The 144,179-nt window shown below is 35.2% G+C and overlaps 1 long non-coding RNA gene across 1 annotated transcript; it reads left to right on the top strand.

The window, feature by feature from the left end:
- The first annotated feature begins 38,184 nt into the window (after positions 1–38,184).
- On the top strand, positions 38,185–120,495 carry LOC123600010. Its single transcript, XR_006713419.1, has 3 exons — positions 38,185–38,424; positions 43,054–43,127; positions 120,430–120,495. It is a non-coding gene; the product is annotated as an uncharacterized LOC123600010 (long non-coding RNA).
- Positions 120,496–144,179: the final 23,684 nt, after the last annotated feature.

The raw sequence follows: 144,179 nt of genomic DNA, 5'->3' as shown, positions 1-144,179 counted from the left end.
AGTCTCTAAACCACATACCTTAAGTAAAATTTTAGGATTGGAATATATGATCCTTCCAGGTAAGCTAACTGACTAAATTTGTGAGCTCAATAGGTACCCTACATCATTATTTGTGGATGATATTTGGTAAATTTGTCTGATGGAATTTCATGCAAAGACACATAAGAAAACCAAAGTATTCATCACTGAAATATTTTAAAAAGTGACATTTTACATAAAGGTTGTTAGAAATATGACTGTTCATATGTGTCCATTTTAATTTATTACATGTAAACAAATGGTTATGATTTTATTTGAAGATGATTTCACTGAGTTTTCCATGAAGAGGTAGCTTATGCCAAAATCCTTTGGAGAAGTAGGGACTAAAATAATGCTAGTAAACAAAATCATTTCCACTTTTATATTAGCCCAATGCCTGGATTTTCAGACACAGAAAGGCCCATTCAGTTTATGAACTATATTCATTTCATTAAATGCCTATTCCTTAGGTTAAGATTGTGCTCTCAGTGTCTTTTCTTTATATTCATCTAAAAATATTTCAGGAATTAAACCTGTGACTACTACTTGGCATTCTTCAAGATACCCCAGTTTCCTAAGCCATCTCATGACAGGTGTACTGAAAGGGACCCACTTATTTTAACTTTTTTTAAAGAGAATTTTACTGAATGTCAACATAAAGAGCTTCTGAGAAAAAACAATAGAAGCTATTCTTAATGAAACTTCTTGCTTAGTAGTAAATACTAAACAAAAGATGATCAACATATTTAGTTTTTAATGGCACACTCAATTTTAGTACTCATCATTGTCCATGTATTTACAAGATATTTCTTGAGTGTTTACAAGTGCTAGTTTCTTTGCTTATTGCTGAGGATATAGGGAAAAGAGGTCCCTGCTCTCTTGGAATGCCCAGTCTGGCAGGGCATTGCACATAAAACAAATCATAACCTTCCAAAATATTTAATTATAATGGTCATATTTGTTAGGAGCCTGATATAGAAGGTGCTACAAAAACACATAAAAAGGAAACTTTCCAGGTCTGTGGAGAGGGTTCAGAAAGAGACTTCCCTGAAAAAAAACTACATTTAAACTTAAATTTAATAAATAATAGTCATTCAGGCAAGAAGAATAAGGAGAGGAGTGTTCCAGCAACAGTAAATGGAAGGCCTGTCAGGACCCTTCTCCCACTACATATCAGGAAGAGGCATAGTATATTAAAAATAAACAAGTACCACTTTATGATTAGTTTAACTTATACAAGAATATTTTATAATATACAAGAGGATTTTATAACAACTGTAATGGCATATAATTTATTCATCTTTTAAATAACTGGATTCAAAGAGTATCTTTAACATATTTCCCATACAAACACACATTCAGTTGTGGGACAAACATACGTATTACTCAGTGTTCAAAATTCAGAACTTCATTGCAAATTCCAAACTGTATGACTCATAAATACATCTATTAAAACAAAACAAAAAAACAAAAACCTTACTCCCTGCTCCATGGGATGTCATTTATGATAGAGCAGAATGAACACTTGACATCAAGTTAGAAAACTCAGGATCTAGTTTCAGGCTTCCTGTGACTAGCCTGAACTTGTTTCCTTTTGTATAATAGGGAATACTATTATAGTGACACTGTGAGAGTCAAATTTGATAATATCTGTTATGCACTTTGAAAACCAGTATAAACTATATAGTTCCAATGTTTTATCTTTTTTTTTCTTTTTTTCTGAGCACTCCATGCGTATTTGGATTTTTCTTATCTTTGATCAAATATGTTCCCTTTGCTGGAATGTTTTCAAGTGTTCTTTTTTTTCCCCCTCCCTAAAGGCCCAATTCAAATCCCATTACTTCTTTGAGGGTTTTTCCCACTGTAGAAGCTATTTGTTTCTCCAATGTCTAATCTCCCTTAGCACCTATGAGTTATTCGGTGACTGGCATTTATCGACTTGTATAGTTATTTTAATGTGCATTTCAAAAGCATAGTATTTTGATGTTGAAAGGGAAATTAAAGTTCATTTGGTTCACCAGATTTCAGAGGTTGGGATCTCCTCTGAATCACTTCAACCTACTTGTCAAATAAATTTTGCTTGAACAGCTCCACTGACAGATAGCTTGGTATCTTTTGATGAAGTATATTTTACTTCTTGACATCTCTAAGAGAAAGTTATTCCATAAATTTAGAATAAATATGTCAACTTGCTTTCATACTAGTAACTATTTCCTGATACTCTCTACCAACTTCTTCCTTTTCCCTGGCAAAGCAAGATTTTAGTTACCTTAGTTGTATTCATCATTATTTTCTTAAGATATTCTAGTGTGTGTGTGTACGTGTGTGTTTGTGTGGTATATATATGTGTATATATATAGTGTACCTATATGTGTATATAGTGTGTGTATTTAGTATATATATATGTATATATATACATATATTTATTATATATATATATTTCTCTTAAAATAGAGCATACAGAACTAAACGTATTATTCAACTATATTAAGGCAACTGGTTTATTTTAAATATATAATTCTGATATTGCAGCCTAAAACTCCATTATACATTTGATAGCTATACCTAGTTGAGCTTACCTTAAATTAAATCATGTCTTATTCACATGTGATTCTGCTAAATCATAAACCCATATCTTCCCCATCAAATTACTGAAAAATATTTTTTATATTTGTTTATATATTAATATTATTTGCAGGAAGCTAAAATACACTGTTAGTTCTAGTAATAGATACTAGGTAGTAAGCCAGCAAAATACAAAAGAGAAAAAATATGTATATTTCTTCTTTTTAAACACACTTCAAACAGCATATGGGAAGCCTATTTGCTTTTTCATCTTAACTCCATTACATAATGAAGTTCATATAATGAGGTTCATTAAACTCCTTTATTTAATGAGGTGTTCAATAAACTTCTAAGAATAATATGATAATTTGTTTATGTATACTTTTTATTATACGTACAGGTATATATATGTGTGAGTATAGTTGCATATTCCTTGTCAAAATGAGTAGAATTTTAGACTGAATGGTGACCTGCTGAAGAACATCTCATTTACATGTGTGTGAAGTCACATTTGGTACACATTTGTAGCGCTGAGAAATAGTAAGACATGCCCCATTACTCCATAAGAGTTATATAAACATGACATTCCTTACTCTCTCATTTTCTAAATAGCAAGGGACACATGACTATTTGAGTTACTAACAGCAACTAAGCTGAAAGAGTCCACCATATTGTGGAACCCTTTAAGTTTAAATTTGCAGCATAATAGCATATTATAACCTGAATATAATATAGTTAACTGAACATACATTTGCTACACTTCCTTCTTTCTAAACTCATGTTTACTCTTCTCACGATAAATCGCACTGAGACCTACTTTGTCATGTGTTCCTGTCAGCCCTTAGTTTTAAACCTTTCTCTTTTCCAAATCAGCAAACAAAATGACAGGGTAAAACATGCAATGCTCCTTTATGCTAAATAGGGTTGAACCAATCTAATGCATTTCTGCTGTAATAAAGCTGACTTTCTTCTGTCTTGGTAGAGGACGGATTTAAATAATACAAGTACTCAGTGGTGTTTTCTGTGTTAGCATATTCCCTAAATTGTGAATCATGTTCAGAACTTAAAGATTAAGCCATATTTTGGGGCACCTGGGTGGTTTAGTCAGGTAAGCATTCAACTCTTGATTTTGGCTCAGGTCCTGACCTCATAGTTTGTGAGATCAAGCCCCACATCAGGTCCGTGCTGACAGTACTGTCTGCTTAGATTGTCTCTCTCCCCTGCTCTTTGCCCCTTCCCCTTCTCCTGCTCATGCTCCCTTTCTCTCTCTCAAAATAAACTTTACAAAAGGTTCAAGCCATATTTTGACAGATAACCAATGCAATCTTCTGTACTTTAAGAAAAAGAAATCTAAAAATTACACCAACTGCTTCAGTTAGCAGTTGGGTACCGAGACGAAAATCTGCTCTAGTTTAAAGAGAAAGGAATTTTTTCCAGTCTGTTCCTAACAAAACCACACATCAGAACTTGACCACCAAGGAAACTGTTGCCTGAGCCATGATTAACAAGTTGTATACTTTGAAAGCTAAGCGCAGAATTTAGAAGCTGCCACTCTGTATCTGGTACTCCAGAATCATACACCTCTTCCATAATCCTATCAGCTAAATGGACACCTTCTCTTCTACCCTTCATCCCATGAAGCTCCAAATTGAAATCTTATCCTCAGGACCCTACTTACAGAGGAAAATGAGCAATAGATTCTCTCTTAAGCTTTCTAGCCTCTCCATCACAAGAAAACACACTAGAAGGGAACTGGAGTGGATGTTAAGCAGGCAGATCTCTCATATAAATCAATCACATTAACATTTATCTTCAAATTTCTATGCTGACTGATACTGAAAATAATACTTTATGTTAATAAAAGTCTATAATAATTTAAATCTAGATTATTAAAATTAAGTGTTTGCAACTCCAAACTTATGTATTTCCAAATTACCATTCCTGTTTTCCTTTCCTATAGTGAGAGAAAAAGTGAGTTCTGGAGGGGAGGCATGCAGCATTCAATGGCACTGGATAAGTCAATGGATAAGAGTGAACAACTAGAAAATTAAAAAAAAAAAAAAGTGATGGCAGAGAAGTGCTATGGAGCTAGGTGGGTAGCATCTTGTCATTGGAAGAAATTTATCTTTGACTCTAAAATAGGAAGCCTTTGGGGTTTTGAGCAAAGAAATGGCACTATCTGCCTTATCTTTAACTTACCTTCTTCTGACTTCCATGTTGAGAACAGACAGCAAGGAATGAATCAGGGCAGAGTAAGGCAACTAGTTAGCAGTGATCTTGGGATGTATCAGATTGCTACCAACAGAGGTGTTAATAAGTGTAAGTGGATGCTTGATATAATGTGAAATTGGAGACAACAGGATTTGCTGATGAACTGGTGTGAAAGAAAGAGATGACTCCAGTGTTCGTGAGCAACTGGAAGAATGGTGTTGTTATTAATTGAAATCGACAAGTGCTCAATCCACTTGGGCTACTAGATCAAAGGACCATAGACCGTGTTACTTACAAACAACAAATTTATTTCTCACAGTTCTGGAAGCTGGAAGTCTGGTATCAGGGTGTCAGCATGGTCCATTTCTGGTGACAACTTTCTTCTGGGTTTTAGACAACCAACTTCTTGTATCCCCACATGGCAAAAAAAAAAAAAAAAAAAAAAAAAAGATCTAGCCAGTTCTTTGTCCTCTTCTTATAGACAGTAATCTTGTTCATAAGGGCTTCAGCATCATGATTGAATTACCTCCCAAAGGCCTCTACTTCTCACTATCACATTAGGATTAAGGTTTTAAAATATGAATTTTGAAGAGGCATAAACATCAATTCCTTAACACCAAGGTAACAAAAATAACAATTTTTGATGATTAACTCAATTTTGGATTGAACATCTAGGGAAGTCTGAAGAAAAAAAAAATGTTTCAAGGAGGATAAGTCTGACATATAATGTTGACAGGTAAAACAAATGAGAATTAGAAATAACCATTGGATTTACCATCATGAAGTACATTAATGACCTTGAGAATGATAATTTCAGTGAAACATTTGGGAGTGAAAGCCTGTTTGGAAGAGGTTGAGTAAAGAATGGGACTGCAAGAACTTAGGGTGAATACAGATAACTATTTTAAGAAGTTTTACTATAAAATTAATAAAATTAGTATGGCAATTTTGGGAGAGGAAAGTGACACATGAGATAATTTGCTTTTGTTTTGTTTTGTTATTATTTAGAATGGGGAAAAACCAACATTGCTGTTGCCAACGTAAACTATACTTTGCAAATCACTGTCATGAAATGTTGAGAGTGATTTACAAAAGTTCTGTGATACTTAGGGAAAAAAAGATGGAACAAATATATGCATCCATAAATACCAATATCACTTATGTCTTCTGCCATCCAGAAACAGGAGGTTCCTATATGATGTCAAATGCACTTTGATTTAAGTTATTGAAAGAATAAAACTAATTTAAAAAATGGAAAAAATAAATATCCTTACTACATGAACCACATTTTACTTAAATTTGGTACTCTAAGAAATTGGCTCAAAGTACATAGGATTACAAGTGTGTTAGATGTCAAGAAAGCAAGTTATTATGAATCAGAAATAATGTCAGATAGAAATCCTATTACTAAAGAAGGCAGGTATAGCCTAGGATAATCCTACTAATTAAAGCATAACAGATTACATTCCCTCTTTAAAAAAAAAGGGATTTGAAGATGAAATAACTTTATGAGATACTGCTCAATAACTGGAGGTAATAGAAAGTCAGTGTAGAAAGAAAAGATCTGTAGAAGAAACCAATTAAAAACAAGCAGCTAAAGTTTGCAAGGACAAGTCTGAAGGTTTCTAAAATAATCATAGCAAACGAAATTCAAGAAAAATAGTACAGGAAGGCAGTCCTTAATGTACAATGGTTCAACTTACAATTTTTTTTTGTTTTACTTTATGGTGGTGTGAAAGTGGTGTACTTCCAGTGGAAACTGCACTTCAGATTTTGAATTTTGACCTTGTCCTAGGCTAGCCATATGCAATAGGATCCTCTGTCCTGAAGGCCAGTGGCAGTGAGCCACAGCTCCCAGTCATCCCCATGATCTCGAGGGTAAACAACTGATATATTTACAACCATTCTATACCTACAAAACTGTTATGTTTGTCACTTTCAGTATGGTATTCAATAAATTACATGAGATACTCAACACCTTATTATAAAGTAGGCTTTGTGTTAGATGATGTTGCCCAACTATAGGCTAATATAAGTGTTTTGAGCACATTTAAGATAGGCTAGGCTAAGGGGAGCCTGGGTGGCTCAGTTGGTTAAGCATCTGACTCCTGGTTTTGGCTCAAGTCATGATCTCGCGGTTTGTGAGTTCGAGCTCTGCATCGGGCTCTGCAACTGACAGCAAGAAGCCTGCTTGGTATTATCTCTTTCCCTCTCTCGGTAAATAAGAGAAGGAGCTTGCTCTCTCTCAAAATAAATAATAAAAAAAAGACTTTTAAGATAGGCTAGCTTAAGCTTTGATGTACAGTTAGGAGTATTAAATGCATTTTTTTTAAGTTTATTTATTTTTGAGACAGAGAGAGACAGAGCATGAACGGGGGAGGGGCAGAGGGAGAGGGAGACACAGAATCCGCAGCAGGCTCCAGGCTCTGAGCTGTCAGCACAGAGCCTGCCCGACACGGGGCTCGAACTCATGGACCGCGAGATCGTCACCTGAGCTGAAGTCGGATGCTTAACCGACTAAGCCACCCGGTGCCCCTTAAATGCATTTTTGATTTACAGTATTTTCAACATACAGGTTTCTCAGGACATAACCCCACTGTAAGTCATGGAAGATTTGTATATATAATATGTAATTTATATTATATATATTCTCAATGTAAATTGAGAAAAGATAAATAATTTTTCTAATGAACACATAAATGTTATAATTTGTAGTAACTTGAAAATGATTAAGATAGTACATTTATATAAAGTTTCCTTTCTAAAAAGAACATCAAGAAAAAATATGGCACAATGAAGATCTTATAGAAATAACTAATGCATAAAAGGCAGTATAAGAAATGTAAGTAATATTTAGTAATTAGATAGACTGAACAATTGCTTTCAAAATAAATTGTCAGGGACTTAAACTGGTAGTTAACACAATGTCAAGTACATGACTTCCATATCTTAACTAGGTATTGGACTTGAAGCAATGTGGTCAACTTGCAAGTGCTGTTTTCTCATCTATAAAGTGATGGTTGAAATAGCATTTACCTCTTGGACCTGTGGTGAGAACTAGTGTATGCAAGTGTTAAGAACAGTCTGTGGCACTTAGGGAAGATTTGATAAATGTTAAATATCATCATAGTTATCAGTATTCTAAATTATTACTTTATAACTAAGCACAGTGTAACATACCAGAAACTGCTTCTGCACTGTATGTTATGTATAGTCAGAATTGGATTTATAACCTTACTGTCTACCTCCATTATTTGAGACCCTGTGCTAAGTGCTGAGATAACCACAGTGAACAGGATAGATGCTGTCTTACTCTCTTCAGGACAGTCTGGCTTGGGACATAATGAATTCAGTGAGTTGAAGTGGGAAAAAAAGAACACATGTTCCAAAACAGTCAAGTGTGTATAAAAGTGCTTTAAGAACTAAGTCCTTTCAAGCAGTACTTTTAGTGACTTGGCTTGGTATTTGTAAAATCAAGAAGCTTTCATTAAGTGCTAGAAGTCTCAGTTACTGCCCATTCCTTAATCCAGTTAAGTCTAAGCATAATTTGAAAAAGTGGCTAGATAGTAATGAATTATGATAGGAAAAATAAGGTGCTGTGGAAGAACCTAATAGGTTCTTCAAAAAAAATGTTCTGGGAAGAAAGAATGGGGTTTAATTAAATGTTCTGTAAACCTGTCATAAGAATGCTAAAATATACCTTTTAAAGCCAATAATAAGGAGGTGGGAAGGTTGGTGAACCAGACTGGAGGGTGTAAATAGAAAAAATTAAGGTGGGATAACTCTTATTTAAGCTGCATTTGACACAAACCAGGAAACATTTTTAGGAAAAATGATGGAGGAAAAATTGTAATTTTAGTATCCAGAATACCACAATAATGTCTATCTCAAAATTTTCCCACAAACTCCATTTTTAGGATTTCCGTCTGCCATTCCTATAAATACATTTGTTCTCCTCATTCCCCCATTCCCACTTTTCTGTAAAAGGAAGCATGTGGTCAGGATGTGAGAAATGACCAAGAAACGAAGAGGAAATCTCTGGTGTCTACAGGGGGTGTGTCTCCTGATCAGAGGATGGCCTCAATTGTGGGGTGACTGATCAGGTGGAAGCCAGTGCTGGTGGTGAAAGAATTCACCTGAGGCAGAACAAAGGAGAGAGAAGTTTATTGAATATACCACAAGGGAGTGGTGGGCAGGACAGCAGAGGAGAGGCTGTCTGCCACGAGGCAGTGGGTAGGGGCTGTTTTTAAAGGGGGAAGATGAACAAGTACGGCACCATATGGAATTCTCTCTTGTTTTTTAACTGTGCCTGGTTGTTAGTAGCCCATGGGTCCATTAGGGCCTACGGGTATTCAGGGGAGGGTTGCCTTGTGGGCCTGTGTGTATTCAGCCAGGTGGTCACTGTGGCCCTTTCTGCATTCCATTGCTCAATCCTGTTTGCCTAAAAGCGGCCTCTACAAAATCAACTCATGAAACCCACAGAATAAAGGTCTTGAACACAAGCACAGTAGAAACTGAAAAGCATACAGATCCCGTTTTACAGGAAACCCTTTATGTTGACCAGTATTGTCAGTAAACACACATTTTCCATCCCTATTCCTCCATCCTATTCCTCGAGGAGAATGGAGAGCATTATCCTAGTAAACCTCAAAATCATCTGGGAGATAATTTCAATATTCAAAAAAACTATAGCTTAGCTGTAGTTTATTTAAAGCTCAGTCTTAAAAATAACTGGCAGAAAACAATAAAAAATAAAAATTAGAAAAATGACTGGCAGAAAGCTAAATATAATGTGTCAAGTATATGCACACATAAGATGTTATTGTTGAAGTCCCTCCCATTAACCTTTCACCTCCTGGTGTTTAGACAACTTATTCATTAAACCATCAACTCTCTTTCCAGCAGGATTTGCCTATGAATTTTTAAGTGGGGCCAAATCTCCAGATGTCTTCCTCCTCCAACTGAATCCTTGCCATTTCTTTTCTACCAAGCTTAAGGGTTCACCTCTTACTTCCCATGTTGAATTAGTTAACATCTAAGAGAGCCCAGCCTGTATCACTTCTCAACTAAATATGATCTCATCCTGTAAGTTCAGTATTCTTTAGAACTATAAAAATATTTTATGCTCTATGCATGATGTATTATAGGCTCATATTTACTTATTTTTGCCTCCATTCTAATAATCCTGTGTTTCAAAGTACTGAAGTCGAGTAAAATGTTCTCTTAATACCCATCTGTAATTCTGGTTCCTTTTATGTTCAAATCCCCTAACCAGGCTCACACTGAACTTTTCATAACCTCTAAGACAAGATCTAAGGGAGAGAACTGTGAAATCAAAGACCAATTACCAGACTCTTATGTGAGTCATTTTGCCTGATACAGTGACTGTTTATTACTTAATTTTACTGTCTAGTGTCAGAATCTGAGTATTCTGTATAGTGTCTAGCACATTTTGACACTTTTTAAATAATATTTCTGATAACTGTTTTCCGTGTGTGTGTGTGTGTGTGTGTGTGTGTGTGTGTGTGTGTGTGTGAAACTAATTCTCAGCTTGATGATAGGGCAACTATTTTAGCTATAATTTTTATCTCTTGGATGCATGTAAATGGAATATTTTAAACACTTGTGACCATTAATAAAGCCAGGTGTGTGTGTGTGTGGCAAGAGTAAGAGTTTAATCTAGGTGTTAACCCTAGGGTCTTGGAAAAGTTCCCATTTGAGTAATTGAATTTTTATTAACTCACTTCCTCTTGAAGGTATTCTCCATTTAATGCAGTACACTGTTCTGTATTATTTCTAGCTGTTAAGCTGTTGCTACATTTCTCCCTGCGGTGACTACATTTCATCAATGAATACAGCATTCATGGGTAAACAAAATCATTTTATTTTAATAAATGTACTTTGGAATCATCCCTCCTTTTAAAACAGATACTGGATTGGGGGAGGCGGGGGTGGAGAGATGATAGAAACATAGGTAGAAGAAATCAAGATATTTGGGGGGATTCTTATTGTTTAAAAATAGTGTATATTTTATTTCAGAATCATCTTCTACTTGTGTAGATTTTTGCTCTAGAAAATAATGGAAGTCAATGGTTTCACTTTTTTATATGTGGTCCATTTAGGGAATCTGTGGGAAACAATAGAATGGGTTTAAAAAACAAAATGTAGTAAGAGACAGATAGGGTTTTTTTTTTCTCTCCTCTGAATCATGGCTGGTGACAACACAGATGTTAAACACGAAATATTACAGGGATTAATTCATAGTGCTCTAGTTTGCATCCAAGGTCATGTGCAGTGCAAACAATAAGTTACAGCCAGGCAGTCTGTAGTGGCAATTAAGGACCACCTAGGGTGGGGGTGAAGCTGAAGGTGGCTCCAACCCTAGGAGGTCTGCAGTCACTTCAGTGTACCTCCTTGGAATGCCTTCTTGTTCATATAAATTAAACAAAAGTGAATTTTCTCCCCTTTAGGGAACAAACAATCCATGGCTCAGATCCTGCAGCCTAAGCATTTCCTCCTTTAGAACTGCAACTGAATCTCCTCTAAACAGCAATTTGCATTTTAATAGTATTAATAACATTCGTGATTTTAACAATCTGAAGCTTTCTGCTTTTTATTGATGTCTTTTGTTGCAATTTTGTCTAATAGTGTGCCCAGGGTAGCAAAACATAACCAATTAAAACATTTGCCAAACAGCAAGGAATCTGGATAGTTTCAGTGCTACTCAAGTAAACATAGAAATGGTTGTATGAAAATAACATTTCTGGCCAGCAAGACTAGGAGCCTGGAAATGTAAGCTGGGCAATCCCCTTACCTTATATTCTGCATCAAAACTAAAATGACTTGATCAGTGTTGTACAGCTAGTGTCAGAAAAATCAACACTGGCAATTTCACAGAGAGCTACTTGAATCCTAAAATCCTTATTCTTCACTGAAAGCATAAATATACAGAGAACTGGATAGTTTTAGTTCAATACCAGGTTGCACTATTTATCTAGGAATATCTCTCTAAATCTAAATTAAATTAGATTTCCTTATTATATATTCTCTTAGCACCTTGCATTTTTCTTTCAAGTAACTCTGTATGCTTTTCTATACAATGACAATAGAGGAACTAAGTAACATTCATTGAGCATTTACTATATGCTAGGCATTAAGCCAAAAATGTAACATGATTCATTTCTTTTCATCTTCACAACAATCCTTATTCTGGGGTCTGTTATTTTTTTTTGTTTGTTTTTTTTATTTTTAATACAGACACCAAAGCTTAAGTTATTTGTCCAAAGTCAAAAGCTAGTAAATAATAGAGCAAGGATTCAAAACCAGGTTCCCTTGCTTACAGAGTCCATATCTGACATTATATTGCCTCCCTGTTGTGTGTTGTTTTTTTTTTTTTTTGGCGGGGGGGCAATAGTGGAAGGGTGTTGTTTTATTTATTTTTATAAAACATCTGCCTCGATTATTAGACTCTAAAATCTCTGAGGGTAAGAATTGTTTCTTTTTACTTTATTCCTTTCCCTCTAAATTAGCATGGTGCTTTGTATAAAGCAAGGGATTGATTGGTCTTTTTTAAATAAATGAATGAGGGTAGATGTGCTTTGTCTAATCAGATTGTCATATGGCTTTTGTTCTCTTGCATAGTGTGATTTAGGTCCTCTGTGTTTCTGATTCCTAAAGGAAGCATACAACAGTTTGAGTAATTACTGGTGCTCCATCTTCTTGCTAATGTTCATTTTTCTCTAGGTCTGTGCGTTTATATATATGAATAATGTTATACCCTGTATTGCTTTCAAAAAGGGACTTAAGCGGTCATACCTTTTGGTAGTCTTCATGTGCTGGTGCACACACATGCACATGTGTTTGCTGGGAAGGAAACAGTAGTCATGAAGAATGATTTTGGAGCACTTGACTGTTACTATGACCTAATTCAGCTGATGATATTATTACATAAAGTTATTAGGCTATGAGAAACTAGTGGTATTCTATTAAATATGAAAAAATATAAATACTCAGGGATAACCAGATGAGTAATAAAGTCAGAATAATTTATCCAAAAAAATGTCAACAAAATTCAGGAAATAGAGGAATGGATGATAAATTGGGGAAAGCAAGAACTTTCCCAAATGGCCGAGTAAATTCTTATGGCCTTATACCCTCTGACAGCCATGCTTCTCAAATTCAAGGATGAGTATCACCTAGAGATCTTGTTAAAACACAAATTTTCGGGCCCATATACCAAAGATTCTGGTTCAGTCTAGGTTGGGAGTTGAGAATTAGCATTTCTAACAAATTCCCAGGTGATGCTGCAAGACTACACTTTAAGTAGCTCTGAACCAGAGTGCATTAAAGTGACAAGGAGCGAAGTCAGATAGCAAGAGAGGAGTCATAGTGATGCTTCTGATTCTCTGTCACATGGTGCCTTAGCCTCAGTAGATAAAACTGCTGGATGCCTGTCAAGCAGTGTGATACTCTTATATGTCTCTCCTGAAAGTAAATGTGGAACAGTTAAGAAAAAAAAGAGAGAGCATCTCTCTTCTTTTCTTTTCCCTGATTCCAATTCAAATACTTGTATTAGCCCTCTTAGAATTTGACTCAATCATACAACCATGATTTTCTCCTGTACCACTAACACTGGTTTCCTTCTGAAGTTTGATCATCCCCAGTGGTAGTTAAAAGGCATGTGTGGTGAAGCAGACTGACATTGATATTGATCTCTCTTTTCCCTCATTAATAATATAGAGAGAATAATAGTACCTATCACATGATAGTGTTGTTAATGCATGGTAAACATGAAACAAATATGTTCTTACTATTATCTTAGCAAATGGCTAATTAATCTTTTTATAAAGTTTCCTATTCATGATGGTTGTTCTTGCTAAGCAAGAACTCTGCCAACCATGACTCCCTCTTCGATTTTCAGGCATTCTTTTATTTTTGCCTTTGTAAATATCATCAGGAACTTCTGGCACAAATAACATTTCAATCTATGGCCACTTGTATCTGAGTGGTGGAAGTTCTAATTTGGTTCATCCCTAGACCATAACTCATAGTCCAAAGAGTCAAATGAAAATAAAAGCAAACAAGAGTGATGTCTCTCCATGTTGATTCAATCTGCATAGGAAGAAAGAGGGAGGGGAACCTGGTTCCTATAATTTCTTTAGGAAAAGTATTTAATTAGCATAACGTCATCATAGTATTTACTTTTTACTATTAATACTACTTATTTATTGACTCCTCCACTTGACAGGAAGCACTTTGATGGAGAAAAACTATTATTTTTTTATCACTGTATCTCTAGTGCATAGCACAGAATTGAGCACATTGTATAGGTGCTAAATCTGTTACCTGAATCTACCAAACTCCTTCCTTGAAAGTCAATACACTTGTATTCCAACCCTTTTTTTAATCAATTTATTTTTTATTTTAGAGAGAGGGAAAGAGAGAAAGAGAGGGAGTATGTGCATCCCAGCACATGGTTGGGGGTGGGGGAAGGGTCAGAAGGAGAGAGAAAGAGAATCCCAAGCAGGTGCCGTGTTGTTAGGGTAGAGCCAGATGCAGGGCTCAATCTCATGACTTGGGGATCATGACCTGAGCCAAAAGCAAGAGCCAGACGCTCAACTGCCTGAGCCATCCAGTCACTCCAACGGTTTTTTTTTTTTTTTTTGACATGAGACTTGAACAACCCCAAATTTCATCAAGTGAAGACTTGGTGGAACAGAAATAATAAATTCTCTTTTAGGTTCAAATTCTCCACATTTTATGTGAAAACTTAAATGACATATTGCTTTAAAAATATTTAGCTATTCACAGTAATTTTCATCAATATGAAACTCAAAAATAATTTTGTTGCCCATGCAGATTTTGACACAAGCTTTCCTTTTACTATTTTAATCTAAGGTTTCCTTAATGAACTTAAGACATACATTTCTTGTTGTTGCATGAAGTATTAGGGATTCTAAGTTTTACATACTTCACATCTAGCTTTTGCTAGCTAGGGAGCTCATTAGCAGTTACTTTTTGTGGGAATAAACTGTCCTTTGAGATAGAAGAACTCCTCAATTCACAAGTTCTCATTCTTCTAAGGCATCTCTTCACCTTCGAAGTCAATTACAGCATATTAACAATTCTCTGCTTCTGCGGATGATTCTTTCAGGTACGGAGTTGTAACTGTTTAAAGCATGACCAGAAATGCAGGCTGTGTGGCTCAGGTCTGTCTGAAAAGGCAGGGGTAAATTAGTTTCAAATGAAATGCAAGGTATCAGGGGAAATACCTCACAGTTATTTTGACTGCTGTAGCATCAATATTCAAAATAATATCTGGAAATGATGAAAAAATAACAGTAATGAAATTATTCTTTTTTATTAAGTTAATGCAATCATTGTGGGAAGTGAGAGATTGACAGTCCAGGCATCTGAAGTATTCTTTTCAAAGAACAGATAACATATTCAGAACAGAGAACTAAATTTCCTCTCTCTTTACACTATGTCTTAGGCCTTTTAAGAGTGAAGTGATGAGGAGGGTGCTCATCTGGGGATAGTGTTGTTGCACATTCATATGAGCCCTCAAAAAATTACTGATGATAAATATGGTACATATGGTGGAGATTCAGACCTAGGCATGAGCCACACACATTAATACCTCTATTCTGAATTAATCCTTCACATTTCCAGAGGGTCACTGAATGTGAGCCATTTCCAGTATAGATTCTTGAACAATATAAAATAAGCCTCAACAACATCAGTGTTAATTAGAAAAGAAATGTGGGAGGTAGGTGAACCTTCATTACATTTACCTAGCAATGTGGGGAGATATAAGATTTGTATGAAGTTACCAATCCTCTGAGCCACACAGGGTAGCATATTTTGACTAGTGTGATTCTGAAACTTCTAGTAATGTTGGAATCACACAAATTTTTTTATGCATCAGAGAATATGATTCATGTAATGAAATTTCATTTATAATGCAATTGAAATATCACTCTTTAAATAAAAAATAAAGAGTTTAGGACATGGTTATTATTTTTAATATTAGAATGTTAAATAATGTGTCAATAAAAACCATTTAAATTTCACAAAATCACACCATGCTTGATACTATGTTGTCAGCCGCATGTTCTATAGTTCGTTGAGGTTCTGAGATTTTTATTAACTTTGAGTGTTGTTATTTAATTATTTGTTTTCAATTTAAAACATTCACAGAGTAGTGCTGAGTGCTTTGGAGAATGTTTAAGAAATATTGTGAACTGATGCCCCCACACCAAATGTTGCCATTTTTACTTCAAGTTGTGACTTTATACGTCTCTATATTGCTATATTAAGTAGTTTTAGTTTATGTTCTAAAAATAATGGAAAGCAAGAGCCTTGCCACTTTAAAAATGTACCCAGAGACAGGGACTCCACATATGGCTGTAGTGACCAGGTCAGAGAACCTGGCTGAGGCAGCAAATCTGCTTCTTTGCAAAGGGAAAAAGATTGTATTATGCTTTATACTTGTGATGCTGTGAAAATTTATGCTCTATACTACCTTTGTGGGTTATGTGATTGTAAAGTCAATCAGGAGATAAGGTAATAACCTGCGATATTTCTTTCTGGAAAAGAAATCATTCCGTGTTGCTTTCTGCATTTTTCCCCACAATGAAACTTTCTCTTGGACTTTTTATTGGACAATCAAGGGACCCATAATTCCTTTATAAAATATATTTTTCCATCTACAATTCTCCGTTTCTAGCACAAATAAGGTTCAAAACCTGCATAAGTATGATATTCTTCTATTAAAGCACCAGTGTGGTAATGATTGGTGTCAGTGCTTAATTGTTAGATATTTTGGAGATCATCCTTGTAATGTAACTATGGGGATTCATAGGCATGAGTAGGCCATGGCATTGCTCTTGCTAAGGAGTACCATGTTAAAAAAATTATTATCTTTAAGGATAATTTTCCCCGCCCTAGAATTGACATGAAACATGGTGATGGTGATTAGAGATCCAGTAAAGCCTGGATTCTGCCATGCATTAATCTATATCACATATACACACAATCTGTAGTATCTCTCCAGGGCAAAACTGAAAAGAAACCTAAAGGATAAGAACACGGAAAATCGAAACGTCCTCCAGTTTTTTCCATTGGTCAAAACCATTGCACTGGTGATAATGACGCTAGTTTGCTGACAGAGTCATCACATAATTATATCACCAATAAACCATTTTTGTTATAAAAAATGAGTGAAGAAAGACCAATAATTAACTGAAAACTACTTGAATAGTTCGAACTTCTTGAATATATACATTTGATGTGAGCTTTGTCAAAGATCAGGATTTATATAATAAAATTATGATTCTGTACATCCAAACACTCTTCTCATTTAGCCTTTTCAAATTTGAAGAAATGAAGAAGTTATTGAAATATTTAGCTTTCTAAAACATTTGTATCCATTTTTGCTCATCAAAGTGTTTTAAAGCAGTAGACAAGCTCAGCAGTGCTCAAACTCAATTTACTAAATAATATGTAAATTCACGAGCAAAATAAGCATTGTCTTTAATGATTATAAGGATTATTTATTTGAGATAATAATATTTATATTATGTTTGTTATTGAAAAGGAAATGATAATCCATGGTCAGAAGCCTATCCTACAAGTTTCTACAGTCTCAGAATAATATTTTTCAGACATTATCGACCGAAGATGAAAAAATTTCTGCTCTTGCATGTTTTTTTAACAGTATCTTGAAGTACAGTAACCAATGTTTTACTGGTAAAATAAAGGATAAAAAATATTGGAAATCCAATCATTCTGCTACTCTTAATTTTTTAAAAAAAAAAAATTTTTTTTTTCAACGTTTCTTTATTTTTGGGACAGAGAGAGACAGAGTATGAACGGGGGAGGGGCAGAGAGAGAGGGAGACACAGAATCGGAAACAGGCTCCAGGCTCTGAGCCATCAGCCCAGAGCCTGACGCGGGGCTCGAACTCACGGACCGCAAGATCGTGACCTGGCTGAAGTCGGACGCTTAACCAACTGCGCCACCCAGGCGCCCCTACTCTTAATTTTTTAAACTCTTAATATTTTAGCTTCTTTGTTGACCTAGTGGGAATTAAACAAAAATACTATGCACATAGTGACAACAAGTAAATTAATTATTTATTATTTAGAAAGAGCTTTGAATCATTATGAATCTCTTAGGTATTAGTACTTACTATTAAAACGTCATTCACTAAATTAATGCATGAGATAAATGTCGAGTCACATGGACTTAATACTAAATTATTTTTTCAACATAAAAAAGCATGCATATTCCTCTATTATTTTGATCAAAGTATTGTTTTAATAATGGTCTCTTTTATTTATCCTTGTCTCATTTGAGCTTTGAAATAAAGGAATCTATTTTTAATAACCTTGACTTCTTCAACTGGAATTATTTTTCAAGTGAATAAAAAGATGATAATATTCACATATAGACAAAATCATTAACAGACAATCTTAGTATTTATTTTGCCAATATGACAGCTAAGAGCCAAAGTTCCTTAAATCAAAATGAGTCTTTCCAACCCATGTTCTCTGATGGTGATTAAAGAGTAGAATTTTTAGAGGCTGACAGATCACAGAAAGAAATATCAAAAGCCAAGGTTGATGTCAAATCAATGCCTAGGTTTAGTTGACTTTTGCTATATTTGGATTCAACATTGATCTAATCTAGAAAGTGCTGAGCTCACTATGAGCTCCTAACAATGTGCTTTTTATGTAGTGGTGTGTTTGATAAAAGTAAAATAGAACACAAACAAAATGCAAAACAAAATACCAGCAAAATAAATATAAATAAAAAAAGTATCTTCTTCAGTATTTAAAAAGATGGTAGAAAAACCACTTTTTCTGTTTTTTTCTGTACATAGTGCTTAACACTGAATGCTAGTCATTTGCCTTCTTTATTTCAGAGACTGATATCAAGATACATAAAAATTGAAGGTCATGTTTTTCCAAAGCACAACACTGATCTACTCTTTAGACCAACATTGTAGCTGCCCACTTATGACTTATTATTGCCCTGAGCTATGTACTGCTGTCTTCTAGTCCTATATTTCTTGAAAATTTGACATAGAAATCTGTGACACAAACTGTCAGCTTGGTGTGGAAAAAATCTCAAGTTCTCTCATTAATATTAAACTTCCGAGGGAAAATGTGTTGCTGAAACAAGCATTTCTTTTAAGGATGATGAGATTCATATATTACTATTGACATGATAATTGAAATCATATTCAGCAAAATGAATGATGAAGAAATTATACGCATGCATTCTAAAAGAAGGGACGAAGATGGATCAGAAGAAGTAAAAAGTGTGTTATCACAAAATATGCAAGGACTCAGACATCCTTATCAAAATGATGAAACAATGGAAAGAAAAGTTACTGTGACCATCTATTACTGTTTCTAATGAGCATCAAAGAGATTGTGATAAAAAAAAATATCGTCAGTCATTGCAACAGAATATAGCTGAATAGCTACATCTTTTTTATGACAATGCAGGCAAGTATAATTTGGATGTAAATCATGCCTCTTGTCCCCATGTTATAATGGACTTTCATTATACTTTATACAAAATTCAGAGATGAGAAGACACAAAGTCAGATACTTGTTTCTGCTTTCCCCTCTCAGGACTCCTTCCTTAGGCAGAACTCCTAGTGACTTCCGACGACAGTAAAAATTCTGGACAGTGCGAGATCTACTCTTGGGAGCTAAAGAGAAATGGAACTCCCCTTTCTGCCTCTTTTTTTTTTTTTTCCCCGATGTGGTATATAAACTAGAGGCAATTTTCATTTCTTTTTATACCTCAACTCCAAGGTATTCCTTTGAAGTCAAATACTGGTGTAGGTTTTTATTTTTATTTTAATGTGCCAGATTTTTCTTCTTCTTTTCCCCTTTGGATATATTCTGTTCATTTGAAGTAAGAGGAATTTTATTTGGAAATAAATCGTTTGGGTGTGAAAGAATGAAACCTTAATATTGTTGGGCAAATGGGTGAAGGAATCAAACTTTCCTGTGTTGCCATACCATCACTCCTTTAAAAAGAAAGTCATATAGCAGTCAAAACAATCTTATCTCATAAAGCCAACCCATTTAATAGTAACTATTATTTAAAATCACTTTAAGGTTAGCAAAACATATTAATGTATATTGCTTCCTGTGATAATAACAATGTGTTAAGAATGATATTTTGTTGTCACTTTAAAGATAAGAAAAGTGAGTTTCACAGACATTCAATTAACTCAGTTTCATGCACCTCTAGGAGCAGAGCTGTCTTATGTCTTAAACACAGGATTTCTCATTTAAATCCTGAGTTCCTTCCACTATATCATATAACCTCGACTGATTTTTTCATGTCATAGTAGATCTAAATTGCCATGTTAGACAAGAATTAAAATTTTGGTGATTGCCAGTATTTTTCTAGGGCCAAGTAATTACCTAAAATATGAATATTACATATATATAATATTAATTTTTTAGGTAACTACTATATATTTATCATATATAATATGCAAATTATAAACTATATAAACATACATTTATATATTATATTAATATATTTAAATATATTTATATATTTATAGTATATAAATATATATATAAACATAAAATTATGTATTATATAATGTGAAATTATATATAAGTCATATATATATACAGAATTTATATAATTATATATATACACACACACACACACACATGCACACATACACACACACATACTTAGCTGGGGTGCTTATTAAGAATGTATAATCCTTGGGGCGCCTGGGTGGCGCAGTCGGTTAAGCGTCCGACTTCAGCCAGGTCACGATCTCGCGGTCCGTGAGTTCGAGCCCCGCGTCAGGCTCTGGGCTGATGGCTCAGAGCCTGGAGCCTGTTTCCGATTCTGTGTCTCCCTCTCTCTCTGCCCCTCCCCCGTTCATGCTCTGTCTCTCTCTGTCCCAAAAATAAATAAACGTTGAAAAAAAAAAAAATTAAAAAAAAAAAAAAAGAATGTATAATCCTTGTCATAACTCCTCAAAGATTCTGATTCAGTACATATAAATGAAACTCTACAATCTGAGTTTTTTTTTAAGTTTTTAAATTTTTTTAAAGCTTATTTATTTTGAGAGAAAGAGCAAGTGTAAGTGGGGAGGAGAGAGAGAGAGAGAGAGAGAAAGAGAAAGAGAGAAAGAGAGAAAGAGAGAAAGAGAGAATCCCAAGCAGGCTCTGCAGTCAGCACAGAGCCTGATGAGGGGCTGGAACTCATGAACTGTGAAATCGTGACCTGAGCCGAAACCAAGAGCTGGATGCTCAAATGACTGAGCCACCCAAGTTTATTTTGAGAGAGAGAGAGAGAGAGAGAGAGAGAGAGAGAGAGAGAGAGAGAACGAACAGCAGAGAAGGGGCAGAGAGAAAGGGAGAGAGGGAGATCTCCAAACAGGCTCCATTCTGCTCCGTTCTGTCAGTGTGGGACCCAATAAGCATTGGGCTTGAACTCATGAACCATGAGATGATGACCTGAGCCAAAAGCAAGAGTCAGATGCTTAACCGGCTGAGCCACCCAGGCGTCCCTATAATCTGAGTTTTAAATAAAAACTACACTTGGGGGCACCTGGTTGGCTCAGTCTGTTAAGCGTCCAACTTCGGCTCAGTCCTGGCTCACTGTTTGTGAGTTCGAGCCCCGCATTGGGCTCTGTGCCAACAGCTCAGAGCCTGGAGCCTGCTTCAGATTCTGTGTGTGTCTCTCTCTCTGTCCTTTCCCTGCTCTCACTCTCTTTTTCTCTCTCAAAAATAAACAAACATTAAAAAATTAAAAAAAAAAAAAAAAACCAACAACCCTACATTTGGAAAAACTCTGCTGTAGAACAGTGGTTGATAATGTAATAGTTCATACCCTATTTTTGGAACCTACAGGCAACACATTTGTTTTATTTTTATTTTCTCTTTTCCTTTCTCCTTTTCTTTCTCTCTCTCTCTCTCCACAACCTCCCTGACTCTCTCTTTCTTTTTATATCATTAAACTGATGTTCTTCAATTTTACTGTCTCTCTTACCTTCTAAGGAAATTATTTAGACTGCTTAATAGGTACATAAAACAAATGCATAATATGTCTAATATTCTTTAAGTAGTTAGTTATTTCATGGATCATTACTTAATTCCTTAGTGTAAGTGGACATATATTTTTTTGGAATAAGGGAGACAACTGGCAAGGGTCTAAAGTCAGGTAAAATGGGTTCAAATATTCTTTGTTATGGATACATAGCTGAACTTTTTTATCTTTCTCTCAATTTCCTCATCTGTAAAATTGGAATAGTAGCATTTTATGTCACAGAGATTTTATAAATATTAAATAAGGTCACTGTTAACCTTTATCCAATGCATAGCCCAAAATATTGAGGCTCAATAGAAATAGCTATTGTTATAGTTTTTACTGAAATTATTACATTAGCCAATTTTATCACTAGGAAAAAAAATGATAGTCCCACAGACCATTTGTTTCTGATTTTTGGAACATCTCCCAGAAACAATTAAATGAATTAATTTTCATAATAGAGTTGATAGGACTATTGGGTTTTTGGAGAATGATGACCAAAGGCAAAGATTTTCCTTTCGTACAGTCACTCTTGACACATCTTTCCTAGTTAGCTGTCGTGATTAGTCACATATTGAACAATTCCTGGGCCACTGTACATATGCGTGTGTATGTATGTGTGTATAATCCTTATATTATTTGATGATTTTATTTTTGTGGTTATTGATTTTGCTGGTAAGCAATTTATATAAATTCTTTGTTATATATGCCTGTAAAATTTAAACATTTGAAGTGTAGTTAGTACTTAACGATAGGGAAGGAAATCTACCTAAAATATGATTATATGTGAGATTCTCAGATATATTTTCTCAAGGGACTGTTAGACTCTACTTTCATGTGGTAATCTTAATACATGTGAAAGTATCCAGTGGCTGCATAAAAATATCATCCATTAATGTTAAAAAGTTAACATTTACATGTGTCACATGGGCAGGCAAGAGATAATTTTAAGAATTCTGTCTCAGAATTTGCTTTCTTAATTTTTATAAAATTAAACTACTATATATACTATTAAACTAGTGATATCTATTTTGAATGCATACAAAAAGAATTGTAACCTCCTCAGCACATTCATTTACTAAGCCAATATTTTAAGGTATTTAAAGCGAGTATTTCTTTCAAAAGTTTAAAAGTTCAGGAAGTAGAAAACTGTCTGAATCAAGCTGTATACTATGAGAACCCTTACAGGAAATGCAAACAAACATTAGAAAAGAAGGGTTAAATGGAAGAAGATAGAGAACGTTGAAGAAAGAAAAAAAAACTGTTAGAAATGAAAATTAATAAAATGCCGTAAGAAAAGAAGGATAGTATATTGGGTTAAATCAACTTATCGCATTCTTCAGGCTACTTGTACTTGCCATTGCATCCTCTTAAATTGTATTTTGTTTAAATTCATGATTTGCTTCTTACTTACACATCTCAGCTCAGATGTTGTCTATTAAAAGAGATTTTTCTTGACCATGTCACTAGTAGCAACACAAATTCCCCGTCACTATCTCATTATTTTTCTCTTCTATACTAAAAATATCTTCTTCATTAAATGTAAGCAACATAAGGACTGATTAGTTTACCACCAATCAACATGGAAGAGCATAGCATTCACACACACACGCTGCTTGAGCATCACAAATCAGGGTATCGAGAAGTATAAAACATCAAATAAATATGCTATATATTGACGCCATAGCATGATGGAACAATTTCACTTGACTTATTCTCCGAAACATCTCCTCTATCATGAGAACTGCTGTTTACAGGGAACACAGTAAACTGAAAATATAAAGAATTAACTAGAAGTGAAACCAGGGGATTCTGTTTTGATTCTTGGTCCACTAAATGTCTTTAAGAGGAACAGTATTGTTTTTAATGTGGTTAAGCTATATACATATATATTTATATATTATTCAATAGTATTAGATGACACATAATCTATAATATTTTATTATATACAACATCATAATTTTATGATTTATATATTATATAGATTATGTATAACAATATTTAATAATATATAATAATAGGATATTGGTCTTTGTAGTTTACATGGATTTTCTCATTTAATTTTCAAACTGTCCCATGAAGCAAAGAGAATAATGTATCTGTTGTAATATGTTGAGTAGGCTGAATTCCAGAATTCCCTTCCAGGTATGCTTCCTGTCAGTGGGAGTCCACAAGAGAGATTCTTATGCAAGTTTTGGAGGAAAAAAAATCAAACAGCAGCCACTTAGTAACTCACACGTGTGGTTTATCCGATGACTTATCCCTGAGGTATGAGGCAATAGAGTGTCTGCAGCTGTTCCACTTTCCCTAGATCCTCCTTTAGTTTCTCTGCTACTGGATCAGCGCATGTTTAGCTCTATAACAAAAGATGCCAGATTCTTCCGTGAGCGTGAATACAATCAGAATGAGGTAACAAGAGTTGCCAGCTCTTGATAGTGGATTCAAGCTTGTCCTTGCTCCCCCTATTTTATATCCATCTCTCCTTCTTGACCGCCTGTTCTGAGGTTTGGAAACCTAGGCACTAAGCTTCCAGGTGTGAAAACAACCTTGCAGACACTTTTTAACCAGTTCTCAAAATTGAGTGAGGTCACATCCCTATAACAAGTCTATTTATCCATCATCTATCTATCTATCTAGCTATCATCTCATTGTCTACCTTTCTATCTCACTATCATCTGTCTATATCATGTACGACGTAGTTGTTCTGTGTCTGATTGTTACATATAAGGAAAGTGAGATACAGAACAGTTAAGTAACTTGTCTGAGATCATTCGAATGTAAGTTGCCAAACTGGGATTTGAACTTAGAGTGTCTGGCTCCAGAGTTCATACTTTCTTCCTAATATGAGCAGTTAAGCTATAATTTTTCTTCCAAGTTCTACTTCATTCATGGGGACAGGATAAAATGACATTCAGATAGAGACCTAAGGAAGTGAAGAAGAGGATATATGGATATATGGGTGAAGAGCATTGTAGACAAGAAGAATATTCAAATACTTCAGAAGGAAGCTTTGCTTGACCTGCTTTGGAAGTTTGAGAGATCAAGGAAAACAGTATATCAGAACATAGGAAGTTGGAATGTTAGAAGATATGTTCATAGAGACAGAAGGGGAACAGATCATATAGACCCATATAAAGAGAGTGAAAAAAAATTGTCCAAGTTTGGATTATAAATCACAGGGCCACCTTTTTTATAGGCCATTGAAAAGACTTTTTTTTTTTTTAACCTAATGAGATAGAAGTTAACTTCTGTTGTTTTGTTGACAATAAAATATAGGAGGGTCAGGGCAAAACATAGATACCAATTAAAAAGCAATATTTCAGGGACACCTCAGTGCCTCAGGTGGTTAAGCCATCCAACTTTGGTTCAGGTCATGATCTCACAGTTCATGAATTCGAGACCTGCATCAGGCTCTGTGCTGTCATCACAGTCTCCCTCTTTCTCTGTCCCTCCCCCACTTTCACTCCATCTCTCAAAAATAAATAAACATTTTTTAAAAAGCAGTATTTCAGGCGAAAGAATTAACAGTAGCTTAGACCAGAGTAGTTGTAGTGAACAAGGTAAGCAATGGTAAGATGCTGTGTATTTTGGAAGGTCAAAGCAGTAAACATGTTGATGAATTCCGTGCTGTGTACAAGATAAATTGAAATCAGGAATGACTGTAATGTTTAGGCATAAGTAACTGAAAGTTTTAAGCTACTATGTAATAAAAGATGACAGACTGAGGGAGGAGCTGGATCAAGGAAAGGAATCTGAATTTAGTTTTGCATGTGTAAAATTTAAGATATTTAATAGATACTTACGTGGTGATGTTGAGTTATAGAACTCTAGAGTTCCTGAGAGAGATCTAGAGTAGGGTTTATATGTGAAAGCTAGTAGATAATAGGTGATATTTAAAGTCACAAGGTAGGGTGACTTCACCTTGAGAGTATTAACGGTGTGAATTAACTCTCAAAGTTTTATTACATTTTCTAAGCAAGTGGTGATTGATGGAGGAGATACCTAACCAGATGGTTTAGATATTACCATTATTATTGGGGTCTAAGAGATTAGAGAAAGCCTATATAGGGGTGATGGGGAATTAGGGGAGTCCTGGTATAGCAAGGTGAATATATAGTACCAGATCAACATGTCAAGCTATAGGAAACCTCTGCAGATGCCCACATGTTGTATTGCATGAAACTTGTTTTTCTCACACTCTATTTCTATCACTAGGGTTTCAGATTATAATTATGTGTCTCCTTTACCAGAATTTCAGTTCCTTCAGATCAAGAACTATGACTTATCCTTCTTTGAAGACCCAGGAATGTTATACTGTCATGCCCATTTAACATGGAAAATATTCAGTTGTCTTTTAACATATAAAACAGGAATTTCATATGGTTTGACCTACTAGATACATAATCACTAGTAGTTCAATAATGAAATGAATGGAGGAAAAGACAGAAGCTCAATTATTAAAGTAGAGCATAAGATATTAAGACCCACTGATATTATTAATAGGCCCTGAGACAAAAGAATTGTCTACATACTGAGTGGGATTTGTAGAACATCCATTTTGATGATGGTCCAGTTAAAAATTAAGAATCTGGAAATGTCCTCAAGTTTTGTTCAGAATTGTTTCCAGTGTAATGGTCGGGAGGAATTGACACATTGAAGGGAAGAGGTCTAATAACTAAGGGAAAGAAGAGCAATAAATTAAACAGATTATATACCCGGTACTCTTCTAAGTTTTAAATATTCAGTAAATTAGACTTAAAATCAAATCTATTAAATTGATGCAGTTACAAACAAGTTATTAGGATACATTAAAAATGTTTACTTTTTATAACTGTTAAATAAATAGCAAACAAAACTAATGTCCTTGTCTTCTATGAGAAGAAAATTATTAATGTAAATTTCTTTAATGTTTACTTATTTTTGAGAAAGAGACAAACATGAACCAGGAGGGGCAGAGAGAGAGAGGGAGACACAAAATCCAAACCAGGCTCCAGGCTCCGAGCTGTCAGCACTGAGCCCAACGTGGAGCTGGAACCCACAAACTGTGAGATCATGACCTGAGCCAAAGTCAGACCTTTAACCCACTGAGCCACACGGGTGCCCCGAGAAAAAAATCATTTTTGATTTCAAATACCACCCTTAGGCTAATTATGTCAACACGTTATCTAAATTATAAAAATTTTAAAAAACAGTACAGGCATTTTATAAGATTATGTATATATTCTCAATATGTAAAATAAGTTTATACAGGTAGTTTATAAATATTTCAGTGAAATGTTTTCTTCTGCCTTATTATCTTTTAATTTTATAATCTAAGATATTTTGGGGTGTGCTGTGGATTGAATGCGTATGTCCCCTCCAAAGCTCAAGTGTGAAATCCTAAACCCCAAGGGAATTATTTTGGAGGTGGAGCCTTTGGGAGGTGATTAGGTCATGAGAGTGGAACTTTAATGAATGGGATTTGTGCCCTTATAAAGAGATCCCAGATACCTTACCGAAGTTCCTACCATGTCAGATTATAGCAAAAAAAAAACAGCTGTTTAGGAACTGGGTTCTCACCACACACTGAATCAGCCAGCACCTCGATCTTGGGCTTCCCAACCTCCAGAACTGTGAGAAATAAATTTCTTTTCTTTATATGCTGCTCAGTGTCTGGTATTTTGTTACAGCAGCCCTGAACGGACTAAGGCAAGTGTCTATCCTCAAATATTTTCAGATATTCATTTTAATATATTTATTTTTCTGGGTTATCAACTGTTGACAAAATAATATATCCTTTGCATTCAAGCCTAAATGAAGAGGCCTTAAAAAAACCTATGTTAGTATTTTTAGGAAAACATACTGTATGTGTGCATAATAATGATATTCAGTATTTATATTGAATATACAGTACAGAAATTATAGCACGACATGTGAGTTATTTTAAACACATGATAAGCTTGAAAAATAATAGTAGCTTGGAAAAAAAAAATTACTTGGCTTCATGAAGATCAAGCCCTGACTAAATCAATCTTCTCCAGAGTAAAAGAATCATCAGACTGAGTAAATTAAAGAGAAATAATAGACATAATCCATCTTGACTTTGAGTTTTGTCTGGCATAACTTAATTTGCTTAACACTAAACAGAAATACAGTTCTGATAATGTAAATATTAAGGAGTGATCATCTTAATTGGTTTCCATGTCCCTTATAGTTATTAACGTATCACAGTTAACTTAAAGGGGCATAATTTACACATTGATTCCTCTTATAAATATGTATTGAATACCTATGTAAGGGAACAGCCTTCCTTATTAAAAAGGGACTCCTCGGGGCGCCTGGGTGGCGCAGTCGGTTAAGCGTCCGACTTCAGCCAGGTCATGATCTCGTGGTCTGTGAGTTCGAGCCCCGCGTCAGGCTCTGGGCTGATGGCTCAGAGCCTGGAGCCTGTTTCCAATTCTGTGTCTCCCTCTCTCTCTGCCCCTCCCCCGTTCATGCTCTGTCTCTCTCTGTCCCAAAAATAAATAAACGTTGGAAAAAAAAAAAAAGGGGACTCCTCCAAGATTAGAGTGGAAAATTGTTTCAGAAAGACAACATCCAGCTGGGAAGGGGATGGGGATTACTTTAACCCTGGCCTGATGTTCTCTCATACTGACTTCCACTTCAGCAGAGGGCAAAATATTCCCCCTGAATATGAGAACAGAAAAGACAAATCAGGGGCGCCTGGGTGGCTTGGTCGGTTAAGTGTCCGACTTCGGCTCAGGTCATGATCTCACGGTCCATGAGTTCGAGCCCCGCGTCGGGCTCTGTGCTGACAGCTCAGAGCCTGGAGCCTGTTTCGGATTCTGTGTCTCCCTCTCTCTCTGCTCCTCCCCTGTTCATGCTCTGTCTCTCTCTCTCTCTCAAAAATAAATAAACGTTAAAAAAAATTAAAAAAAAAAAAGACAAATCAGTCTTTTTTTCTCCTTTTGACACATTTATAGATATGGGGTAAAAGCAAAAGTTAAAGTTCCTGCCCTGTTGAGTGCATATTCTGGCCCTAAAGTTATTAGACACACACAAGCCATTAATAGACAAGATGAACTGGTATTGCCGTAACAGGAAAACATACAGAACACTCTGAGTGGCAGAAGAGAACAAGTTAGTACTATTTGGGGCTATAGAATGATAAGGAAGTAGACACAACAGGTTTGGGGATGAGGTAGTTTTGAATTGTTCTTAAAATATGGGTTTGGCTTAATGTGGACAACTGTAAGATGGTAGTCACTGCAGGCAGTGGAAATATCTTGACCAAATACTTGGAGATGGGAATATGTGGGATATCTGTTGAGAACTCCAACAGATGCAAATTCAGTATAAGTAGTGGGTAGGGTACCTGAAAGATTAGAGTGGGAGGTAAAGATTACAAAAATCATCTATGATTCTTAAATATCACTCTTAGGTAAAAATGCATGTTATTTTGTAAAGATGGAGGGGTGAACGGTATTTTTTCACATTAAAAAGTTATTGAAATTAAATGTATCTGTAGGGGCAGAAAAAAGATATGCCAGGCCTTTCTGTATGAAAAGAAAAAAAAACACATTTATTTACTGAATGCTTTATTCTGGATCCAGAATTTAACATGATAACTCATTTCATCCTCACATTTGATGAGGCAGGGGATGTAATATTCATTTTATATATGAAAACACTGACTCCAGAAGATGTGATAGAACTTGCCTTATGTAATGTAATACGGTATCTTTGCTGGCATTTAAACCGAGTTCCTAACCCTGGCTGCTCATTAGAATCATCTAGAGAACTTCTTAATCACTCTTTGAAAATAGTGAGGCTTACACCCATGCTGAGAGTTTGTAATTTAACTGACCAGTAGTCTAGACCATAGCTCGTCACAAAGATAAGGTTAAAACTCATTGATTTTCTTAATTGAAGGAGCGGTCAGGAATAAAAATAGAGTTATTCAATAAAGTTGAGTAAAGAGTAATAGAGATTGGAATTAAAAAGAAAAATCAAAACTCTGACAAAATAATTAGAAGACTGCTTTTCAAGGTCCCCCAAATATAAATTGTACATAGAAACAAAATTTCTACTTGAAAATATTTATATTGGAAAATCTGTATGCACATACACATACAGTTGATCCTCATTATTCGTGGATTTTATATTTGCAAACTTGTCTACTAGCTAAAATTTATTTGTAATCACAAAATCAATGCTCATGATGGTTTTGTAATCATTCACAGACATGCAGAATAGGGGCAAAAATTTAAGCTGTCCAACATGTACATTTCCAGTTTAGATCCAATCTCACCTTAAACTAAACAAGGGGACATTCTGCCTTCTTGTTTCCTCTCTCATACTGTAAACAATTTTTGCAATTTCTTTAATGCCATGCTGTTTTCACAATTTTGTGGTTTTGTTGATTTTGCTGTTTAAAATGACCCCCAAGCGTAGTGCTGAAGTGTTGTGTAGTGTTTCCAAGCACAAGAAGGCTGTGATGTGCCTTACACAGGAAGATATGTGTGTGTTAACTAACCATTCTTCAGGCATGAGTCATAGAGATATTGCTCCTGAGTTCATGGTTAATGAATCAGCAGTATATATAAAATAAGGTGACTATACAGAAACAGACAAAAGATGAGTATTTTAACTGATTGGCTGACAAAAATGCTGTGACCAAAGGCTGGGAGGAACCTAACGCTGCATTCCCCCTAAGAGCAATATGTTTGCTAATTCAGTATTTCCGGTATAGAACAATATCGAGAATAACAAGAACCAATTGTACTGGGGCGCCTGGGTGGCGCAGTCGGTTAAGCGTCTGACTTCAGCCAGGTCGCGATCTCGCGGTCTGTGAGTTCGAGCCCCGCGTCGGGCTCTGGGCTGATGGCTCAGAGCCTGGAGCCTGTTTCTGATTCTGTGTCTCCCTCTATCTCTGCCCCTCCCCCGTTCATGCTCTGTCTCTCTCTGTCCCAAAAATAAATAAACGTTGAAAAAAAAATTAAAAAAAAAAAAAAGAACCAATTGTACATACAATCGTAAATGACATATTTGTCAAATGGGCCCTAATACAGATCATTGTGATTGTATTTGTTCAATAAATATTTCTTGAATTTACTATGTCAGGGCATTGCACTTCGCTGAGGCTTCAGGGCTAGGTGAGAAAGAATCAGTTTCCACACTCACAGTTTATCAGTTCATTCACCTCCTATGAGTCGCTGCCACCAACTCCTTAACTGGTTATCCACGGGCTCCAAAAGGCAGTAATATGCCTACTCAGTTTACGCACCTCTCTATAATCTTTCTGCTTTACAGACCCTGCCTCTGGCTGAGAAAAGAGACACAGGCCACGTTGCTGTGAATTCAGCCAATATCACAGCCTTCCACAAGGGGAGGGCTGCCCTTTTCTGCACTTACACTCACGGTGCAAGTACAACCTGACCCTCAGAAGTTCTGCCCTGCCCTCACTGATTTTAGCCTTGAATGGTGCCAATGGGAAAAGATCTGGCTGCTGCCGCCTCTAGGGCACAACAGGCAAGGTCTTTGGAGTCAAAGCAAATTGTCCAGTGAGAGTTAAGGGGAAAGGAGGAGGAGAGAGAATAAACTCCTCTTCTTCCTCTCTGCCTCTAAAAGAACTGATCCCACATAGAGCACTTGGGCAAGGCCATTTTCAGAGATCTTCCCCAGGACCAAAGATAGTTATGCTGTCTTGTGAACTTGTAGCCAGCTCAGCAATTACCATTTTGTATTCATTTTCTTTCCTTTTTGGTTTTTTTCTCCTTATTCTTGTATGTTATTGGCATTGCTCTTCCTAATAAAATCATACTATGTAAGCTTTGTCTTAGGCTCTGTTTTCTACAGAATCTAGACCAAAACCTGGTTTTTCAAGTTACAATTTGATCCAGTTTACCCTTTATATAATAGATTTATTTCTCCTTTCCTTACTAACTTTCTTTCTGACACTCACTAAATATTTATAGAAAATGCTTGGAATAATACAAGAGGAAAAACAAACTTGACTATGTTCCCAGGAGGTTATTTCCTGTAGCTATGTTTCTTCACACTTTAAATGAGGATAACAGAATCCATCTCATAGCATGGTTGTAAGGATTAAATGTGATAATGCATGTATGATGCTCAGCACAGTAGTGTTACATGCTCAGTAGATGTGTATAGTACTTATTATTGTCATTATTATCATTACTGAAGTTTACTGAGCATATTGTTTGATCAACAGATGGACTGGCTAGGAAACAGCTAAGATAGTTTGCTCTACAATATAAAGCTGAGACCTGGACTGGAAAGAGACTACAAGAATCATAATAAAAGTAATTTAGAATCACCTTATAGAAAAAGCATGTGGGTTACTTTTTAAAAATAATTTCTAATTATTATGTAGAGGCTAGTGATTATGTAGAGTCTAGTGGTAGTCTCTGTTTTCACTGGGTTTATAAATAACACAGGCAAAGAGGTTTCAACAAGAGCATTTGTAGTTCACTCTACCAAGAAAAAATAAAAATGTTAAATCTCTATAATTGAGACTTAAGTATTCACCCTAGGTTGTCTTTTTTAAATAATTTATTACTCATAATTGAGAATGTTTTGAACATGTATACTACTTGAAGATAGGAAAACTCAATAGTTTCCAGAGGATCCCATCCAAGCATTTGACCTTAGAGACTCCAAAATTTGTATTTATGTGTTGTGTATTTGTTGTATATGGACATTAAATATAAGTTAAAGCAACTGAGTAATTATGGGATAGCCAAATTATATCATTCTCTGTGTACTTGAGAACGAGATCCTCAATTTAGAAGAAAGGAAATACATGTAATATACATTCAATAAAATTATGTAGTCCAGAATTATAATTAAGTATCAATAGGCATTTATGAGGTACTTTCTCTTCATAGTCTATCTGGCGAAAGAGACTAGAAACAATGACCAAGTTAGTAACAATGACTGGACTTTAAATCCTGATTGTGTCATCAGGATATGTCATTTTTAATATGTTATTTTTCTGTTATAAGAAAGGATTCAGGACATCTCAGAGAGTAACTGACCTCAGGACTTGCACAAGAAATGTACAAGAAAGCCTGGAACCAACCTTGTCATTATGATCTGCAAGACTATCAAAGACTAATAGAGTTATGCACAAAAGTTCCCATTTTTCCCAAAGGGGCAGTATGAGCTTTTTTTTTTTTTTTTTTTTTTTTTTTTTTTTTTTTTTTTTTTTTTCAACGTTTATTTATTTTTGGGACAGAGAGAGACAGAGCATGAACGGGGGAGGGGCAGAGAGAGAGGGAGACACAGAATCGGAAACAGGCTCCAGGCTCTGAGCCATCAGCCCAGAGCCCGACGCGGGGCTCGAACTCACGGACCGCGAGATCGTGACCTGGCTGAAGTCGGACGCTTAACCGACTGCGCCACCCAGGCGCCCCAATATGAGCTTTAATAAAGTGAAGCATTTTATTTTATTTTTTTTATTTTTTAAAAAAAAAATTTTTTTTTCAACGTTTATTTATTTTGGGGACAGAGAGAGACAGAGCATGAACGGGGGAGGGGCAGAGAGAGAGGGAGACACAGAATCCGAAACAGGCTCCAGGCTCTGAGCCATCAGCCCAGAGCCTGACGCGGGGCTCGAACTCACGGACCGCGAGATCGTGACCTGGCTGAAGTCGGACGCTTAACCGACTGCGCCACCCAGGCGCCCCTAAAGTGAAGCATTTTAATAGATTAAAATCATTAACCAGTTTAAATCCATGAGTTCAGATTTGGTTATTTGTCTCCCAGTTTCAAGGCTCTATTGGAACAGGAACAGTTTTCAAGTTCACTCACATGCTCACATGACTATTGACAGGCCTTAATTACGGTCCTTACTGGCTATTGGCTGAAGACGTCACATCTTCACCACATTGTCTCTCCTTAGGCAGCTCACAACATGGCAGCTGGCTCCAGTCACAGCTATTGAGAGTGAGAGAAGGACTATGTGAGAAAGACAGAAGACACAGTCTTTCTGAAACCTGATCTCACATATGGCATCCAAATTTGGCCATATTCTGTTAATTAAAAGTAAGTCAGTAGGTCCAGCCAACGTTCCCATGAGAGTATTAAATAAGGGAGGAATCACTGGAAGCTATTTTAGAAGCTTCTTTCCGTGAACAGAATCAATTCATCATCTTAGAGTGGGGCAAACACATCAAGCCTTTGTGGAAAAAATTTCAAGAAAGATTAGTTGCTAACTTTGCAGTATAGCTTTTCTCCTGGTATCATCACTGGGTTTTTGTTTCCTGGTGTGTGTATGTATCTATCTATATATCTATTTATCTATATCTATATCCATATCTATATCTATGTTACATGAAATGTCTCAAATTTTCTGAATCATTCTTTGAGAATTATGGCAGGTTTATGTTGTCCAAAAAGTGTCCTCAATGATAACTTCTATGCTACATGCACTTCTGCAATAAGATCTTGTCCCCTCATCAAGAGATGGAGTCCAGTCCTCTTTACTGTCTTCCTCTTCTGACTGAGTAGCTTGGAATATTCACTATTGGGACACTTCTTGGAACCCAACAGTCATGGTGTAAAAGGCCCGAGCCACACCGTAAGGCTACATGTAGGCATTTGGCAAAGTTCAGCTGAATTCTCAGCCAACAGCTAGCATGAGTTGCCAGTCATGTGAGTGAGCCATCTTGACATGCCAGACTAATTGAGCCCCCATTTGTCTGCAGCCTCATGCAACAGGGCATGAAATAGAAGAATCACCAACTTAAGCCCAGTTATCATAAGAACAGTAAAAGATAATAGTTATAAACCACTAAATTTTGGGTTTATTTATTATGTTGCAATAGATACCAGGCACAGGAATAAATGGGGGTAATTCAAGGATCTACTATTCAAGATACTCTTTGTACCGCATAGCAGAGTTCAGTCAAAAGAATATGCTATTGCCTTGACTTTTTTGTTTGTTTAGCGGTCCAACAAAGAATGTTTAAAAATGTAATCATTTTAAGAAATGTAATCAATCACGTGGGAAGCTTGGGTGGCTCAGTTGGTAAAGTGTCCAACTCTTCATTTTAGCCCAGGTGGTGGTCTCATGGTTCTTGAGATAAAACCCTGTGACTAGCTTTGTGCTCATAGCGCAGAGCCTACTTGGGATTCTCCCTCTCTCTCTGCCCCTCCCCTGCTCACTCTCTCTTCCTCTCAAAATAAACATTTAAAAAATGTAATCAATCACATTTGTGTTACACATACCTTGAAAGCAAAATTATACTCTTGTTTTGATATAATGATAAATGTATATCGTAGTCCTTTCTGTGAATGGTCTAATTCATGACAGAGAGTTCACTCTTCTCTATTTTCCATGTTTTTTTTCCATTTCTCATGTTTTTGAAGAAACACTTCAACTATTGCCTAAACATCTGTAACCATTTTATTTCTATTTTTTTTTTCTGATATGGAGTAGTGCTGGTTAGATAAATAGAAAGATAGAGAATTATTAACATTTTAATTACATCATTTTCCCCGAAAGATCTTTTCAGTTCCTACATTTCACCAGTATTTCCTGCTGCCACATGGCTACTTAATGCTCAGGTTATGTTTAAACCATGTTTTGCCCCAGAAATGTGGAATTTCTACCAAAATTTAACTAGTTATCAATTGAAATTATATCTAAAATATTTGTTTTGTTTGGTAGTTGCCAAGCAATAGCAGCTCAATGAACTGAAACACTTTAAACACCACAAAATTGAAACAATTGATGAATTTGCAACTAAAAGTTTCCATAAAAGAACTTCCCCATGTTTACTTTGGTCTACTTCTATCTCAAACTTTATTCCTTTAATTATATACCAAGCCAGTCAAATACCAGTATCTAAATTGATTTGTTTATGATCAGTATAAACAAATGTATAGCCAAGTGAGACATCTGGGGAAGTCTTCAAATGTTAACCACAACATTTTCACAAAACACATTTTGAAATTTTTTATTGTTGTTGCAATCTTTGCCATAGAGATGGACTAAGGTTATGCCCTTTCCTTTTCTTATAATCTTTGCCTCAAAAAGAGGAAGGATAATTAATGGTTGGTATAGTCTGGGAAATGCTATCAGCTTTTAGCAGACTTATTAAAGCATGTTTAGTTTTTAAGAACATACTGTGTGTTTTAACTGGCTGTCTATTGAAACTCTCACGAGTTCATGAGGTCATATAAACATAGGAGGATGTAAATACTCTGAAAATCAAAGTGAAGAAAATGAAGAAGATCAAAGTGATCTCGTTTACAGCTTTCCTGGAATGTGAGGCCAGATTTTGAATTCTTTCCCCAATGATACTAACCATGTACTTTGTAGACCAAGCATGTATGGTGGCACGTTACTGAAAATGCTGTTTAACTTATTGACTTATAGGCACTTTCCATTTTTCTTAAACGGAAGTGAAAAAATACAACTGGAACAAATTAAGAATATTAGAATAACCTGGAAACTTCAAATAGAGTTTAGAAGTATTTGGAAGGAGGGATGTTAAGAAATAACAGGTAGATTCTTTCAACATCTCCTTCACAATTGGGCATAAATGTAGTTTTCTCCACAAAAACAATAGATTGTTACTCTGAAATCAATATTAATTATAAAACTGTAAGTGGACAGGACGTTTAAAAGGTTATAGATTGCTTGTGACAATTAGAAATATTTTAAAAAGAAATCAAAACATTTCCAAAATCAAGATACTGCTTAAAAAAATATTTTAGTCTCTATACAGAGACTTTTCATGTGTATCGCAGTGAACATAGTAGAGGAGGGCACATAGTGAACACAGTGGACAGGAGGACATGTGACTGGGTGAGATGCCCCTTTACTGCACTCCTATCATTTTTCCTTAACCTCCCCAGCTCCACGGTCTACCTTGTTCTTAGGGGGTTTGAGGATTTTAGGAGTAGCTCCTCCCATTTTAAATTTCTACTTAGGAGCTCTGCTAGTGGCATGCCCACTGTGTTGTTTTCTTACAGTGTGGTCTCAGATTTGAGAGAAGAAAAAGAGTGAAAGGGGTCATTTCAAGTAGAAGAATGCATTACACCTCAATTTGCCTCTCTTTTCCTCCAATGCCTGTTCCCTTCCTGTCCCTTCTTCTTCCATCACAATACCTCTCTCATGCATGCACTCTATTTAATCTTTGGCAGTTTGCAGCTAGATGTATTCAAGTGACTAAATTCTTAAATGGGGGTGTTTCAAGAAAGAATGTTCTAGAGAAGCCTCCAGAAATCTTCCTTAAGGGTCAGTTGGCCCATGCACTTGGCCCTTTTTCTTTGCCCCCCTCTTTCCATATGCCGCCTGCATGAATACCAGCTTGCTCCATGGGGAGAAAGGACACACCCTAGAGATGATGAATGCTCGTGAACTGGAAGGAACCCAAAGTTCCTAAGGACTTGTTAAAATGGAGGTACTGACCTAATTCTAGACAACCAAGCTATGGGATTTCATGGAGAAAAATATATTTCTATCTCACGTAAGCCTTTTTTTTTTTTTTTTTTTTTTGAGTAGTGGCATTTCTTTCCCCAACTAAACATAATTCCAATGAATATAGTTAAAATCAGAGTTTTCAACCTGTCTGTGGATTTATGATTATATTTAGCCTTTGATTTGAGGTTTACATTCTGGATCAAATGCCATTTAAAATATATCAAGAAATTACTGAACATTTATCGTATGTAAAGTACTTTTTCCAAAGAATGGTGAGCTGATCTCTATGAAAACAAAAACTTATTGGCAGTCGTCTGTACCCTGTAGGCAAAGGCAGCAGCCCAAGGAAAAGTGACTTTGTAACTTTATTAAAAAAGCAAAAACAAAAAACAAAACAAAAATAAATGTAAATCTATGCATCTTCATCCCCCTTTCCCCCATTCTTCCTATCAACTAAAAAGCCACGAAAACCATTTTAACCTTGCTAATAAATGTGGCATTTACCACAATGTTTTCTCCCTCCATTTTTACCTACACTAACCTTGTCAAAGGAGGACGACAAATGTTAAAATCAGCACTGAGAACTTCTCACCTGGCACGGTTTATTGGCCTCGGGCGTGTGGGCAGACTTGCTTTGGGCAAAAATTCCAAGTGGTTGTTAATGTATAAATCCTTCCAAGCAATACAGTTTAGAACCTAATGCCCTTTACAGATTCTTTTGTGTCCCTCGATACAATGTGCTAAGTTCCAAAGACCGTGCAGTATTTTTGCAGGAAGCATGGTAGAAGGGTAACCTAGAGGTCAGACACCAAAAGTGAACCAACCTCGGCGCGTTCTCTCTTTCGCGGGCGCGATTTTGGTCTCCTTTCCTCAGAGCAGCTTCCCTGGGAACACTGCTCCGCCCTCAAGATGGCGGCCAGGTGGAACTTTCCACGGAGAGCGTGGGTCAGCCTCTCCACAGGATTTGGTTTGGAACCTGAGCTAAGTCGCCCCGCTAGGCCCACAAGCAGCCTGCCGGTTCTCCGCAGCAGGATATGGCGGAGAGGCAGAGGTTGCTAACACTGTGTGCGGGGCGCGCCCCGCAGCTCCCTGGATGCAACAAGGAGGTGAGATCGATGTGCAAAAGGAACCGTCTGGTGGAAACACAGGGCCAGGTTGTCTCTTTCAGATTTTTTCTGTGAAACATTTCTGTGAACTCAGGGGGGAAAAAAAAAAACAAACCAACAGCACAGATTGAGTAGGATTTTACAGCAGGGAGTATCGATGATGTTAGAGTTGATTTTCTCTTTCATCTTTTATTTTATATTTGACAGCGTCTGCTTATGTATTTGTAAGATGACTCTCTCCGAACAAACCTGAGCAGATGCCCTACAAGGTTAAAGGAAATAGGGGCGAAATAATTTCCCAGTTTTTATGACGATGTTTAAGTAGTGTTCTACAGGGGAATGAATCTGTCTTTAAAATACATCTTTCTCTGTGCTGTTTCCTTTTCTGAGGAAAAAAAAAAAAGCAACAAAACCGTCATTTTAGCAAGTTTTAATGACTATATTTTAAAGGATTTAAAATAGTTTTCAAAAAGACCGTGACTTAGGAAAACCGAAAGGATACTCATCCCTGTTTTCTAGCGTACCTTGTACTCTCGTGGGGTGTTCTTACAAGATCTGAGATACAGTTTTATTCATATCCTTAACAGATTGAAGAACTGCCTTTTCCCAGCCAATGCGTCCTATTACATCTGAGAAAGTCTGCTAGAGACTGTAAGCTATTTTTCAATTTATTCCCCAATTTGATGACCATATTTCTTTGAAAGAAAATTATTTTCAGGGAAAATTAATGGAATATTTGAAGGAAAATTAAAGAAGAGTGGGCAAAGATTGAGAATGAGATGAATAAACTACAGAATAACAAGATTTTGTTTGTTTTTTTTTCCAAAAGGAGAAAATTTACAATAGTTACCTTTCCTCCCCTAACTTCCCCCAATTCTCCACTTTTTCTTCAAATCCCTTACCTTTCAGTTCTGAACACACACACACACACACACACACACACACACGTTCCTTCAGGCCAATGCTCAATTCCCTTACCTGTTTTGACAAGAAATGCATACTGCAGTCACACGCCAGAGGACATGGTTATACCAAAGTCACAGGTCAATAAAGATCACTTACATTTCTTATGAGCCTTTTTATCTTCCTTTTCTCCCACGTGGGCAGGGCCAGCAGAAAGGGAAAGACAGAAATGTCAAGGGGTCTGGCTGTCAAAGAAACCCCTACTCCCTCCAAATAACTTGATGGCCCTTAAACTTTTGCTACCTTGCCTTAGGAAAAATGGCCTTTTCTCTTCTCCTCCTCCTCACAAGGTGTTCTTCTCCCTTTCAAAATGAAGTTAAAGCCTTGACCCCGCTTTCTTGATGATATACAATATAAAGTAAAAAGAAAAGATTGGTAGATTTTCCTTAAAATTGTCCTTTAAAAGGAACAATTTTACAACTACATCGTATTTTAGTTTAACATATTTGACATATGTTCTGTGAGTTCATACATGTTTTTTTGAAGGTCATAAAGGTAGGCTTTGCACAATTAAGTGGACTTCACATTGGGAAGTTTTAGCTACCTTTTCTAATGTATTCTTTATTGCTAGTATTTACATGATCATTTTTCTTCTGTGAGCATATGCATAATTGGAGAGTATGACTAGAAATAGTATTATCATTATGAAATCCATGCTATCCAGATAATACTGAACATAAAAGAAACAGTTAACCTTCTAGCCATTCCTTTTTTTCTCTGTTTTGGAAATTTAAAAATATTGTAAAAATATTGAAGTTTTATTTCTCAAGTTTCTGATTCAACAGTATACCAAACAAACACATTCTTTAAAAGTATCCATGATCAGAAGGTGATTCAGGGGCCTCAGTAATTTTCAAGGAATGACCTAAAGTTGATCAATAATAGCATATTGTTAGGTCAAAATTATTATTAGAAATAGAATTTAGATCCTGATTCCCATGTAAGTGTCAGATCATGTTTATGTATACATGCTGGTATATATATATATATACACATACATACATATACATACATATATACACATATATGTGTATATATGTATGTATATATACATATATATATATATTTGTTTTTGTCTTGAAATTGTACACGAGAGAGGGAGAACTGGTTTCTAATGTTTAATGGACAGTGGAATCTTTAGGAAAAATTACTAATTGTAATAAAAACACAAGATTTGGGTACACATCTCCTTTCTGTCTTTTCAATGAATGAAACAAGATTTTCCAAAATTAACTGGAAGGTTAATAGAAAAAAAAGTTACTATCTAATTAGATAGGCAAAGGCAAACAGATTGTTCAAGAAAACATTCCTTTCAGGGACAATTAGGACATATTGAGTGAGATAAAAAAAAATGTAACCATCATTAATAAATTAGACTATTGAAACAGTTTAAAAGATTCAGGTTTGATTTTTCATTTGTGAGATAAATGTAGATGTGTCTAATAGTATGTATGAAATTGATTATAAGCTAGGACTCTGAACCTCTGGCCTGGACTTGTCTCACCAAATTGAATGGATGAAAATTGGAAATTGTTAGACTCCCTACTTATGGTCCCATAATTACAAGCTTATAAGCAATAGGATAAAGATTGGTATTTTGTTCTCCTGCTGATCTACATTTAGTCAGTCTTAATTGAAGAACTGCTACGTATTTATTTACAAATCCAATTTATAGAATTGAATACAATTAAGAAATAAAACTGATTGGATATTATATTTACAAACGTGGGGAGACTTTTGGGGAACTTCAGTCATTACTTAATGGTATTTGCTTAATTTTATGAAGATTACATATACTTCAATAACTCATTCTCCTCCCATGGTAGTCTTTTTTTTTTTTTTTGGCAAAGAACATTTAGTATTGTATAAGTTACCTATTTGTATTAATTGTCTTCACTTGTCACCTAGTAAAATACACTGCATCAATTTGAAAAGAGATTTGAGGGGAACCCTGGTGGCTCAGTTGGTTAGGTGTCCAACTCTTGGTTTTAGTTCAGGTCATGATTTCACAGTTCTTGAATCTGAGTCCCTTATCAGGCTCTGCACTGGCAGCACAGAGCCTGCTTGAGATTCTTCCTCTCTCTGTGCCTCTCCCCCTTTTGTGCTGTCTCTCTCTCTCAAAAAAAAAAAAAAAAAGATGTGAGTTGGAAGAACTTTAGTTTTCTTAAAAATACATATCTCATATCGTATCAAAGGGATTTTTCCACAATATGTTTACATTTGATCATGCGTAATACTTCTCAAGAATAGGTTTAGTTGGGGCTCCTGGGTGGCTTAGTCAGTTAAGCGTCTGACTCAATTTCAGCTCAGATCTTGATCTCATGGTTTGTGAGATTGAGCCCTACATTGGGCTCTGTGCTGATATAGAGGAGCCTGCTTGGGATTGTCTCTCTCTTTTTTCCTCTCTCTCTCTGCCTCCCCCCAGCCAGCTTGTGCACGCTCTCTCTCTCAAAAATAAATAAACATTAAAAAAAAAAAGGTTTAGTCATGATTTAATGTGTTATAAAAGATGATTCTGTTCCATAGAAAGTGTTTTTAAATAGTGTAAGAATTTATTTTCAAAATCTAAAATTATTGATCCTTTAGTTAAAGGAAAATAGGTAGTTTTATGATCAGCATATTTGTTGTAATAATGAAATGCATATTCACTTAGCCTAGGAATATGGCTCAGAAAATAAATTAGCAAGCTGTTTCAAACTTCTTGTCACCTGATTTATCTTCAGACTTTCCCTATAGCGGTGCTTTAAAAATCATGAGAGAAAAGCCTATTTATTCATGACTTATTTCAAGGTGTTTTTGCAGTGCTGGGATCTTTATTTTAAATTGATTTTTATAAATATATTCATAATTGCCCTCACTTGGCCATACTTAGCATTGACTGCTTCCCTTTTGAATCAAGATAGATTAAAAAAAAATAGACAAATCACGTTTAAAAGTACAAAGGGTCATGCTTAATTTCAAACCACAAACTGTCAAAACCCTGTATTCTCCTCACCCGGTCATTTTATACCTGATAAGTAAACCCACTTGAGGAATGTTTATATGCCCCAACGCTTTTGGACAAGTTCACTGACAGAACACATTCTTTGAAGAAATATATCACAACTGCTTATCTCCCTGAGTGTTACCCCAAACCCTGTCAGTGCTAATGATATCAGGAGATGATTTAAATAAATTCTTTTGAGAGTGGCTATGGGTATTCCTGCATTCAAATCACAAATATGGGAATTTTGGCTGTGAACGTGGGCAACAGATACTTCAACATGCACAGCATTCTGTTCACATATGAGAAGCTTTAATAGAGAAGTGCTGTGGAGAAGCATTGCTGTCACTCTGGGGTTTAAGATACAACTTCTGCCTTCCCTAAGCAGGAAAAAAAAGGGGGGGGCGGTATACTTCTGTGTAGATTGCATATATGTATATCACGGTTCTATCAGAGTGAAGGAGAAAAAAATAATGCAGTTATTTTTAACGTGATAAATATATAGGTAATGTTGGTTCTCTACGTGGTAGCAGTGAGTGCAAATTGTGTGTCCCTCCCATCTTCTGTTTTCTCATATCATAAATGAGGTATTTTTTTTTCCTTTCTGTGATGGAATCAAGCCATTAAAATCTATATGAATGATGCTGTGAATTCTGGGACTAAATCTATATCTTAATTTTCAGCACAATGACGTCTCTTCTTTCAATGGAAATTATTCTTCAAGGAATTTCCATTTTTCAACATTATTTCTCCACATGTAAGTAATCTTTTAATTTATTTTAATCTCAAAATAAATACTTTGGAACAATAATTTATATGCGTTTTTGCATCCAGAGGCTTTTGTGATAGTGATTCTTATGTTACGACCTTTCCATGTAGTTCATTTGTTTAGTTAGCAAAATGATTATTGAATGTCCATAGGTGGCAAAGTAGCATCAAAAGTTACTGTATTTAATGTGTAGATTAAATTTGACAGGTAATTAGAAGTGGTTTAGTCCTAAACAACAAATGAACTTCTTTTTATTTATAATGGCTTTACATTTTTTTTTAAGTTTACTTATTTATTTTGAGAGAGACAGAGACAGCACAAGTGGGACAGGGGCAGAGGGAGAGAGAGGGAGGGAAAGAAAGAACCCCAAGCAGGCTCAGCGCTGCCAGCTGCAGAGCTGGACGCAGGGCTCAAAGTCACGAACTGTGAGATCATGAGCTGAGCTGAAACCAAGAGTCGGCCACTTAACCGATTGAGCCACCCAGGTGCCTCTCTAGTGGCTTTTAATATAAAGGTATCTTTTGACTTTTACTGCTCAATTTTTTGAAAAAGTAAAATATGACATATGAAACAAATTCTCCCAGTTGTTATGTATTCTGGAATAGTTTAGTGTGTTGGAACCTCTTTTTAAAAATCCATAGAAAATATGTATTTCACCTATTTTCAAGGTCACCACGTTAATTTATTAATTTTTATTATTTATTTTGAGTTTTTAGGCCTTTTTAGTTGAGGTAAAATTGGTATATGACATTTTATTAGTTTTAGAGGCATACCATAATAATTCAATATTTGTATGCACTACCAATAGATTACCATTGTCTAGTTGCTGTATGTCACCATGAAGTTGACCCTGTTCATGTTTTGCCCACCCTCCAACTCTCCTTCCCACAATATGTATATATACACACACATACGGATAAGGAAGCCATTACATGTGTAATGTCTAAGTATCTATCCAATGATGGATACTTAGAAGGTTGTTTCCATATGTTGGCTATTGTAAGTAATGCCGCAGTGAATGTAGGGGTGCATATTTTCTTTTCATTCTGTTTTCATTTTTGTCAGAGAAATACCCAGAAACAAAATTGCTGGATGACATAGTAGACCATTGTTAATTTGGGGGGAAATTCTATATTGTTTTCCATAGTGTGTGCATCAATTTCATTCCCACCAATAGTGCACAAGGGTTGCTTTGTCTCCATATCCTCTCCAACACTTGTTATTTCTTGTCTTTTTGATAATGGCTATTATAATAGGTGTGAAGTGATACTCATTATGGTATTTGATTTGCATTTCCCTGATAATTAGGATGATAATGAACATCATTTAATATGCCTTTTGGCCATCCATATGTCTTCTTTGAAAAAATAACTATTTACATTGTCCATTTTTAACTGGATTGTTTGTTTTTAATTGTTTTGTTTGTATTGAGTTGAGTTCTTTATACATTTTGGAGATTAACTCTTTATCAGATATATGATTTGCAAACATTTTCTCCTTTTCAGTAGGGTGCCCTTTCATTTTGTCAATAGTTTCCTTTGCTTTGTGGAAGTTTTTACTAATTTTTATTTTTGCTCTTATTGCTTCAGTTTTTGAGTCACATTCAAAAATTCAATGCCAAGACCAATATCAAGGTGCTCACTGCCTAGGTTTTCTTCTAGGTGTTTTTCTGGTTCCATTTAAGTCTTTAATCCACTTTGAGTTAATTTTTACATTTGGTGTAAAATAGTGGCCTAGTTACATTCTTTTGCCTATGGTTGTCCAGGTTTCCCAGTACCCTTTATTGAAGAGACCATCCATGCTTCATTGTATATTCTTGGCTTCTTTTTCATAAATTAATTGACATATATATGTGGTATTATTCCTGGGCTTCTGTTCGGTTCGTGTATCTGTTTTTAGGCCAATACCATCGATTTTGATTATGTAGCTTTCTACTGTAGTTTGAAATCAGGGAGCATGATACCTCCAGTTTTAGTCCTCTTTCTCAAGATTGCTTTGGGTATTTGGGGTCTTGTCTGGTTTTAAAGAAATTTTAGGGGCGCCTGGGTGACGCAGTCGGTTAAGCGTCCGACTTCAGCCAGGTCACGATCTCGCGGTCCGTGAGTTCGAGCCCCGCGTCGGGCTCTGGGCAGATGGCTCAGAGCCTGGAGCCTGTTTCCGATTCTGTGTCTCCCTCTCTCTCTGCCCCTCCCCCGTTCATGCTCTGTCTCTCTCTGTCCCAAAAATAAATAAACGTTGAAAAAAAAAATTTTAAAAAAAGAAATTTTAGAATTTGTTCTATTACATTGAAAAATGTCATTGGAATGGGAAGGTGCAGAACAGTAAAAAAAGAAAAAGAAAAAAAATGTCATTGGACTGTAGATGGCATTGGGTCATGTGAGCATTTTAACAATGTTATGTTTCGATCATGAGGACGGAATATTTATCATTCCCATTTATTTAAGTCTTCAGTTTTTTTTCATCAGTGTCTTATAGTTTTTAGTGCACAATTCTTTCACCTCATTGGTTACATTTATTCCTACCTGTTTTACTGGTTGATTTTTTTGAAGCATTTATAAATTGGATTGTTTTCTTAATTTGTTTTTTTGATAATTATTGTATAGACATTGTATTATATTGTTATTAGTATACAGAAATGTAATAGATTTTTGTATATTGATTTGTTAACTTTACTGAATTCATTTATTTCAACAGTTTTTGGCATAGATTTTAAAGTTTTCTATACATAATATGTCCACTGTGAATAATGATAGCTTTACTTCTTTCTTTCCAATTTGGATGCCTTTTATTTTCTGCCTAAATGCCACAGCTATGATTTCTAATACTGTGTTGAATAAAGGTGGAGAGAATGGGCATCTCCGTCTAGTTCCCAATCTTAGGAGAAAAATGTTTAGCCTTTCAGTTGAGTATGATACTTGCTGTGGGTTTGTCATATATGATTTTTATTATGTTGAGATATGCATTCTCTACCTTTACCTTGTTGAGAGTTTTTATCAGAAATGAATATTGAATTTTGTTCCTTTTTTTTCTGCATCTATTGAGAATGATCATGTGATCTTTTTACTTCATTTTATTAATATGGTGTATCACATTGATTAGTTTGCAGATGTTGAATCATCCTTGCTTCCCTGAAATAATGTGGGGTATGATTCTTTTAACGTATTGTTGAATTTGGTTTACTAATGTTTTGTTGAGGATTTTTTGCATCTATGTTCATGAGGAGGGATATTGGCCTGTAATGTTCTGTTCTTTTCTTTCTTTCTTTCTTTCTTTCTTTCTTTCTTTCTTTCTTTCTTTCTTTCTCTTTTCTTTTCTTTTCTTTTCTTTTCTTTTCTTTTCTTTTCTTTTCTTTTCTTTTCTTTTCTTTTCTTTTCTTTTCTTTTCTTTCTTGGTAATCTTTTCTGCTTTTGGTATCAGGGTAATACTAGCCTAGTAAAATGAATTTGAAAAAAAACAAGCAAACAAATAAAAAAAAATCCAACAAGGGGCACCTGGCTGGCTCAGTCAGGAAAGCACATGAGTCTTGATCTTGGGGTTATAGATTCATGCCCAGCATTGGATGCAGAGATTACTTTTAAAAAATGAGTTTGGAAATGTTCCCTCCTCTTCCATTTTTAGGAGTGTTGGAGAAAGATGGACATTAAATCTTCTTTGAATGTTTGGTAGATTCACCAGTGAAGCCATCTGGTCCTAGACTTTTGTTTATTGGTAGGTTTTTGATTACTGGTTCAATCTCCTTACTAGTAATCAGTCTATTTAGATGTTCTGTTTCTTCATGATTCAGTCTAAGAAGATTGTGTGTGTTATATTTAGATGACTTGCTCACTATCTTGTGTATCTACTATAGATTTTCGTTTTGTGGTTACCATGAGGCTTCCATATAACAGTACATGTGTGTTTGTGTATGTGTGTGTGTATACGTACGTAAACACATATATGCCTATATATGTTGATAGTTTAAATTTGAGCATATTCTAAAACCTCTACATTTTTACCCCCCCACCATCCAGCATTTTATGTTTAATGTCACGTTTTATGTTGTTATTATTCTGTGTACCCCTTAATGTGTTACTGTAATTAAAGTTAATTTTATGCCTTTTGTCTTTTAATCATCAGAGTATCTTTGTAAGTGATTAACTTTTACTATATATTTGCTCTTACCAATGAGATTTTTACTTTTATATGTTTTGCAGTTAGTGCCTTTTCTTTTCTATTCATAGAAGTCCTTCTAACATTTTTTGTAAGACTAGTTTAGTGGTGATGAACTCCTTTTGCTTTTGCACATCTGGAAAACTCTTTTTCTCTTCCTCTATTCTTCTATTTTGAGTAATAACTTTTCTGGGCAGAGAATTCATGGTTGGAAGTTTTCTTCCTTTTTGCACTTTATATCATGCTACTGCCTTCTGGCCTGCGAAGTTTCTGGTGAAAAATCAGCTGACAGTCTAATGGGGTTTCCCTTATATGTAGTAAGTTTTCTCTTGCTGCTCTTAAGAGTGTCTCTTTACCTTTTACCTTTTGACATTTTAATTATAATGTGTCTTATTGTGGATTTCTTTGGGTTCATCTTTTTTGAAATTCTTTGCTTTCCAGACCTGGATATCTGTTTCCTTCCTCAGGTTAGGGAAGTTTTTAGCTATTATTTCTTCAAATAAAATTCTTGCCCCCATCTCTCTTCTCTTTCTGGGACCCATATAATACAGAATGTTAGTACACTTGATATTGTCCCATAGGTCTTGTAAACTATCTTCAATTTTTTAAAGTTATTTTTTATTTGATGCTCTGTTTGGGTGAGTTCCACTGCCTTGTTTTCCAGATAAATCCATTTTTCTGCTTCATTTAGTCTGCTGTTGAACCCTTATAGTGTATTTTTCAATTTAGTTATTACATTCTTCAGCTCTGTGACTTCTGTTTGGTACTTTCTTATATTTTCTACCTCTGAAGTTCTCATTCTGTTCATCCATTCTTATCCCCTATTCAGTGAGCATCTTTATGACCATTGCTTTGAACTCTTTATCAGACAGATTACTCATCTCTGTTTAACTGAGGTCTTCTTCCGAAGTTTTGTCTTGTTCTTTTGTTTGGAACATATTCCTCTGTGTCCTCATTTTGCTTGACTCTCTGTGCTGTTTCTATGAATTATGCAAACTACCTCTCTCAGACGTGAAGGAACGGCCTTTTTAGGAGATAGGCCTTATTGTTCAAACTTCTCCTAGCTCTTATTTGCCTTTCAAAACTTTGTAATTATTTTTTAAGTAGGCTGATTTATTCTTGATAGGTCCCAATTGTTGAGTGTGTGCCAAGAACTGTCAGTGTTCCAAAGGGAGGGATCTCAGTCTGCACTTGATTTCAGGTTGACTGGAATCTAGGTCCTTAGGCTATAGCTTTCAATTTATGTAAATGTGTGTGTGTGTGTGTGTGTGTGTGTGTGTGTGTGTGTGTGTGTGTATTCCTATGGGATGTCAATCTAGACCTTGCTGACCTCCAGACTAAGAGATCTGGAGGTGTCCCCTGGGTGGCAGTTGTAAACATTGGGGCTTCAGATGAGCGTATAAGCTTCTTTCTGGGAGGTACTCGTGAGGTCAAGAAAGGGCAGGAAGGTGGTGTCTCCCTGCCTGTGTTCCCAGAGAGCACCTTTGTAGCCTGTATATATGTAGCAAACCTGAAGTCTTTCCCTCAGAGTGAAGCTCTAGGACAAATAAATAGGCCTTTTCCTTGTGCAGAGGATGTTTTACATTGTACTCTCTGTGCAGTGTCCTGGATGTGATATTCTACCCAGTAGTGTCTTTCTATAGTTAAAGTCCCATGGGGCCCAGGATTGTAAACTGCCCTGGCCACCAGAGATAGGTGATCAGGAGGTGGCCCCTGTGTGAACTTTGCTTGCCTGTTGGCAGGCCACCTTTAATAAGGCTGAAAGAGTGTTTAGGATGGGCCGTGTCCTCAGCTGTGTAAGAGAAGAGTGCTGGGAGCAGGGCATGTCTGTGGCTTTCTTAATGCAGCAAGAATTTTGGGGATAGGGCATAGCTGTGGTGTTAGCAAAGTTCCGTTCATGTGTGCCCAATTGTACTAGAAAGGTAGAGGGAGTGTGCAAAAATGGTGCTCACCTGTGCTTTGTTCCTGAAGACAGTCCCAGCTGGTCTCTGGCCTTCAGAAGATGCTTTAAGAGTAGCAAATGAATCACTGTCGCATATTTTCCAGTCACATATCAAACTGCGGCCTTTGCCTTGTGTCCTGGGATAAATGAATCTGTGTATGAGCCCATTCAGAAGGAGTATCCCAGATTCTCACAGCTCTCAGGGTATAAGCCTGGATGTAAGCCCCATTGGTTTCCAGAGCCAGGTATCTTTGGTGTCTTTATCTCCTTGTGCAGGTCTCAAGGGTTGGGGTGCTCAATGTGGGTTACAAAGCCCTCACTCCTTTGGGAGAAGCTCTGCACCTGTGAGATCTCTCCCCATTATGTATTGCCAAATGTGGGGGTTTTTGCTGAGACTACATCTCTGCCTCTCCTACCCATCTTGATGTGGTTCTTTTATCTCTTGTTGTGGAGGGAGCTCTTCATTTAGTTGTCAGTTTCTTTTGAGTGGAAATTCACATCTTGCTGTAGATTTCATTTGTCAGTGTGAAGTGAGTTCAGGGTTTTCCTATGTTGCCATCTTGGACCCAAACATATACTTATTTGTGTATTACTCAAATGACTTTTTTTTTCTGACTAAAAAGTCAGATATTATTTATTTATTATTGGCATGGCAAATAAAACTATTTTTAAAATTATTTTTGTATTGCCTACCTAAAATATGATGAAAAAGTTTATTTCTTAAAGTCCAGGAAAAAGAATAACATTGTATTGATTTGAGAATTAATCTTGTAATTGAGTGATAATGAAAAACTTAAGATTATTCAGTGTTAATAGCAATTTTGTTAGCAGTTTGCAAAGCTTTAATGAGAAAAGTCCTGAATAAAGAAATTCAAAATCAAATAATTGGAATAATATATTCTTCTCTGTAGACTTCTTTTATGTCTGATCTTTTTAAACATAATGTGAATAAAGATCTTCTTTATGTACTATTCCATAATTGCCAGTAAGTGTAAGAGCCAATTAATTTTTAGAATCAGTTGACCCTTTATATCTAATATATACATTCTAATATTATATTTAATATTATGAATAATCTTTAAGGATAAAATAATCCACAGAAAAGTTGAATAGTGGTTGCATATATAGTTAAAATCAAATAAAAATGCATATAAAATATTTTGAAAAATATTTACACATGTATAGTTAAAACATGTACATGGCATTGTAATTGCAACTCTAAGTCACTGTTTTCAGTCTCTTCCCTACAGCTTCTATCAGTATTTATAAAATGAACAAGAAAAGCCCACTATAGACAGCTGTATAACAGCCCATTAAACCAGAGCTGCTCCAGTGCTGTAACTGACTCTTTGAAACAGATGTGGCATAGACAGTAAGTAGCAGGCTTCAGTGAAAAAAGGAATTTCAAAAGCAGTTTTATTATTTATTTATTTATTTATTTATTTATTTATTTATTTATTTATTTATTGTTTATTGGTATCCATTCTGTTCAGAACTAAGTTCTGAACAGAAGAAAAGAAAGTTGAACAAAAAGCATTTTTCTTTTTGATTGTTAGCTTCATCTCAAACCATGTAAGTTTCAGAGAGACAGTAGAGCTGCTAAACTACAGTTTAAAAGATTGGTGTGGGGTTACTTGCTGAATGCTGTGTTTTTTATCCTATAGACTATCCAAACCCCACAAAGTTTAAATGTTTCATCATAGAAGAAATACTCTGTTATTCAATTGAAAGTAAATAAATGAAAAAAAATTTTAGAAGGAAAAATAGCAACTGAAATGTGTCAGTATGCATGTCTCTTATGAGAAATTGACATTCTTGTGTTCACTTATTTCCTATCATAACAGACACCTGTAATATGCCTTTTATTCTAATATCCAATATAGTTACTTTCCATATTATCGTGTATATATATTTAGATAAAAATGACCACTTTATGCATATGTAGGTAATATGATATATATATATATATATATATATATATATATATATATATATATATATATATATAAATACTGGTTCTTTCTAATTTAAATTCCTATACATTACCACATGTTTTTCATACTCTATTTCTTCTCTTCTAGTACATTTGGTAACATTCTTATGAGAAAGATTATTTAAAGACCATTTTAAAATACCACCTTCTCTCTTAATGCATTTCATGGAGTATAGCATAATGAATAAAACCTTTAAAATAACCCTTTTACTAATTATTTTTAAAAAATAATTCAGTTTGTATGTATTATATCCAGAGTTTAGTTTAACATATAATTGCATATTATTATTTTCATAAGAGATTCTTCTGTTAAGGCCTGTGATATCTTTTGCTCATTGAAATTAGAAAAATATTATATTTTATTACATCAAAATTTAACTGAAATATAAAAGTAAAAAATGATTCTGTATTTGCATTTTGTCTTTGTAGTTAAAATTACTTTTAATAAAAACTTTTTTAAGAACACTCATCTTATATTTTCATTTACTTATTATTATAAGGTAGCCACTAAAACTTATTTCCTTATCTAATTTGTTAGAAATCTCTTAAACAAATATGGTATGTTTGCCTCAAACAAATGTTGGTATGTTTATCATTAAATGATATAAAAAAAAAGGATGATTAGTTGGCTAAGGTAGCAAGTCTAAATGATTTCTGATATACCTTCTAAAATGACTCTAAGTAAGAAATCTAAAATATCCCAGTGTACTTCCAAAAGTCATTATACAGGCCAAAATTTCAAATTAACTTTCTCTGAAGTCCTACACTCACTTTCATTTATAACAAAACCAACCAACCAACCAACCAGACAACCAAACTCCCATTGCTTTCATTGCTTTCTTGATACTTTCAGTTTATCTCTGAATAAAGCTTTAGGTCTTCTAATACTTGTTACTTTGGCTTAACCAAGATAATTCTATGAGAATGATGGACTTGATTCACAAATATAATAACTTAATGTGCAGATATTCACACAAATTTCTGAATCAATGGCATTTGTTGTGTCTATAACACAAAGTTTCTATTTTAGAATATTATAATAATCTACTTTCTTTTTGAAAAAAATAAGAATTCGTTACAGATTTGTCAGTAAAGATTTCTAATCACAGAAGAGCTAGTTTAGTATAACCAGTTTTCTTCCACTTCTGATATGTCAGTGTAGCTCCAAGATGGGAAACATATACACAATACTGTAGAAATAATTAAGCAAAAATATTTTGTGCCTCCAATTCAGTTAATTTTGTGATTCAGATATTATTTTCTATATAGTATGCCCTGTTAATAGACTCTTTTTGTTTGTTTTTTTAATAATTTTTTTAAGTTTATTTATTTTTGAGAGAGACAGAGAGAGTGTGAGTCAGGAGGGGCAGAGAGAGAGGGAAAGAAAGAATCCCAAGCGGCTCTGCCCTGTAAGCACAGATCTCAGTGTGGGGCTCAAACTCATGAAACCTGAACTCATGAAGCCATGAGATCTTGACCTGAGCTGTAACCGAGTCAGACGCTTAACCGACTGAGCCACCCAAGCGCCCCTCCCTGTTAGTGGACCCCTAATGATTAGGCTCTCTTCAATTTAACAGACTTTAAACTGCTCAAATACAAACCTTACAGATCAAATGGGACTGAACTTCTTTGCATCAACTGTGAATTGGTACTGTTGTTACACAATAGAGTTTAAGATTTCCTTTTCTTATTTTAAAGTTCTGTTCTTTTGCTATCTCTGCAATTTATAATCATTGTTTTCCATGTCAATATTAGTATATGATGAACTATTCAGAAAGTAATTATGCATCCGTGAATAACTTTTTTGGAACGTGTTGTACACATATATCAAGCAAACTCAAGATCATAGATTTTTTTTTTTTAATTTTCATGTCACAATGTCTTGGATTTTTCAAGGCTTTGACTTACATTCTGACTTAACAATTGCTATAGGGTACAGGTAATAAAAGACTCTGAGATGGACATATATGCAAAAAAGTCTTGACATAACAGCACATTTCTGCATTAACTTTAATGATTACTCATGGAAATCATATGAGAATATTTAAATAAATGCAGCCAGTTCGAGTTCCATATCATCCATTCTGATGAATATGCATCGATTCAAAGGTTTGAACAATCACATCATTCCCTTTACCTCATTTTTCATGTGAAAAGCAAGGACATTCTATTTGAAAATGACATTAACACAATGTCATGATTGAGTATTTAAATGAACAAAAGTCAGGAAAATCATTTTCTCATTTGTCTAGAGCTGTAGCTTGGCAACATAGTATGTATCTTGAAGAATAAAACTGCTAAAAAAGCATGAGATATTCCTAAATAAAACAACCATTTATTTCATTTTCCTTGCTAAACATTTTTAACGAGGAAAAAAGGTAATCTCAAGTCATTGACAAGCTAGTATTAACAATGCAGCAAACTAAATGAAAAATCCTTAAATTCTTCTAGTCAATTCAATAAAGCTTTGCCCACGGCATGTAAAAATATGGATGATTGCAAACAAAAATATGTAAGCCACATGGGCGAAGGGAAAATAATTGTAATCTGATGACCCACCTGTTCTCTTGAAGTGAATTATTTGTATTCAATATTTAGCACAGATTGCCTGGAATTTTCCCATGAACATTCAATATTTCTAAACCGAGCCCATACTTACTGAAAACTAATACAATGATTGAAGTGGAAAAACTCTTTAAGTTTTTCTATTCAGTTAATTATCCCTCTGACTTGCTTAAATCCTCTACAACATAATTCAGAGTGACACCAAACAATTCCACTTCTCCCCAACTAGGAGTTTCTCTTTGTCACCTGGATTTCTTCAGAAAAGGGGGGAAAAAAGGAGAAGGAGAAGAATGAATTCTAATTTTCATGATCTTGTGTGACTATTTTATCTCAAAGTATATGTGATTACTTCTTCTCACTGGAATCAATAGAAGAATTAATGGTCAGGAAACCATTGGATGAGAAAGATTGAAATCAGAACTTTGAACCACTTTGATTCTGGTCAAGTTGTATTACTGATGCACTATGAAAAGTGGCAGTATAAATAAATAATGGTGACTCAGAAAGACTGTCTTGAGCTTAAACCAAGATAATTGTGCTATACTCTTACACATAATTTTTTCTGCATACAGATAACCAAGTCAAGACTGTATGACATAAGTATTGGAGATGGAAATATTTGATTACAGTATTTTGAGAAAAATTAAAAAGGGGAATTTGAAATAAAAAAATGCTAAGTGAAATGGATGAAGTAGAATTAAGTCAGTACATACACTGTGAATACATGGGTTCTATGATTTAAAAAAAAGTCTCTATATTAAATAGTATTTCATTTTGCTCCGAGAATAACAATATGAAGTATATTTCAGATCCTGGGTAATTTTCCAGTACTGTAAAACATTTAACTAGATTTTATTATAATACCATATTTCACATTATTTGATGTTGAAAACCTTTTTTGAAGAAATAGCTAATGCTATATCAGGATATGTTTTTTGGTCAGAACATGATTTGGAAAAAAATAGTTATAAAATTAAGGGCACAGTGACCGTTATTGGAAAAGTACATAAATCAAGATGGCTAAATAATAGCATGATTAGACCAAGAAATGTGGGAAAGGAGCCTAGAGAAGTAAATAGAGAAAAAGGTCTTGAATATTATTGCTAAGGAATTTATACATTATCCATAGTCTCTGAGGCCATGAGGAGTTGTTAGGCATCTGATATGATCAGATTTATATTTTAAAGATCCTTGATATGAGTATATAGAATATAATTGGGGAAAAAAGAATAGGACTGATAACACTGAAGTCAAAGACACCACTTAAAAATCCACTGCAAAAAGAGGAGAAAAATAAAAACCTAAAATGTTGTGGAGATGGGAATAAATTGGGAGATATTAAAGATGTAGAATTAATAGGATTAGGTGGCTAAATTAAATGTAGGAGATTAGTAAAATTTAAAAACCTGGAATGAATTCCAAGTTAATATGGAAATGTCAGGAAGAATGGTAGCTTAGAGATCCAGGGAAGAGCAGTGGTACAATTTTTAAATTGTTTTTGTGATGACTTTTTAATCTAAATCTTCTTGACTGAAACTTCTTGATGAGAAGACATTGGAAAGTGTTATGGACCAGTTAAGGTCTCCTGTGCTTCATTAAATAAAGATTATTATAGAGGAGCATATTCCTTCCCTTTTATGACTTAGTAGGAGAATTCAAACTCCTTCTTTATAGTTACACCATAGACATGAATGAGAATTTCTTTCATGCTACAGCCATGTACCCAACACTCTACTTTTATTTGGTGGGATTGGGACTCCTAGATGGGTTATTCACATAGGAAAGTGTTAAATCATGCAGTTAGATGAAATCTCTGGCTATGGATAAGTATTATTACACTTTGAGAAAACAATGGGTAGTTAGTTGACTTTCAAGGATTAAGCCCTTACTAGAGCAGAAAGAGTAAGAAAATTTGGGCACTGACTCAGGTTTTCTAAAGCTTCCTGGCACTGATTACACTGCCTCATGGCTTCTTAATTTCACCCTGTTCTGTCAGATGGTACCTAACCCTCAAGTCTTTTCCCTTAGTCAGGTTCTTGTTTCAAGAGAATCTTAGGCAACAACATGGCCTCAGGAGCAAGGGTGAGAAAGAAATTCGGGTCTGTTCTGTCATCATTTTCAGTGCCTTTTAGCTTCTCAGTCCCATCTTAGCCTGTTTTTTCAGTCACATATTCTGTACCCTCACTTTTCCAACTAAAGTTTTTGTTCACTCTCATATACTTTTTCTAAGGAAAGAGGACACTTTTATGCTCTTCTATGCTCTTCTTGGAAACCCAGTGGAAGAATGTTAGATCCTGTCAGTGTCTAATCAGGTACCGCAATCTACTCTCGTCAGCCACTCTGACTCATGTTTTTGTATGGTCTGTGAACTAAGAATCATTTCCACAGTTTTAAATGGTTGAAAAACATGAAGAATACTATTTTGTGATATATTGAAATTATATGCAGCTTGAATTTCAGTTTCTGTAAAAAAGTTTTCTTTTTTCTTTTATCTATTTTCCATGATTGTTTCTTCACTACAAGGGGACAGTTATAAAAAGTTGTGGTAGAGATTATGTGGCCCATTAATTCTAAAATATTTACTATCTGTCCCATTATAGAAAGAGTTTGCCAACCTCTGGTCTAGACCATTCCTTCTTTCATTAATACTGTACTATTCCAGCAGCATTCAGGGCAGGGACCCTTTTTCTATGGGGCTTACACCCCGGAGGTTGAGACAGCAATAGTCTTTATTTTGATAATTTTCTAGACTTCTATGGAGGTCTTTCATCCTTCAGACTCATCCATAGAGAAAGATGAGAGCAGCAGCTGACTCACCCACCATGTTTTAACCCTCTTTTAGCCTTCTCTCCCTTTCTTTAAGTCCCTTACACCAGCGTAAAGATTTTTGTGTCTCCTCTTTGTACCACTGCTCTTAGCCTTTTGAAGAAAACAAAGCAGCTTTCTCTGTCACCAAGAAATCCAGCTCTTATGATGGAAATCCTATTTATTAAAGCTATTATCTCTGCTATGAATTTATAAATTCAGTTTTAGAGCTCAAAATTTGCTTTTATGTAAACATTATCTTGAGGACAAGTGGTTTTTTTTTTTTCAACATTTATTTATTTTTGGGACAGAGAGAGACAGAGCATGAACGGGGGAGGGGCAGAGAGAGAGGGAGACACAGAATCGGAAACAGGCTCCAGGCTCTGAGCCATCAGCCCAGAGCCTGACGCGGGGCTCGAACTCACGGACCGCGAGATCGTGACCTGGCTGAAGTCGGACGCTTAACCGACTGTGCCACCCAGGCGCCCCGAGGACAAGTGTTTGTAGAAAGTAGTTGGTTACATGTGAATTGTGAGTGAAGAAGCATGAGTGTGTAGAAGCCAGAGGGAATTTTCCGAATTTCCTTTTATTACCATTTATTGGACACTAATTGTTTGTCTCTGCTTACTTTTTTTTTTTTTTTTCAGGTATTGTAATACAGGGTTTACCTGTGTTTTACTTTACTTGATTATAACAGCAATACTGTAAGTGAGATTCTATTATTATACAGTTTCTTAAAGGAGGGAATAGAGATACAGAGACATTAAGTAAATTGCCAGAAATGCTTAGTTAATAAATGATGGAGGCAAAACTGGAGCCCTTGTTGATATGACTCCATGTGAGACAGAGAGACAGACAGAGATGCTCCGGGAACCTTGTTTAAAATCCGAAAAGGCAGACTGTTAAACTAATCCTGGATAAAATTTTTGCTCGCATTGCTATTCCAACATGTATTGGGTGTATAAAGCAAAAGTATCTATCCAGCACTTTAAAGCAGGGTTCTCAATGCCTTCATAGTCATTATAATTGTGAAACATTTGAGGATCATTTGTTAAAAGCCATAATTATTCTCAAGTTATTACTGATATGTGCAATAGTGAATTGAAAGTTTGAACACTTCAATTTAGTGTACACTGTAACGCATAATTGTCATGGTGATGTATGGATGGTAGTGGCATAGTCAGAAATGGCAGAAGGGAAATGTGGTAAAATGTATACCCGAGGAGAGTTTCTCATAACCCTGTTTACTAAGTATGCATTTACATTTAATCTATGTGAGGCTTTCCCTTCATGTAGATGGGTTTTCGAAAATATTTTCCTTTCATACACGAAGCTGATTTTTAAATTTTAACATTTTAGAGGAGCATTTTTAGAAATGCTTTGATATTAGATGGTTTCAACAGCTACCTAGGCTGAACCTAGCATAAAACATTTTCAAAGCATAATTTTCTTGAATTTATAGTTCACAGTTTTGATGCTTTTAGAGAAAATGTGAATAAAGCATTTTTAAACTTTAAACAAATATCTGTGTCTACAAATTGGGCTGAAAATTTGATCTGCACGTAATAGGTGATGCAAATTACCCTTTGATACATGTAGGGCCTAGTGACATGTACATATAAGAATAACAAAAAATAAAAGACACACTGATTAAAAGGGGAAAAAAAGCCATCCCCATTAGTGTTTGTCATTGCTAAGAATAGTTTCCTGGATCATATGTGAGAAATAGCAAGACTTTCATATTATAAATGGAAAATAACTGAGAAATTAAAAACGTAATTACTCATTGTGGTTTAATTTGCTTTCCTACACTGGCATAAAATATTTGGGGCACACTGCATTCAAGAAAATACCATTGTTATTAATTTCCTAAGGCTGCCATAACAAAATACCATAAACATGGTGGTTTAAAGGAACAAAAATTTATTCTCTCACGGTTCTGCAGGCTAGAAGTACAAAATCAAATTATTGGCAGGGCTATGCTCTTTCTGAAGGTTTGGGTTGGAATGCAGGGAGATCTTTCCTTGCCTATCCCAGCTTCTGGTTGTTGCTGCAATCCCTTGGCAATTCTTTTTTCTTCTTTTAATTTTTAAAAAATATTTGTTTATTTTTGAGAGAGAGAGAGGGCACAAGCAGAGGAGGGGCAGAGAGAGAGAGAGAGGGAAACACAGACTCTGAAGCAGTTTCCAGGCTCCGAGCGGCAGCACAGAGCCTGATGTGGGACTTGAGCTCACGATCATGACCTGCTGAAATTGGATGCTTTACTGACTGAGCCACCCAGGCGCCCTCCTTGGCAATTCTTGTATAACAGACACATCAATCTACTCTACGGTAACATAACAATATTACTGTGTGTGTCTTTGTCACTGTGTAGAAATATCCCTTCTTCTTATAAAGACACCAATCACTAGATTAGGGCCCACACTAATTCAGTATGACCTCATCCTAACTTTATTACATCTGCCAAAGACCCTATTTCCAAATAAGGTCACAGTCACAGATGCCAGGGGTTAAGACTTCAACATGTTTTTGGAGGAGAATACAATACAATTCAATCTGCAACATACATAATACTTTAACATTATTTCAACCTAATAATTAAAGGGATGGTGGACATTAAGTTGAATATGCTATCTGAATAGCAAATGTAATTCAAATGCATTTACATCACCGTTCATTAGAGATTCAGATGCCTTACTTTTCTTATTGAAATTTTTATTAAGATAATTTTAGGTAATTATTTTAAAATATTTTCTTTTAATTAAAGTTATTTGCAAAAATAATGCAGAGAGATCTCATGTACCCTTTATGCAGTTTCTGCTAGTGATATCTCACAAAATATAATAAAATGTCACAGCCAAGGATTTGACATTGATGTAATCTACCCATTTTATTCAGATTTCCCTAGTACTTGTTTTGTACTCAAATTTGTGTGTCTATTTTGTTCTATTCAATTTTATAACATGAGTCTGTGTATCCACCATCATAGTTAAGGTATGGGACAGCTCTATCATGAATATCCCTTGTGCTGCACGTTTAAATCGTAATCATATAAATTATATAATCTTTTCCCGCCCCTACCTTCCCACTCTTAACCCCTGGCAATTACTAATCAGTTCTCCATTCCTAAAATGTTTTCATCTTTTACAATTATACAAATGGAATACATAGTATGAAACCTTTTGAGACTGGCTTTTGTTTCGTTAGCATGATTCCTGCAGTTCCATCCAAGTTCTTGCCTGTTATCAAAAGTTCATTCATTTTTACTGCTGAATAACATTCCATGGTATGTATGTATCAGTTTGTGTAACCATTCCGGCTCTCCTATTTTTAAAAGTAAAATTTTATTTTCCTTAACTGTTTAGATAGAAATAACTTTTCTGAGTTCATTCCAAATATTTTTTGTCTTTCTTTTCCAAAGTTCCTAAGTCATTTTGTTACAGAGTTCAGTGTAAGAATTTTGAATTGGTTCTTAGGATTTTTGTGATGGGTTTGAGTGAGGACTGTTTGAAATTATGGATTGCTAAACCATAAAAGAATGAAGAGCAGACCTTTGGGTATTGTTCAGTTTCCTTCTCCTTCCCCCTTCCAGGTTTTCCTGGGATGAATTATTAAATGTAAAGAGTATAATGTTAAGTCTTCTTCCCCTTTCAAAATGGGGAGAGTGGATATGTGTTACATAGATGTTTATATTATTTTTTATAAGTATGAGAAAAAGATATATTAGTTAATATTACATGAAAATTTGCCTCATCATGTAGAACTTGAAAAACAATGGTAGTCATTCAGATTTCTCCCATATGCAAAAGAAGGGCTTATACTATTAAAATTGGAGAAAAAACCAAGATGTTTTGTCAAAAATGATTCTCCAGGGAGGCGCCTGAGTTGAGCGTCCAACTTCGGCTCAGGTCATGATCCTGCGATTTGTGAGTTTAAACCCCGTGTCAGGCTCTGTGCTGACAGCTTAGCCTGCTTTGGATTGTGTCTCCCTCTCTCTCTCTGCCCCTCCCCCACTCACACTCTGTCTCTCTCTCCTTCAAAAATTAAATTAAAATTAATTTAAAAATTAATTTAAAAAATTAAAAAAAAAAAAAGATTCTCCAGGGGACCTGGGTGGCTCAGTTGGTTGGGCATCCAACTTCAACTCAGGTCGTGACCTCACTGTTTGTGAATTTGAGGCCCACATCAGGCTGGCTGCTCTCAGTGTGGAGCCTGCTTGGGATCCTTTCTCCTCATCTCTGTCTGTCTCTCCCCTGCTCATGCTCGCTCTCTCTCTCTCTCTCTCTCTCTCTCTCAAAAATAAAATAAACATTATAAAAAAAGTGATGCTCCAATAAAATACTTGTTATAGCTTATTCTTTTCTCTTTCACATTATTTTTGGCATCAAACTTAGTCATTGGTTTATGAGAACATAAAAGGAGAAATTATAATCTATTCTGTTAATTCTATATCATAATTCTTTAACAGCATGGTTTTCCAGCTAGTCTTCACAGAATCTCTATGAGAAAATCACTTTGTTTAATTTTACAGGTCTTAAAATGTAAGTTCAGAACGAGTATAAAACACAAAGATGATTAAAAGCACAGATTTTGAAATTAGCCACATCTGGATTCAAACTTGGTTTTGCTACTGACTAATAAAACATATGCAAGTTGCATAAACTCTCTTGAACTCCACTTTTCTCATCTATATCATGGAGCTAATAATACCTACCTATCATATTTTTCATAGATAAGTTAATGTATATAAAACACACTCAAGATACTGCCTGGCATGGACTCAGTTCCTAGAACTTTAATTATTTAATAGCATTAATGTTTTATATTAAGTTAAAATTGACAATATTTAAAAGATAATAGTTGGAAAATTACAGAGGACTTTAGATGTGTATCAGTTTCACTGAGCTAGGTTTTGTGGCAGTAACAAATTACCCTCAATCTTGATAGAAATAACAAAGGATTGTTTCCTACTATTGCTATACATCCATCTTATGTAAATGGTTTCTGCTCATAAAGTCATTTTGAAGCATAGTTTAATGATACCTACGACATTTTTTTCTTTTCTTTTTTTTTTGAGAGAGAGAGAGTGAGAGTGTGAGTGGAGGAAAAAGAGGGAGAGAGAGAGAGAGAGAGAGAGAGAGAGAGAGAGAGAGAGAATCCTAAGTAGGCTCCATTCCCAAAGCAAAGCCTAATGACGTGGGGCTTTCATGACTTGAACTGAAATCAAGAGTCAGGCGCTCAACTGCCTGAGCCCCTCAGGTGCCCCTTCTATAACATTTTGAATGTTGTTAGTCACTCTACCAGAGAAAAAATAATTTTATGAAGTACCCATTGTCTCCTAAGACCATGTACTCGTGACTCCTCGCTTTTGATCATAGGTCATTGGTAATAGCAAATTACATGACCACATCTGAAATCAAGGGGCAGAGAAATTCTTACTGTATTATCATATACCTAGCATGTGAAACAGCACCAGAAGTTTTGTTAACAGAAATAATACTCTTTTCCATTGTACTGTAATAGCTCCAAATTATATTTCTCTATTTTTCAGCCTACTGGCAACACAAAGATGTGAAAAATTTCTAATTCCCATATGGAACATTTTCTGGAAACTAATAAAAGTGATGGGGAAGATGACTTCTAAAAAAGGAATAAAATGGAGGTGCCTGGGTGGCTCAGTCGGTTAAGCATCTGACTCTTGGTTTCAGCTCAGGTCATATTCCCTCGGCTTTGTGGGTTCGAGCCCGTGTTGGGCTCTGTGCTGGCAGTGCAGAAGCTGCTTGGGAATCTCTCTCTCTCCCTCTCTCTCTGCCCTTTTCCCACTCAACGCTGTCTCTCTCAAAATATATAAGTAAAACTTTAAAAAAAAAAAAAGGAATAAAATGGCATTTTCCTTCCTTACCTCAACATATCCACATATTCATTCTTAAAACCAAGTTTGAGCCTCTAATACATGGTGGGCATTCACTAGATCACTCATCATTCTCATGTTGTAAATCATTGGAGATACTATTTATTGTACCACCAGGTAGAAAAGAAGAAATAAAAACTGGAATCAGATCCCCAGTGAAACAAGTGGCAGAAAACAAAACCCAATACGTGAAAACAAAAAGTAGTTGTGCTTAGCCAACTCAAGTGATGGGAAATGAAAAAAAAAAAAAAAAGTTAAAAAGTACTCACTGTTGTCTAACCTGTTCATCATTTGAAAATGATATTTCCATGTCAGGCTTCCTGACAATAAAACATAGAGTTTGTAAATGGAATCTTGCATATAACTCTGCAGCTGTATATATATATATCTCAGTGGAAAATAAATGAGGTTGGATTTTAGAGATATGTGAATACAGTTTTGTGTCACACATACTCATATAAATAATCCTTATCTCACACCTTTGAGTCACTAATAGAAGTTGTTATTCTGATTTGCCACTTGTACTTGATAAATGGAGATAAAATGTGCTCATGTAAAATAATCCATTTTTAATGTAAATATATATGCCTAGTTATAGCAACTAGTGTTAAGTATGTACGTAAAATATGAAATCTATTCAATGCACACAGGCTGTACTTGATTACCTCCAAGGGCTTATAAATATGAGATTTGAATTACTTGATTGGCAAAGGTGTTGAACACCAGGAAGAAAAGATAAAGCACATGGGGCTAGGAGTAATAGCACAGGTTTTCTCTTGCTGGCTGAACGTTTTGGGTTCCTATACACAATCACTAACAAATACAAAAAGACCCTAGGCTGAGGATGCGTCTGAGACCACTCTCCACTGACTTTCCAATCACAGATACTTAGTGATTACTCCTAGCCTTTCACTTTATATGTATTTTTAATCATTCCCAAAACTCTATGAAATATTAATATCCCAGGTGTAAGGAAGAGCTGCACTCAGAGAAGTTAAGAAACTTATTGAAGGTCTGAAATAAGTAGTAATTTGAATTTGAGTTCTCATACATGCTTTAATCATGCTAGACTTTGTTTAGTTTCAGGGATGTTCTCAGCCCTTTGCTCTTTCAGAGCTCAGAATTTTTATACATGCAGCACTATCCTTCTTTCCTGGGACGTGGCAAACTCATTTTTTTTTCCCAATGTGCAGCTTAACTGTAGCCCTAATTATGTCCGTGGACCGCTTGATGGCTGTTAAAAAAACCATAGTGTAGTAGAGAGAATAAAGGCCCCCAAAGACAAACACATTCTATACCTCAGAAACTGTGGATGTGTTACCTTACATGGCAAAAGGGATTTTGCAGATGTGTTTTGGTTAAGGATTATTTGATAGAAGATTGTTGTCTTGGTGGGTCTAATTTAAGACACAAGTATCCTTATAAGAGGAAGGTGGGAAGGTCAGAGAGAGTGGGGACATGGAAACAGAAGCAGACGTTGGAATGATAAGCTTTGAAGATGGGTGAAGGGGTCATGAGTCAAGCATTTCAGGTGACTCCTGAAGCTGGAAATGGACTCTCTTCTAAAGCCTTCAGAAAGAATTCAGTTTGCTGACAAGTTGATTTTAGCCCATAATAGACCTCTGGACTCTGACTTCCAGAACTGTGAGATAGTACATTTGTGTTGTTTTAAGACACCAGGCTTGGGGCAATTTGCTATTTCAGCAATAGGAAACTAACACAAGTAGCTCATCAAAGTCTCAACTGGTCCCTTAAGCCTTAACTTAATGTCCTCCATCCTCAAAAAGATGCTCATAAGTAAAATTGAGGACAACACAGTGAGGTCAAGTTTTAGAAGCATGGTGTTGTGAAGTAAGAAAACAGTCTTTATAAGTGTAATATGGACCTTTACTTGAACCTGTCTTATCTGTTATGCCTTTCTTTCCACCTGTAATATCTATATGCCATGGGGAAGAGAAAGCAACTTGATATAATTAAAAGAAGATTGTGGCTTTGAGTTTCAGTTTTTCTATGGTGAGAACCCTCTAGAAAAAATTAAACCCCGAAGAAGTAGTTTTTTTTTTGTTTCTGTTTTTTTTTGTTTTGTTTTGTTTTTTAGTATCACCTAGAGATCAAATCAAATCAACAGAGAGAGTAAAGAATTTCCTAAAAGAGAAGATGACAAAGATTTCCTAGAGGGCACTGGAGACATCTATCAAAACAACGTAACCACGTAGGTTACATTTGTACATCAATGTAGAGTTTAATTATTTTAACTTTCAAGAGTTTTCAGTACCATCATATATATAATGGTACTATATATATATACTTACATATATATGTGTATATATATATATGTGTGTGTGTATATATATATATGTATATATATATTTGTCTTCACTTTAATAAATAACCTTTACAGTCTTATGATGAGTAGTACTCCAACCAGGGCACATCATAATCCAATGACATGTATAAATTCTCATGTCTCCTAGGTGGTGAACATGAGATTTAAATTTAGTAATAGTTGATTCCAAAGCCCTTATTCTTAACCACCAATGGGAAAAGAACTTAGACATTTGACTGTAATGTCTATGTAGAAAATCTTTTCATTGTTTGACAACAGAAATGCCTATTGGCGCCTGGGTGGCTCAGTCCGTTAGGCATCTGACTTTGTCTCAGGTCATGATCTCATGGTTTGTGAGTTCAAACCCCACGTTGAGCTCTGTGCTGACAGCTCAGAGCCTGGAACCTTCTTCAGGTTCTGTGTCTCCCTCTCTCTCCTCCCCTCCCCCTCCTACACTCTGTCTCTATTTCTCTCTTAGAAATAAATATTAAAAAAATTTTTTTAATTAAAAAAATGCCTAGGATGGTCCTGCACTACCACAAAAGAATTCATGAAACCTGAAATGGAAAAATCTGACAGTCAAAGGAAGGTTTCAGATGGGGACCTCTTAAAGTCTGTCTTGGGAAGAATCAGGTCTTTGTTTTTTTTGCTTTAATTTCTTTTATTTATTTATTTTTTCAATCTTTTGTAAGACCAATGCTTTGTAGAACACTGTAAAATAAATTTCAGATTTGGGGCTTTCATTGTTGTTTATTGTTTAAAAATTTTGATGACAGACACTAGTTTGTGCACCCTCTTCATGTAGCAATGATTTAGCACAGTGATCCACATAATATATTTTCAAAATGTATCAGTTTAACACAAAATAACAGGTGTCTCAGATGGCTACATCAGTGTCCATTCAAATGTGCATTCAAATGAATAGCACTTTGCTGCTAGAACCCTTGCTAAATATTACAGATGCCTACAATTTCCTGGGGTGAAGTTCAATGACTCAGAACTCCACATAGGAGGTTTCCTAAAATTTCTATTCAAACTTTTGTCCTAATCTTCAATTATTCCAACTTACAGCAACAGATAAAATATCTTCCTTTATCTACCAGTGCCACACTCCCTTTACAAATAACTTTTACATCACCCTGCATCACCTCTGTCCCTAAAATTTTTTTCAGCCCCACCAGTTGACAGTAGAAGGCTAATTTTACAGGCCTAAGAATTTGGTGAATTTGTAGCTTCTAGTCTAGGCTAATGCATTTTTCTCTATTCCTCAGTCTTTCCATCTGGGAAAAATAATAGATATATAGATATATATATACATACATACATACATACATACCTATCATTATAACTGTATTTACCTAATAAGGTTATTACCAACTTTAATATGTACTGTATTTGGCATAAGACAAATGTTTTCTAAGTGTCATAATATTATTATTTCTCATAAAGTGAAGCCCAAGTGTTTGCCTTAGAAGTATAGTTTATTATATTTAAAATGAGTTTTAGGGCACCTGGGTGGCTCAATCGGTTGAGCGTCCTACTTAAGCTTGGGTCATCATTTCACGGTTTGTGGTTTTGGGCCCTGTGTCGGGCTCTGTGCTGACAGCTCAGAGCCTGGAGCCTGTTTCTGATTCTGTGTCTCCCTCTTTCTCTGCCTTTCCCCTGCTTGTACTCTGTCTCTGTGTCTCTCTCAAAAATAAATGTTAAAAAAATAAATAAAATGAGTTTTAAAAAGTTCTTTTTTATTTGAAGCTTAAAATCTGTCTTTTCATTGAAGGTATTTAGATTATTGACCTTTAATATAATTGTTGGAATGTTTGATTTTTAAGTCTACCATATTGTCTTTGTTTTCTAATTATCTTAATTATTTGTTTCATATTCCCCTTAATATGCCTTCTTTTAGATTAATTGGGTATTTTTCTCATTCCCTTTTATCTTCTTTGTAGGCTCATAAACTATAACTCTTTGTTGTGATAATTTAGTGGTTGTATTAGGGTTTATAGTATACATTTGTAACCTCTCTGATAGATGGTATCTTCATTGCTGTTTTTTTCTTCTTCTTCTTCTTCTTAACATATTCTGCTTATTTTTTTTAGTTGGTTTAGACAGAAGGGTAAATCTGACCCTTATTATTCCATCTTGCTTGGAGCAAAAGTTCTATTGAATATAATTTTATCTTACTATTCCTCTTCTGGAATTATCATATATACACATGATATATATGTATGATATATATGATATATATATATATCATATATCATACATATATATATATGATACTCCACTGCATTATATTATATAAAGTAAAAACATAGAAAACAAAATTGAAACTTCTATCCTCTACTCATATACTTAAAAAAATATAGAACCTGTTTAATCAGATATTGACATTATAAGGGGAAAAAAGGACCAAAAATGTTTCCTTAATATTTTTTCATGTTGAATACCTGCCTAAATGATAACTTTTTGATACACTGTGTTAAGTAAGTTATCTTACAAATTTTTCACATTTTACTTTTTACTTTTTGATGTAGTTACTGGAAAGTTTAAAATCACATAGAACCTGTTATTATATTTCTATTGAACTAGTGTTGATAGTAGTAATTATGTTTTGATGTGTACATCAGATATTTAATTTATTAAGAAATGGTTTGAAAAGTCAGTATATTCTATGGGCATAAGCTTAGAGGATTGAAAATATCATAGACACTCCATTATAAAAGAAGTCCTACATACTAAGAATTTTACTGGAAAGGCAGATATGAAACCTGTCACTGAATTTTGCTACTTAGGCATTCACTTTTAAATGATGAATTAATCACCATAAATCAAAGAAATTAAAAAATGAGACAACCAGTCTGTCTTTTGGGAAACAGAGAGAGAGAGAGAAGAAGGGCCAAAGTGTCATCAAGGCTCTAGACATTGCTAACCAGCAGTTTAATGTTTGACAATTTATTCGGACCCTGAGTCCTTAGACAATTTAACTAGGTGAAAAACTCCTTTCTACATTAAAATCATAAATATGAAAAGAAGTAAGTCAACAAACATATTATCACTATGCAAAACCCAGATTTTTAAGTGTATGGTTAGGTAAGTAAGATTTAAACAGAACAATTTGTGAACAAATGCATTAGATACGATAGAGATTCCTTGAAACGTAATGAGATAGCCCTGAATTTGACTTTTGAGAAATGTGTGAAGGTAAAGGCTAAGCTACTTTAACAAAGTAAATGAAATAGAAGCTTATCTCCTTTTCAAATTGTGTCTAGTCTATCCAGGCTTTCAGAGAGAATGCTACTAACCCCTGTTATTTAGTGGCTTAGGCTAATTCTATATATCGTATGATTCCCTACGGTGTTGATATTGTCTACATAGTTAAATCTAGGTTGTTGCAGTATCCTTATGCTGATTCATGAGAAGAAGGGAAAATAAATCCAGGGCAATTTACTTTTAAGCAAGTCATATGGAAGTTGCCCATATTACTTCTGCTTAAATACCATGAATAGGAATTTAGTGACATGACCACACAAGCTACAAGGGACGCCGGAAAATATATTCCCAAATGGGCAGTTATATGCTCAGCTAAAATTATTTTATTGTGCAACAATGGGAATAATGAGGCCTACTAGAGATAAAGAAACCTGGCTGTGATTGATTATCTAAATGTATGGACTTATGCTTTAACACATGTGCACACTGGCACAGCCAAATTTTAATAGCAAATGTGGATTTTTTTAGTTGTGTAATCTTTGTTAGAAATGTTTAAGGAAGATATAATTAATTGTAGGGAGAGTAATCTTAAGGGGGAATTGCAGAATTGTGATAAATTCTGATACTTTTCAATGTGGTTGCATCATCATTTGTCATTACATTACATCTACAGAGATTTTTGGGAAAAAGGGAGAACAAGTTTTTGACTACAATTTGCAAATTTTATTTCTGCCTTCATCATTTCAAAAAGTCTTTTAACTGAGTGAATTTTTTAGTTTCTGAGTTTCACCTTTCCTATATGTAAAAATGAAAGAAGAGAACATATTTCCAATTATTTTGAGGGGTTAAATGAGAAAGTATATGTGAAACTACCTAGAATATGGTTAAAATTCAGTATTTACTATGTGTTAAATAAATCAAGGAAAAATGAAAATCTTTAGTAGGGTTTATCTCATGTACTATAATGACCATAAGTATATTTTGCATTAAGAACTTCAGTGAATAGTGTTTGGAAGAAATCAGATCATAGGTCTTACAGGCCATGGTAATGATTTTGGATTTATCTTTGGAGCATTGAGAAGCCATTGAATAGGTTAAAGGAAGACAATTATAGGGTTAAATTTTCATATTCTACAAGGATCACTCTAGCTGCTATGTGTACAGAAATTGTAAAAACTGTATATCTTGAATTAAATTAAAATGAAAATGCAACTTAACAAAATTTGTGGGATATAGCAAAAGCAGTGCTTAAAAGGAAATGTATAGCATCGAATGTATATATTAGAAGAAATAGCTAAAATTAATAATCTAAGATTTCACCTCATGAAATTAGAAAAAGGAGGACATACCAAAAATAAGCAGAAGAAAATAAATAATGAGAAACAGCCAGAAAGCAATAAAATTGAAAATAGGAAATCAATAGAAAAAAAATCAGTAAAACCAAAAGCTGGTTCTTTGAAAAGATCAAAAGAATCGATAAGCCTCTAGCCCAGACTAGGAAGAAAAGAGAGAGGATTCAAATCACTAATATCAGAAATGTAAGAGGGGATATCACTTTAGATCTCATGAAAATTAAAATAATAATAAATACTATGAATAAACCCGTACTGACAAATTAGATAACCTGGATGAAACGGACCAATTCCTAAAATATGCAATCTGCCAAAACTCATCCCATAAGAAATAATCTGAATATTCCTGTATCTATTAAAGGCATAAAATCAATACTTGATAATCTTTGAAAACAGGAAAAAAAAAAAAGACCCAGATGTGTTGACTGGTGAGTTCTACCAAACATTTAAAGAAGAAATTACACCAATTCTCTACAGTCTTTTGTGGAGAAGGAATTATTTCCTATCTTTGTAGGATAGGAAGCAGAGGAAATATTCCTAACTCATTCCATGAGGCCAGCATTACCCTAATACCAAAACCAGGAAAAGACATTCCAAGGAAAGAAACTAAACCAATGTCTCTCATGAATAATTATATAAAAATCATCAACAAAATATCAGCAAATCAAATCTAACAATGTATAAAGAGAATTTTACACCACAATCAAGTGAGATTTGTCTCAGATATGCAAGGCTGATTTAACATGTGAAACTCAGTTACTGATATTTGTCATATCAGTAGGCTAAAAAAGAAAAGCCATGTGATCATATTAATAGGTGAAGAAAAAGCACTTGGCAACATCCTTTATCCACTCATAATAAAAAACCCTCAATAAAGTAGGAATAGCAGGGAACTTTCTCAACTTGATCAGGAATATCTAAAAGGACCTATATATAACATTCTACTTAATAGTGAGAAACTTGATGCTTTCCCACTAAGATCAGGAACAAGGCAAGGATGTTCTCTCACCACCTCTTTTCAACATTGTGCTGGAAGTTCTAGCTAATGTAGTAAGATAGGAAAAGGAAAAATGTAGACAGATTGGGAGAAAATAAATCTCTTTTTTTTTTTTTTTGCACATGAAATGATCCTCTATATATAAATCTGAATTTCCAACAAATCTTCTGGAACTAATAAGCGATTATTATAAGGTTGCAGGATATAAGGTTAATTGACAAAAGTCAATTACTTTCTCATATCCCACAATAGACAGTGAAATTTGAAATTAAAAATGCAATAATATTTACATTGGCACCCTTCCAAAATGAAATAGGTATAAATCTAGCAAAATCTGTATAGGACCTATATGAAGACAACTACAAAACTCTGATTAATGAAATTAAAGAACTAAATGAGTCATCTTCCATGTTCATGTTCATGGACAGAAAGACTGTTGTCAAGATGTCATTTCTTCCCAAATTGATTTATTGATTCAATGAAATCCAAATCAAAATCCCAGCAAGTTATTTTGTGGCTATTGGCAAACGGTTTCTAAAGTTTATATGGAGAAGGAAAAGATGCAGAATAGCAAACACAACATGAAGGGAGAACAAAATTGGAGGATTGATAACATTCAACTTCAAGACTTATTATAAAACTAAGGTACTCAAAACAGTGTGGTATTTGCGATATGACAGACAGATCAGTGTAATTGAGTAGAGAGCTCAGAAATAGATTCACATATATATAGTCAACAGATCTTTGACCAAGGAGAAAAGCAAAACAATGGAGCAAAGAAGTTTCTTAACAAATGAATCTGGAACAACTGGATATCTGCATGCAACAAACAAGCAAACAAAAACCACACCAAACCAAAACAAACAAAAACTAGATATGGGCCTTATGCCATTCACAAAAATGAAATCAGAAATCATTGATCTAAATGTAAAATGTAAAACTTTAAAACTTCTGGGAGACAACCTAGATGACCTTGACTATGGCAATGACTTTTTAGATACAAAACTAAAGGCACAATATGTAAAAGAAAAATTGTTGAGCTAGCATTCATTAAAATTAAAAACTACTTTGGAAAAGACAACATCAAGAGAATGAGAAGACTAGCCACCAACTGGGAGAAAATATTTGCAAATAACACATCTAATAAAGGACTGTTAGCCAAAAGATGCAAAGATCTTAATAATAAGGAAACAATCCAATTAAGAAATGGTCCAATGACCTTAACAGCAGCTTCACCAAGGAAAATATGCAGATGGCAAATAAGCATGTGAAAAGGTGTTCAACATCATACATCATCAGGGAAATGCAAATTAAAACAACATTGGTATACCATTATGCGCAATTAGAATGGCCAAAATCTGAAACACTGACAACATCAAATGCAGATGAAAATGTGGAACAACAGGAACTATCCTACATTGCTGGAGGAAATGCAAAATTGTACAGATACTTTGGAAGATAGTTTGGCAGATTGCCTACAAAACTAAACATACTATTTCCATATAATCCAGCAATCCCATTCCTGATGTTTATCCAAAGGAGTTAAAAACTTATGTCAACACAAAAATCTATACCTGGATTTTTATGGAAACTTTATTCATAATGGCTTATACTTGGAAGCAACCAAGATGTCCCTGAGTAGGTGAACAGAAAATAAACTGTGGTACAACCAGACAATGCAAAATTATTCAGTACTCAAATGATCTATCAAGCTATGGAAAAACATGGGGAAACTTAAGTGAAAAAGCAACTCTGAGAAGGCTACATACTCTATGGTTCCAATAATATGATATTCTGGAAAAGGCAGAATTGAGGAGACAGAAAAAAGATCAGTGATTGCCAGAAGTTGGGAGAAGGCAGGGTGGGGTTAGGTGTTGCACAGAGGATTTGGGGGGCAGAGAAAATATTCTGTATGATACTATAATGGTAGATATTTGTCATTATACATTTGTTAATACCTACAGAATGTACAACACCAAGAGTCAACCCTAACATAAACTATGGACTCTGTTGATAGGTTCATCATTTATAGGAAATGAACTGCTCCAGTTCATTTGAGTGGGGAGGCTTTACATGTATAGAGTCAGGGGGTATATGGGAAATCTCTGTACCTTCCTCTCACCTTTACTATAAATCTAAAACCACCGTAGAAAAATTGTCTTCTAAGTGTCATGTGTGCCATACAATTTCATTTATATGAAGTTCAAAACTATTTATGGCATTACAAAATGCTATTGGTTACCTTTTGTGAAGAGGACTGGGACAGTGGTTGGGAAGGATCACAGGGGATCTTCTTGGGTACAAATTATGTTGTATTTCTTGACCTTGCTGGTAGTTTCCTGAGTTTGTTCATTCCATGAGGATTCATGGGGCTTTTCCTTTAGTATATTTGCACTTCAATTAAAAACAAAAAAGACAGGAAAAAAAAAAGAAATATCTAACCTAGAGCACCTGTTCTTATTTTACTCTTTCCATGTAGAAACTGTTGTTTAACTCTTAAAAATTCATGGTTTAAATTTCGAATGTGGCTAAATGGAGTGGAAAGCTTTGAGTGAGAGATCCATGCTAAAATCAAGGTCACAGGATACGAAAGAAATGTAAGTGAACTAAATGATTGTTATCTTGGGCCAAAAATCAATGTATACATAGGAAAATATACTTATTTTAATGTATAGGGAATCTGGAAAATGTGGCATCACAAGCAATTTAAGGTATACAGGATATTACTTACCACAGTCACACTCCCACTACAATAATTTTTATTGAAGAACATGAGTTTATATAATTTCTTTTGGAAAAAGAGTTTAATTGTAATGAGAGAAAATAATGTTAGTATTCACTTGAATGTGTGAACATTTAATATTGACCATACAGAATTTTCAGTGGGGATTTAAAATGTGATATAGAAGGAATTTTAAGCACAGTAAATTTAATAAAATGAATGTTCTCTGTTTAACTAGCAAGAACTACATTTTCTTCATCTATACAACATACTTAACAGTATTAATGTTCTTTTCTACGTCTGCAAATAATCTTCAGAAAAAACTGGATAAAATGCCTCATCATATTCACTCTAATACTGACACTTATGTAGTTAAGTATGGCTATGTGCCTTTTAATGACTCATTTCATGGAAAAATAGTCATTCTCTGAAGCTTCCTGGAGAAAGTACAGAATCTCTTCTATTGCAGGGAAAGAGAAATCTATGCAAGGCCCATTATGTTAAAGGGGCGTGAGGGAGAATAAAAGGACCCTTGACAATTTTCACCTCTGAAGAAGCTATCTATTTATTGTTTGACATTTTCTTGACAGTAAATTATTGAGCTATAATCTGGAACCTTGGCAAATGATGCATACATAGATTTTTTTTTCTTTTTTTTTTTCAATTGAACTTTACACTTTGTGTCAAACAGCTGGAACCTGGAAGAAGGATATAAGTCTGATGTGACTTTCACTGTTAGGCTCTATCGAATAGCAAAATAATGAGTTATTATAGGCAGTAGAGGGGAATAATGGTTATTAAAAGAAGGAAATTTCTTTTATCTGGTCTATACTTGCTTTAATTCTGGAAAAGCATTTTGCCGTGCCATGTATAGCAAGAAGTCCTATGGAGAATTAAATCATAGAACCTGATCATAATTGTTAAGGTATAGTTCTAAGATATGTCTATTTTGTCAAGTAAAAATAGATATTCTAAATATTTATTTAAGAATATGCAGGCATCTGGGTGCCTCACTTGAGGCATCCGACTCTTGATATCAGCTCAGGTCATGATCCCAGGGTTGTGGGAACAGGCCTGTGTCAGGCTTTGTGTTGAGTGTTGAGCCTGCTTGAGATTCTCTCTCTCCTTTCAAATAAGTAAGAAATTTAAAAAAATAAAAAAAAAAAAGAATCTGCCATTTTCCCACAGTTGCCCCTTGTTTATAATAAACAAGGATGCCCTTAAAGTTTCCATTAGGAGCTTCTAGCAATCGGCCACTGTATTCACCTATAGCCCATTATATATATAACCTATAAGGAGGAAACTAAAAGCATTCATCTTCACCTGTTACCTTCCCAACCTTTGCCATCAGTTGAATTTTCCAGCCTCATTTACTGTCATGACTCTAACCTAATATAATATCATTTTGCAGTCGACTTTTTAAACAATAGACTGCTGTAAAACTTATGCAAGGTAGATTTTAACTTGTAGGTAAGGAGACTGAAGATCATATTTTACATATTTGGATTGCAAGTGACACAGTGGAAAAATACATGATTTGATACAAGGTTTACCTTATTCCAGAGTTAATATTTATGCACTATTTGACTCCTATGCCCTTCTCCTTTAGGAAAACAAAAACAAACTAAAAAAATTAATAAATAAACCTCTTACCAACTGCTAGTAGCACACATCAATTTTGTTCCTTTTGTGACTCGTGTCATCTGTCTGTGACATGTTTAATGTTACAAGCTTTTGGTGGTCACAAACTCATTATTTAGGTTCACGCTATTGCAGGAATCTTTACCTCAAAACTCAGTGTTCACTGTCTCACTGCTTTGAAGAATGAAGAGGTGGACACAAAATGAGCAGTAGGCAAAAGTTTATTAGAGTATAAGACCAGAAAAGAATAGTAGAAAAGCTCTCTTGAGAGAGGGGGCATTTGAAAGTGAATACCCACAACTGTAGGTAAGGGTCCTTGTTTTATAAGGTTCTGGTCCCCCTCTCCTAGCCTTTCCCCTGTTACTTCTCAGGTCCTACTCTTACTGGCTTGATACTCTACATGCTGGGTTATCTATTCCTCCTTCCCACTGTATGAGGGATGGTCTATGGCCACATCATTCCACGTGGGACATACATTTTATGGTCTACTACTTATTTGTAGTCAGATCTTTTGTTAAATCTCAGGGAAACCTGAGGGGGAGTAGATGTGTCTGTTACATTCTTAAAAGGGGGAAGCTTATGCCTGAGGGGGTTTGCTGTGGTCAAATACTCCCAGCATTGTTCCAAAATGTGTGTTTTCCTAACCTTTTCCTCTCTGTCTACTGAATCCTATCTTTTCCTATAAGAATACCTGACAAATAAATGACCAGCCTCTGAAGACAGTGACTCAAGATGGCAGCCACTGTGGTTTTGGAAGTAAAAGTCCCTTGTGTTGGAAGAACGCAAAGAACACCAAAAAAAAAAAAAAAAAAAAAAAAGTAGGATGGGTAGGCTAGGGTGTAGACAATGAGGGACATTACACTTACACAATGGACAGACAATCCAAGTGGGCCTCTGTTAGAAGGAGGGGCAATAAAGTATGCTCCAAACTGAGAAGCCACTTTAAGATGGAAGAATGAAGGAGGCTACTCCACACCATTTACAAAGAGTTTTATTCAAGCTAACTAACAGAGGAATCTGGTAGATGATGATCTAGATGCTGCACAGGTACTCTTCCCCATGTGCAGACCTTAATCCACAGATTTTACAAAACAAGGGGATGTGCAGAGGTCACAGTGGTGAGGTTAAGGGGTTTAACATTTAGCAGACCTCATGGTGCCATCTGTGCACCAGAGTGGAGGGAGGGGAAGAAACTCAGTTATGCCTACTAATTATCTAAACAACTTTAGGGAAGATCAGAACAAGCCTTTCTGCATTCTGGTCATGGCACACATTAACCACCAAGAGGCCTGGAACATGTGGCCCTCAAGGGAAATCACTGCATAGTCATGAACAAGATGGAGGGCCAAAGATGGAGTCAGTATTGTTGGCATTCCTATAAACTCCAAAAAGAATTTATGAAAACCTAATATATAGCCTTAAATAGAATGTGGACCTAAATAACTAGAAGCAACTCCACTTGCCCTTTAAGTTGTGTAACAATAAGTAATATGCATGGAGTTGGTAATTCTAATCATGTAGAAACTTGAGAGCCATATCAGGGCTTGCAAAATGGCAGAATTCATATAGCACCAAAGTTGTTCTAAACAGCTTCAGCACCTAATAATGTTGAAAGAAAAAATAAAACTCTCAGCCACATGAAGAACAGTGTTACAGCAATTAGTCAAAAGTAAAAAGCACAGGCCCACCCCTCCCCCTCTATTTGGTTTAATCAGTCTCCCATTTTCCACTTGAGTAAATCTAGATACGTCTTGTAGACCTTAAAGTACTGGAAAGGAAACTCCCATTAAACACAATTTAGCTTAAGATACTCTAAATATACTAATACTTTGTCTATTTGAAAAGTATAAATTGTGCTGTAGCAAAACCTGTCAAGTGTGACTACTGTCCACTTTGAACTTTTAGAATCAAGAAAATAGATTTAAATTAATTTCCATCGTAACCTGTGGGGCAGATTTAACTCCACTATGAAAAGATGCACCATACAATTATGCTGATGGTATGGCCTGGGGTCTCTGCTTTCTCTTCCATCACCTCCCCCTGCCTGTCTCCTTTCTTGCAACAGCCCTTCAGCTTGGGGTTGCTTGTTAGATGTGAATGTTTCAGGTCTCAACCTGGGAGGCTGCTGTTGTGTATATGGGGGTGGTTTCTCGAACCTCTGGTTTCTTTCTTTCTTTGTTTTCTTTCTTTTTTTTTAAGTTTTAAACTATGTCTACCTTACAAACCATTGTCCTTTCCCTACCCACCTCCAGTACCACTCTTGATTGAAGCATACATTTTACCCCCTCTCTTCTAAAATTGGTTTTTGGTGAGGAATTCAGGGCTTTTCCCATATCTTCTCTCTCCTCCAGTTATACAGGAGTGCTGCTTTTTCTTTCCTGCTCCTCAGGTGCCTTTCTGCAACATTGTCAGTAACATTTTCTTTGACGCTTCATCACTTTCACCAGAGGCCATCAGATGAAGTTACAAAGAGTCTCTGACCACCCTCATTTAGTTTTAGAACATTTACTTACTCTCTACCAGGCTGAGAAATGAATATTAGATCCTTAGCCCTACTATACTCTGCTGTCATCATTTGCTGATACCTTTTTTTTCTGGCTCACCTTTTGATATGTTAAAATAGTCACCAACCTCCTAAAGTCCTAGTAGTTAAATATGGAGAAAGGCCTCATGAAGATACTTGTAAGGACAAACAATCCCTCTGAATTTTCTTTTCCTATAATTGTTTTCTTTTAAAAAATTAAAGAAGTTTTAAGTTGTTCTTCGGTTGTAAACAACAGGGCTCTCATTTGGACAACCTTGGAATCCATTTGGGTCTAGTTTGGAAACTGACAACTGGAATAAAAACAAACAACAACAACAACAGCAAAAACAAAAAACAAAAAACAAAAAAATCCCTTGAATTCTGAGCATGTTTTGCTTTGGTGCTACTGTTCTCATGATTCTCAGCAGGGATTAAGAAAGAACTAAGTATGCATGTCAGATACCCAAAATTGGAAGGCTTGACTTCCTGGAAAATTGCTATTTTTTTTCATTTTTCTACTAAGAACTACTAAATGTTGAAAATGCGGATGCATACTGAATTAAAAGCAATTCATTGTGTTCTAACACACACACACTACCATAAAAAGAAAGACATTTGGTCTTTGTCCTCAATTACTGGCACATAGCTTTAAAGCCCTTGTAATTTCCTGAGATATAAGAGTGATAAGATTGTCTTTTGTTCTAATGAGGTGACTCTTAGGTAGGTCCCTAGGTATCTTCAGGATGAGGGATGGTCACTAGAATGTATCTTGATTAGAATTTTGTAACTTTCAGCCCCATCCACCAACACTTTGGGAGAGGAGAGGGACTAGAATTTGAGGTAATTACCAATGGCCAAAGACATAATCAATTATGCCTATGCAATGCAACCTCCATAAAAATCTTTAAATGAGGGGGCTTGGGGTGCTTCCAAATTGGCTAACATCCATATGCTGGGAAAATGGCACATCTGAACCTTATGGAAACCAAAGATCCTGCTCTGGGGATCCTCCTGGACTTTGCCCTGTCTAAATTTTCAATTGGCTATTCATTTGTATCCTTTATGATCAATTGTTAAAGTGTCTCCCTGAGTTCTGAGAATCGTTCTAGCAAGTTCTCTAAGGGGGTTGTGGGAACCTTGTTTTATAGCTGGCCAGTCAAAAGTATAGGTGACCTGATACTTGTGATTGACATCTAAAGTGAAGATGGTCTTGGGGAACAAGCTCTAAACCTGTGGAGTCTGACACTAACTCCAACTATTTAGTATTAGAATTGAATTGAATGATACAATACTTAGGTTGTATCAGAGCATTGGAGTTGGAGAAGTAGCATTCAAAAAGATACCATATATTTGGTACCAGGAGGGGAAAGAAACCTCACAATCAAATAACCATTCTAGGCACAAAGAAGAAATATATAGTCAAAATCTTTATCTCCATGTGCCTATTTACTGAAAGGTGCTTTCCATCTTTAACCCTTGATTTTTAATACTAAGTCTGACATAATGCTAAGTCTGACATAACACTTAATCATATAGCAATAAATTCATTGAACAATGAAAGAATAAATTTATCTTCAGGTACTGTGATTATTAACAATTTGGTAAGTCTTGATTATTTGCATCGGTTTACAAAAAAATTATCATCCTGCCCTTGCAGTGATTATTTTATTAGGTAAGATAAATTCCTTCAAACAATTATAATATTACCTAATAATGTGGCAAAGCAACTATAAAGTGAAATGGGCACATGCAGTTTAGGAAACTTACTCAAGTTTAGGGACTGAGAGAAGCACTTAATCAGAGACCAAATAAATGAATACAGATTATATACATTAGAGGGTGATGTATGGAAGAAAAAAGAGTAAGCACAAGTGGAATTTTAAATATTTTGTTTGTAAGTAAGATATTAGATGAGCAAAGACCTGAAAGAGGAACAAGAATTATCCAAGAAAGTGTGTGGATGAAGAGGATTGCCGGCAGATCGAATGGCCATGCAAATGCCTGAGGGCTAAAGCATATTGGAGGGTTTTGAAGGAACCTCAAGGAGGCTGGTATGGCTGCAGCAGGGTGAGCAGGGGTGAGGACAGTGGAGATGAAGTCAGAGGAGAGACAGGGCTTAGGCCGTAATGGCATTAGGTTTTCTTTTCTGAATGTAAGTTTCTTGCAGGGTACTGAGCTGAGGGACGGTATCCTCTCTGATAGCAGTGCTGGAAATGAAGGGGAGAGGAAGGTGAAAGAAAACAGGAGGGCCAGTGGGGGAGCTTTGGTAGAAACTCTGGGGCGAGGATTGGTGACCATCCTCACTGTGGTTACAGCAGCAGAGGTGGGGAGGAATGAGCGAATTCTGGGTGTATTTTAAAAGGAGGAGAACATCTTGTTATCACACGTTAGTGACCTAGAGAACCAAGTTGTTTTTGTTCTTCATCTTTGCTATTTCAGTGCATTGATCAGCCCTTGGAGTATGGGGATAGTATAAGAATGGAAAAACGTAGCCATTGGTTGTGAGAAATTGTTTGTGAGCCATCTCCTGGGGGCTTTCAACAATAAATGAGAGACATTCTGAAAAACAAGGGTGCTACAGTAGTAAATAACAGGCAGAAAGTGTTACTTCTGTGTCTCTAATCCCTAATAAGATTTATTAAATATATAAAGGAATGAATGAATCAATCAGAACAGCTACTAAGCCAATATGCTAATGGTCAGCTCACTTTTAACATGTAAATGGAAACTAACAAGATGGATGCCTCAGGTTTGATACCCATTTGTATACATAGATATTACAAAATAATTATTTTACATTATTTTCTTCAATTATAATAATTTTATAATTTTTCAATTTTTTTATTTGAAAAGTTATATATGCAGATAATTTCTTCTTAAAAATCCGTAAAAGTTATATAATTTATTGGCACAAACAAAATATTTGGTTGTGTTTATCTTAATATAGTGTTTTGGCCATCATGAATTTTTAATATCCAAAATATATCAGAATATATAACAGCTAAGTTTTGCATGAGTGATTAATGATATATGATTCATAGCAACCACCAAGTATATAGTGGGATATTTAAATAGGATATATAAGCCAAACCAATTTTATGCCAGGTCTACAATTTCCATAATTCTCATGAGTGTCTCCTCTAATCTCAATAGTACACTCTGACACGTCTGGGACAAGGTCATATGGGAAGTTTTCCTACACCCCGAAATTCTTCCACACCAGTTGGGTATCCTAAAACTCGACTCAGTTCTGACATTATCTAACTGGAGTTAGCATCCATCCCACGTGTTAAGGGCTCTGTCACACAAAACTACCTTCACCCACCACTTCAGATGCCAGTTATTACCTGTGCTTCTGACCCATTGACTATAAATCAGAGGTTCCTGAGACACTCTCTTCAATTTTTTCCTAGAGCTGCTCATAGAACTCAGGAAAATGGTTTGCTTACTACTCATAGAACTCAGGAAAATAGTTTGCTTACTAGATTAGGAGATGATTATAAAAAGATAATTCCAGGGGTGCCTGCGTGGCTCAGTTGGTTGGGTGTCTGACTTTGGCTCAGGTCATGATCTCACAGCCCGTTGCGTTCGAGCCCCGCATTGGGCTCTGTGCTGACAGCTCAGAGCCTGGAGCCAGCTTTGCATTCTGTGTCTCCCTCTCTCCCCTGCTCATGCTCTGTCTCTCTCTGTCTCAAAAATAAAATAAAAACATTAAAAAATTAAAAAAAAAGATAATTCCATGAGGAACAGCCAGATGGAAGAGATGCTGAGGGCAAGGTGTGTGCCCTCCAGAGTGTGTCACTCTCTTAGTACTTCTGCATATTCACCAACCTGGAGGCTCTGTAAGCCCTGTCCTGGGGTTCTTATGGAGGCTTTATTAAAAAACCAATATTGAGTAACTCATTAGTCATTGGTGATTAAGTCAATCACCAGTTCCTATCCCCTCCCTGGAGGTAGAGGGGGGTTAGAGTGACAGTCCCAGCTCTCTAATCACCTGACAACCAGCCTTCATCCTTAAGGGTTTTTCCAAGTTACCTCATTAATATAAACTCAGGTGTGGTTGAAAGGGGCTTGTTATGAATAACAAAAGATACCTTTATTGCTCTTATCACTTAGGAAATTCCAAAGGTTTTAGGAGCTCTGTTCCAGGACCTGCTACGAAAATTAAAATATATTTCTTATTGTAAATCACTGTATCACAACCATACAAACATTATTCTAGGTTTACAATTTCTATCAATCATTTATGGTCATATTCTTAAAATCAGAAATCCTCTACTTAGTGTTTTATTTTATGAATCCTTGAAAACGATTTTTCCCCATAGGTAAATTTTGAAATTCTAGAATTACTTAGACTAGTTAAGTGATTTGAAATGCAGGAACCATTTCTTTACTTTTGTATTTGGCATTCTCAATACACCAAAGTAAAATAATCCATTAATTGTACACTAAATAGTCTTAAACTGGTCTAACAAGTCTTAAGGAAATTTGCACACATCAATACATAGTGAAAGTGTTTAAAAAATATGGTGGGGGTGCCTGGGTGGCTCAGTCGGTTCAGCGTCTGACTTCAGCTCAGGTCATGATCTCATAGCTTGTGGGTTTGAGCCCTGCATTGGGCTCTGTGGTGACAGCTCAGACCCTGGAGCCTGCTTTGGATTCTGTGCCTCCCCACTCTCTACCCCCCCTCCACTGCTCACACTCTGTCTCTGTCGTTAAAAATACATAAATGCTGAAAAAAAATGGTGGTACTCCACCTAATAATATTAGGTGGTCTTCAGAATGCCTAATATGATTGGCGAGTAAAACTTTCTAAGAGAGATTATATGAGAAATAGGATTCTGTGGTTATTTCTTGAGATGTTTTCAAGTACCTTTCAATTGTACTAAGGGAACCTGTTAATTTTACTTACATGATTAAAGCAGGTTTTTCAGTGGTTCAGATGTGCTAATATCAGATAATTCAGTTTTTATTTCGGGAGTGTTGTAGAAAGGAAATAAACTACAGCATAAATATGGTCAAGAACATTTTGAGGGTCCAAATGGGTACAGTAGTCTGCATTAAGTATTGAGTGTAGGGAAGAGGTGGAAACAACTATCAAGGAGTGCCCTTTGGTAACTGCCAAAAACATAGAATAAATTATGCAAAATATACTTTTAGCCGAGTCATGTAACTACAGCAAAAAGAATCAAAACATATTATGGATGTTAATTTATATTAAGCTTGTACTTATTTGAGACTAAAATATTGTATTTGACAATGAAAGTTCTGGTGATTTTTAATAAGACATATAAGTTTATAAAATAAGTAATCTATTTATACAAATAGTGAATTCTGGTGTCTTCTAATAAATCAACAAGGATTCAACTGATAATCCAGACTTATTTAATATTTCTGGAATTTCTGAGGAAATTCTTTATACCTTAAAACAAAAAACAAAATTTGTTTTCAGTCTCGTGCACAAGTAAGATGTAAGAAAATTGTAGGTTTGGTGGTAGTGTTTCAAAGGTTCCTGAAGTTGTGGAAAACAGAAACAAAACGTGTTGTGGGAAAATGCCCGACAAGCTATAAATAAGTAATTGTATTTTTCACATTTGATCTACAAAAGTTTTGTCGTCCTTTTTCTCAGCCTGAGCACACTTTATGGCTTATTGTATTTTATACTGACTTTGAGTGGTTTGTTATGGTGAATTTACGCTTAGAAAAATACGTATGCTTTACTACCGGTTTTTTCCAGACCAATTAATCAACAAAATTCAAGTCAGAGAGGGGCTATTGGTCATCTAAATAAGGGGATAAATTTTAACTTTGAAGAAATGTACGTGCCTGAAGGAATTCTCCTTCACAACAACTATCATTTCACAAATCCGTTCAGATAGGAGACATTTAATGGCCCTGACAATCAGTCCTCATGTAGCTGACTGTTTGTCGGGCTTTACTTTCTTGTCAGAACCAATCAATGGCCTTGAGAACAAAAACTCAGTAGTGGTGAAGCTGGGAGAAAGGAAGAGGGGCATTTTGTGGTCCAGAACGCATTGCAATAAGCTTAAACTCTAAGTGACAGATGAGGAATTTAAGCTGCTCGGTATAATTCTACAAATGAGGTGTGTGTGAGAGGTTTTCATTAAAATGAGTCTCACTTCACACAGGCTTATGAGTCTTCCTGATGTGTTCTCAGGCTCTCATTAAGGGACTTGCAAAGTGTAAAACTTCTCCAATGTAGTTTTTCACACTCACTCCTTGTATGTTTATGTATATGTGATATATGAATTTCACCAGGAAAACATCTTGAAAGAGTATTTGAACTGAAAAGTATATTCATAACATGAATTAAACAAGAGTTCTGTTTGATCTTTCCTTGAGAGAAGTGCATTTACATTTTCAAATGTGATCATTTATTAAAGTGCCATAGTTTGTGCTAGACATCACAGAAAAGATCATGCTTGCTTGCCAGGGCACAGCTTTGGCTATGAGTGAACAGATTCACAAATGAAGTCTTAGGGTACGTTTTTATCATTCAATGAATCTTTTAATTCCTCGTAAATGTTATAATCATTGGAAACATGTTTTTGATGAATATCTCCAGGGCTTAGATAAAATAAGTGAAAATCAGTATTTAGAAAGTCTAGATTAATATACCGTCAGGTTATTTAATTTTTTTAAAAAAATGGAATACTCATGATCAGATTCCTCGTGTGGCTTCCTTTGTTCTTATTATTTTCAAAACATTTGTTTTACCCTTTGTAAATAAGCATACGTGTGTGCACAAACTATTTTTACAACAACAGCAAAATGTTTAAGGTCTGGGTATTTATACTTCAAGAAAAATAAGACTTATTAAGAGAAAACTGACATTTAAAGACTTAGTAGTATTATCACAAAATTCTTTTTTATTGTGATAAATTAATAGAGTATGTTGTTTCATAAATTTGCATAATGAAATAATTACTCTTGTATTGCTATTTTTATGTAAATGAACTCTACATGCCTTTTTAAAAATTCAATTTATATAATAGAAAACTAAATGACACTGAGATTGCCATGACTTACCTTGGTGACTTTTACAAGCTGGAAGTTTTAGTCTTGTGATTTATGTTTAATAATTTAACACATTAATAATATTTTAGATGTGGATTGTTGAACATAAGCATGCAGATTATTTAAATGAATATTTAATTTTTATTCACCTTGCCAGAAGACAGAACATGCATTTAATTGCCTGATATGAAAAATGGAAAAAAATATCAGTAAAAATGGTAATGTCAAAAAAAAGTTTAAAATAAAATATGTATATCTCTCACTTTTGGGGGCCACAAAATAATAATTGGCTTGGCGTTTGACATTATATAATAAAAATTATAGTACAATTCCACCCTTTCAACTGGAAAAAGATGGGATCTATATGAGGCACATACTCAAAATGTACATTTTAATTTGGATCTACTTTTTAAATTCTGAATATCTTAAATAACATTATGAATATTTTACATAATGGGTCTAACACCATGCATAGAATGGACATCTGATGAATAATACTTCTTTTGAACTTTCCTTCTATGTTGATTGCAAAAAAAACCCCCAAAAACAAACAAACAAAAAACACTCTAGAGAAGCACTCTTAAGGCAGGGTAGAACACTAACCACCCCCAATAGACAGTCAGAGTGTTGCTGTGAACAACACTCCGATTATTGCAGAAATGAATATTTCTGCACTAAATTTTTAGTAAGATTGAAATTTATGTCACTTAAGTAAGGTGAAATTTATGGTGGAACTAAAGTCGAAAATGCACAATTTACATTTCTATATCCTAGATATTTTCCTTTCTTCTTGGGAGTAAATTGGCAATTTAGGGAACAGTATATTACACCCCCACACACACGCACACACACACATACACACACAACTTTGCTATAACCATATTCTAGAGACTTATACAGGGTGAATTATAATGATTTACTTTTGCAAACTCAAATTCTTTGACTTTGGCTCACATGCTGAATTCTACTCTATTGCAAATTCTGCTTAAGGACCCTCCAGTGCACTTTTACTACTTAATGTAGCAGACTGATTGGTGAGAGTTGGTAAGGGAATAGCTACATGTGAGAATTTGCAAATCAAGCTATAGCCTTACCCTTGATGTCCTTTTTCACCCACGTTCTTCAGTTTTTTTCCTTTAGGCTCTTTTTCCATTCTCGTCCTTTTTTGCTTTCTAAAACTAAAATTGTGGGTGAGGGCATAACGAAGAGTATTATTGCTATTGCAGTTACTTCTTTTCCTTGGCTGCCCCACATTTCACCACACCAATCTTGTCCTATCCCCACTTCCAACCACCATTCTTTGGTACATAGGACTTGATTTAAATTGTCCCTCTTGTGAAGGCACACTATAAGTAAAGAAAAATCTACCCTTCTACAGTAGGCTGTAATTTAAAGAAGGGAAGATACTCAGTATAATACCTTTATTGTGTGTGTATAGAAATGGGGATACATTCCTTTAAATTATTGGGCTGAAATTATCCCTGTAACCTCATCTACAATTTTCTCTGATTGGGAGAATTATTTCTATCCTATTTCATTCAGCTATAGACAAATTTAGTTTCAAGAACTGAAATTTGAGAACATTGGAATGGTTCATGAGCTAACTGCTACATTTTGCTGTATTATGAATCAACATATATATTTTTTAATGTTTATTTCTTTTGAGAAAGAGACAGAGAGAGAGGGAGAAGGGAAAAATCCCAAGCAGGGTCTGTGCTGACAGTGCAGAATGAAACTGACTTGGAGCTAGATCTCATTGGGCTTGAACTCAAGAACCATGAGATCATGACCTGAGCCAAAATCTGGAGTCAGGTGCTTAACTTACTGAGCCACCCAGGTGCCCTGAATCAACATGTATTTAATTAAAGGGAAGAGCATTATGGTCATAAAAAGAATAAATGTCTTTCTTTACATAGTTTAGTTAACTTATTCTAGGCACCCAGGTTGTTGTTGTTGTTTCTAAAAATGCACTATTTATTACTCTTCTACTTAAAAGTAAAAGTGCTGAGCCCTGATTTCTTTGTTAGTTTCCTTCCTCCCCCCCTCCCTCTCTCCCTCCCTCCCTCCCTCCTTCCCTCTCTTCTACCTTCCTTTCTCTTTCTAGTGCACACATCTCCATGGAAGAAAACATAAAGAAAAACTCCCCATAAAAAGTCTATAACCAGATGGACCGAGAGTTTTTCCCAAGTCCAATCCAAGTCTCAGGCTCCCTTGAAACTTTCACAGCAATATGGCATATAACATCTGAGTTAGCTCTTTGAGGCACTTACTGCTTGGAAACTTTTCCACTTAGGATTCACAAGTACACCAAATTAGTTCTCATTTTTAGGAAGTTGGTGAAAATAAGAAATACCAGTGTTTTTCAGTTACTGTTCTTTTTTTTTTTAATATGAGAGAAAATTTAGATATCATGATGAGAGGCACTGTTGAGTGTTACACTCAGATCATTAGTGATATTTTTACTTTAAACAAATATGCAAACTGAAAGTCAGTGAGCCAGGAGCTTCTGAGTTCTGATCCCAGAGCTGTCATTAGTTTTCTGTGCTGCAATGGATATGTCATCTGAGCCCTGTCTGTCTCCATCTTCTTATCAGTAATACCAGAATGAGACTGTGGTACTTACTGACCTCAGAGGGGTAAAATAACAAGTATTTTAATGTAAGAAAAATACATTTTAAATGCCTGGGAAAATTGCCTAGCAATATACGTGTATATACATACACACACACACACACACACACACACACACACACACACACACACACACGTACACACATACACATACATACACACACTAGAGAAATAGTTTAGGTATATTCATCATTAAAAAAATTAAATACAAAACGCCTATTGTACTTATGATAAAAGACAAGGCATGTCTTTGTGGGCTAAAAGAAAGAACTGAAATATTTCTTTCTTTGAGTTTCTTGGCTTCCAACACAAAGACTTTAGAATGCAACCTGACTCTCATATTATTCGATGTTTCCAGATATTCATGAGGTTTTCATTCCATGAAATAAATTGCCACTATCATTCTCTAATGATTCTCTAAAATGGTAAAATTTTGTGCTTGTCTTGAAATATAGAAGCTGTAGTGTTAAAAAATAATCTATTTAAACACAAAACAAGTAACTAATTTTAACAAAGCTAATATAACCAATAAGAAAGACTACAGAAAACAACACTTGAAACCATTAATTGCATAAGGGGCCTCAAAATTCGTTAGGCTATACCACTTTCTCTTGCTAAATGGTATTGGCCCTTTAGAAATATATCTTATCCAATATCTGCTACCATAACTCCTCTTAGGGATTGTGAGAATTCAAGCTGTTCCTCCTGTGACATTCACTCCTTTATAGCTTAGAGCCAAAGTGAATTAATTCTTCCCACACAAAGAAAATATCAAATTTCAAGTAACACAAGTTTAGGGTTCACATATAGTCATATAAAACACTCTTTGAGTTAAAGATATTTGCTGTGTTTAAGTAATCTCTTGCTTAAATCAAACATTTAACCCTTAAAGTGTCATGCCTAAAATCTTAGGTCTACACTTGGTAAAGGAATATTATGTGCTTTTCTCAATATAGCTCATGTAGTTATGGATGAATCAAATGTCCTTGAAATTTGAAATTGGTCTCTTAAAGATGTGAACTCAGACTTGAAAGTCGCTTTGTATATACAGGAGAATAAACAGAGCATATTGATTAAGTTGGATAAGGTTTTAAAGGTTATCTGAATTTTCTGTGGTTGTATAAATTTATTATTTTTGTAAATGATATTAAATGTATACGGGATTTGTAAGATGACATTAAATGTATACATATACATGTATATGTATAAAATACATATTCTATTAGTTTATGAATCTTAACATAAAGTGTGAATTAATGACAGAAATTGTTGAGGGTAGGGACCCTGGCTTGTTGACTCTTTTTAGCCTTAACACCAGCTATTTTATGGTATTATTAATTATCTATAATACTTCTGTTGAATGAATGAATTATTCATTTTGGATTATGTGTATCAGTTAATATTGGAAGGTTTAAACTACATATGAATACAATATGGGTTCCATAAAACAGAGGGAGAGCCACATTGATAATTCAAAAGCCTAAAATATATTAAAAAGTTCATATTCAGGAATAATTTCAACCTCCACAAAAATTAAACTTCAACCAGAGTGGAAGGCAGTTTTCTTTTTAACAGGACAAAGCAAACTGCAAAACAGAGAGAGAGGGTCAGAAACCTTTAAATCCTAATCTCTATTTCTTTTATTTCCATTTACTGTGTGGCTTCAGGCAAGGCACTGGACCTCTCATTTTATTCAGTTGTGGGATAATAATACTAACTTACTTTATATGGTTATTGTGTGTGTTAATTAAATAATGATTGCAAAGCTCTCTGAAGACTATAAGATGGGCCATAAATACTAAGCCAAATTCCTCCACTCAATATCTCCCATTGGGTTATAAACACAAAGAATTCCATATATATTGGAAAAAAGTGTGAGGAATAACTGTTAATGAGATTTTGAGGGAATTTTTGGTGAGCAGAATGTTATTATGCGATTAAGAAGGTATTGTGTGCCCAGTATTTAGAGCTAATGTTTTTCGGTTGCTGAGACAAGCCTTGGGGCTTCTAACCATCAACAAATGGTTATGAGATCCAGTTTAAATACTGTGTCTTATGGTAACAAACGGATACATATAGAATGAATTTAAAATATGTTTAACAAGTATATTTGCTGTTAGTATTAGAATCAGTTGTGACTTTCAGATAACCCCAAACTACAGTATCTTAAATAAAGCACATTTCTCTGGAATAATTACCGACAGTTCATTGGTCTGGGGCTGGTATGGACTGTCATGGTGTCAGATGCAGTTCTTCTGTCTCCTGGTTTGCCCATGCTCAATATGTGGCTACCACAACATAGTTTAAGGTGATTTACTCAGCTCCAACAATCATCTTCCCTTTACAGATAGAAAAAGAAAAAGAAAATGGATAGCAGACAGAAAGGAGCAATGCAAGCGCAATCTTTAAACAATCTTACAGAAGCTTCCCTCTTGACTGCATATATCCTATTGAACAGGACTACTCAGTCACGTGACTGTACCTAGTAATGGAGTTCAGGACACACTACCCTGAAATATGGCATGTTGGTATGTTAAATGTGTTAAGCTAGAGGAATTTTTTTTAAAGGTAAAAGAAAGAAGGTCATTCTGACTACCCCCTCGCCCCCACCGACTCTTCCCTGAAACAAGTCCTAAAATTCCATGCGGCATATTTCCTCCCTGTATCAGGAGGAGGGAAGGCATCCTTATCACTAGAGACAGGAAATTTAGGGTTAGGAAATCTACACAAACAAACCTTGTTAAACTAACTTTTCTCTTCCTGGTTACTTCTTCACCATTTACTACCTCTAGGCCAAACCCCTTTCTCTTGACAGTCCTTCACAAATGTACTGTTTTTATTTGTTTGTTTGTTTGTATAAAAGGTATAAAAGCTTCCTGTTGTGGTCACTTCTTCAGGTCTACATTTTCTTGTGAAGGTTCCCATGCATATGTGAAAATTTAATAGTGTGTTTTTTTCTCCTGTTAATCTGTCTTTGCGAGCTTAATTTTCATACTCAGCCAGGGACCCTCAGAGAGTCAATATGAACTCTTTGCTCCCTTGCAATAGCTACAAAGGAAGCACTTTTTCTGAGTGCCATGTGCCAAGCTACAAATTCTATTACTCTGAAAGGAGAGATTTTATGGTACAACTTACAGTCCTGTAGTATACCCTTTGCTTACAGGTAGTTTCAGATTATTAAAATATATAGCTCTATCTCAAGATGTAAAAAGCCACAGAGCATCTGTAAAAGGAAAGAAATTAAAGATAGATGTTTTTTTTTGTATAGTGTTAAATGTGTGTCACATGGTCGATTAAAAATATATATAATAAAATATAAATATAAATATATATAAAAAATATATAGTGTATATATGTATAATATATATAGTATATATGTATATATATATGTAAATATATATATATATAGTACATATATATATAAAATATATATATAGTAAAGCAGATTTGTATATTTTTACTGAATCCCTTACTCAAAAGGGCTCTGTGGTTCTAGAGAGATGAAGGTAGGAGTCTAGGTTAGAAAATGACTAAAAGAAGAATCATAATTTAAATCCACTGGAATGATTATAATTGCATAGTTTTGTTGGGTGTTGTATGGTGTTTTTGAGGATAAGGTAGAAGTGTAATTCTTATATCAGGGAAGTAACTGAAATAGGTTCATGGATCTAGGTAGCACTCTAGACTTTGGAAGTTTGTATTAGAAACATGTTTTTGTGTTAAACAGATGAACTGAATAGAGACACTGGATGAGACCATGAAAAGTTCATTGCCTTCACTAGGAAAAGAGCTTAAAGTCTTATTGAACTTAAGTAAAACTGGGTCAAGAGACAAAGTCTAATATCCCTTGTGCAGCTACTATGTACCATACATGCTGGGTACCTCTTCACATGTCCATTTATTCATGACAACACACTTCTGAGATACATATTATAATATTCATTTTTCCAACTAAATATTTGGAAGTACAGAGAGTTTGAATTATCTGATTGAAATCTGACAGCATATTGAATCACAAACCTACAATTAGACTCTTAAGTCTAATTGTACATTAGACTCTCAATGAGTGTTCCTTCTGTTACCGTGATACATCCTCAAAGAGGTCCAGGAATGGCATCTTTATGTTTGAAGACATATTGGAGATGTCAGTGGATAACATACGTATTTTGCAGATCAAAATTTAAAAATACTATAAATTCATTATAATTATCTGTATATCATCAGTTAACACAGTGGGTCAAGAATCGTCCCTTTCTTTTGCCAAATGTATATAATTATTTTGTTTGATTTAGGCCTAATAGAGTGGTTTTCTAAAGTTGAGTTAAAAGGAGGCATTAAACCTAAGTAAAAATATTTAAACTCAATATACATTAATATATAATTGTTTATCTTTGAAATTGTAATATATTTATTTCAAAAGTATTTATGCTCTGGCTTGGGGAAATTGCCTGAGAGTAGACCCTACCATGCTATGAGTAGGAGGGTAAATTAATACTACCTTTTAGAAGAGAAGGTTAGCAATGTAGCAAGAGTGTTCAAAATTTTCCTACCCTTTGATCATGCCCCTTAAATTTTATTCTGGGAAACTACTACATAACAAATAATCAGAGATTAGGACACAGATTTATATACAAGGATGTTCATTTCAGGAGTATGTAAATTAGTAAATAGAATGAAACTTACATTTCCAAAGAAGGTAAATACCATCTAAACTATAGCACAGTAATGTTTTAGGATATTATACCATCAAAATTATGCTTTAATAGTATTTGATAACATGTGAAATGTGGCTCAGTGAATTAGAGAGCAAACCAGGGTCTTACAGTTAATTTGGGAGCTCTGTTTACAATGCCAACAATTCACTATCGTTTTACACAGAAGATGGGGTTTCTAATTCATATTGCTGGACTTTAATCAAAGGAAGCGTAATTAAAAAATATATACATATATTTTCTCACTTTCAGAAAATCTGGATGCATCAGATCAGAAAGGGTCTTTAAAATAACGTAGTGTTTTGTTTTTGCCTAAAAATAGTTTGGCTACTATTGTATTCTGAGTATACTTACTACTATAATAAGGATGTGTCAAGAGTTTGAAATTTATAAAAATATAGTTTCTACATTTTGCAGTTGATGCAGTTTTAGAAGAACTTGACCATATAATTTCATTTTTCCCTTTACCTTGGTTTCCATGTTACAAGACAAAGACATCAATGATAAACTACTTCCCAGGGATGTTTTTGAGCATTAGTTAATGTTTGTAAAGCCTCCACAGAGACCAGAGGATGAATAATGAAATAGACTCTCAAAGTAGTATTATCACTCTCGTCTTTCTCATTAGTCTCTAAGAGGCTTCATGCCAACTGTTAGCATTTCAGCTGCCAGAATGAGGGGTTTCTATTTTAATTTTGCCTAGAAAAGTGAACGTTCCTTGAACATCTGGGGTTCACCTCGGCATAATTCCAATAATGCTTCTATGGAATCAGGTATGTGAAGTGTGATGACCAGCACCACAAAGGAATTCATATCTAATTTTAGACCTGCTGTTTCAATTTATAATTTAGCTTACATTTTAAACCTATTAGGAAAAGCAGTATCTAAGTAATACATTTGAGATTTATTTGAGGTTTTTATGGAAGAAAATTTTGCTTTAAATTAAATTACATTAAAACCTTGTCTATGGGGAGTGGGCAAACAGAATGGGATTAGAATTTTGGCCAGCTACTTTCACCGTATTTTTCTATATATATTGTATCATGGCTAAGACATGAAAAAATGAATTCAAATGAAAAAAAAATTCACTCATTCAAACATATGTCTTAGAGGTATGGTATTGTGTGCAAAATGGTGCTAGGGATAGAAGGGTGACAAAAACAATGAAAATCCTACCCGCATGGAGGACACTTTGTTATAGCACCTACAAGACCCAGGATGATCTGACTATATTTTTATATATTCCATGAGCCTATGATATTATCTGTCACAAGTAGTGCAAGTTCGAGGAAAGAATGCATGGATGGGTGAACAATCAAGCACACCACAGTTGTGTAGAGACAGCCAAGAACATTTGCATTAACTAATTTCTGGGGACTTGTTGGCACTGAACCATATATGGGCCAATAAGAATTAAATATTTAATTTTACAACGTAGTTGTTGTTTTTACGAGTAAGGTGCTTTCATTAATGGAATAAATTCTGGACACGTAAATATGGGTTGATGAGCCTGAGTTTTTCTGAGGATCCAGGACATTAATTTGCAAAACTGGCAACGAAAGAAGAAGAGTGGGAATAAAGTAGCATCAAACCACATTTTATACGTTCAAAGAATACAGACAATAATCACAGTATCTATGACTCAAATTGCTCTTTAGGTCAGTGTTGTAGAAACTATATCTGATTTTTGAGGTTTAGTTAAAGTCCAGAACAATGCTACCCAATAAAATTGTCTACAACGATGGCAATGTTATGTATATCTGCAATATGGTAACCGCAAGCCATAGGTAGCTACTGAGCACTTAAAATGTAGCTACTGCAAATGAAAAGCTGAATTTTAAAATTAATTTAAGTTTAAATAGCCACATGTCCCTGCCATTTTGGATAGGGGAGCTCTAGAAGGAGGAGGAGGAGGAGGAGGAGAAGGACAGCAACAACAGCAACAGCAACAACAAAAGAGTCATGGTGATAAGAACCGTTTTTGCTAAAATTTCTTTTTTTTTTTTCAATATATGAAGTTTATGATGAACAGAAAAAAATAAAATTTCGATGTAACAGTTGGAGCACATGCATCAGATTATGGTAGTAACCATAACCTGGTGACAGGTTGTCCCTTAGCAGTTGGGAGTTGGGAAGGCAAAGAGCAGAGAGTAGCACAGCCTGTGTCTAAAAGCTCCAACTAAAGAATGAGACAGACCTGGGTTTAAATTCTGATTTTAAAACTTAGAGCAGTGAAACTTTAGGCAGAATGACAAGATCAAACTCAACCATGATGCATAGATAAAAATACCTATATTCATATCATAAGGTCATGAGAATTAGAATAAAGCAGGTATAGTGCCTGGCATTCTGTCAGTGTGCAGCATATGATTGTAATTGTTGTTGTTGTACTATTATTTTCCAATCTGAAGTCGTCTTAAATGATTTGTGTATATAGGAAATAGCATGACACAATGATGTTACTTGTTTTGGTATCCATTCAGCCTGAATGTCCATTACCTTCTGTCTCTTTTCCCTAGTGAAAAATTATTTATTTCATCAAGTCTTTACGAAGATCACTTACACTACAGGTTTATCTGAAAACCATACAGGAAAGCGTAATCCTTTTTCAGAGTAGAAGAGGGTAGTGCCTACATGCTACTTTATGGTACTTTGTTCTTTCCACGATGTTTTCTTTCTTCCATGCTGTTTAAGATCTAGTATTTAGGATTTTTAGATGGTTAACTTCTGTATAGTTTTTACTCCTATTTTACAAACAAGGAAATGCAGGCTTAGAGAATTTTTCATTGCAGAACTATTAATACTTTGGCTATCATTATTAGCCCCTGGTTGGTAGAATATAATCCAGAAATTTGACATTCTAATTCTTAAAGATGGAATACCCTACTTTGTCCGAGAGTTGGTGATGCTGTAGTCACTTTATAAACATTCAAGAGGAGTGGTTTCAGCTATGCATGTTTAGCAGGTAGCCAGCAAGACAGATGGCATTGGCCAGTGTACCCTATACAGTGTATATTCTAAGAGGTCAGATGGCCAGAGTGAGTTACCTTAGAGCTAATGGTTGTGAAATCAGTTATTCGTGACCAGCATTTTACAAATGAAATATGTTAAAACAATTAGAACACATGACACAAAGGTAAACCCTTTTCACAAAACTTTTCATTACATAAACATGTATGTGTGCACATGCTTGAGTCTTACTAAATTATGATGCCTAAAATATTTTTCATTTGGCTCACATTAAAAATAAAAAAAAGTCTGAAGGCTTATCTTTGAGGATTTCATGTCCCAAACTGTATTTTTAGGAAATATGTGGTTAATAAGTGAGTGAATGCAGGCCTCAGATGATTGTGCTAAGAAAGTAGACAGTATTTAAGGACAGCACAGTACTGTATGCTGCACGGAGGTTCAGAGAGATTAAAATGATAATTTAGGATTGAAAATAAAAAGAAAATTAGAAATAAATTATGATAGAAAAGAAGGAAAAAGTAAAGGGAAAAATAAAGTCACCTCTTTAGTCTAAAAACAAACAAAAGATTTGTGGCGAGGTTTGCAAATTTTTACGGTCATAACTGGACTGAAAAATGCAGAGAAAAAATCTGAGTGCCTGCAGAAGCAAATGTATTATTTTGCTTCCTAGCACCAGGAGTTCACTCCTCACCTCCCCAAATTCACCTTTCTGCTCCTGCCCCACCTCTTCTGGGAACTGTTCCTCATATTTCTACAAATATTTCACTCCCAAGGAAGGAGTCGTTATCCTATGTGACCTTCCCCAAGAAACCCTTGATTCATCTTGAGTTGGGTGTATGACTAAACCAAGTGGAATTTTTTAATTGAAACTGAGAAAGGGTTACTCTCCTGTGATGGATTTCTAAGATGTAAAAACAATGCTTCCCGACCTATTTGGGCAGCTGTTCTGTAGCAAGAAGCAAAGATGAGAATTAGAGACAGTTCTGGTGGATTTGGAGCCATGGACTCCATTTCTTCCTGAGGCCCAGCTGTATCTCTGCCCTTCCCAAAGTTTTGGCATCTAATCCTTTTTGGGTTCTGAGAGCCAACAAATCTCTTTCTAAATTTCAAGTGTGAGAAGAGATACTATTATTTGACTAATATAGTTATGGGCAGTACTACCAACAGGGATGGTCGTAAAAGACAAGACATTGTAGGACATGTGAAAACAGGAGCAAAGATCAACAGACTAAGACACACGAAAACAATAATGAAATTACAGAAACAGCACACCTAGGCTAATATGATTGATAAGTGAATGAGAAAGTTTGGTGGCCAAAATGAGAAATCTGAAGAGACATTTTAGTTTGGATCATATATGGAGAGAAATAAGAATGCATATATGATAAGTATATCAAAAGTGTTTAATAAACCTGTTGTTTGGAAAGCTGTGGCTGAGAATGTTATTATTTGCTTACCAAACTCTGTTTCCTTTGTCGTCCAGTATCATCACTATGCAACCTTTTCAAGTCCTTCTTGCAGTTTGCAGTTGTCATAGGATCGAGTTCTGACCTGTGGAATGTGTTCCTTGTGATGTATGCAGATTAGAAGCCTGGACCTTAGAAACCTCCCTAAAGTGGGGTGCCTGGGTGGCTCAGTCAGTTGAGTGTCGGACTTCAGTTTAGGTTATGATCTCACGGTTCGTGAGTTTGAGGGTTCTTGAGTTCGAGAGTTCGTGAATTTGAGTCCTGCATCGGGGTTGCTGCTGTCAGCACAGAGCCTGCTCTGGAGCCTCTGTCTCCCTCTCTCTCTACCCCTCCCCTGCTTGCACTGTTTCTCAAAAATAAAATAAAAACATTAAAAAACAAAACAAAACAAAAAAAGAAGCCTCCCTAAAGTGACTCACATCTTCTTTTCCCACCCTGTAACTGTACAGAGGAGTTTGGTGATGGAGGAGAGGAGAGCCACGATACAAAAGAGCCTGAGACACCAGGGGCCACATGGAAGGCTGCCTAAGTGGGAACAAGTGCTTGGAGTAGAATGTGGGATAAAACTATACCTAGGGGCACTTGATTTAGGACAGGATGGGTTATCTGCTCCGGAAGCCAGTGGTGGCTTATAGAATACAGTGGTGTTCAGTTATTTTGAAATAATTTATTTGTACATAGTGTTTTTTTTTAAATTTTTTTTTTTCAACGTTTATTTATTTTTGGGACAGAGAGAGACAGAGCATGAACGGGGGAGGAGCAGAGAGAGAGGGAGACACAGAATCGGAAACAGGCTCCAGGCTCTGAGCCATCAGCCCAGAGCCTGATGCGGGGCTCGAACTCACCGACCTTGAGATCGTGACCTGGCTGAAGTCGGACGCTTAACCGACTGCGCCACCCAGGCGCCCCTGTACATAGTGTTTTAACAAAGGATGAAACAGTAGGATACTGTTAAGGCTAGCAATGGCTGAATGACTGGATCCTACCCATTAGCAAGAGGATGACAATGGATAGTGTACGTGAGATTATGTTTCCATCCCTGCTTCAATTTTCTCAGCCTCATTAGACCATAAAGAATAGCCTATACTCAACTGGTTGTAGAAAAATTTAATTTTAAGCCTGAAATATTTCCATATCTGCAAGGAATTTCTGGATATACTTCACATTTGTAACATGATTCCATTGATTCTCATACATCATGTTATTGACAAACAAAGGTACCTAAGGGATAGGTACCGTTTGATAGTTTCAGCCATCGATGACTATGTGAGAGCTGCTGAGAATTTCAAGGTTATACTTAAACAGATATGGGCATGTCCTGAGAGCTTTGTGCTTCTTCGTAAAATTATCTGCAGAGGTGATCTTTGAAGAATATAGGAATCTTAATAAATTTCTAAAAGCATCTATTAAATGTTATGTGATTTCTCCTTGTTGAAAAAAGCAATCTACTTTCAAATTTATTTTATTCATTCCAGTTGCTGAGCTGTAGGACAGTCAGCTAAAGAAAATGAGTAATTTAGGAAGTATATGTAGGTGCCCATATATTTTATTGTAAAAATAAAACATCGTACAGGCTTAATAGAGACGAGGAAGCCATAATTTTGCCTCATACTTAGACTACCAATGCTTGCATGAGAACTGATGTCAACTGATGGAATAAAGTTATTTGCTTTGCTTTGTGTGTTTTAGATAAAAGGAGACTTTTATATAAATCCAGGTAATTTTTTTTAATTTTGCAGTTATCTTCAAATTTAGTGACCAGTCTTTATCTCTTTATTGTCCTTGTCAACTCTAAACCCAATATTCTATCAAATGCCAAATAGTGGATTTCATTCATGTTATCTCTGACATTGTATTTTCTTTATCCATTAGGTCTACAAAATTGTATTAAGTTGTATCTCTATGGTCTGCACATTTCCATTTTATTAGAAATAGTGATACCAATTCATCTTTCCACTATGTAAATCGATGTTTTAACAGTGTTAATTTTATGCATATTAATACCTTTACTTGGGGGGGCTGGTATTGCATAACAGTAAGGCAAAGCATAGTACGAAGTCAGATTGGCTGGGTTAAAATCAACCATGTTCTACTTTTGTAACCTTGGACAAGCTACTTAGCCTCTCTGGGCCTCAGCTCCTTTATCTATAAAATGGCAATAGTAATGATGCATACCTCAGAATCGTATTGTGGAGGTAATATGAATAAGTGTATGCTGTGTGCTTAGAACAGTCCCTTAATAGGCACTAATGCTTGCTGATTTTTTTTTTTTTTTTGTGGTTACTGTGGTATAATGCATTAAAATGGGTAATGTGGATGGGAAAAGAGATAAACCCCTGCCCTTAAATGCTTTGGATTGCAGTGGAGAAAACGTATGTACACATAAATAATTATAGAATGTGATATAGGTGCATATAAAGTGCTTTAAGATTTTGGAAAAGGAAGCGACTAGCTATTTTGGGATGTCAGAAATTTTACAGGGAGTTACATTTGGTTTAAACTTAAAGAAGTGTGCTAGAGAAAGGTAGGAAACCATTGAAAGAACAGAAAACAGAATGGGCAAAGCACCAGGAGTGAAACATGGTGAACATGTTCAGGAAATAAAAAGTAATTCATTAATTCAAAAATGGTTCATTGTTCATTGAAATTAGAGTCTTGGTTCTCAACAGGTAGCGGTTTTGTTTCTTCCAGGAAGTGTATGGCAGTCTTTATTCTCACAACAGGGAGGCACCGTTGTCATTTAGCATTTAAAAACCAGGCCTGCTGCTAAACAGCTCCCACAACAAGACTTCTGTGGCCTGAGGTATCAGTTGTGCTAAAGGCAAGAAGCCCCAGACTAAAGAGTTGGGCAGGCAGAGAGGAGTGGACTACAGGTAGGAATTTGGTTGGGATTCGCTTTAAAAGAGCCTTCTGTGCAATTAGAAAGACGCTGCCTTATAATGGCTGCCTGAACTCTGATCTTTTAACTCCCTGAGGTTCCAGAACATTTGCCATCTGATAATTGATATGTTAACAGTCCGTCTCCTGTCAGCTTTATTTAGAGTGTCTTCACTTTAGGCAAGTAAATTCCACATTTTCTTCAGCCTTCTGCTCTTCTTAGTCATTGAAACCAGCCTTAACATCATTTAAGGTAAAAATGCTGTCCTCAGAAGTGCCAATCCATCTCCCTCTCAGGCCTTGCTTAAAATGTGTATCAAAACCATAGTGTCCATTCACTGTTTCCTTCCTTCACAATTGTTTTCTGCATATTTTTAGTGGGCTCTTTCACTTACCTTTCTCCCTACTGCAGATGCTCTCTGAACTCTGTGATATTCCACTTTCGTGATTGCTGTTAGTCTTGGAAAAACATAGAAGAGTCTTTTTTCATATACTTTTGTTTGTCTTTTAAGGTAATCGAAGGTACAAAGAGAAAGAGGGGAAGGAATAGATGTGAAAGGATCAGAATAAACAATCACTTTGAAGGCTTTAGCTTTTTAGTAAATAGGTTTCTCTATCAACCCAGTGCCGTATGACTAAAGGAATCCAGGAGCATTTAGACAAGAGGAACAACAAAACTACATCGTTTGCTGCTTTTCCAGAAGAAAATCAAAGTATTGCTGAGGGTCTTCTACTTCCTGCTGATTTTGTTTTTCTAAAAATGTGTATTGATTTCTTCCACCTCAGAGATTCATAAATGTTATTAAAAATGAATGGCAGGTCTGATTTAAATTAAATGTCAGGTGGTTGATAGGTTTCATAATACTTTTTTTAAATTTTAATGACATTCTTACTTGATTTTGTATTACAGGCATGAAAACATAGAATACCAAAATCCACAATAGTATATGCTAAATGAATGCATGAATAATGAAGCCCTTGCTTTTTAAAAATAAAAAGGAACAGTATATATATATATATTTGTTATGGCTTGTTCCAAAGCCACGTAGGCTAAATAACACCAAGGTTCTACTCATTAGATGAGACAGAAACCCCACCTTCGACTTACTTGCTCCTATTCTTGTCTTTTAAGCATAGTAATTACTCAAGTAATAGCAAATTCCTTGTTCATTTGGAAAGCACTGCCAGATACCAGGATGTAAAAAAGTAGGATGAAGGGTTGCATTTTATTATAGTCTATTATAATGTCTTTGGGGCGAACGTCAACCTTTCATAATGCCACATTGTATAAGACTCTGAAAAAAATCCTTTTATTTGCCCAAAATGGCTTGTCATATGTTCTAAAAGTCTGAAGAGTAAACACATGCTTTCTATGTATATAGAGGCAATTTCTTTTCTACTCTCTTCTTTTGCCCAAGTGAGTGTTTCCTGGCCATAACCACTTAGACATTATACATTTCCAAATGTTTTATCCTCAGACACTTGATTACTCTAAATATAACCCCTGTATTCAGTATCACCCCCACCTAAAAGGCATTCAATTGACCAGAAGGAAGAAGCAGGCTGTTGTGAGACCAGTACTCCAGGAACTTGACTAGTTTATCACAGGTAGACAATTTGTGTTATTTTCTCTTTGTGGAGTTCACCCCACGCTGCTCCTTACAATCCAAAGTAGCACTTTCCTTTTTCTGATAGTGCTCCCAGCGGATGCTGAAACACTCTGCCACCTCCACTTTACTGATGTGTGCATTTCGCCCCCCTGTGAATTACCTCTGTTGAATTTTCTTTTGCTTTTTCTCAGGCTCCTGCTGACAAAGCCTGCAGACAGCAATGTACATCCTTAACAGACAGAGTACCCTGCTCCCAGCAGGGCAACCCAGGCATTCACAGCTCACACACGTTGTTGATCAAGTGCTCCACAGAAAAAGCTGTCTGTCTGCCACAGGCAGAGGGTGAAAAATCTTTGACGATTCTCAGAGGACCCACCCACTCAACCCTGCCTATTTTTTTCAAAATCGGAAAGAGCATCAAGTCCATTATATTGAATATAAAGATTTTTTTTTCCTATTCCTTGCTTCCTTGGCTTGAAATAATTTCTGTTCTGGGGTCAGGCGTTAAGAAATGAAAAGGCTCAATAGAGTGTAAATTCGAGTTCGTAGTTTATTGCATCCCATTCTATCATTCATTCATTTAACAAATATTTTTGAATCCCTGCCATCTGTCAGACACCATTCTACCCCTAATCTGTCTTTAATGTTTGCCCCATTGCCTCTAGTTTTAAACATGTGGATTTTTCTCCCCTGTCACCACAGACATCTCCAGAAAAACAAATGTAACTGATCACATGTGCTATTTGTTGTGGCATGGCCCCTCTTATCGGGGAACGTGGAGCTCTCTGACTTTTCCAGCAGGAGTTTTCAAATCAGGAGTTCTACATAGGATTGTGATGCTGAGTAGACTCATTTCAAATATCCATCACCTGCTGTGTCTTATTTTAGTGTCACCTTAACTCTCCCAGTCTACAGAAATGGTGCGGAAATTATCTCATAGACCTTACAGAGGCAGAAATAACTCTTTGTGTTCGTTCAAAGATTGTTTATATAGATTTATTTGAAGATGATTGCATTTTAATGCAAAGAATAATACACTTCTGGCAAAAATTATGATTACAATTTATTATCTTCTTTTTAAAGTTTAGTTGAAATGCTAAGAGTGTTTTCTGTTGCAGAAGTTTTTATGTGGCCTATGTTTATCATAATGCCTCTCTTTATATAACACCAAAAGTGTCAATTCGTTGGGGAAAAGACAGATAAAACACATCTTTGCTATGACATTTCTTTAAAAAGCTATCTAAACCTTTTTTGATTTCACATGAGAATTTGAAAAATCTACTAAAGTAGTACAGCAAAAGGACCAGATTGTAGTACAATAAGTCAATGAAGAATAGTCTTTTAATATTGCAGAAAGAACTCGGACTTTGACTTCAAAATCACACAGAACTGCTGGAGTACATAGCCCAGTCCTAGAGATTATTAAATCTATTGCTTTATTCTTTCAGAGTGTATTTCCTTGTTTTTCATGTTCATTTAATGTATCTCCTGCCAGGGTGTCTGAAGTTTGAATGAGATATCATAGGTGGAATGAACAAATCCCAGGTCCACTCATACTGGAGGCACGAGAAAACACTCTTTTTCATGAGCTTGTTTTAGAAATAACTGTCATCTTTACCAGTGTGTGTGTGTGTGTGTGTGTGTGTGTGTGTGTGTGTGCGCGCGTGTGCGTGTGTGTGTGTGTTTACTTGTTTATTTTCCTCCTTCCAAGTAGACTATGGGTTTCTTGATAATAGTGTTGATGTCTCACATTTTATTAGCACTGTCTCCAAGTACCTAGCAGAGTCTCAGACATGATTACTTTCCAGCTAGTAACAAAATAGCAGATAACGATTGGAATTAATTCAGGTGAAACCTTTTTGACAGTACCAATGGGATTCATAAAGATGCAAACTTCCTGGTTTGCTCCATGGTTGAAGGATATGTTCTTTCACACAGAGGCTATGACTCTTATTAACAAATAAAAAAAGAACTAACTTGCTTTGTTTGAGGTCTAATTTTATCACCGGTGTCAATCACAAAGACTAAATTGACTGAGTTATAATTCACATTTATTCAGATGATATAAGTAAATTAAGCAATTAAACATGTGTTCAGTCATCCTTGAACGAATGATCTCAATATTTAAAAGTAGCAAAACTTGGAGAGTGATGAAAGCTATAAATGATTCAATTCAATTCAATTTCACAAATAACCAGTTCAGAAAATGGTGGGGAATATAGGTGTTGAACAACTTTAGAATTAGAGTCCTGATTTTTGCTACATAGTCCTTTTGTGTTTAAAGTTTTTATTTAAATTCCAGTTAATATACATTGTAATATTAGTTTCAGGTGTAGAATTTAGTGATGTATAACTTACATACAGACTCAGCGCTTATCACAAGTGCCCTCCTTAATACCCATCACCCATTTAGCCCATCTCCCTGCCAACCTCCCCTTCTGGTAACCCTTAGTTCTCTATAATTTAAGAGTCTGTTCCCTAATTTGTCTCTCTCTCTTTTTTCTTTTTGCTCCTTTGTTTTGTTTCTTAAATTCCACATATGAGTGAAATAATATATTTGTCTTTCTCTGACTGACTTGTTTCACTTAGCATAGTACACCCTAGCTCCATCATTGAAAATGGCAAGATTTCATTCTTTTTGTTGGCCGAGTAATATTCTATTGTATACCACATCTTCTTTATCCCTTCATCAGTCAATGGACATTTGGACTCTTTCCATAATTTGGCTATTGTTGTGAATGCTGCTATAGACATTGGGGTACATATGTCCCTTCAAATCAGTATTTTTGTATACTTTGGGTAAATACCTGGTAATTTTGTATCCTTTGGGTAAATAGCAGGTAATATTTGCTTTAGTGCAATGGCTGGATCATAGGGTAGTTCTATTTTTAACTTTTTGAGAAACCTCCATACTATTTTCCAGAATGGTTGCATCATCTTGGTGGTTTTCACCAATAGTGTAAGAGGTTCCCCTTTCTCTGCCTTCTCTCCAATATCTGTTGTTTCCTGTGTTGTTAATTGTAGCCATTCTGACAGGTGTGAGGCAATATCTCATTGTATTCTCGATTTGTATTTCCCAGATGATGAATGATGCTGAGCATCTTTTCATGTGTCTGTTAGCCATTTCTATGTCTTCTTTGGGAAAATGTGTATTCATCTCATTTTTTAACTGGATTATTTATTTTTGGGTGTTGAGCTTGATAAATTCTTTATATATTTTGGATACTAACTTTTTATCATATATGTCATTTGCAAATATATTCTCCCATTCTGAAGGTTGCCTTTTAGTTTTGTTTATCGTTTCCTTTGCTGTGCAAGAGCTTTTTATCTTGATGAAATCCCAATAGTTCATTTTGCTTTTGCTTCCCTCACCTCAGGAGATAGATCTATCAAGTAGTTGGTGCAGCTGAAATCAAAGAAGTTGCTGCCTGTGTTTTCCTCTAGGATTTTGATGGCTTCCTGTCTCACATTTAGGTCTTTCATCTATTTTGAATTTATTTTTGTGTATGATGTAAGAAAGTGGTCCAATTTCATTCTTTTGCATGTTGCTCTCTTGTTTTCCCAGAACCATTTGTTGAAGAGACTGTCTTTTTTCCATTGGACATTTCCTGCTTTGTCAAAGATTAGTTGACCATGTAGTTGTGGGTCCATTTCTGGATTTTCTGTTCTGTTCCATTGATCTGTGTATCTGTTTTTGTGCCAGTATTATACCGTCTTGATGACTACAGCCTTGTAATATAACCTGAAGTTTGGAATTGTAATGCCTTCAGCTTTGCTTTTCTTTTTTAAGATTTTTTTGGCTATTTGGGGTCTTTTGAGGTTCTATACAGATTTTAGGATTGCTTGTTCTAGCTCTGTCAAAAAAAATGGTGGTATTTTGATGTATTAAATGTATAGATTGCTTTGTGTAGTATAGATACTTTAACAATATTTGTTCTTCTGGGGAGCTTGGGTGGCTCAGTTGGTTAAGTGTCCAACTCTTGATCTCAACTCAGGTCTTAATCTCGGGGTTTGTGAGTTTGGGCCCTGTATAGGGCTCTGTGCTAATGGTGCAGGTCCTGCTTGAGATTCTGTCTCTCCTTCTTTTCTTCCCTTGTGCTTGTGCTCGCTCTAAAAATAAATAAATAAACTTAAAAAAAAAAAGCCAATATTTATTCTTTCAATCCATGAACATGGGATGTTTTTCCATTTATTTCTTTTGTTTTGTTTCCTGAGAGAGAACAGGGGAGAGGTGGAGGGAGAAGAAGAGAGAGAATCTTAAGATCTTAAACAGTCCCCATGCTTAGTGTGGAGCCCTACATGGGCACTCAGTCTCACTACTATGAGATCATGATCTGGGCCAAAATCAAGAGTTGGATGCTCAACTGACTGAGCCACCCAGTCACCCCTGTTTTTCCATTTCTTTGTGTGTCATCTTCAGTTTCTTTCATAAGTGTTCTGTCGTTTTCAGAGTACAGATCCTTTATGTCTTTGGTTAGGTTTATTCCTAGGTAACTTATGGATTTTAGTGCAATTGTATATGGGATAACTTCCTTGATTTCTCTTTCTGCTGATTCATTATTTGTGCATAGAAATGCAACAAATCTTCTGTATGTTGATCTTGTATCCTGTGACTTTACTGAACTTGTGTATCAGTTCTAGCAAGTTTTTGGTGGAGTCTTTTGGGTTTTCTACATAGAATATCATGTCATCTGCAAATAGTGAAAGTTTGACTTCTTCCTTGATGATTTCGATGCCTTTTATTTCTTTTTGTTTTCTGGTTGCTGAGAGTAGGACTTCTAGTACTATGTTAAATAACAGTAGTGAGAATGGACATCCCTGTCTTGTTCCTAACCATAAAGAAAAAGCTCTCTGTTTTCCCCATTGAGGATGATATTAGCTGTGTTTTTTTCATATATGGCCTTTTTGATGTTGAGGTATGTTCTATCTGTCCCTACTATGTTGAGGGTATTTATCAAGAATGGATGTTGTCCTTTATCAAGTTCTTTTTCTTCATCTACTGAGAGGATCATATGGTTCTTATCCTTTCTTTTATTAGTGTGATATATCATGTTGATTGATTTGCAACTATGTAACCACTCCTGCACCCAAGAATAACTCCCACTTGCTTGTAGTGAATAATTTTTTTAATGTGTTATTGGATTCAGTTTGCTAGTATTTTACTGAGAACTTTTGCATACATGTTCATCAGGGATATTGGCCTGTGGTTCTCTTTTTCAGTGGAGTCTCATCTGGGTTTGGTATCAAGGTATTCTGGCATCATAGAATGAATTTGGAAGTTTTTCTCCCTTTTTTTCCTTTTAGATTTGTTTGAGAAGAATAATATTGACTCCTTGTTTGGTCTACCAAACTCTATGTTTGGTAGAGTTCACCTGTGAAGCCACTCAGCCCTGGACTCCTGTTGTGGGATGTTTTTTGATTACTGATTCAGTTTCATTGCTAATTACCAGTCTCTTCAAGTTTTCTATGTCTTCTTGTTTAAGTTTTGGTAGTTATATGTTTGTAGGAATTTATCCATTTTTTCCTAGTTGTCCAATTTGTTGGCATATGATTTTTCATTATATTCTCTTATAAACGTATTTCTATAGCATTGGTAGTTATTTATCTTTTCTCATCTGTGATTTTATTTATTTGGGTACTTTCTGTTTTCTTTTTGATAAGTCTGCCTAGAGGCTTATCAATTTTATTAATTTTTTCAAAGAATCAGCTTCTGGTTTCATTGATCTGTTCTATTGTACTTTTATTTTATTTTATTTTTTTTTATTTTTTCAATGTTTATTTATTTTTGGGACAGAGAGAGACAGAGCATGAACAGGGGAGGGTCAGAGAGAGAGGGAGACACAGAATCGGAAACAGGCTCCAGGCTCTGAGCCATCAGCCCAGAGCCTGACGCGGGGCTCGAACTCACGGACCACGAGATCGTGACATGGCTGAAGTCGGACGCTTAACCGACTGCGCCACCCAGGCGCCCCTGTTCTATTGTACTTTTAGTTTTTATATAATCTGTTTCTGCTGTAATCTTTATTATTTCCTTCCTTCTGCAGGCAGTAAGCATCTTTTGTTGTCTTTTTTCTAGCTTCTTTAGGTATAAGGTTAGGGTGTTTTTTTGAGATTTTTCTTTCCTTTTATGTGGGCCCATATTGCCATATACTTCTCTCTGAGGACCACTTTTGCTGCATTCCATTGGTTTTGGACCTTTGTGTTTTCATTTTCATTTGTTTTCATGTATTTTTTTAAAATTTCTTTTTTGATTTCCTGCTTGACCCATTCATTGTTTGGGAGCATGTATTTTTGGTCTTTCCAAATTTTTTTTTTCTTGTGGTTGACTTCTAGTTTCATAGCGTTGTGGTCAGAAAAGGTACTTGGTATGATTTCAATCCTTTTGTTATTTGTTGAGGCCTGTTGTGACCTAACATGTGATCTATTCTGAAGAATGTTCTATGTACTCTTAAAAAGAATGTGTATTATGTTGTTTTAGGGTGGAATGCTCTAAATATATCTGTTAAGTCCATCCAGTCCAGTGTGTCATTCAAAGACATTATTTTCTTGTTTATTTTCTGTTTAGATAATCTCTCCATTGATGTCAGTGGGGTGTTACAGTCCCCACTATTACTGTGTTATTATCAATTAGTTCTTTTATGTGTGTTACTAATTGTTTTGTATATTTGGTTGCTCTCCTGTTGGGTGCATAAATATTTAAAATTGTTATATGTTTTTGTGGATTGCCTCCTTTATGATTGATTATATAATGCCCTTTGTCTCTTTTTACAGTCTTAAAGTCTAGCTTGTCCTATATAAGTATTGCTATTCTAGCTTTCTTTTGACACTCATTTGCATGAAAAATGTTTCTCCACCCCCTCTCTTTCAATCTGCAAGTATCTTTAGGTCTAAAATGAATCTCTTGAAGGGAACATATAGATGGACTTTGTTTTTGTTTTTTGTTTGTTTTGTTTTTTGTTTTTTTATCCATTCTGATATCCATTATCTTTTGATTGAGCATTTAGTCCATTTACATTCAAAGTAATTATTGACAGATGTGTATTTATTGCCATTTTATTACTTGTTTTGTCATTGTTCTGGCGATTTTCTCTGATCCTTTTTTGTCTTTGTCACTGTTGATTACTCCTTTGCACTCAGAATCCCCTTTAATATTTCTTGCAGGGCTGGTTTAATGGTCACAAACTCCTTTTAGTTTTTGTTCATTTGGGAAACTCTTTATCTCTCCTTATCTTCTGAATGATAGCCTTGCTTTATAGAGGAATCTTGGCTGCAGAGTTTTCCCATTCATCACTTTGAATATATCATGCCACTCCCTTCCAGTTTGCCAAGGTGCTGTTGAGAAATCTCCAGCTAACCTTATGGGTTTCCCTTCATAAATTAAGGACTTCTTTTGTCTTGCTGGTTTTAAGATTTTTTTCTTTATCCCTATATTTTACAAATTTAATTACAATATGTCTTGGTGTTGCCTGCTGCTTTTGCTGATTTTCATGAGAGTTCCTTGTGCCTCTTGAATCTGGATGTCTGTCCTCAGATTAGGGAAGTTTTCTGCTATTACCTATTTAAATAAATAAATTTTCTATCCCTTCTTCTCTTCTTCTGAGACTCCTATAATATAAATGTTACTTCTTTTGATGGAGTCACTGAGTTTCCTAAGTCTCTTCCCGTGTTGCATAATTCTTCTTTCTCCTTTTTTTTCAGCTCCATTATTTTCCATTATTTTGTCTTCTAGGTCATGAATTATTTCCTCTGCTTTTCCAGCCTGCTGTTCATTGCATCAAGCCTATTTCCAATCTCGCTTATTGTATTCTTCATCTCTGATTGATCTTTTTTTTTTTTTTAATTCTTTTATACCTGTGGTAAGGGTCTCACGTATGTCTTCTTTTCTCAAGCCCAGTGAATATCTTTATAATTGTTGCTTTAAATTCTCCATCAGACATGTTACTTATATCTGTTTTGCTTAGATTCTGGCCATAGCCTTATCTTGTTCTTTCATTTGGGTTAAAATATACTGTTTTGTCACGTATCTCTGTCCTTGCTTTCTTCTCTGTGTTAGCAAAGCCAGTTTTGTCTCCTGTTCCTGAAAGTAATGGCCTTATCAAAAAGAGGTCATGTATTGCCCAGAGCCTGGAACTTCAGGGAGTGTCTCATGTGTGTGCTGCTTGCTCTTTGCTGTTGTGTTTTGGCTCTTCTGTTTTTAGACCAGTTGTCTGCAGAAGCTCTCCTTGTCTGCTGTGGGCAATATTTGGTCCCTGGCCTGAAGGTGGTGAGTTATAACCAGGTGTGCTCTGGTCTACTTATAAAATGAGACCTGACACTACTTGCACCAGAGCTGAGGCCCTGCAGAACTCTCTGATCAAGACATGGTGTGACATAAGTATGTGCTGATCTTCTGAGGGAGGGGGCTATCATGCGGAGACCTAGACAGGCTTGACTGAGAAGGACAATGCTGCCAGAGTGTAGGAGGATAGGGCTTAGTGTAAGCAAGTTAGGCTGCCAGTGTCAATCCCATGCTCCTTCCTACAGGTGGCTCTGTGTTTATGCTGTAGGGTGGGGGATAGAAGTGGCACCAGTCAGCTCCTTTGTTCCCAGAGAGGTGTCTCTGTGAATGCTGCCTCTTAGGGATGTGCTCCCAGAAGACCAAATAATCTCTTCCCATTTGCTCCAGGTGTTTTGGAGGTCACTGTTCCCATGCTAGACCATGTTTCCCCTGGGTTGTCTGCCTGGCTCTTCTTCAGGAGCAGCACAGTGTCCTTCAGGATCTATCCCAGCCAAGCTTGCTGACCTTTAAAACTCCAGGCTTTAAGCCACACGGTTTGCAAGAACTCATGAAATTCAGCCCCTTTCGTTTTCCAAGCCAGTGGCTTTTGGGGAAATGTTCTCCTTTTGTTTCCCCTGTATGCTCTTTTCTCTCTCTGTCTCTCTCTGTCTCTCTGTCTCTCTCCCTCCCCCTCCCTCCCCCTGTCCCCCTTCTCCAGGACCCTGGGTCCCTTTCCTCAGCACCTGTGATCCATTACTCCCCTGACACATATCTCTGTACTTCCTACTTTCTTTAGTGTGATCTCTTCTCTCCATTTAGTTGTAGAGTCTATTCTTTCAGTCTTTAGGTTGATTTCTAGACAAGCATATTTCAAAATAGACCTCCATTCTTATTTGATTGTCCTGTTCTATCATTTCCATATATTAAACGGAGAAATAGTCGTGATTTTTAAATTACATTGTTCATTCCCACCAATGATTGAAAGATCGTGGCATGCCATCTATAATAGCTCAAATATGCCTCAGGCTAAAGTGAATACCACAAAAAATAATATTTACTTTTAAAGTACATTTATAAATTCAGTACAATTCTTAAATTTTTTTTCAACGTTTATTTATTTTTGGGACAGAGAGAGACAGAGCATGAACGGGGGAGGGGCAGAGAGAGAGGGAGACACAGAATCGAAAACAGGCTCCAGGCTCCGAGCCATCAGCCCAGAGCCTGACGCGGGGCTCGAACTCACCGACCGCGAGATCGTGACCTGGCTGAAGTCGGACGCTTAACCGACAGCGCCACCCAGGCGCCCCAAATTCAGTACAATTCTATGTTAATAAACTGCACTCATTGCAAACTGTGAAAACATCGCTTTAAACTTACTCTAAGAAGAGGAATCGGCATTTGCATTCAAGTCATTTGCATTAAGGGGATCTTTAAATGCCTAAACAGAAGCACTGAAGAGTATTTCAAAAAGGTAGCACTGTTCAGCCACAGGATTGGATCTAGAAATGGGTTTTTTCTTTAAGGATCAGTGTATGCATTAAACAATTAAAGAGCTTAACACTAAAGCATTATAAAATCTCCTAACACTGGGACAAATTCTCAGATGTTAGTTTGCTCTAGAATTACCTTAAGATGATGTCATTATTGTCCATTGTAGTGACATTGAAGATGTAAGTCTGAATCCCCTTAACATAGGAGTGGAAAGCAGAACTGTTACTATGTTAACATTTGTTGAGTTGTATATGGTGTGTATCCTATATATCGAGAAGAATAATGTCAAATTAGAAGAATTTAGAGAAATTGTGAATGTATATAACATAAATAATAATGGAGGGAATCAGAGTATTTGGCTCTGAGTGAAAAAGAAAACAGACAAAGCTTTTGTTTGCAGTTTAATTCAAACATGTAAAGGATTATCATGAGGAAGGAATAAATGTTCTTAGTACTTCCACAGGACGATGCATAAACATTCTAAACAAGGCAGATTTGGAGTCAACATAAGTCCCAGCTTTTAATTAAATGTATGCAGTCATGAATGTTGGGATTTTATATGTGATATTTTTGCATACAGTGGTAGATTCATTGTGAAGCTAATGAAGCTTACGCTTTACTCATCTTAACCTCATCAGTGGGTTCAAAGGACCTGAGGTTAATTTTGTAATTCTAGTTTTATATTATTTTTCTTAAGATGATTCTTCAAATATCAGCATTTTGGGCTCAACAGAAACTTTAATCTTTCTCTTCTTGGGTGGCAATAGGCCTCCATATTTTGTATCATCCTTTCCACTTGTAAGACTCTGCATTCTTAAAAATTTGCTACTCTTTTTTCATTGACTTCTTTTATTATATATAATGTATTGACCAGACACCCTCTATTATACCTGGGTTTGTGAGAATTAGCACTGTAAGCATAATTTGCCTCCCATTTGTCGTAGAGCATGCCATACCCAGTGACAGTAAATATTGGGGTACAATTTGACACTTCTTTTCCCTCTCAAATGGTGTCTCTGAGTACACATGAATAATTAGGGATATCACAATTTAAATATCTGGTTTAATCTAGAATTTTAGACAACTGTAAAAATAGGGAAGAATAAAACATTGGGTACTCTAATGCTTAAGTATAATCACACGTGCATATGCATTGTTTACCTGTAAAACATGAAAGGAAAAATATTTGTTTTCATTAATTTTAGTGCATTTGACAGCTTTCTTTTGTATGAATATATTTTTCTGTAATTTTAGAAGGAAAATACTGACAAATACTGCAAACACAAATGTTATTCTCTTCCAAATATCATGTTTTCCTAATGTTAACAAAAAAAGTACACAATTATACTTTGGAAATTAAGGGGCAAAGGGATCCTCTTAACTATGTCTGGGAAGTTCCAATGACTAATTCATTCGGTTCAGAAATGATTGATTAAGAGATGGATAAAATGGCTAGTTGAGTTCATAGCATAAGGGATCAATATAGAAAAATAATAGTGTGGAACTTTTTAGAAAAAAAATGGCATTGAGGAAGAGAACAGTAAAATCAAGGCTGTATAGTGAAGAACTCTGTATAGTGCTTTATAGTGGAAGAAAAACACATTTTCACAAACATTAGGTAATAACAAACAAATTAGAAATGAACTCCAGTTGCAAGGGATGTGATTTGTGAACCCACATTTTAAATCCTTTCTTACTGTAAATCTCAACGTAATGGACAACGTGGACATGTGACATCTCTAACAATGAACGGAATGCCGTGCCAAATTGATTCGTTTTAGGACAATGCTATAAAAAAAAGCAGCAGCAATAAGAAAGTATCATGAGTGATCCATAAATCTGAAAACTTTAGATTTAATCCTCTCATGATTAGAAGCAATGACTACGGTTCTGCCAAACATTGTTTTGAACTGGTAGTATATCCATGAAAAACATTTCTAGTGAGATAAAAGTATGGTATAATTGATTCAGAAGTATAACTGAATAGCATAAAAGCAAGTAGAAGATTAACAATGCCCATCTCCTTAAAAATGTTTTAAAATGTTTTGCAAAACAAACAAACACAAAAACCTAATGGCAAATCCATCGATGAGGAATATTTAGTTATCATAATGGATATTTAGTTATCTATGAAATAGGGAGTAGGGATCATTGAAGGGAAAACATTTCCCATTTAAACTGCCAAGATCTAACATTAAAAGACTTTTTGAGGGAATTCTTGCATATTAAATCAATAATAAAAGTTTTCAAGACAGCTGAGCCTAATTTTGAATGGATTTCAGAAGTACTTAGAAAATTAAATACGCTGGTTATTGTTGCAAAAGATTTACCATGAAAAGAAGCATCCTCTATTTCATCCAAAGGAGAAAATTTCTCTTAAAAAGATCACTTATTGGGGACCACTGAGTTATTCAGACAGGCGAATCACATCCTCCCACAGGAACCAATGTGTCACCTGACCTTCTTGATCCTCCAGAGCCTGCCTCCAACAAGTCCCTGGTTGTTCATCCTGTTTCCAGATACAACTTCTGCGTTGCCCTTCACAGCTTTCGGTGTCCTCTTGGACTGTGAGTATATGTGAATAATAAACTGCTATCAGTAACATCTGTCCAGTGTCAGGTGTCATGTGTTTGGGCCACCTCTGTAGCCATAGGGTAGAAATCTCTCCTCACCAGTGGTATGAAAAGAAGGCAATAAAAGCAAATAAAAAGTGTTGGTGCTTTTATGATATGAAATTTATTTCAGGTACAGAATCTCACTGACATTACATATACAGGAAATAATATTTCAGCTTGTTTTGAAATTTGTGATCCCTTTCCAGAAACTTAGGAAGTAGATTCTAAGTCGTAGGGCATACTTTATAAGTGATGTACTGAAACTCAGTTAATATATGAGGTGGAGTCACTTGCAGAATAAATTATCCAGAAGGGTATAGATTACAGGTCTTCTCACTCCAGAGTCTGTTTTCTTTCTGTCATGCTGAATTGCCAGAATAATACAGGGATCTTACTATAATGTAAAAATCCATTTTCAGGAATAATCTAACACCAAACATGTATTTCACATGTTTCTTTATTTTGCACTAAATTCCCTCCCTTTGGACTTTCTCACCATTATCCACGGCAAAGTCAGTTGGAGTCTTGTTTTAGTCAAGAACGCCTGCCTGCTACATAGAATTTTCTCTGAGACGGTAATCAAAGAGAACCTTGAGATGACTCTTCCTTTAGTCCACCATCTCTCTGGTATGGTTTTATTCTCTTTTAATTTTATTTTTTATTTTTTAAAATTTACATCCAAATTAGTTAGCATCTAGTACAAAATGATTTCAGGAGCAGATTCCTTAGTGCCCCTTACCCATTTAGCCCATGCCCCCTCCCACAAACACTCCAGTAACCCTCAGTTTGTTCTCCATATTTATGAGTCTCTTCTGTTTTGTCCCCCTCCCTGTTTTTATATTATTTTTGTTTCCCTTCCCTTATATTCATATGTTTTGTCTCTTAAAGTCCTCATATGAGTGAAGTCATATGGTATTTGTCTGTCTCTGACTAATTTCACATAGCATAATACCCTCCAGTTCCATCCACGTAGTTGCAAATGGCAAGATTTCATTCTTTTTGAAAGCCGAGTAATACTCCATTGTATATATATACCACATCTTCTTTATCCGTTCATCCATCGATGGACATTTGGGCGCTTTCCATACTTTGGCTATTGTTGATAGTGCTGCTATAAACATGGGAGTGCATGTGTCCCTTCGAGACAGCATACCTGTGTCCCTTGGATAAATGCCTAATAGCGCAATTGCTGGGTCGTAGGGTAGTTCTATTTTTAGTTTTTTGAGGAACCTCTATACTGTTTTCCAGAGTGGCTGCACCAGCTTGCATTCCCAAGGATTTCATTCTTTTTGATTGCCGAGTAATACTCCATTGTATATATATACCACATCTTCTTTATCCATTCTGGATTATTTTCAATGTATGTCTTTCTGAAATATTTATTTTCTTTTGGATGCCAATGGTTGATTTCACTATGATATATTATAAACCACCTTAGTGAGGTATAAATTAATGGGGTATACATTATTTTGAATTTTTAAGGGATATTATTACTGAAGTTAGCCATAAAATCGCATGATTATGGTATGTTGATGAAAATGAATTATTCACTTGATTTAGTGGTGTACCCCTCATGAGCCTCAAAATATAAAAATAAAAATTTGTTTGATTTTCTTATAAATGTGTTTTTTTAAAGGGTTATACAAATATGCTTATGTTCTGTCTTCTTAACTATGTACCCATCGAATTCAGTTTCATGTTTGCTTTCCTGACTGTTGACTAGGTCCTGCAGTTCCATTTAGGTATGGTCATTTTCCACCCTTATCAGCTCTGACCTGTCCCATTTGGTCATGTTGTTACCTCCACCTTAAGTTTATTGGCTTAGTGCTCACTAGGAGAGTTAAGGGCAAATTTTGAGGAGGGGTATATCTTATGAATGTTCTGTCAATTGCACTGGTACCTGTACTTGGGGTTATGTTGCCCTCACCTCCAGTGATGGGATGGAGGTTTTGTTACCAGCCAGATGGCGGACAATGCATTTCTCAAATCCCATTCCATCATCTCCATTTTCAGACACTGCCTGGGCACACACCGCTATTGGGTTGGAGTCCCTGGAAATAGCGGGATTAGGAAGCAGGAAGTGTTTTAGGGAGTACACCCAGGCTTAATCCTTGTGAAGGTGAAGGCAGGACAATGGGGATGGGGAAGAGTTGTGATTCAGTTTTAAGAGGCCCCAACCAACCCGACTAAGAAATCAGAAGCTGATGTAACTCTTTACACATGTCTTGAGTTGGAAGTAAGAATCCAAGCCATTATACTCTTGCATAGGTCTGTCATTGGTTTCTAGATTTGAAGTTGGATGAGGCAGTTCTCTTCAGTTGATGCATTCCCTCAGCTTCCTTGAAGGAAGCTGACAGCTGCATGCTTTCCCTTGGCAGTGTTTCCTGTAGCTGAGGGACTGAAAGTCCTTCATTATTTAGGGTGATGTGGGCAGTGCCGCATGTCATAGTCCACATGGGTTATTAAATGTTTGTCCATATAATGGGTTTTACTAAAACCTATATTTCATCATGTTCATCATTTTTAAAAATTATTTATTGACCATTCAAGGGTTCTTTGAATTGTAGTTTGGAAATCTTGCACATTTTATATTGGATTCTTTTATTTTTATGTTAAAATGAAGGACCACATACTACCTATAGCTATATACAGTCTTATTTTTCCTAATACTAAAGAGAGGCTTCTGACATATCAATGTTAAGTATGATGTGGATGTCAATTTTGGTAGAAGCCATTTAAGGAGATTGCCTTTTATTACTAAAATAACAGGATGTCTTATTATGAATATTATTAAGTTTCACTGGAAGATTTTTCTATACCTATTGAAATCACAATATGTGTTTTCTACTTTAATCTGATGTTATGGTGAATTACATTTATTGATCTCTTAGTGGTAAACTACCCTGACATTTCTGGGATAGTTGTTCATGGTTAGTTTTTTCAAAATATAATAATGTCTTAAATTTTGCTTATACTCTCTTTAGAATTTTAGGATCTTTTATTATTGAAATTAAAAGATATTCTTTTTGTTTTCTTCAAGGATTATAAATGTTTGGCATTCAATAGATATCTCTTACAAAATTTTCTGGGCCTGATGGATTTTGCAGGGTATAGAGTATAGTTCTATTACTACTGTTTCTATTGATTCAATTTTGTAGTGGTTAAAGGTCTACTCAAATTTTTCTTTTCTTTTTTTTTTTTTTTTCCCTTGAGACACTTTGTAGTAATTGTATGTATGTGTGCATGTTGGGGGGCAGGAGTGGAATGTTGCTTCTAATTTAACAATTTCTTTACCTGAAGTTGTCCATAGGATTCTTTCATCATTTAGAAATCCTCAACTGGATCTGTGTTATGATCTCCTTTTAGCTTCTAAAACTATTATTTTATCTTTCTCTATATTTTTCTTGATCAGTCCTAAATATTTTTTTTTCATTTTATTAGTCCTTACAAATTACTAAATATAGGCTTTATTGATCCTTTCTATTTTGTTTTCATTATCACTATTCTCTGTTATCTTTATATTTTATTTCTTCATATAGTATTTAGGTCTATTCTATTTTTTCTAACATCTTAAGTGGGATGCTAGGCTTATTAAGGCGCAATCTTTCTCTTTTACTATAAACATTTAATGTTGATAATATCTCTATAGTGTATATTATCTTGTAAACTTCTTTCTGGTGAATTTTAATCTTTATCAATATATAGTGACTACTCCTATGCCTAAAAATTCCATTGTGCCTTAAAAAAGCCATACCAGCATTTGCTTACTAGGTCTTTGCCTGTTCTTTTTGCCTCTATCCATCCTTTTACTTGCCAGCCCTCTGCATTTTGCTATGTTAGATTGCTTACTAACAGCATAAAACTGGATTTTGTTTTGTCTTTTAAATCTGTTGTGAAATATGCCAGTGAAATACAGTTTTTTTCATTTGTATTTACATTTCATTTAAACTCCCAATTCAGTATATTTGAATTTTATATTTCCCTCTTATCCTCCCTTTTCAATACTTATTTTTCTTTCTTTTTAATTTTCTTATGTTGTCACATAAGAAATATTTTTATTTTTAACTCTGCATTTTCCTGCTACTTGATTATTTTTAATTCTTTAGTGATTACCCATTGGATTTTTATAGTTATTTGATCTACTTCTGTCTCAAGATAATTTCTCTATTCCTTCCCCAAACATACAGGACTTGAGAACAATACTTCTCAAGCTGTCAGTGGTAAGTAATTTTTTTTTCAAATTTTCCAATTCTTCATGGACTGATAGATCAGTAAAATAAAATGGGCACATGTTACTAGAAGAGTGAAATGATAAAATGTACACTAAATGCAAGCCTATCTTTTGATTACTACTAGATTTAACAGACATAAAATTATTCTGTCAAAATGCTTTTAAAGTTTCTAAACTATTACTCTCAATTTCAGTGTATTTCTTGTCACAGATCAGTACAAGACAGTTTGTGGACTGGTACTAATCGTGGAATATAGTTTCAATGTAACTGGCTTAGAATATTTTAATTGGAATCTGTTCCTTCTCCTTCTTTTATTTATTTTAAAAGAGTTTTTTTAAATGTTTTTATTTATTTTTGAGACAGAGAGAGACAGAGCATGAGCAGGGGAGGGGCAGAGAGAGAGGGAGACACAGAATCCAAAGCAGGCTCCAGGCTCTGAGCTGTCAGCACAGAGCCCAACGCGGGACTCGAACTCACAGACTCTGAGATCATGACCTGAGCTGAAGTCGGGGTGCTTAACTGACTGAGCCACCCAGGCACCCTGTTCCTTCTCCTTCTTATAGAATTATTGTCAGGTATGAGATATAATTTTAGTCCACCTTGATTTATTATCCTCATATTACTATTATTTAAACTATATCATATAGTCAACATTTCTTTAGAGTTATTCATATATTTCTCAATTTCATAGCCTACCTTTTTTTCTTTCTTTCTTTTTTTAATCTCAGATTTTCCTTTTCTGATCCAATTTATCATTGTGAAATAATCTTGTAAGATTTCCTTCAGCGAGGATAGGTTAGTGGCAAGTTCTTTGTTTGTCTCAAATGTCTTAATTTCTTCTAAAATCTTTAATGATAGTTTAGCTTGGTACCTAATCCTAATTTGATAGCTTTCTTCTCCCACCACCCTTTTCTCAGGACCTTGAGGATATTATTCCACTGTCTACTTATATTCATTGTGATGTCGCAGATTTTGTAAGTAATTTTTCTTTTCTTTTTAGCTACTTTTAAGTTTTTCTTCCTGCACTTGATATTTTAAAATGTTTATAATGTATCTTGGTGTGGATTTCCTATTGTTTATTTTTCATGGAAGGACATGTATTTCCTGAGCCAAAGTATTCTTTTTCATCAATTCTGTCAAATTATCATTCACTGTATTTGCCAGTATTGCCCTCTTATTTTCTATTGTCTTCTGTGAATCATATTAGAAAAATTTGAGACATTTCTATTCTATCCTCCTTGTCTTATAGCTTCTGTCTTTTCTTTTGAATTTGAATCTTTTGGATTTCTGTGATGCATTTCTTCCATATTTGACAGTTCTCCTCACAGTTCTATTTTGTTGTTGTTGTTGTTTTAATTCAATGATTATGTAATTTTTACTTGTACGTTACCTAATTTAATTTTTCTTCAAATCTTTGTAAACTATCTGAAAAATGTAGAGGTTTAATTCTCCTGTTTCATTCTGCTGAATAGCACTTGTGGTGCCACTTTTATTAAACTTTTATGACTTTGGACTGTGAGTTTAGTTTTGGTGGTCTTTATCTGTGAAAATCATAAAGGACTATGTATTTCAGCTATATTTTCAAAAATAATATTTTAGGGGTGCCTGGGTGGCTCAGTTGGTTTAGCATTTGACTTTGGCTCAGGTCATGATATCTCAGTTTGTGAGTTCAAGCCCCAAATCGGGCTCTGTGCTGACAGCTCGGAGCCTGGAGCCTGCTTCGGATTCTGTGTCTCCTTGTCTCTCTGCCCTCCCCTGTTCACGCTCTCTCTGACTCTCTCTCTCAAAAATAAACATTGAAAAACTAAAAATAATTAAAAATACTATTTAAAATATAGAGGTGTTTCTTGCAGTCAGGTGACTTTCTTTCATGTAATATTTCAGATACTTGGGCTCCTTCCCACCCAGGGGCCAACCATGGAAAAGAAATGATACACACCATTTTCATCAAACTCCTTGGATGGGAGTTAGGCCCATAACCACCTGTGGATGCAAAAGAAGCCTAAGAAACACTCCCTTTCCAGTCAGGGCTATGTCTAATGAAGACTGCACATTACAGTAGGGGAAACTGTCATTGTTGATATACGGATACTTATCTCCGTGGCAGATGTTTTATACATGATATTGCCTGTGCCGGGATGTTTTCCCTCACTTAGGCTCTCTATCTCACACGGTTTTGTGTTTTTTCACCCAATCACAATCTAGAAGAGCCTTTCCAGATTAAGTGAGGGCCTGGTTTCATAAAAATAACCTAATAAATCTTTCATCCCTTCTTAGCACTTTTAAAATTGTAATTGATTTAATGTCTATGAAATTGTTTCCTCAACCTCTAATTCCCTTACTTAACAAACTCTGTAAAGGAAGAGCTCATATCTCTCCCTCTCCTGTACCCTTTCCCCCCATCATGATATTACTAGTTCTTTAGTGTCTGGCAAGTTGTGAACAGACAATAACCATGTGTGAATGAATGAATGAATGAATAAAAAAGGTTTGTATAAAATAATCAACCATGTATAGTGGAAACCATAACATTGAATATCATCAAACCCTTAAATGCTTAGTGTGTATAAGTAAGTTAATCCACAAGGTATTTATGAAGATTGGCTCAACAGAGAAGGTTCTGTGACAAAGCCAAATACATATTCTTTATCATTAGGCATCTCATATCTACTGGAGGAGTGAGGGCGTGAGGCATTCCTAGGCTGGAATATTAAAACTCTCCTATAAAAAATTAAAATTAGTAAATATAGGTTATGAGTATGCCAAGATATGTCAGCTGTGATGATGCCACAAATATTATTTTAGTCTTCAAATTAGAGACATACATGATTTCTTATACCTCCTTACTCTGGGAACATTTCCTGCCTTATCGAAAGAGTAAAACTCATTCCATTTGGATGTCCCACAAATGAAATATCATACAATTAAATATGCATTTGGTTCTACATTTATTAGTATCTAAACTGTTAAAGTGGAGGGTTTTTATGTGATCATTCGTTCTCTCCCATTTCAAGTATATTGAGATCAAAGGTGTTTATTTTTCCCCTTTGAAATATAATAAAATAAAATTATGTACTTCTTAAAGCAGATAAAATGAGTATCAAGGTATAGTTGCACTAAAAATAGTAATATGTCAAATATGCGTTAGTATATTTTCTTCAAAAATGTTTAAAAAGCCCTGATACCTAATACTTTTATAATCTTTTATTTTTACTTCCTTTTTAAAGTTTTTCCGTCATTGTTTTTTTCAATAGGTTTCCTGGCTTCTCTTCAGAGCTCCTGACATTCATGTTGCTAGATTCCTCCTGACCAGGTAAAAAGAAGTCAATGAACTTATTTGAACTTTTGAGATAGAAACTTATTTTTGTTGAAATATATGCATGCATTCTCTCTGGACTCCTTAACATACATATATCATTATTCATCAGTGTTGTATTCTTCATCTTAAGTTAGTCGTTGATAAATGGCTGCTTATTGCTGCTTCGTTTTTTCACTTTTGTGGTTTTGCTTTATTTTTTTTTTTTTTCCTTCACCATTCAGGTTGGCTGTGAATTATATCAGGAGAGCAGCCTTTTAGTAATCAAGGTCAATAGGAATCTCTACTTCTAATAAGTCATATAAAGCCTTTGCTGTGTGCTATTCCACAGGGCAGAGTAGAAGCTGTTTTATTGACCAGCCTTTCCTAAGGGGGCCTTGTAGCATTTGCAATTTTTGCCCTCAGGGGCTGGTAGAAGAGACCTCTGATACTCTTTTAATCAGTACCAGAATCAGCAATTAACCTATAACTGTAGCTGGTGTCCTAGAAATGAGGCAATGTAATCTTTTCTCATTACTTCTTATGGGAAAATTGCTTTTGACATATGTGCTTTAAGGTTGCTCACACTTTTCAAGAAATATCCCTTTAGCCTATGTCAATCAGTACACATATTACCTCTTCCATAGATGGTCACATTTCAGCTTATCTGACCTAAACTGTTCCGCATTGTATCTCGCCTTTATGCTTTTAAGGGTGCCCTGTGCATATTTCTATCAGAATACTTCTCACAGTGTTATATAATCATCATTTTACTCCCTTGACTGTAAATCTTTTGAGATTAGAGAGCATTTATCTTGATAATTCATTTCCTAGGAAAGTGATTGGTTCTTCATTAATAATGGCATTTCAGATCAAACTTAGTAACCAAAATAGTCTCTGTACAATGAAGAGTGCCTAGCACATAGTTATCTCTCAGTAAATATTTTTTGAATATGATTCTCAATAATAACCTAATGTACAATACTTCTTTTATGATGGGCACAGTTCCAACTGTATTTATATTAATTCAAGTAACCCTCAAAACTACCTTAACAGGAACAGCTATTATTTTCTCCATTTTACAGATGGGTAACTGATGCAGGAAAGGGTGAGTAGATTTCCAAATGGCACACAGCCAGGAAGTGAATGTGCCATAAGTCAAATCTGGTCAGTCTGGCTCCCAAGTCCATCCCCTTAACATTGCTGTAGGATAAAGCTTCCCCAGAAAGAAATGACTTGCCAATGAAACATTTTCACATATGAGAGGAAGAAATATTTATACTTACACAAAAGATTGATGCTAAGTATAAATATATGCTTCTATAGGTCACATAAGAGGTAAAGGGAAATGTATTATTTGCATTCATTTACATTTTCTATGAAACAAAACTGTATATCATTTTTCCAGAGAACACTGTGAATAAAATGAAGCCTCTTTACATTTTATATCTGGAATTAAAAAACCTAGTGTATAATTAGAAGTGATGAAAAGACCTTCAATTCTTAATGTTGGACTATTATAAGTTTTGGGTAGTATCTAAATTAATATTACCATGATAATAAAATACTATAAGAGAATGAAGATATGCATCATCAAAATTTTCTCATTAATGAATAGTGTTTTAAGCTCTCATACTAATGAAATGGGGCTTAGGATAAAAACATATCAGGAAATAGTCAGTATACTTTTGATAATTAAATAAAAGATCTATGTAATAGTAGACTGTGATACATTTTGTAATTCACTTTAAAACCTTTTATTTTCATAAGGCCTTGAGATACAATTCCAATTGCATTAGGAAACATTTACAAAATTTAGTTTAAAATATGTACCTTAAAGTTTGTAATATACCTCAAAAAAAAAAATGGAAGAAAGCTTATAGAGATACCCAAAAACTGAGTTTGAGATATGTGTTAATCTGGCATGTGTATGTTCCTGGGATATATATTCTGGTTAAAAACTGGGTTTATTGCATAAACTCATTCACTGTATAGAATTCTAAAGAAAAAAAATCAGCCTTTAAATTTGGCTTTAGGAATTATTTCAGGAGGATTCATGGTGCCATTAATATTGTTCTCCCGCTGAAATTTAAATTTTTGTGTGCAATTATCTGAGTTCTCTAAATTTAAAGATAAAACTACTTGAAGCTGATTCCTAATTTTACACATGGTGTTTGTTTTAAAATTTTACTGAAACTGACAACTTGTTTTACATTAAACTACCTTATTTCATTACAGGCAAACGTAAGTAGATGTATTCTTAACATAAAATTAGAATGATGTATTTATTCAGATGTAGGATATTATTCCTGTCTTTCCTACACGCTAGCTAACTAGCTTCAAGTAATTCTCTTTCCCTCTCTCTTCTACCCTCTCTCTGTATTATTTCAAGCTTGTATTTTAGATTTATGGAAAGTTTCATTAAATTACTTGGATTATTTTCATTTTGTTTTGTGTGTGTGTGGGGGGGTATATATTTGAGTTTAAGATACAAAGAGTGATCCCACTCTTTGAGTACCTCTAGTGAGGTACCACCAGCACTACCACTTTTAGATTTCACTTTGAATTACAGGTTAAAAAACTTACAGGTGGGAACCAAGCTATATCTTCTTTCCTAAGAATTACAGACTCTGGGCTTTCCCAGAGAGAATTTTTAATGCCACAAGATACCATAAGCCCTTAAATTACATATATATTTTTTTCCACTGTCACTGAAGGACATGTGTTTCTGGGCTATTGCACATTTTCCAAGTGTTTTTGCAGACTCCTCATAGATTAGCCAGTGAAGTAGAATAGATAGTTTTCAATTTGACAGTTATGGGATTGTAGTGCTACTGTTCGGTAATGTAAGGGTAATTTACAATCTCATTTACACCATGTTCTTTTCCTTATGACTCGTGTATTCTTAGTTCCTATAAACAAGGTAAACAAGGTATACCTGTATATGTTACTTCCTGAAAACTCAGTTTCCATTGTGATGACACTCTTGGAACCTCTCCATGTAGAATTTCTCATGGTCTTTAGGAATATTTATTATTAGACCACTAGAATGTTTTAAACTCTTATCTTTATGAAAATTGTGTGAATTAAACATAAATACCAGAAGTTTACCTACTTTGATTCATTGGATACTCTCTTCAAAGACTTTAAAGAGAATTGTTATGGCATGAGTTGGGGACATGTGATAATTCTCCACAGATAAAAAAAAAACATGTGTAATTTAAGAAACCATTCATCTAAATAATAGTAGTTGGTTGGATTCCTTAGAAACCAAAGAACTGAGTTGAGGTGTTCTCTCAGGGGTATTAAATGTAATGCCTTTCCACATAAACCAAATCTATGATTAAATTCCATACACTACATAAGAATTTTCATTATAATCTACTCAAAATTGCAGAGGATCAATGGTGTGTATATTTGTTCTTCAAACTTTTCTATCGTTTTGGGAATAACAAATAAAAATGTAACAAGTATCATACCTATTACAAATTAGTATAAGCAATAAAGTAATTATGAGTAAAATCTATATACCTATAATTTATGAGTACGAGTTTAAGAGCCCCATAACTACTTGGTAACTGTACGACTTTCAGCAAAATAGATGGATCTCTAGGCTTTGTTTTGCTTATCTGTTAAAACAATAAGAGTATCTCCTTCATTGGATTTTTCTAATATTCTAATAGTATTATTAAGACAACTGTGAATATTAAATGAAATATTGCCTATAAATCACCAAGCAGAGTAGGTAACCTTTGGTCAATAATTATTTGTTGTGATTATAATGATTTATGTATACATTTATGATTTATCAGTTGTGTATAGTTTACATCATTGAATTTTCTTAATGGGTTAGGTAGCCCAAATCTTTTATTTATTTTACAGTGTAGGATATTTAAGTCCAAAAAATTGAGTCAGGTGTACAATCATGTAATTAGTTGATAGAACTGTGACTTAAACCCATTATTTATGAATTTAAGGACAAATGCATTACATTATTTTTAAAATTGCCTTTTATAAAATATATCACAAAACAATCTTATAAAAATCCGGTTTAACTTCTTCTGCATGCTTCATCTTATTAAGAATTATGTATAAAGATGATAAATTATCTGAGGTAGTGATGTCCAATTTATTCAAGTTGTATTTTGTTGCCTGGATAAGTTTGGGAGAGTTTTCTATGGGCTCCTCACAGACCTGGTTTTGAGTCCTGGCTCTATCAGTTACAGGCCATTTGTGTGCTGGGGATACTTAGAGAATGAGGCAGAATCTGGCAGAGTAGAGATTATAAACCACGATTACTGGTATCACTAGAATATTTCAGTTGTTGAAGTGCAGAATGTGTTAATTTCTAATTGTTTTTTAATATCAAGGTGAATTTTATGTTTAATGACTACATATTCAGTATGTAAATACTGTATAAGTTAGGAAGTATATCCATTTAATAGTTTCATTTTTCTTGTAATATAAGTAGCATGCATGGATGAGATCATCTAACTCAGCCTCTAGCACTTTAAATTTTTACATCTAACAATTTGGAACTGTCTCAGTGACTCAAAGCTAACTCATCAACTTCTTATTCCAATCCTTGTTGTTGTATGCTAGGACCAAATGGGTACCCCCATGGCTTTTTTTAGGCTGTGCATGCAAAATGTGTCTATTCCTCTTTTAATTTTCTATTTTCTAAGATAAGTATCCTTAATTTAATCAACTATTTTTAATATGACCTATTCTGAGAACTATCCCATGATGTTTAGTCTTTTTCTAAAAGTGCTTCGGTTTGTCTATGAGAGGTCTACCCCCAGTCACCAGCCTCCGAGCCATGGGGCAGCTGTGACAGTGGAAGTAGACTCCTAACATTTTCTGATTCCTAAATAGCAGTAGCAAATTTCTGACCTCAGGATAGGATTTAAAGAAGAATGACTTGAATGCTAGTGGCAGAGTCCCTGACTTCTCCTTTTCCAGGCTGATCATTGCTCCAATAAGCCCTTAAATTCTTGAAATGCCTTTTTCTTTTCTTTCACTGAACCCTGAATTATCAAGCTATGAAATGTGTATAGAGTCCAAATCATAGGGCATAGCACTTAGTACATTAAATGTGAGTACTTTAAAAGTTTAATTTCACTTAATTTCCTTTGACAAGCATCCCTTTTACAAATCATTTAAAAAATAGAGTTTGTTTTTAATATGCTTGATCAGAACAAATAAATTCAAGAACACCACCTTCTCACACGTAAAATCATTGAACACATATTTATTGAGGTTCTATTATGTTCTGAAAATTGTGAACATGATGGTTAATAAATAGACACAGTTAAGGTCTTCATATATTCCATTTCAATGGAAAATGCACTCCACAGAAACAGAAATAAATGAATTAGGGACAGATTTTTCCTTTTGGAACAGGCTTACATTTCTCATGAGCTGGAAAATCTAATGAACCTTCTTTGGTTTTGATAGGAATGCCCAAATGGGCCTTTTTTTTTTTTAATTTTTTTTTTCAACGTTTATTTATTTTTGGGACAGAGAGAGACAGAGCATGAACGGGGGAGGGGCATAGAGAGAGGGAGACACAGAATCGGAAACAGGCTCCAGGCTCTGAGCCATCAGCCCAGAGCCTGACGCGGGGCTCGAACTCCCGGACCGCGAGATCATGACCTGGCTGAAGTCGGACGCTCAACCGACTGCGCCACCCAGGCGCCCCTCAAATGGGCCTTTTTGTACGTGTGCTCAGTTACTGATTCAGTCACAGCTATCTTTCCTATTGTAGATGTAGTGACTCACCATCATACTGGCAACTGTGGGCTTTGCAGAAACATTCCCTTTTTGACAACACATCTACAACTTCATATTTCACAAATTTAAAGATGACCTGTTATGTTTTAATGAAGTCTCTTTGCCGTCTCTATCTATACATGATCATTCAGCACTATTGATGATGCGTCCTCTGATTTCCTGATAATGTTTTCATGGATTTCTTATTCCGTTTTTTATTTGAATGCCAAAGAAGCTGGTATTCATTCTTGTTCCCAGTATCCTGTTCTCCTGGAACAACACCACTTGTCTTGCAGGCTACCCAGTGGCCAGAGATTCTTTCAACTTGTCTTCAACCAAGTGCATAAATCCACTTACCCTTCCGTTAAAAATCAGTGCTTTGGTTTAGGGTCAGAGAGAATCTAGGTTCCTCAATACTTGGGATTCATAATTTATCGTGCTGACAAGATGGACTATTTAATTTTTTTTAATGTTTATTCATTTTTGAGAAAGAGAGAGACAGAGACAGAAAGACACACACACAGAGAGAGAGAGAGAGAGAGAGAGAGAGAGAGAGAAAGCGGGGGAAAGGCAGAGAGAGAGGGAGACAGAATCTGAAACAGGCTCCAGGCTCTGAGCTATCAGCACAGAGCCTGATGTGGGGCTCAAACCCATGAACTGTGAGATCATGACCTGAGATGAAGTGGGATACTTAACCAACTGAGCCACCCAGGTGCCACACAAGATGGAATATTTAAAGGTCAGGCCCACTCTGAGGTATTACAAATGTCAAAAGTTAAATCAACTCTTGTGGCCTGGCCTCAAGACCAATGCCATTTTTGCCTTTACTCTAGTGTAGAAGTGTGTTTTGAGATTTAAAAAGAATAAAACAAAGTAAAAATATACCGAAAGATATTTTCAGGTGAAATATTTTTGGTGTTTGACTACTTTTTAAATTAGATATTGTAAGTTTATCTAAAATGATTTCTCTGCATTTAATGGAGTTAAGAGGCAGACCAATTTGTATAGTCTATGGTCCCAAGTAAAACTATCTCAAATTAAACTAATGCTGAGATAAATGGGGATAGAGCGGTTCTGTCTCTATGGAGAAAACTATACCAGAACATTGAATGGCAAGCAATAGAAACCAATGATTTGATTATTTTCTCAAACATACATAGTTTGAGATTATTTGATCTCGTATATTTAGTCTTGCTTCTAAGAGGTATCCTTTTTTCAAATCTGCCATCTGAATCATTAAATTCTCCCCCTTTCTCAGGAATAATTTCCCTACCTCTCCTACTTAAGTGGAGCCTCTGATTTGTGTATAAACCTGACTGCACAGGGAGTTGAATATCAGTGTTTGAGGATAGAATTGGGCCCATAATGGGTATTGAAATAAAAAGAATAATGAATTGAAAACCTGTGTACTTAAATGTGTGTTTTCCATTTCTGACTCAAAATGCTGCTCAAATGAAAGCCAATTTTCTTTTTATGAACTGAACTCATAATTAGGAACTTGAATTATAATAGTCATAGAAATGGTAGTTATAATATAGACATATTACATTTGATTAGATTTTTCACAGGGGAAATTCTCCTTTGTATTAACTGGGCATTTAATTCCAACTCCACGGAAGGCAACTTTGAAATTGCAGGCTGTGGACTGTGCCATGCAAGCACTCTGGCTGTCATGGCAGCCCACGGAACATGAGGACCGGCCACTAAAGACTGACTCGAAATCGTCATTTCAGTTTTTCTGGGTTTCATTTTAAATTCTTTAATAGTGCGGTTCCATTGTCCATGGCATAAATCTGGGGGCAGCATTTGCATTTAGAATGCTATAAAAATACACTGTTCCTTCGGGTATACTAAGGAGGGTACCCTATACCAATTCACATAAATCAAGATAAGAATACTAAAAGCAATGCAATTTGATTAGGCACTAAATTCAAAACATTACAAGATTGTGGTCTAACAGCCACTAGGAACTTCAGTCATCCTGCATCTATAGCATTGTCTAGTGTAGAAAATTAAAATGACAGTTTTAAGAGATAAAGGCAATCTTATTCCTATTGAGCTTTAGGGTTCATGCCAGTTTATCTTGGTTATGAGGTGTAATGTAATATTATATACACATCTACTATAAACATTCAGACTTTTATTGACATGTCAAAAGGGTACCACTTGATGTAAAATAAAATAAATTACAACCTTGTAAAAAGTTCCATGATTTACGTTACCATAGGTACACTCTTTCTCTACCCTTTCTGCCATCTTATATCCCCAGGAGAAACTGAAGAGAAACGACTGTAAATTTTACTTTAAGAGTTATCAGAGCAATAATGTGTAGGCTTTCAGTGTCAGGGATCAAAATCTACTTTTGCTTTTATTATGAGATAATAACATCAAAGTTTATGTATGACAAATGAATACATTCTCTGAAGATTTTCAAGTTTATAGTTAGGTCATGTATTTACGGAATTTTCTTTTCAGAAGTCTTACAAAAATCTTATGTCTATTGAATTTGCCACGAAAATATGTGTTTTTTTATTTCAAGTGGTATCATAAGTCCATAATTTCCTTGCATTTCTGAAACAGATATAAAAAAAAAAAACCATACATCTAGCATGTAGATTAGGAGTCTTCCTTTTTCAACGTGTCCTCTTTAAAGCTAACATAATTTTTTTCTCATCTTATATTCTGTCAATGACACTGCTGTAGGCTTGATTTTTTTTTTTTTTTAATGTGTAGGAGATGTTTGGCAAGTAATAGCATTCCTTTCCTATCAAGTTTTACAGCTTTTATATAGCCAGAACAACCCATTTAAACTCATATTCATTCTATACATACTCGCTTTTAGTGATATTTCTTCTTTGTATGCCCTCTTGTAATTAGGAAGAAGGCCCCGAAGGGCCCAATTAGCCAACATGTGAATGTAATTATAAGTCTTGACTTTTTTCTTTCTTCTCCTTGTATGTATGTCTGTGTAGTATATAGCATAACCTACTTGGGAGAAAATTCCAACCAGGAATAAATTACATATTGAGCTTTTTGCTAATTTATGGCAAACATTCATCATGGTTGCCTAAGAGACACAGTTTCCTTTCACCTATATTAAGAACAGTAGAAAGAGAGGAGCTGCCTTTCATAGAGAGCTTCCTCTCACATTTGGAAGTTGCACTGAACAACCAAACTTCCAGTCAGCCCTGTGTCCAGTGTGAGATCATCATGTGAGCCTGGTCTTGCCACCAGGCAAGAGGGATTCCTAAGAGGGCTGAAGTTTGAGTGGTGAATTAGTGAAAGATGTGTGATCAGCCATCATTGTTTTAGAGAAGACAGTTTATTGCTACAGAAAGTTAAGCTTTGAGGAAAGAATTGAGACTTTACTGCTCCATCGTATAAATTCTCATGGCCAAGTTTCCCAACCATGATTGTCTTGTTAGGAGTTTACAAGTGTTGTTCCAGTCACTTACAGAGACCGCTCTGAGAAAGTCCTCTCTCTCATATTTAGGAGTTTCTTTCTTCTTTTGGGACAACTAAAGTTTCTTTCCATGTGTGGTGAATTTCCAGAGACCATATTTCTCATTATGAAATAATGCATTTTCAATATACAGTAAAACCTTAGATCTCAAGTAACTTGTTCTGCGAGTGTTCTGCGAGACAAGCAAACATTTGTAATAAATTTTAACTTGATAAATGAGTGATGTCTTGCAATATGAGGAGTACCTGATGCCAAATGTCACATGATCACAACTGAGCCAATGGCTTTTGAAATTTGCTTTGATATATGATTGCTTTTTTAAAAATGTTTATCTTTGAGAGAGAAAGAGAGAGAGAGACAGTGCGAACAGGGAGGGGGCAGAGAGAGAGAGGGAGACATAGAACCTGAAGCAGGCTCCAGGCTCTGAGTTGTCAGCACAGAGCCTGACACAGGGCTCAAACCCATGAACCATGAGATGATGACCCGAGCTCAAGTCGGACGCCGAACTGACTGAGTCACCCAGGCACCCTGATATACAAGTGCTTTGGATTACAAGCATGTTTCTGGAATCAATTATGCTTGCAAAGCAAGATTTTACTGTATTTGAGATTAACCAAGGCACTTTTAGTCTTAGTTCATACTGAACATGCAAGTGGATGACCAAGTAAATATTTTGTGTAAGTGCCTTTATTTTTTTAAGTTATAAAATGTATAACTTATATTAATATTAGCATCTTTTACGAGGGCCACTAAGTACAACTATGCAAATTGTTCACTGTATTAATCCAGAAGGGGCCATAACTATAAACTCTGATGTTAATGATGCCCTCTAGAAGTCTGAAATATAGTAGCACGGGCTTCTATTCTGAGTTTGTTTACTAATTTTCTTGTTTTTATTCCCAGTTTGAATCATCTGTCACCCAAATCTGTCACTACCTAACCTTACTTGTTCACATTTTATTCTTATCTTGTCTGCCTTATATTAGTTATAATGATAATAGGTAATAAGAAGTAACATTATTTAACTGAGTTTTCAAATTTAGTCCTCATAATACTCTCTAAACAATTTTATTACTACTCTCATTTTACAGATTAGAAAACAAAAGCTTTTCAAGGATACAGTTCTTAAATTGGGGGTGGCTGGGATTTTTAACCCATGTCTTTCTGACTTCAGAGCTAGAGACCTTCATCATCAATACACAGGTGAATTACTATTACATTCTACACAGCAGCTATGCATAAATAGGGTCTTTTTTTTCTGCCATATTATCTCCTGGAGCCTTGGCCACCTGCTTAGCTCTTTTGTTTTCTGCTTCCAGCTTCTTCCTACTACCTGTTAACCACTCATATTTCCCACATATCTGCCTTGCTCTACCAACTCTTAGTTGAAATAGATGAAAGTTTTATATATAGAGAAAACACCTAAGAAATTCAAGTCCATCCTACCTAGTAAAAAAATCTTAAACTCTCTCAAAATTTATGTTTTCCTAGGACAGTATCTGTACATCTTAGGAAATGTGGATCGACATTAACACATTAAATCTATTACGGGTTCACTCATATCTGTAAAGGTTTAATTTATTTTACTTTAGCCTGGCTGCATTATCCCTTTGACTCCTTGTGAGTCAGTCTAGGTGAAGCAGCTCCTAGGAATCTACAAATTCAACATGGGGCTCTTACAAATATTGAAGGGTGTTGGCTTGGGGGTGGAGGCTCCTCTTGAGACTACAACTAAATGTCTTTCAGAGGAGGTGTGTCAAATGAGAGGATGTGAGAAAATCACAGAAGTCTCAATCAGAGAGTTAAGGGAATGTTACAATTGGAATAAGCAGAGAAAATGAGAGTAGGGAGAAGAAAAAATTGATGTCTTGTGGCTGAAAACTAAAAATAAGGTCTAAGAAATCAAATATGCTGAACTACCTACCTAACAGGAAAGAAAAATTTACCTATTTGGGTGAAAATCTCTTTAGGTCTAACTTTATGTACTTGATACTTATTCAATATAACCAGTATTGACTGGGCAACGAGGCAATATCAAAATTATGGTAGGGTCTGGTATAGATACTCTGAAAATTTCAGAGTATAAGGATATATATGCAAGAAACATTTTATAAATTAAAACCCCTAATGGGGATAGTATTTTGAGAGGTCATAGAAGATAAAAAAAAATAATAATGTGGACTGAAGGAAGGCCTACAATACCATTTTATTTAGTCTGAAATCATGTTTTCTGTCAAGTAGGAAAATGTGAATGCAGTTTTGTGTCCTGCTAGATACTATTTTTTCCTGACAAATCTTGTAATAGCATATTGTTCTGATACTAATTTAATTGATTTATCTTTTATGCTTTGAGATTACATACATAGTATCTCAGTTCTAAAAACAAGATAAATAGCTACCTATCAGAATATAACTTGAATCTTTCCCCAGGTGCAAATGTAAAATAAGAATACATCAATTAGCAATTGACTAACATGGTCATTTGCTACATCATTATCTCATTGAAATATTGTATGTTTTTATTCTTTATCAATGACTAAAACTCAATAAATTAAGAGATTGTACCAAATGGCTGACTGTTTAAACCCTAGAACTCTAGAAGTGGCATATAAAATATGGATTTTACAGAGTAGTTTCATAATTATGTGTGCAACAATAATGAATAGGTTCTATAGACCACTGATTTTAGGAATTAATAAAGGACAAAAAGCAAATTAGATGCATAGATAAAAGCACATGCTGACACAGAGGAAGGAGTCATTTCAGATAGAAGGAGCAGGAGGAAGCTGGTGCTTTTAGGCGAAGTACATCCAAATTTGATACGAATCTGCCCTCTTTACTACACAGCTGGTCTGCAACAGCAGTCAGCAAGAAGTTTATCTCAGACTGAACTTGAATGTATAGGCATTTGAGCTAGCAATGAAAAGATGTACCCTCTCTCTCCCCAAAGATATTGATATTTCTTTAAGAGTAGGAGATTCCTGGGGCACCTGGGTGATTTAGTCAGTTAAACATCTTGGTTTAGGCTCAGGTCATGATCTCACGTGGATGTGGGTTCCAGCTCCTCATTGGGCTCTGCACTGACAATGAGGAGCCTGCTCTAGATTCTTGCTCTCTCTCTCTCTTTCTTCTCCTCCCCCCACCTCTCAAGATAAATAAAAAAACATTTTTTTAAAAAGTAGGAGATTCCTTCAGAAATCAAGATATCATTCCTCCCAACCTAGTGGCACTTTCTGCTTTGTCCCCAAATCTCTATAGACATAATTCTATAAGTAGAACTAGCATTCCCAGACACACTCAAGTGTGTTTTCCAACACAAAGGAAACATATAAGCATGAATTACTAAAACAAATGTTATAGATTATAATGAGACTGAAAACAAAAAAGAATCTTAGAGAGCATAAGATGGAGATAAATAAGGGTGTGCAAAGAGACTAAATAAAACTTATTTGGTGTGCAAATGAAACTTATAGTTAAAGCCAAACACTTTTTGCAACTTAATATTAAAACACTGAAACAATATAAAATTGAAATACAAGATAATATCAGCATGGAACTATTGGGACAAGAGGAGGAAGGAAATTGAAAGCTGTTTCTGTGATAAATATATCTAGTGATATGAGAAACTCTAAATAGTGATAAAACTAGGTTTAAATAGGTATGTTAAATATTAAAGGATGATGGTCATCAGGAGATATTATGTAAATATCACGACACGCACATCTCCTATCCCTGAAATAAAAAAAGTAAATACAAAGAAAAAAAGAAGAAACGGTCCTAATTAGCTATATTATTAATGGTCAAAAATGTGAGGAGTGCAAATAGTACTTGCAATGAGAAGGACTCCTAGAATGTATGTTGCAGGTAAGGGGGGGATAATCAATAACAAACACAACCAAAGGTCAAATCCACTTACATGTTACTTAGAGACACAAATACACAAATTAAAAATACACAAAATATTGTATTTGAAGAGATGGAAAAATTTTTGTCACTCAAAGAATAACTAATAGAAGCAAAAAAGAATTATTAATATCAGGCAAAATAGAAATCACGGTAACATTCTGCATACATCATGAATTCCACGGATAATATGTTATTTTCCTTCTACCTAAGAATGACCTTTCATTTTCATTTTTAGTGCAATTCAACCAGTGGCACCTTTTCTCAGTTTTTGTTTTGCCTTTGTCTTGAAGGGTGTTTTTGTTGGGTATACAAATCTTAGTTGGTAATTATTTCCTTGAAACATTTGCAGAACTCATTCCATTATGTTTTCTTATTAAGTTACCTGTTAATCATATTGTTGCTTCTTTGAAGGTAATATGTGCTTTTCCATTCCGTGGCTGCTTCTAATATGTTCCCCCCCCACAACAGTTTTAAACAGTTTTGCTATTATATGTCTAGGTGTTGTTTTCTTTTGTATTTATACTTTAGGATTTTATGGAGCTTCTGCAAACTGTTTTTATTGTCTTTAATTGGTTTTTGAAACTCCAGGGCATTGTTTCTCTTAATATTCTTTCATTCCCATTCACAAGTGGATTCCAATTATTCACTGGTTAGAGTATTGGAGAATGTCTCACCTGTCACTTATACTGTTAATGGTTTAAACTTACTCTTTTTTAAAATTCATTTTTTATCCTCTTTACATCAGTTTGTATATTCACTATTGCTGTATCTTCGAGTTTACTGATCTTGTGTTCTACTCTGCCCAATCTGCTAAGTTCTTAATTTAATTTATTGTACTTCCTAGTCTAGAATTCCCATTTTTTCTGATGCTATTCTCTTGTGAAATTTCTATATTTTTTCCTAGTTTCCCTCTCTCTCTCTCTTTCTCTCTCTCTCTCTCTCTCTCTCTCTCTCTCTCTCTCTCTCCACACACACACACACACACAATATTTCTATGACCTTGTCTCTGCTTTTCTAGTAATTTTTTAAATTAAATATTGGATATTGTATATAAAAACCATTGAGAATGGAGATGACGTCATTGTTCTCTAGGGAGTTTCTATTCTTTTATTATATAGAATGAGACTCTTCACCTAAATCCATTCAAAGATGCAGCTGAGATATAACTAGGTTATGATTTTGGTTTTGCTGAGACTCAATCTATCCTCAGTTAATGTGCATTCCCAGGTCATAGTCATTCAGGACTTTCAACTGAGAACCTTGTATACTCACTGGAATTTCTTACCTGGCCGTTTCTAAATTCTAATCTGAATTTCTTTAGAATGGAAAGTGGTTGTTTTTGTTTTTGTTTTGTTTTTTGTTGTTATCGATTTTATTTATTTTATTTTTTTCTGATTAGTTTCTTTGTCTTTAGTCTCTCCAGTTTTACACTTTGACACATGTCTTGGAAGAAATCTGCCAGTGTGTCAAGCTCAGTTTTCTGCCCACAATTCTGCTGGCATCTTGGCCAATTTTGTACGTTCAGCCTCCAAAGATCATCATAAACTGCTGTTTTTTCTGTCTCCCGGCAGTGGCCATTTGCCCAAGCAAAGTACATGTTCTCAGATTTATTTCTTGCACTCAGATTTGGCAATTCCCCAGAGAAAAATGCAGTTATGGAAACTTAGCTCATTCAGTTCAAACTTAGTTCTTTCAGTTCTCCTCTCTTTAGGATCTTGACTCTGTAATCTTTATTGTCTTCAGCAGCAATGCTTTCTCCATTCTATCTGCTTATTTTTAGTTGCTTCAGCTGGCATGTTTGTCTACCACATACATGCTCCTTTAACCTTTCTTGAAGTAAAACTCCTTAATCCAGTCTTCATACATATACACAGACAGACAGACACAGGATTATTTGTTAAATGTCTACTGAATTATATACTATTTTATTTATTCCTCACAATAAATTTTAGGAATATATTCATTTCCACTTTTGGTAGTGAACTGAAATTACACCACAATCTACGCAGTCTCTGCAAAGGAGATTCTGAAATCCTCTCCCATTTGTGAAAGGAAACCCTGTGCTTTTCCTACTCTATCCCACTTCTTGATGCTGATGAAAATGAAGGGAAAGTAGAGTGACTTCAGAAGGCTGAAGTCAAACAAGTTTATGACTCTTTAAGAAGTTTGCACACACCCAATGGACTGATTCTGAGATGCCACTGTCTCTAATCTCTGTCTAAGTAAATGTACTGGAGTAGTTGGAGTCAACCAGCTGTAGGGGAAAAATGTGGAAAATAAAGCACTATAATGGTATTATAAAGAAGATGGATTGAGGAATATTTATGTGCCATACTCTCTCTCTACATGTATTAACATGTTTCAAGTTCGCAGTGACCAGATGGCCTGAATCCCTTTTTATTCTCATTTTGCTAAGGTTGCAACTAAGCTTCAGAGAAAGTAGTATTAACTTAGCCAAGACTTATAAGATAATAGGATGAATGGTTTAGCTTCAAAGACCAGGCATTATGCATTGCATATACTGCCTCCAAAGTGAGAAGCTATTCTTTTTTTGTTTGTTTGGGAAGCAAAAACACCCCAATTTAGGTAAGAGATCCAAGAAGACAAATTTTGGTTGCAATCTTGTGACTAAAATTTAAAATTTTCTATCTTTTCTGTGTGGAATCTAGAAAGTCGAACCTATAAAAAACAAGGAAGAAAATGGTATTTATTAGGGGATTGAGTGGGAGATGATAGGAGTGATGATGTTTAAGTGTACAAGTTTATAACAAGTAATAAATAAGCCATAGAGATCTAATACACGGTGTAGTAAATATAGACAATAATACTCATATTGTATTATGACTATATATATATATACATATACATATGTATATATATGTATATATATATGTATATATATATATATCAAAGAACCAGACTTACAACTTTAAATTTATCCAATGCTAAACATCAATATTTTTTTTTTTTTTAAATTTTTTTTTTTTTCAACGTTTATTTATTTTTGGGACAGAGAGAGACAGAGCATGAACGGGGGAGGGGCAGAGAGAGAGGGAGACACAGAATCGGAAACAGGCTCCAGGCTCTGAGCCATCAGCCCAGAGCCCGACGCGGGGCTCGAACTCACAGACCGCGAGATCGTGACCTGGCTGAAGTCGGACGCTTAACCGACTGCGCCACCCAGGCGCCCAAAACATCAATATTTTTAAAAAGACATATTTCAGATTAATATAAATTTTATCGAGCCATTATCTAATTTACCAGTTCCTAAATTCTACGGAAAATTACTATATAATCCCTGATTGTAATCAAACTAAGGAATCAAATAATGTTATTATTTTTCAAAAAAATCTTTACATCCAAAAACCTATATGGGGAACTGATTCATATGAATCGAATGATTCATAATATTGTATTCTTTTCTGTATTTTGCATTATTAAAAGTCTCTTTCAAAAATACAATGTACTAAGTACATTAGGATATAAAAATATTGTTGGACACCATATGCAAAGATTTTTATATCAGTTTGTGAATAAGCAATATAGTAATATATTCTATATCCTAGAATAAACTCTAAAAAATGAAAAGGGCCTGTTTACAGTACGATATAGTTCCTTTTTCTATGATTTGTATTATGACAAATTGGTTACAATGAATTCATATCATGTGAGTGAAACTAATACTGATCTAAAGATCTCCTCTGAGGTACAACAAAGTAAAATTGTAGGAAAAAAAACACCTAGTGTATCAGAGATAGTTATGACTGCCCCTTTCCATTTTTATTAAAAATGAAGCTCTGTAGCAGATGGGCTTCAAAGATATTTTAAAGATTTAAGTGCTAATGCATGGGAGAATTCCAGTGCAAACAGTTCCTTTAAAGTACTTCAGTGCATGCTGGGCTGTGGGAGGGACCTGGAGAGGCCTCTTAATCTTGCTTAGATCTTTCCATTAATAGAGTGCTATAAAATTACCTTCAACATGCATGAGAAAAGTGGTCTGACTGGGAGAAACTTGGCTTCTTCCTAAATTATCTTCCCCTCAACTCAAATTTAGTAAACCATTCTAAATAAGGAAACAACTCCAGCTGCAATGGATGAGTTTCAGTTTGGGATTATTTTATTAAATATTGAATATTTTATTATTTGAAAGCATATGGCATACAAATGTTGAGAATTTCCAAAGAAGCCAACTTCTCATTGGGAAAGCATTCCATTTTTTGTGTGCATACACAATTGGTGAAAGTTAAGTATTTAAAATGGAAATACGTTGTTTTTATTTCAGAGTATAGTATCACCACAAACTTTGAGTCTATATAAATATCTAGCAAAGTCAATGCAGGCTCACCACAGTCATATTAAGAATCATGGTGGTGATTATTGTGAGGTCATTAAAGTTGATGACCTGTATTACCTATGATATGCCTACAAGCATTCTGCATTTCACATAGGACAAAGTCTAGAAGGAGAATTTTGGTAACCAGTGAACTAATTCAGTATAACCAAGAAACCTGCTAAAGAAAAAAGGACAAATTCTATCATTCTTAGAAATCTACATTTGTCCCATGATCAAATTCCACTTCACTTTTACCATTTTAGTTGCACAAAATATGACAGAATAATTTCAAATATTAATTTGAGCTTGATAAGAGAATTTTTTTCTATTTAAGAATTTGATTTTTTCATATTGGATTGTATTTTTCTTTACATTTTTACTCAAACCATTATACCGTTTAGGTCTGGAAAAACAAGTTATGATAAGAAATGGAAATGAAAAATGTAGTTTTCTGTTTATAAGAGACAAATGTTCTGGTTTTCTCTCTTATTTCCATTTCATCCAATTTTGTAATGAAGAAAGGATGCCCTCTTAGCTGTTGTCCAGGTGTCAGTAATCAACCAGAAAAAGTAGATTTGATATCTCACAAACAAGCCCTCGTTCTATCCGTGCCTGTTGACCAAAATGGTGAAGTCAGTTCTTTTCCAGGTTCTGCCACTTACCATGTAACCTTGTATAGGTAACATATTTTTAATAAATCATACTTTTGTATTTGCAATGTAAGAATAATTATGCAAATTATAGTATACATGCAATTATTATATATTTGTGGAAGTGAAATTGGTAATATTTTGAAGTAATATTTAAATTATAAAATCCTATATACTTGTTAGTAGTTAGTAGTTCTACACTGCTGCCATGAAAAGCTGTGCTGGTATTGGGTCATGGGAAATTATTCTCCCTCTCTGTCTAGTTTACAGCTAGACAACTTTACTCCCTTCCACTTTATTTTATAGAGTGGGGAGTCCAGCTGTGAAAGCCTACACTAAATTAGATGAGTAGAAAAACAAAAATCAGGAATGGTGTTCTCATTCCATTGTTACCACCCACCCAAGTTATCCCCCACCATCACCCCTATTTATAAAAAGAGTTTTACTTGATGAAGTGCCCCATAAATCAAATCAAGGATTTACAAGAAGTCTTTTTATTTCATAGATTTAAACATAGATTGAATGCTTGCATAAATATTGTACCATTTTTTATAAAATACTAGCTTAACCAAAATACCATTAAGTAGTACAGAGCCAATAAATAAAGCAGCATTCCAATCCAGACATATTATTAAGGGAGGAAGCAATCAGATCTATAAAGTAGTTCTACATTGTAGGAGGGTGAACTCTTACAAACCAGATGTTTTAATTTTTGTATGGTCTTTGTATAGCACAGTGTATTCTAAGGAACTTTGTATTCACTAATTAGAAAATGCCTCACTTAACCCAGGTACTTTTGTTTCTCCCAATTCTGAATATTGTTCTAGCACTGACCTTTAATGACCTCAAATGAATAATGTTCATCTGAGATTAATGATTTCTTTTGATACCAACAGTGCTCCCAAAGTAAAAAAGCAACATATTTTGGTCTTACTTTTTCATGTGCCAGTCTCTGTTTGATGTGAATTGGAATTCTTTCAACATTTTGGTTCTCTTCTAGATACATTGTTATTCCTAATCCTTTGTAAAGATTAGGCTTGATGTAGACTGTTTTCAGACATTTGTTTTAATACAGTTTTACCTTGTGTTGCTATCTTTGTTAGATGTTTGGAACTGAGAAGTAAGTAAATAGAACAACATACAGAGCCCCAAAAGAAACAGCAAATATTTACTGAGGTTTTCTTCTGAAAACTTACAAAGTGGGAGTTATCCTGGCTCCCATTGTGGAGGTAGTGATGACCTAAAAACACAAATGGTCATGTATGAGCGTTAGTCAGTGTGAATTAGAGCATCATAATGAAAACTGGCTTTGGAATCTGTAGACCTAAGTTTAGGATTCTTACTAACTCTCTGGCTCTGGTAAATTATGCAGTTTCTCGAAACATCAGTTTCCATTGAATAAATGAAAACTAGTATCATTAATGAACAACTCTGAAGGGGACTAAATTTTTTCCCTTAGCCATATATGTGCATGTGTCACATGATCTGTGACACAGGAAATCATCCATCCACTCTCTTTATCAGTTAAATTCTGAGTTCCTCTGAAGGAGCTGAAGTCTGCAGAAAAGTAACTGCTACATAAATCCAGTTGTAGAGAATGGTAAGGGACAGTGCTCTTAAAGTTCAATTAAATTTAAAGTAAAGTAAGCATGTACTTTCAGAAAAACAAGATGGTTTTATTGTCTTTCCCAGCCATGCACATTACCAGGAATCCAAGAGCTGCTTCTGCTAATAATAATTATTACTATAATTATAACTATTATTAACAAAAAATTGGTGTATTAGTTTTCTAAGGCCATAACAAAATTCCACAGACTATGTTATTTAAACAACAGAAATTTATGTTCTCACAGTTCTGGAGGCTAAAAATCCAAGGTCCACTTTTCAGTAGTTCTGGTTTCTTCCAAAGCCTCTCTCCTTTGCTTGAATATGGCTGCCTTCTCTCTGTCCCTATGTAGTCATCATTAGGCCAGTGTATTGCCTGTTTCTTAATGATTTCTTCTTTTAAGAGCATTAGTCATATTGGAGTAGGGCTCCACACACGTGACTCGATTTTACAGTAATTATCTTTTTAAATATCCTCTCTCTCAGAACAGTCACATTCTAAGATACTGAGGTTTAGGACTTCAACAAATAAATTTTGGGAGTAACAATTCAGCCTATAACAAGTGGTTTTCCACAAAATCCTAAGGCTAGTAACACTGGGGACAGTCTCCTAAGCAACCAAAGACAGAATGTGTTGAGGGGGTGGGAAGTGGGGTGTACTGCAAAGAAAGGCAATTGGATAAGAGTGGGCAACCTGTTGTAGGTCTTTTACTTCTTTAGATTAATTCAGCTGTTTGTTACTAGCTTATATTTATATTTGGCCATCACATAGTTTTATTCTGTTAATCTCTTTTGCTCCATGATAATTGAAGTAAGTAGAATACTTGACATACTTTTCACAGGAAAAGAAAATGAGGTACTGATGTATACAGAAGATGGAAAATAGTCCTAAAAGAAATTCTGGCAGACCAGTACAAATTTTTATAATAAGAAAATATGGAATTTTCATTAATGTTGAAAATGAGGACTATGGATACATATTAGTTGTTTGACACACATGAGTATGAGAATACCTTGAGAAAGTAAGTGGTTATATTTGTAGATCATAGATTTAAAAAAAATGTATTTGTTTTAACATTGATTTGGCTAAAGACAGCCTTTCTGTTTGTGTTCATAAGTTAATTAAATTATTTCTAGTCATGCATTTATAATGTTATACAAATGGTAACATGAGATTTATGTGTGACATGTGGTAGATGGTCTTTTTGTTCTTGAATAGATAAATGATGAGGAAGTGAAGTGGGAAATTGTGTCTGCTGAAGGAAGTGATTTTCACTATATGAAACACTATGGTATATCTATGACTATGAATAGGTTGCAATTCTTTGAAGTATAATTTAAAGTAAACAATAAAAGCATTGAGTAAGAATTTTCATTGCAAACAAATATAAGAAGAAATGGGATATAAAAGGAAAATAAGTTTTCTATACTCCTATGCAAAATCAAATTTAGAATATTATTAGGTATTTATTCATGGGATAAAATTGTTAGAGGTATAAGGGCTCTTTAGTTGACTGTGTAAATCAAATATCTCGACTTAATTTCATATGTGAGTTATTTGCATTTTTAATTCTTTCCATATATCATTTTAATCAAAGGTCAATTCAGTGTAGCTATTTGTAAAATGCAAGACAAGAACATTTAAACTATATAGATAATGATGCATAATTAGAAGTCTGATGATTATGCTTTTGCTTATTTTAAAATGCATCTTTGGAGAAGTTTTAAAAGATAGTCTAATCAATTTATTTTTCGTGAAAAATTAAGGTTAATGTTACATTAATATAAAATCTCTCATAACACCGGGGCTTTTTTGAATTGGACATTACATCATTGTGACCATGTGTTATAGGTTGAATTATGCCCCTCTCAAAATTCATATGTTGAAGTCTTAATGCCCAGTACCTTAGGGAATCATCTTCTTTGGAATAGGTGTTGTAGACTCAGTCTGAAGTTCTCTCTTGTCCAGTAAGAGAGCGGGACACAGGATTGAAAAGTGAGAGAGGCTAATGTTCTGGAGGAGACAAGAGCCCCAAATAAGGGCCCTTTCTCCATTTTTATTAAGATCAGAAGGCTTATAAGCATGATGGATGTGCACAAAGAGACAATGAAACTGTGAACGTTAACGCATGGGCTTGGAGGAAAGGAGATTTTGAAGATATGTGGTGTTAGGGGTTTGGGTCAATACAAAACAAAATCCTGGACCAGTCCGATGGTTGTTTACAGCAGACATGAGGCCCTATCTCTGTTTACCTAAACTGGCCTAGGGGACAAGAAAGACAGGGCATGCTCCCTCATGGTCAACAAGGCTATTTAGCTCCACTCTGGGCAACTTCGCCCCACTGCAGACTATACCCCTATTTACCTGTTTACTTAATTTGATCCTTCCTTCCTGTGAAAGCAGCTTTCTGCTGTTGTCCTATACCTTTGTCCTATACCGGGGCCTTTGCCCCATTTACCTATCTTATTTACCTAATTTTGGATGTTTTCATCCAGAGGTTTCCCATTCCTATATCTTTGTCCTATATTGGTGGCCTTTGCCCCATTTGCCTAATCTTATTTACCTAATCTTGTTTACCCAAACTTAGGTGTGTTCATCCTATGGCTTTCTAATTCTTTATGCCTTGGTAACCCATCTGTGCAAGCTCAGGGAATTCCTAAGCTTATTCCCCAGAAATAGGATTGTTGCAGATGTAATTGGTTAAGTTAAAATGAAGTCATACTAGAGTAGAGAGTAAGTAGTTCCCTAATTCAATATGATAGTGTTCTTGCCAAAGGCAGAAGTTTGGACTTAGGTACAAATACAGGGAGAGCACGATGAGAACATAAAGTTGGCCATCTCCAAGCCAAGGAAAGAGGCCTAGAACAGGTTGTTCACTGAGAGTCTTCAGAAGTAATCAACCCTGCCAACACCTTGGTTTTGGAATTTGGGTCTCCCATACTGTGGGACAAACTTCTGTTGCATAAAGCTACCCAGTTTGTGGTACTTTGTTACAGCAGCCCTTGCAAACTAATATACCATATCTGTAGTCTTGCAATTTTATTTTTAACTGAAGAACACTAAAGTATGAAGACAGTCACCAATGATACAGTCTTTTGCCAAGTTTCCTTATGCTTGTGAGAAGGTCTTGCTAGTGTGTCACATTGAAACATGTGAATATTTCTTTTTTTTAAGTTTATTTATTTATTTATTTTGAAAGAGAGAGAGAGAGAGAGACAGACCCCACAAACAGAGGATGTGCAGAGGGGAGGGAGAGAGAGAATCCCAAGCAGGCTCCACACTGTCAGCACAGAGCCCAAAACAGGGCACAAACTCACAAACCATGAGATCGTGACCTGAGTCAAAATCAAGGGTCAGATGCGTAACTGACTGAGCCACCCAGCTGTCCCTAAACATGTGAATATTTCTTAAATAAATGTTAATCCTTGAAAAAGTTGTTAATTAAAATGTTGGTTCTAATGACAATACAAATTAAATGATTGATATTACATATATGAACAATTCATCCAGGAAAGAATCAATTATGAGCTATCACAAGATACACTTAAGAAATATTTGCAAACAGAAAGGCTTCAGTTTCTTCTTTGTGGTCTACTTTTATAAAATGTTTTGAAAAGTCAAAGTTTATATTCAGAGTTCTTTAGGGTGGTGACTATGATGTTTATTAGTGCTATAGTGTTAGGCAAACCTCTTGATGTCCTTAAGGCTAAAGTGAAAAATGGACATAAAAATGTTTAACTTCAGGGAGGATTCTGAGAAGTGAATCAGGTGATCTAAGAAGGCACCTGAATTTTTAAATTGATGCACTCATGTTTTTGAGGGATAATTTACATATAAACTGTATAATCTTAAGTGCACAACTTGACTATTTACATATGTTTTACATATGTTTACATATTACATACACCTAGTTCCAGATAAAAACATAGAACATTTCTATCATTCCAGAAGGTCTTTTATGTCAATAGCACTATTTTGA

This window comes from Leopardus geoffroyi, chromosome C1, assembly GCF_018350155.1.
Source record: "Leopardus geoffroyi isolate Oge1 chromosome C1, O.geoffroyi_Oge1_pat1.0, whole genome shotgun sequence".
In the NCBI taxonomy this organism is placed as follows: Eukaryota; Metazoa; Chordata; class Mammalia; order Carnivora; family Felidae; genus Leopardus; species Leopardus geoffroyi.
This window is presented reverse-complemented; position numbering and strand designations above follow the sequence as displayed.